Genomic DNA, 110,698 nt, shown 5'->3' with positions numbered 1-110,698 from the left:
GGCGAGATTAAACGATTTTGACGCGAGCTCTTTGTCCGGGGCTTGTTGTGGTGCCGGAGTGTCGGCCGAGGAGAGGCACTCGCTTCATCGGAGCTGCAAAGCACTGCAAAGACGGGCTGCTACTTTATGCCGCTGCCGTCTCTTTTTACACGACATTAATTCCTATCTGACGATCTATGCACTATGGGCGGCCCCCGCTAGCCACACCCCTGCCAGCAGTCACACTTCGGACAGTCGGCGGTGGGGCGCTAACCGCTTGCTGTCTTGCAAATCTGCAGCAAAGCTTGCCTGAAACGAAAGAGCATTTCACCTGAATCATTTTCACGAATGTTGTCCTACCTGTCGGGCTCTTGATGAATGTCGAATCCGAATATGAAAACGGACACGCGGGTGCCTCGCGATCTGCCGGCGCGAACGTGTCTGACAACATATTAATGAAAGAATTGATTTCATCTGACTTCCATTCGAGAGTTGTGAAAGAGCAATTTGATGGGCCGCGTTTTAAATGTCATCGGCTGGCACAACACGCCCGTCTCGGGTTACGTCTGCTCGCGACGTATCGGCCAGGGAATCTCAGTAACTGGATAGGTCAGGGCGGGGTGGGATGCGAGCGAGGCAGCGCGACGGGGTGACAATTACAATTGTGCTTCACTTTTATTATTGCCTAGTTAAATGTTGCCAACCGAAATGCGATGTGCACGAAGAAGAAGAAGAAGAAGAAGAAAAGAAGAAGAAGAAGAAGAAGAAGAAGAAGAAGAAGAGAAGAAGAAGAAGAAGAAGAAGAAGAAGAAGAAGAAGAAAGCAGCACAGCGGCCTCCCTGGTGACATCTTTCTGCTGCACTTTGATGCCATCCACTCGAGAGTTTTCCACTGTCGTCAACTCTTTCCCCGTCCACACTGCAAGACGACACACCCTGGGTCGCTACGGTCCCATTCAAACTAGGCAGGCGAAAGAATAAGAGGAACGCAGAAGTGCACCCACGTTTCCACTGAGCAGTCCAAACTTGCCCTTTCATTTTGTGATAAAACGGGAGAGAAGCAGCGAGACATCGAGTAGCCGACGAGCCGGGTTCATTCTGACGGGCCCAGCGAACTCTGTGCAAAATCTTCCGAGACGATAAAATCGATACCGATAAAAAAGGGTTGAAAATGAAGTGATCAGCATCGGCGCAGAAAACTTGGAGGCAAAAAGTGCGTGGAAGGAGGGTGCGTCTCATGTAGCGTACGTGCGATGATGGTATCACAGACATGACAATGACCTGGCTATTGTGTGCCTGGGGAGCCGAATCCTGGTTGCATCCTTTGCGAGTGTGTGTGTGTGTGTGTGTGTGTGTGTGTGCATGTGAGTGCGTGTGTGTGTGCGGTGCGCAGCGGCAGCCCGCCCATTCAGCCTTTATAAACCCCTTTTCATTCTATTAAGGCTGGCCTTTTGTTTAATTCTTTTTAATACGTGTGTGGCATTTTCGCTGACATGACGAGCAACATTTTGATCATGTTTGACGACAGCGCCTCAGGTAACGTGGCACTTAGGTCGAGTGGGATCTCCGCCAATGGTGACAAATTTTTGGAGCCGTTTCGGCTCTTTACCTGTTCCAGCGCGTAGTAGCCCAAACCGATTTCCCTGTGTGTTTTGCCGTCCCCTGTCGCGCCCGCATGTTTCCAGTGCACTGTGTCACAAGCAGGACGTATTTTTTAAAGCGAAGAGAACGACTCAATGTTCTTTCCATTCCTTTTTTTTTTTGTCCTTCAAAATTGCAATGAAAGCGCAGCTTTGATGTGGCTCTATCATTTCCATCAAGAGCCCTTCCACCGCGAAAAAAAAGTAAAAGAAAATGCGGCGTTAATCAACTCGCTGGGTATTTCAATAATTTCGTGTACTGATTGCATTAGGTACGCTTTCCAAATTAATTGCTGCACTCCGCTGTGCGAACGTTTTAGTTTTGTGGTCGAGAAAAAAGTACAAGGAACGGCTTGTGCAATTAAAACCTTCCAAAGTGTTTTATAGCCCCTGAAATCCTTCAAAGTGCGCGGAGCCGCGAGGCAGAGCTGTGCAGGTGTCAGGCGTCCGGTTAAAGGAGACGAAAAAAAATGGAGGGGAGGGGGGAGGGGGAAGAAACCACCCAACAGGGGGTGCTTACGCGCAATCAGCACGTATTCATGGAAGGGGTGCCCACTCTTTAAATTTCGTGACGTATCCAATTCGTCTGCTAGCCGAGTCAACCTGCTGCCGGCAGGCCGGCACAGAGCACTGGCAACACATCCGCACCTCTCTCTCTCTCTCTCATTGGCATTTTTTCCTCTGCTCGTTTGGATGCTTACCCGTGTAAAACAAGAGGGTTGACGTTGAGTGATTTATAAGACTGGGCGCGAGTTCGTGGGGGCCGCGAATGAGGACAAGAGTTACCCCTGGAAAATCAGATTTCCCTCTTCTTCTTTGCTTTTCGCGACGGAAAGGGAAAGCCTCTCTCCACTCCACGAAATGAAATCAGCGCGGCTGCAATCCGATTGGAGGCGCCGCCGCCGTGTATTTTTATTGGCGGAGGAGCCGAAACTATGCGGGGCAGCCAGTAGTCACCTTGGCGGAGGCTGGGCCGGGGCATGGGGGGCCTGAGGGGCGCCCCACACCGCGACGTCGAGTTTTTGCAGCAGACTTTTTGCAGGCAAATTTGACGTCCTCACAGAGCCGTGCGTGGAGGGGAAAAGGGTGAGGCACTCCAGGTGAACAACGTCAGAGAGGCTGATCTCTGCCCGATACTGGCCGTGCCGTGGGTCTTCTGGCCCACTGTGGGGAGCAGCCGCGAAGAGAGACAGCGCCGACGAAAATTCCGTCGCGAAACTGTCGCGGACTGGCTAACGCGTTAAACAATTCAGCCTTCCTAACCCTTCGCGCAGCTTGCCGTTCACCAACGTGCTCGCCCCACGCCTTGTTTGTTTGCGTGTGTGTGTGTGTGTGTGTGCGTGTGAGCCGAGTTTGGCACGTTTCCAGCTGACTAGGCCTCTCGCCTGCCCGCCCCCACCCCGCTGTCGCGACCCCGCCACGCTAGCGCCAGGCTAGCGCCAGCCCGCCACCGTCTGACCCCAGGTGACCTACTGGGGCTTCGACTCGCTTCGACCGCGCCCCCTGATGAGGAAACGAATCTCGAAACGAATCTCGAAACGGATCTCGAAGTGGTCCTCGCGGGGCGGCCGGCACGCTGTAAAGCGACGTGGACTTCCCCGTGTCTCTGTCGCACTCTCCGGGACGCCTCGTAGGAGTGCGAGAGAGACAGGCCGTCGCCACGCGCTGGTTCTCACCGGCAGGGCATAAATCTTGCATGCGTGCGCCACTGTAGAATTAACGCGCCCATTTTTCCATCCCAATTTGCTAATGCCGCATTGTCCCGCTGCAGTTTGTTTGCCGAGGGCCTCCGAGGCCCATCAGCAGTCAACACATTCAGATTCAGTTTCCACTCCTTTTCCTAATTGCCCGCCGCCATGCCGCCGAGCCGCGGAGGCCCATCAGCAGTCAACACATTCAGATTCAGTTTCCAGTTCTTTTCCTAATTGCGGCCGCCATGGTTAATGCAGTGCTGCACCGCGACAATGCGTGCCGTGTGTGCGTACGAAGCCGTATGCAAATGAGACTGTTGAGCAGCGGCCATGGTGCAGTGGAGTGGAGCGGACGGCTGGACCGCACCAAGCCGCGGTTTGAACAGGCCTGCCAACCGTCCAACAAGGCCTTTCCCCTCTACCTGTCTGAGGCGGAGAATAAATCGCAAATACCCCAAAAGTCAGCAACTATTAGGCGAGCGACTGCCAAGGCGCCTTCAATAGGCGATCCCTCTTGTCAGAGTAAGAGATAAATAAACAGAATGAAAAAGGACCTCGCAAACATCCTCCGTGTCCCTTGCCTCCCTTTTTCGCGTAATCCTTTGAGACCCGCAACCTGTCCGCCCCACTCGATATTTCACGGGCCGTGCTGCAACAGAGGCCCCATTCGCTCCATTATGGCAGACCCAAGGCAAACACGAGTGCCTCGCTCCGTCTCTCTCGCACCCCTACGCCACGCCCCGTGGGTGCGAGAGAGGCGGAGCCACCTCGTTGTCGTCGACACACCTGCAGTGCTCCGGAGTGGTACTCGAACGCGATGCAGTGTCTGTGACCAAGATGACTATCGGCAGGCCATCCGGCACACTCGGAGCTCCCTGAGAAAACGACGACATGTCGCAGAGGTTCGCACGGCGCGCCTTCGGCCGGGCCGCCTGCACCGCGTTCAACTACCGAGTAACACCGCCAGGCGGTCGGCCAGCCAATCACGCAGCGCGTGCCGCTCTCACTGATGCACTGGTCGCTCCGTCTCTCTCGCTCTCACGGCGCGGCCCGAAGGGGTGCGAGAGAGACAGGGCGACGCACCGCTGGCTGCGCTTTCCCGTGAATCATCTCCTCCAGTGCAGATTACACTGGGCACGGCAGCGAGGCGGACTTTGGAATTTACGAATTTACGCGCTAATCGGATGCCAACTTTGCGGGGCGCGCCGTGACGGCGGCGGGGCGGGGCGGGGCGGGGCGGGGCCGTCCCGCAGCTGCACGCGTAAAATATGATCCTGGTCAAGCCGTGGTCTGCGCGTGCGGCAGGCCGGCCAGAGCCACCTAGGCGAGGTATTTTACGCCTTTATCGCTGCCCATTCAAGTTTGTCCGCCACAAAAAGCGGGCCGCGGCCGGGGCTTGAGTCCCAAACAGAGCGTCACAAAAGGGCAACAAGGCCTCGGGCCAGGCTATCCTGGCCGGCCGTCCTCGCGCGAAACGCCGATATATCACACGGCAAACTACGTTTTCATATGAGTGCCGCCGCCCCGCCGACCCCGCCACGCCCCCAGAGTCCTCATCGGCTGAGTCGTGGGTGGGGCTGCGGCGTGCGTGCATATTTTTCCTTTATCCGCGAGGCCCACGTGGAGGCCCCCGCCGCCCCCCGGCCCGCCGCCCCCGCCCCGCCCCCGTCCTCCACGTGGACCCCGCGCCCTGGGGGCGGCCTGGGGGCGGCTTGGGGTGGGTCCGGGTAGATTAGCTACGCCGTTGCCGGCAGTGTCGTGAATGGTGGGGGTGGCCCGGCCTGGGCCCGTCCTGGCCCGGCACTCTCGGCGCGGCTCAGCCCCACCCAGCCCTCCAGCCAGGCAGGCCTACACCGGCGCAGCCCCATTGTGCAAGGTCAGCAGCATTCGGACTGGCGGTCCTGGCGGTGCGAGCGATCTGCGAGAGGCCTCCAAACGAGCCGCGTCGCGCTGTCTCACAGCCTGGCAACTTTTATTTTCATTCAATTTCTGAGCCAAAGCGGGTCTCGCTCTTCGTCTGACGATCAGACGATTACACTCGGATTATAGTAATTAAGAAAAGTTATTAGTGGCGTAGCCGGGCCGCGATCGAAGGGATGCCAGGTTCATCAGCTAGTCCCGCCAAGCATTTCAACAGTTTTTACTCCAAGTTTTCTGCACTGCAATTTTTTTTCGAGCTGATTTTAATGCGGGCTGAGGCGGGATGAGGCCGACCTCAAGGAAAGGTGCGCCCGTGCCGTCCTTGTCCTTTGTGGCGTGGCTGGGCGGTCTGGCGGTCCTGAGGGCCTCCGTCCTGGCCTCCGTCTTGGCCTCCGCTCCGCGCCCTGCGGCCCTTTTAGCGGTCAGTGGCACTAATCGGACCGCGGAGGGCGCGGTGGGGCGCGGCGGGGCGCGGCCACCCCTGGAGCAGGACAAGGGCGTCCTGTTGTCGTCCACGCCATTGACAGAGCGCACCCGAGCCCACTTCCCCCGGGCACGTCGTCGTCGCCGTCGTCACCGCCGCTCTTCCTCTTTCCCACTTTTATTGTGGTCGATTTCGCACCCTCTCCAAGGTGTCTTCAGCGCTCCTCCGGGCGCTCCCCCTCCCACTTTGGATTCTGCAATGCCTTTTGCCTCGCCGCGGCATGCGGGGCGACGCGGGGCGACGCGGGGCTGGTGATGATGTCCCGACGGCACCCCCCTTCCTCGCCTTCCTCACCTTGTTGCCTCTCGTCTCGGCGACCAACCAACTCAATATCGCGGCTTCCGGAACTCATCGGCGACCTGCTCTCGGGAAGTCAGTCATTCGCGTGTAATACGCTTCGTCTCTCTCGCACCCCCGGGACGCGGCACGAGTGTGTCGGAGACGGTCGCAGGGCAAGAGGCTTGCTATTCGGCCGCAAGTTTGTTGCCCCAGTTTGTTTTTTTCCGCCTGGGAGGAGGAATTTACGTTCCTGGCGTGACGATATTCGTCCTGAAGGAACCGTGCCTCGCTAGGCGTGTGAGAAAGTCACTCCTCGTCGAGGCGAGACTCGTCGAGAGCAAGGACCAGCATTTTCATTTTCGCACGGCGGATATTGAACAACGTCAAAGAGCTATTTTTTCCCTGTCGAAATAATAATGATAAAAAGTTTGTCGGAATCGGGATTCGAACCCAGTGACCGCCGTGGCCCAATTAATGGAAGGGAGTCGTCACTGCTTCACCCACTCGGCCTGGCCGACACACGCCCCGTCATGGCCCGGGGATTGGTCCGTAGACATAGGGGGAAACCGGACAACCCCTCCGCCTCCGTCCGCCTCCGCCGCTCGAACGCGCGGCAGTTTCCCAGGCCCGGCCGAGGCACACTGTACAACCACCACACTGCGATCATGCTCGGCCCGGGGCGATGTCCCGGTGGCGCTGTCTGTCCGTCAGGACCAGCCGGCCGAGCCACACCACTATAAACTTGCACTCTGTCCGGCCGGCGGCGGCACGCGGCACGCGGCACGCGCGCCACCGGGCTTTGGCCCCAGGCCGTCACGTCACGCCGACACGGCGGACACGGTGGACTTTGCCCTGTAATTTGCACGCGTGTGCTTTTAGTGGCCATTACGATTTCATTACGAGAAACACGTGTGTGTGTGTGTGTGTGTGTGTGTGTGTGTGTGTGTGTGTGTGCGCGCACGGGCGCACACAGACACAACCGCACAGCACAGCATGGACGTGCACACGAGTCTCAGGCGGAGCGCGCGCGAGTGTGTGTGTGTGTATGTGTGCAGGCGTGCATGTGATGGGTTCAAGGAGCAGCACACTCCCCCCCCCCCCCCTCTCTCTCTCTCTCTCTCTCTCTCTCTCTCTCTCTCTCTCTCTCTCGCTCCCGGTCAGCCCGAACGGGCCTCCCCATTATTTTATGCACGAAGCTAATAATCAGTGTTTGCTGTTACAGGCGGCTCGGTGAGCAGCCGCCGAAGGGGTGCGCGCTGCTACGCGCTGCTAGCGCTTATTTCGTCGCTCCGTCTCTCTCGCACTCACATCTCGCGGCCCGTCGCGAGAGAGACGCGGCGCGGACCCGCTTCCCACCCCCTTCGCGACTCGCCTCGCTGTAAACGCACCCGCGCAACAGTGGGACTGCGAACGCTGCCAACAGTGGGACAACCTGACTCCGAAACCTGGCTCTGTCTCTCTCGCACTCATCGGGGCTTCCCGCAGGGTGCGAGAGAGGGAGCACTCTGCTGGCCAGCCCTTTAGTATTCATTGGCAGAGGACACTGCTCCATCAACCTGTCCGCCGCAGCCCCCCCCCCTCTTTAAGCACACTAAACCTCCTCTCCATACAATCTGGGAGGGGTTAGTGGCTGTAATACGAATCGAGGTACTTCCCCATTCAGGCGGTGTGGTTATGTCCCAGGGGGGCCCAGATTTCTGCAAAGATCGTAAAGGCGCACAGCCCTGCGGTCTGACGCGCGGTGGGGGCGGCGCGCTGGGGAGTTAATCAAGAAAGGGGTCGAAACAGTATAAAAAGGGGGTGAGGTGTTTGAATCAGCGCGGGGCCCGGACAATGCAGCTGCAGACTGCATCCGCAACGGTGCTTCGCCGCTGTCTCTCTCGCACTCACGGGGCGTCCTCATAGGTGCGAGAGAGACAGAGCGACGGAGCGCTGGTTCGCAAGCGGCCCGCTGGGTGCCGCGGGCGGTTTAGACCCGTTCTCGGTTCGAGGGTCGGCGGGGCTGGCCGGGTCGGGGCTGGCCGGGCCGCGCTCATAGAATTGCAGAGCGGGCGAGTGACCCTGCCTGTTTTTGGGACGAACGGCCGAACGGTCCTCGCGAGGGCCGCGGCCGGCGTGCCGCGGCGTTTTGGATGCGCGGCGCCCCACAGTGGGCCAGAAGACCAGCGCCGCCTTCACCAGTCTGCTGGCCCACTGTGGCACGGCGCAGAGTCTTCTAGTACTAGGACGTCCTCCTCGGCGCCACAGCCTCTCTTGGCTGGGCCCACCGCCCACCCTGGGGAACACTTACGCGGCCCGGAAGGGCCTCCAGTCGCCACAGCAGCGCCCCTTACTCTGTACTTACTACTTCCAGCAGGCCGGCCCTCACCAACACACGCGCCGGCGCCGTCGCCGCGTTTATGACCCCATTAGTCTTAGTGTGTTGAATCAAGCTACTCGCTGGGCGGCGGCGCGGCGGCGCGGGGTTGTCGTCGGCGACCTTGCCGCCGACCTTCACCGCCTTCCAGCCGCCGTTTACTACACTGGGGGCGCGAGGACGCCGACGAAAGGCACCGTGGCGTGTCGGAAAATGCTCTCGGGCCACGAAATTTCTCTTTGCCTTGAAGAAATGCAGACATGTTCCCGGCAGAAGAAATAGGGAAGAAATTTGCGCGGCGTCGCCCGGGGGAGGCCGGCGGGAGCGTGCCATGTAATGCAGGCGTAATGGGCTCACTGCAAATTATACACAACAGTGTTCCGCCCCCGCCCCGCCCCATTCCACCCCTCGCCGCGCAGCCACCCTCGGTACGCGACGTCTCACGGGAACACCGTCATCGCCACAATTGACAAGAATCAATTTTTTTTTGCCCCGAAAAAAAATAAATAAAATAAAATAATAAAGCTGCGAAGACGTCATGTTCTACGTTATTTTCCCTGCTTTAGACATTTCCACGCTGTATATTTGACCCTTCCTTTTCCTGGGCGTTCGTGGGTCCCGGGAAAAAGGCGCGAAATAGTGGGAATATGAAAGACGCCTCACCGCGCAGGGCGCGCGGCTGAACGGAGAGCGCTTTGCGGGCGGTCGGGCCGAGGGGGCGTGGGGGCGTGGGGGCGTGGCGTGGGGCCACAGCCGCGGGGAATCCGGGAAGTCGAACTCAGCGCAACTATACACTGTAATACGGCGTGGGGCGCACAGTGGGCCAGCAGACCGGTGGAGGCGGCCAAAAACCCGGGCGCCTTTTGGGCTCCAGAGTAGCTAAATGGGACTCGAACCTCACGTGTGACCCCACCTATGGATTTGCTCTCCGAACGAGGAATCCACTGGATCTCAAAAAGCGTCTAGAATTTTTGCCACCTCCGCCGGTCTTCTGGCCCACCGTGGGGCGCGGCCGGAACAGTGGCCTTCCCCTTCCCCCTTCCTCTGTGCCTTTGCCTCGGATCGGTGCCTTGCGGCAAGCCTCACAACACCCTGGCAGGACGCCAAGCCTCTAGGACTTGACGACCACCGCTTTATTGTGGGGTAAGTGAGTTAGGTCCCTGCCCTGTCGGTCCTGTCCGCGGGCACGGCCAGCACGGCCAGCACAGTGTGGACCCGGCCGGCACGGCGCCCGCGGCGCACGCCCCGGCGACACGTACACTGCCAGCCGGCCATGTCCTGCCGGGCTGACCAGTGGCCAGCCAGGCCAGCCACCGTCGCCCGACGAGGCCCTCGGGGGTGTTGGGGGTGACGGGGGCGTTGGGGTAGGACCCAGCTACCCGTTTCGCGCCGAAGGGCCCCCCCCCCCCCCCGCCAGCCCCGCAGCCAGCAGCCCGACGGCCGGACACCGGGCTCAGGTCAGTGGGGCGTGAGCCAGTCCCCGGAACGCTGGGAAGGGCAGCCCGGGGCCATCTCTGGAACCGCCTGCTGCGACATAACAACTTCCAAAAAAAAAATAAAATATTCTAAAATTCTTATTCTTTTTCTGCAAAATTGTGACTGTGCTTTTTTGGCCGCTGATTACGCAAGCCGTCGGACGTGCGTTGCGTCGCCGGTCGGGCCTGACACACTGTAAGGCGGCCAAGACACGCGTCGTCCCCCTGCAGCAACACTTTCTGCCACATTCATCATAATTCCGGAAAATCGATGAATGCGTGCGGGGCCCCGTGTCCAGCTTGCCGGCTTTGGGGCGGGGCGGACGGGTTCGCAGCCGCGGTGACGGATTCGAGACGAGCGACGAGTAGGGCCGCGGCGTGTCAACTTGACACCCTGTGGAGCCAACAGTGACGAATCGGCTGTCGGGTCGGGACGGTCGGGAGTCGACGGCAGAGTCGGGTGCATCATATCACGGCGGCGGTCCTTCACCCGCTCCCCGTTTTCGGCTGCTTTCCGCGTGCGTGAAATTCGACAATCGACAACGACCACACTGCCAAACCATTTCATCGTTACCCGTGTGGTGTTTCGGCTGCGGCCTTTTCTGAGGGCAGCGAGCGAGAGAGACAGTCCCGCTGGAGTGGCGCGGGAGCCCAGCCGGCCGCGTGCGAGCACTTGAAGTGACGGGCTGCATACGCTGGCCGTCGCCAGCGAGGCGGGGACTAGACGCCGCGAAGCCGCGAACCGCCAACTCCTGGCCAAGCCACAGCGCCGGCCGCGGACTGCGGTGCGGACTGGGGCACCGCCGGCCTGGTCAGGGCTATCGATTACCTCATCAAAAAGCAGCGCAAACGATGCCCCTTTTTTCGTTCGGCCGACCCGCTGGCGCGGGGAATCGAACCCGCGACCGAGCGGGAAACTCGGCGCAGCGCGAGGGACTTTGCTCATCGCACCCTGCGGAGAATTGTCGACGCGGACCGCGTTCTCTGCCCGTCGGCGTCCTCACCCCCGACGCTGTCGCCCCCACCCCTGCTTGCCGCGAAACGGTGCAAACAAACATTCAAGTGCGGAGCGCAGCGCGCAGCGCGCAGCGGGTTGCTGTCCGCACACGCGTCGCCGCCGCGCGGCCGTGGGTGCCGCGGCGCGCTGGACCCGGCGCGGCGGATAGAAAGAGAAAGACACCACCACCAGCGCGAGGATAGACAGGGATAGACGCCGCGGCGCTGTGGGCTTTCCCTCGAGGAGCGCGCGGCTATCTCCATCTTCAGGCACCATTACACCGCGCTTCCCTCGAGAAACAAACTTCAACAAACTTGAAAGCTTTTTGCAGTGTCCGATTGACGCATTGTTTCGTTTGCAACGCAGTGCAACGCAGCACCTGCGGCTCTTTCTCTCACCAGTTGGCTTCCAATGGGTTCGACCAACCCTTCCCTTCCCGGCCAAGGCGCAGCAAGGCAGCGGCCAGGCATCGCGATGTGGGCAGCAGCCGACTCTCTCTGTCTCTCTCGCACCCTTACGGGGAACCCCACGAGTGCGACAGAGACAGAGCGACGGAACGACCCGTCTGAATCGCTCGGCAGTGTGTTTAATAAGCTCGTCAAAGGGGCGGCCCAGCCTACCGTGCCGCCTGATTCCGAGAAGCGTCGCTCTGTCTCTCTCGCACTCACGGGGCGTTCTGCTGGGTGCGAGAGAGACAGAGCGACGACTCTGCAGTCGGCTAATCAGTGCGCGCAAGCCAAGCAGCTGCCGCGCGGGGCCGCGGGGCCGCAGGGGTGCCAACATGCAATTACCAGCCGCCTTTCGAAAAAGCAAAAGCACCACTTTGTCCCGTGTTTCTCGTGTCGCGGCACGCCGGCACGCGTCGCGCGGACCTGTGGGTGCGGCGCGGTGCGGCGCGGTGCGACGGCGGCCACCTCCCTCGCCCCGGGCACCCGCTCCCCCGCCGCCCCGCCGCCCCGCCGCCCCGCGCGCCGCGCGCGTGCCGCCGGCAATCGCTTCCCGACGAAAAAACAGATTAAAACAAATTAGAGGGCAGAGAGTCCCGGGGCGTGTTTCGGGAAGTGCTGAAACTCGCGACGCAGGGTTGCCAGCAAACGAGCCGCGCTGCGGAAAAACGGAAAAACGGGCAAACGGACAAACGGCCCCCGGCGCCGCGGCGGTGTTCGATTTGGCGCGTCGAGGCGGCCAGACGAAAAAAAGAGCTACTCTCTAAAACTCGCCGGCTGGCATGTCGGACCTTGCTTTTATTTTCACGGTTGGTATCTCCGTCGTATCGACGGCAAACTTCGCAGCAGACTGACTCCGAGAGTCGTTCTCGCGTCGCCCTGTCTCTCTCGCGCCCACGCGGCAACGTGAGTGTGAGAGAGGCAGAGCGACGACAACGACTCCGAGTGCAGGCCGTGGCGCCGCCTTCCGTGCGTGCGCTCGTTCCGGGGAGCAGTCGACGCGCTCATTAGTTTGTTTTGATGGAGCGTCACCGGAATCGATGCACTGCAAGCCCACTTACATCGCCACCCTTCCCTTGCGGCCTTGCGGCATCGGCCGTGTGACTGCGTGGGAAGGAGAGAGAGAGAGAGAGAGAGAGAGAGAGAGAGAGAGAGAGAGAGAGAGAGAGAGAGAGAGAGAGAGAGAGGCGGGGAATCGGCCGCCCTTATTGAATGCCAGCAAGCCAGCAATGGGAGGATGCGTGCCGGAGGCCACCACCGCCCCGGGCCACTCACACAGGCGCACAGGGGTGGGGGTGCTGCGAGGGGTGCGGGCTCACGACGAGTACCCACCGGCCCGGCCCGCCCGGGGTGGGCGCATCACCCTCTAAGCTCAATCAGAAGCCATATTGAGCCATCCCTCATCGCCCTAAACTACTCAACTACCGAGTGTTACTGTGGGACCCGCGACAAAGCCACCCCCGCGTCGGCCCCGGCGGAATCGGTGGGTACTTGGAGAGCAATTGGGTTCGCCCACCGCCAGTTTGGGCGTCGGGAGTCTTTGGCCGAGCCCGGAAAATCGGTTTCTCTTCCCTCCCACCTTCACCGTGTCGCCAATGGGTCCGTTTTCGGCCGGCGCCGCCCCGAACCTGCCCACGCCAGGCCGCCAACGCGCCAACGGGCCCCGAAATGGCGCGAAGCGCGAAGCGCGACCCTTTGCCGCCGAGCCGTGCCCTGCTGCCGGCACACTGATTCGCGTCACTCTGTCTCGCTCTGTCTCGCTCCCACTCGCGGGGCGTCCTGTGGGGCTGAGAGAGAGACAGAGCAACGAAACGACTCCCTGCCCCTCGAACACACAGACTGACACAGCGCTGTGGCAAACACCGCATCGCGGCCATGCGGCACTTCCACCCGCGAGTGACCGCAGAACGGCGGCCTTGGACGCCGAGCTCCTACACTGCAGCCCTGAAGGGAAAGACCCATCAGTGAGAACCCACTCGTGCTATCGGTGGGCAAAGCAGTACGTAGTCGGCGCCCCGCCCAGGTGAGAACGCGGACGGAGGCGCGACGGCCGTTTGGACACGGATGAGCGCTTCCAGCGTGTGGGAGCGGGAGGGAGGGAGACGCCGAGTGATAAGACGCACCGAGAGAGCGAGAGAGAGAGCGTCCCCCGCGATAAGGTAATCGAGGGCGTCTTCGGGCCGCACCACATTCACAGGTACTTTCCATTGGTTTTTTTTTCTCGCGCCGAAATGGGCGTTGTCGCGTCGCTGTGTTGCCGCGCCAGTCAGCCGTTTGTCGCAAACAGTGGAAAGGAGTGACCCACTCGAAAGCCCCGGTCAGGCCATCCAATCATTACAATGAGAGGCTGGTAAACAGATTACTATCACCGGCACGCGCTCTCATTAAACCCCCACTCCTCCCCCTCCCCCTCCCTCTCTCTCTCTCTCTCATACACACACACACACACACACACACGCACGCACGCCTCCGTCGAGAGGTGTGCCGTTCCTCTCCCATCAAACAACTATGCCTTCCCCGGCACTCTCCCACACCACCCTCCTCCCCCTCCTCCCCTCCTCCCCCGCACCGACCGATGCCGATTGCGTTGGAGCATTTCGAGTGGCGCGGTGCGGCGCGGCGCGCCGGGTCACGCTTGTTGGTTTGTTGACACTATCGGTTGGGTTCGGCTTCGATTCGGCGGCGCGAGCGGGCCGCCCCCGACATGGGGTCTCTACGACGCGCTGCCGCGAAAAGAGAAAAGTTGAAAAGTCTCCAATTTTTTCTTCGGGTGGTTTGAAGGGCGTGTGGCAATGTGAGATTGTTCACTCCCTGGCGCCGGCCTTGGAAGGTTGTTAGACGGCGGCCGCAGCAAGGCAGCAGGGCGGCAGGGCAGCGAGGGCAGTGCAGGGCAGAGAGGAAGGGCGGGGCGGGGCGGGGGGCGGGGCGGGGCGGAGGGAGAGGGGCTTGGAGGGAATTGGACGGGAAAGGCCCATGCCGCTTCTCTGACAGGGGGGTAATGGGATTTTAAATAAAGACTGTCCCGTGTCCCGCCGCGCCACGTCACGCCCACCCCGCCCCGCCCGCCCCGCCCCGCCCCGCCCCCCCCCCCCGCCCCGCCCCGCCCCACCGCGCCATCCGGCGGGCCGTCCGGCGAGCCCCTTTCTTCTGTGTCGTCGTCGGAGATGTCATGCCGCCCAGCTTATGCGCGCAACTTTCGAGGGGCTCCATACCTTCTGATCTGGCTTTGCCTCCGAGAAAGAAGTACAGGCAGAAAAGTTGTAAAAAGTTTGGCCGGCTTAGCACACTGTCGGCGCGTCTACGCGATACTCCCAGCTGCACCGGTCCATGTTTGCCGATATTTCATACTGACATCATCTGACCTTCATTTTATTCATGTCGGCCGTCCGCACAAAGGCGGGCCGGGCAGGCCGAGCAAACAGTGGAGGGCCGCGGGCCGGCCGGGCTCTAGGGGTCGGCTTTGTAATGTTACAGCGTTTAGAGAAATATTCCCGACTGATTATGAGCCGAGGATCACATCGGGATCACACGCCGCCTCGGGCGGAGTCGAACCCCGGACCGCGAGCTCGGCGAGAGCGCACTCTGGTCCCGAATACCCGCAACTGTTCGAGTTTTCAAGTAGCGATGGTTTTTCTTGTTCTTGGTCGGCAGCGCCGGGTCTCGCTTTCGGATTATCGGCTTTGGCGTGGCGTTTGCGAGTCGCTACAATGCCTCCGTGTGTGCCGACGAGTGTGTCTGTGGTGTGTGTGTGTGCGCACGCCCAAGGGTGTCAGGCGGTGTCAGGCGGTTCGAGGAGACAACTCTTTTCATCGGCCTGGCCAGGACGAGCCAGGGCCAGCCCCAGGGCCGCGGGCGACGCGGTGCAAATCTGCGGTGACATTTGTGGAGTAGCTTACACTCATTGTGTCGTCGTCGGCGGCGAGGCCGAGGCGGTGGCGCGGCGGGCAGGAAGCGCCTGGGGCTGCCGAAAGCGACACACATACACTCACACACACACACACACACACACACACACACACACTTGTATTTCGATATGTCTCCGTTTTCCAGCGTACTTCTAGTGGGCCCTATGTCGCTCTTGTTCGACGGCCGCCGGCCCGTCCGGCGCGTCCCCGGAGGGTCAGGTGGAGACAGGCGCACGACGGCCAGGCGCGGACGGAGTAGGCCAGGGCGGGCCGGGCCAGGCCGAGGGCCGGTGGGCCTGCACTGCAAGCCGGAAAGAGGACCTGGCGGACCGGGGAAGGGAAGGCCAGAAGGCCACGTCGCAAATAATGGATACGCACTGCCAGCCGTTTTATTTGTCTCTCCCACGGGACTCGCCCCGCCCCGCCCCGCCCCGCAGAGCCATGTAAATCCCATCCAATCTGACACCAGTTACGCGAGTCTCGCGTCGCAGCTTGAGAGTGTGTGTGTGCGTGACTGTGTCAGTGTGTCAGTGAGCTCGCGACAATAACAGTGCAGGGCGCTGGGCACGATGGCAAACAGCGCATCCTTCTCCATCTGTGCTAATCCCCTTAATCAGCAAAGACCTCTTTTTCCCGCGGCGGTGGTTTTCGGGAGTGTGCGCCGCGCGGCTCGGCGTGTCACCCACACTGCTGACGAGTCGCTCTGTCTCTCTCGCACCCCCGCGGGGCGGGCTGCGGCCTGCGGGGCGGATACCTGGCGACACGCCGCGGCCGTAGCGGCACCCCGCCCCTCGCACAGTGTCCCTCGCGGCTCCCTCGCGGCCCGGGCAGCATTTAGCAGTGTGTTTGCCGAGCGCATTAGCCACCGGATATCTCGGATCTTGCAATAATAACCCGAAAACCAGCGCGCCGTGTGTCCTGCCAGTCCTGCTTGTTTCCCGATGCACCGGTGCTGCACCCCGACTGCCGCGTCGCACTCCCTCTAATTGGCTGCATATTTTCTCGTGAAAAAAATCTTTGATTCATCTCCGCGGCTAAAATTTTTTTCTTTTTCCAGCCGAGGCCGGCGAACCGCAGCCGCAAGAAGAATTTTTGCGAGTGGCGCGCGCATCCGTTTATCCTTTGTCGTGTTGTGTGCTGATCCCAATTCGTCATTCTTAGCCGAGTCGGCCGCTCCAGAAAGGGTCGCGCTGGGCCGCGCCTGGGCCGAGCCTGGCCTGGGGGGCGTCTAGTCTCGTGGACGGCCCCGCCCTCGTGATGGATTCGCCTGCAGAGCAAGTTCAGTTGCCACCACACTGCGCTGGTTGCAGAATGGAAAGCCCAATTTCAGCACCAAAAACCTTCAATTTCGGAGAGAACCCTCCCCCCCCACCAAAAAATAATAAAATTATTGAAGGTAAATTAAAATTTTGGATTGAAAGTGCTGCTGCTCCATCGAGAATGTCTGTTCAAGATGTCCTCCGCCCTCCTCATACATTGGACCGGCGCTCCCGCTTGACTGTACCACTCACACTGTACGAGCACCGCTGTGTTCATCTTTGGTTTAGACGGCAGTGTTCCTAGCCGCGTCCACGGCGAGACTGGCCGGGCCGTTTGGCGAGCGCGGCGCGGCGCGGTGCGAGGCGTTTGCGTCGGGTCGGCCTGGCCCGTGATGGATCACGGCTCGACCTGTGTTGACGCTCTCGAGGAGTAGCCGCAAATTTGATTAATGGTACGGCAGAAGTCGCCCGGAGTAGCTGCCCCGCGCCACCACGCCTCCAAACGTGCCCGGGTGGAAAAGTCAAGGACTCTCCCAATTTTTTTTTCGCGAAACGTTTTTAGGTGGCGTAATTAACCTGGTGGCAGGGACTGGGCCACCCTGTTTTCACCGCTCTCTCTCTTTGGTTTCAAAGGCCGCGGTTTTCCGACGGGAGTGTACCTCGCGGCCTCGCGCACCGAGTGCCCGCCGGACCGCCGCCGCGGGCCAGACAGCGAGGCGAGACGGTTTGGAGGGGTGCTACACTGGCAAGTCTGGTGTATCGAATGCAGTTGAATGAAACGAGAGGCCGGGGGAGGGGGTAGGTGTCGAAGGGTCTGCACCGTAATCAGAGACTCACAGTGCAGTGTCGGAGAGGGGTATGGCGGGAATGGCGGCCGCGGGTAGCTCACTGTAAGTGCGCGGCCCGCGCGGCCAGTTACGCGGGTCCAAGGGGTGGCCTTCGGGGGAGGAGCCTGTCGCGGCCATGGCGGCCAGGGGTGGGGCGAGAGGAGGGCGTGGGGGGGAGGCACTGATTTAATAAGCTTTTACATACAAATGCGACACATATTGCAGCTCACCCCTTCGCCTGCCTTCGCCTGCCTTCGCCCGGTCGCTTGTTCATTCCTATTCATATGCTACTTAGGGTCATCAGTTTGAGGATCTAGCAGACCGACAACAGCAGCCTGCGGCCAAAAATGTTAGCAGTTTGGTTTTTTGAAGAAAAAAATGGCTCTGTTTTGTGGTGAGGTTGGAAGAGTGTGACAATAAGACTTGAAAGCAGATGTAGTAAATGCCGATTTTTATTTTGAAGATGCTCTTTTCAAGGATTATATGTTTTGTGAGTGTTGGCAAACGTGGTAAAATTAGTAAAAGAATACTAGCTTTACTGCAGTTTCCTCGAAGGAAGATAATAATTGCGAAGGCCATCTCAGCACAACAATTTCAATTAGGCGTTTCTTAAAGTAACAATGAAATCTGCAAATTTGTTTTACTTCGTTGGAAAATAAAAGGTGCCAAAAGCAATGAAAGATATCAAGTAGTAAATGGAGAGTACATATATGTTGAAAATGCATTGATTTAAATAACGGAAGAAAACAGATTTTGTCGTACAGAATCGCGATCAGGCCTCACAGAAACCACCATCGACAAGCAAAACCAATACCATTCAAAATAATAATTGAATATTGTTTTGAAATATCGCAACAGAATAACAATACCGAACGATTTCTTAATACTAGTTCATTACAAACTGTAGGCTCTTGGCTACATGGTCCAATACTCACATGATTCGTGAAAACACCTCCTACTGTACATTGATACCTTTTCGCTGAGGCCACTCACAGTCCTCACAAAACCAACATCAATCGCGCTCATAAAAATAGAACCATTTAATAAATTGTCCTTTAACCTTAAGAATAAAGATATGCACTATCCGATACACGACTGTTCCATTAGTCGGATTTAACAATGAATCCTTAACGACTGTTTGTACATTTTGATTTCCTCTTACTGCGTGTATAGCAAAAATATATATGAAAATTAAATTAATCCGATTCGTAGAAGAAGAAAAGAGTTCCACCACATACCTGGCCTAGGTAGCACCATCAAAAACGAAATGGAACCATAGCACACTCAAATTCAGCACACCACGCTGAGCGTGGGAATAAGAAACCTAAACTAGAGCGCATAGCTATCAGATATGTCGATTTTTCTTTAGATTACAATAGAAAGTGTTTCCTACTTTGTTTAGATAGGCACTTTTTTCACTCGCTTCTTTCTAGACGACAAGATTATGACAAGACAGAAGGCTCGCCAAGGAGAGGACGAAGCTTTCGATAGGGCGTTGAAAATATAAGTTATTTTGGCGACATGCGATATGACTACTGCGTGACAGAAAATACATGCATGCTTACAAAATTAAAATAGATAGCTCTGAACATGAAAAACTTGGCAAATATTTAACAACAACAACAGTAGTATAGCGTTTCTGAGTACAAAATTGCTGTACAGGGGAAATGTATATATAAAACTAAAATTATCTATATGGAAGTACAGAGATTCTTATTGTGACTTTCGGAGAAGAATAGGTCACGCCAAATAAAATTAGCTGGCAAGTAGTACCCAAATGAAGATGAAGCTTTTCGAACCTTGGAAAGTTTTACGCCTGCTTTGGAGCACTGGTCTTTGAGCAATACTTGTTCAAGTTTCAAGTGTGTGTCTCATAAAACTAGGCTGTACACTTTGGGTCAGCGACGCGGAGTGAAAAAATCTCAACGTCTCGCACACACGCACACACTCTCGTAAACACGCGCGCAGCTCACTCTCGCACTACATGGAAAGCTTGTATAGAGGGCGCCACTTCTAGTGTGACGCGACCGTCACCGCCCTCGGAAGAGTAAGAAAAAGTCAGTCGATCACAACCATGTCGTCGGAGGGCGTCGCCGTGGTGCCCTCTACCTCACTGCCACCCTGCTGCCCTCACGGCCCTCGCGGCCCGCGCCGTTCTTGGCTCGTCCGCTGCCGGCGCGCTGCGGCGCTGGCGGCGTCGAGTCCGGCGCGGAGCCCTGCGCCGAGTCCTGTAACTTGACGAGCAGAAACTCGCTGCGTCTGTGGCGGTGGACGGGCAGGGGTGGCCCTTTATGCTACTTGAAGCGCAGCACGACGGGGAAGATGAGCTGGTAGCACGACAGGAGCACAGCCGCCGCCACGCTGGCGCTGATGACCGAGTAGCACACCACGAGGTGCACCACGGCGAACACGTACAGCGTCTTGTCGCACCAGGCGTTGGGCTCGAACAGGGTGGCGGCGTACGACGGCCACATGATGTGCACGATCCAGTAGTTGCCCATGCAGAACCACACGACGAGGAAGAGCGACAGGGCCCAGCAGGCGATGCGCGCGCCCAGGGAGCCCGCCACGTCCGAGTCCATGGCGGCCTGGCCCAGCCCCGCGCCCAGCTGCGCGTAGCGGCGCGACACGGACTGGCGCCACACCAGCCACGCCATGCGCACCGTGCCCAGGATGCCGCCCACCAGCATGTACATGGGCAGGTGCGGCTCCTTGGGGCAGTCGCGCAGGTACTTGATGCCTGCGGCCCAAAGCAGCCTTCAGTGCAAACGGCCAAAGCCTCCCGGAAACGAACCGCTTTAAAGCGCAGACTCACCCATGAACAGCATGATGATGGGCATGACGGTGAGGCACACGAGCACCACGGTGACCAGCGCTGCGGGGCACAGAGAACAGTGTAGTGACTCATTCCGGCAAAGAGGCGGTCAGGGAGTGGAGTCACGCTCACCCGTCTTGTACACGATGCCGAGCGCGCGGCACACGAAGTCGCACACGCCGGAGGCCTCGATGTTGGCGTCCTTGATCTGGTACACGAAGGAGCCGTAGGCCGTGAGCCCCGTGGACGACTCGGCGGCCAGCTTGGTGTGCTCGGCGCACAGCTGCCGCCTGTCGTCGCCGGACATCTGCGGCACCCAACAGCATGAGCCTCTGCGGCGTCCACAGTGTCGGGCAGTAGTTGGACGCTCACCTGAGAGGGGTTGCTGGAGGCACGCCTCGATCCCGCCTCCGTCCAGGACGTGCCGTAGCTCGTGCCCCGGCCAGGCATTCCGCTGCCGGGTCCGGAATTGGCGGGGCCTCGGTAGGGGGAGGGGCTGCGCTGCGAGCCGGCACGCGATGGGCCTGCGGACAACACGCAAACAACACATTCGAGGCGGAGCGTGGCGGGGCGTGGCGGAGCACGACCAGGCTCACGGCAACCGTTACGACCAGGGCAATAGCCGTCTCGAAGTGCACATTTCCGCCTGGGAGGCAGGCATCCCAACGGACGCCCAACCCTTGGCGCCTACCGGGTAGGCAGCCCAACGTACACACAACCCCTAGCGCCTGCGGGGTAGGCAGCCCAACGCACACCCAACCCTTAGCGCCTGTGGACTAGGCAGCCCAACGTACACCCAACCCTTAGCGCCTGCGGGGTAGGCAGCCCAACGCACACCCAACCCTTAGCGCCTGTGGACTAGGCAGCCCAACGTACACCCAACCCTTAGCGCCTGCGGGGTAGGCAGCCCAACGTACACCCAACCCTTCGCGCCTACCGGGTAGGCAGCCCAGCGCACACCTCACCCCTGCAGGCTCTCTTCTCTAACACAGGCCAGCCGAATGGGGCGTGTGCGTGTGGGATGGGCGGGATGGCGCGGCCAACGACATGAGGGCGTCGACCTGCACCCCGCGGCCGCTTCGGCGTCTGGCCGCGCCGCCACGCCTCGCGTCTTATCTTCCTGCTTCCCCCTCCTCCCCCTCTTCCTCCTGCGCCTCGCCGGCAAGGACCCCCTCGGGGCCGACGGGCCGGCGGGCCGAGGCGCGGCGGTGTTGACCCCACTTTTCACGGAACGCCGTCCCCCGGGAGCGACGTGGCGGCGGGGAGCTGGGCCGCACCGCCAGAGCCGCAAAACACAATACCCGCATGACGCCAGCAGGGGATTCGCACGGCGGGCTGCCTCGCCAGGGCGCCGCCAGGGCGTTTAACAAACCTGCGACGGCGAGGTCGACGCTGCCGCGGCCGGTGAGGCTGCCTCTGGGCGACAGGGAGTTCCTGGGGCTGCGGTTGAGGTCGGCGCCGAGCGAGCCGCGCGGGCTGCGGTTGTAGGGCGAGGCCGAGGGGTCGACGCCCGCGCCGATGCTGCCGCGCGGCGACCGCGACGCGCCCATCTCCTGCACGTAGGAGCCCCTGGGCGAGCGGCCCGGGTCCATGCCGCCGATGCTGCCGCGCGGGCTGCGGCTCAGGTCGACGCGCGAGTCGCTGTCCGGGACCAGGCTGGACCTCGGGCTGCGGTTGAACTCCACGTCGGCGGGGATGAGGCTCGGCCGCGGGCTGCGGTTGAACTCCCCGGACTCGGGGCCCAGGCTGGAGCGCGGGCTGCGGTTGAACTCCACGTCGGAGGGGATCATGCTGGGCCGCGCGCTGCGGTTGAACTCCATGTCCGAGGGGATGAGGCTCGGCCGCGGACTGCGCCCGGAGTGCGGCTGGTCGCCGGAGTCGGGCGGGATCAAGCTGGGCCGCGGGCTGCTGCGGGTGTAGTCCATGTCGCGGTCGCGGTCACGGTCTCGATCGCGGTCCGGGTCTCGGTGACGATCTCTGCCGTCCCGATCCCGGTCTCTGTCACGGTCCCTGTCCCGGCGACTGGCCACGTACTCCACGTCGCGCTCGTGCACCATGCTGGGCCGCGGGCTGCGGTTGTAGGAGGGAGGGTCGCAGTCGGAGGGCACCAGGCTGTGGCGGGGGCTGCGGTTGGCCGAGGGGCCGTCCGGGCAGAGGCTGTTGCGGGGGCTGCGGTTGTAGTCAGGCACCAGGCTGTTGCGCGGGCTGCGGCTGTAGTCCGGCACCAGGCTATTCCGGGGGCTCCGGTTGAAGTCCGGCGCCAGGCTGGATCGCCGAGTGTAGTCGCCGGCCACGGCGGACTCCGGGGTCAGGCTGTTCCGCGGCGACCGCGCCTTGTCGGGGGCCAGGGTGTTCCGGGACCGCGACGACGTCACCTCCCCGGACAGCAGCTCCGGCGCGATGCTCTTCCGGTGGCCGCGGTCGAAGTCCGGCGCGTCCACGTCGAGGCCCCGGTCGAGGCCGAGCCGCGAGCCCCTGGGGCTGACGCCGTCCAGCCCCAGCGCCGAGTTGCCGGGGGAGCCGCGGGGGCTGGTCTTGCTGATGGTGGGCGGGCCGAGGCCGGGGTCGACGCCGAGGCCAGAGAGCCCCTCCCCGGCGGAGATGCTGGCCCTGCGGCCGCCTCCGGGGCCCCCGCCTCCAGGGCCCCCGCCAGCCTGCAGGCCGGCCGCGCCCAGAGTGGCGATGCCGGACGCGGCGGAGATGGAGCCCCTGGGACTGCGCGACGCCCCCGTCGTGGACGGCGCCCCCAGGCGGTTCGGCGACGACGCCGCGCTGCGGGAGGCGCGCCGCCGCCGTTGCGACGACAGGCTACGGTTCAGCATGCTGGCGGCCTCACATGGCAGCGGCACCTGCAACAAGCACACGCCAATCAGCCACCTAACGTCCCTGCCCGAGTCTGTGCCGTCAACGTGTTTTCCAGAGTACTCATTCCGTCTCTCGCCCCGAAGTGGCAGTTCCGCCCTTCTGCCAAATCCTTGTACAATATTTCTTTTCTCCTTTCACTCCCGTTCCCTCGAGCCCGCTCCCACTTTTGTCTCCACGCGTATTCATAAAATGCAATGGGGTTGAAAACGAGAAACGTCTCTCTGAGTCGCCGAGCGTCGCTGGAGGGGCGCGGGGCGTGGGGTGAGGGGGCGTGCCCGGGCCTTAGAGTGGTCCAGCGTCGTCCCATTCTTATTCCACACCGCACAGGGCAGCTGCAGCCCGCCGCTGGACTCATCGTGTTTTTTGATGAAACGGCAGACAGACAGATGGACGTGCGGACAGACAGACAGACAGACAGACAGACAGACAGACAGACAGACAGACAGACAGACAGACAGACAGACAGACAGACGGGCAGGCAAGTCTCTCCGTGATCTCATCGCGACTTGTCCGAGCGGATCACCATCCCGGCAAATGGAGGCTCACTGTTTTGCGCCGTGATCCGGCCGGGCCGCCAGTGGAGGCGCAAGAAGCTGCAAGCGGCCCGGCAGTCAGAGAGGGGCTCTGCCAGCTGCGCCGCCGCGCTGCCAGGCGGTCAGCAGGGCGGGATCGGACGCACACTGGTAAAAATGTGGTCGCGAATACCTGGAGCTGCTGCCGGCTGGGAAAGGGCTGGCAGTGGGCTGGACGCTGCCATGGTGGGGTGGGGGTTCGACGCGAGGGGCATGGAGGGGCACTCGACGTCCGCGGCGCGCGGTACTGTTACGAGGATTCCTGAGATTCCAGCAGCAAGACGTCGTCGTCGTCGTCGCGGACGCTGCAAGGCCGCCGCCGTCCGCGCCCTGGCGGTGCATCCCGTGGCCCTGCTGGCGGTGCACTCGCCAGGATTGGAGCTCCCCCTCCCCCAGGGCCGTGTTCTATGCAAATGATTGCGGGAATGAGAAAACTTGTAATAACCGGGATAATCCCGGCGCCTTAAGCCCTTGCCTTGGCGACGTGATCGCCTCATCGCCGCCGGGGTAATGGAAAAGCAAAGTGCATCTGCAGAAGGGCTGCTCTGGGGCCGAAGGAAGGCTCTGGGCAGGAGAAATGCTATGAGGACAGGACAGAAGAAATGCTCTGGCCTTCTCCAAACGACCGAAGCAGAAACTTGTTTGCAATTATATTTGTCTTGTGGACTTTTCATGAAAATGGAACACACTTGAGAGCGGTCCGAGTCGCGCTCCGCTTGTTTGTGAGGAAGTGTTTCATTAAAATGGCGGGCGGGGAGCCAGTGGGGAGTTGGGGGGGGGGGGGAGCCATTCAACAGCGCTGGTCAAGAGTATCTCGCAAGGATAATGGGCGCTGGAACAAGGGAACAAAGGGAGCTGGTCTAGTTTGGCAGTGTGGTGGCAGTGTCATCGAACGGACGGCTGCGCCCCAGAGCTGCGCCCCCTGGAGTTCCACTGGGTTCCCCAAAACGTGGCGTTCTATCACGCCGGCTGTCATCGCCACTCGCCACTTTCGATCACCGCCAAGCCCCAAGCCCGGCCGCACAAGGCCGCACTACCGACGAGGTGGCGTCCGGTTTTCTTTACATTAATCATGCGCTTTCACGCAACAATGATTGATCTACTCGCTCCAATGCCCACATTATTTCTTCAATAACTTCGAAATATATTTTTTTTGAACTCACTCAGGCTGTTGTACTGTGCTTGCACCCACGATGGGGCGCCACCCGAAGGTAGAACACACCAGTGTAGGGACCCACTCTGCCAGCGTCGCCAGTGCCTTCGAACACGCGGGCTCCCTGGACTGACTCCGAAGGATCGTTTCTGTCTCTCTCGCACCCACACGGGACGCCCTATGAGTGCGAGAGGGACAGGGCGGCGAGAGCGACCTCCGGAACCAGTCTGCTAGCGTCCTGCCGTCCTGGGCGCTGCCACCCTCGAGTGCACGGGGCCCTTGAAGGCGCGGAGGACGGGGCGGGCGTGTGTCTCCCTGCGCTGCCCCTGTCCCAGGCCCCTGCCCCCCAGCCGCAGGCCGCAGCGGCCCCGCGAGACCCGCGCTCCTCGTCAAGAGCTCCAGAAGGGTGTGCGGTGGGACGGGGCGACTCGGGCCGCAGCCCCAACGGAGCCCCGCCGTCCGCCCTCGCCACCGCCAGGACCGCCAGGACGCCACCGAGCGCCTCGAGACGGAGGGCACCGCCCCGCACGCTGCGGTACCCCACACTGCTTGACGTCGCGGTGGGCGGCCACAGCCGTGGGTGGGAGAGCGCGCACGCACGCACGCACACAATATTAAATCAAAAAGCGCTATCGGAAGTTGGAAAAAGTAGGTAGTTTTTGAGTGTCTTGCACAGTGTTGGGGCGCGGCGCCGCGCTGTTTGACTAACGACCCAGGGCCCTGCAAGAGGGGGGGGGGAGAGGAGGGCTCGGTGGACGCCATGCGCGGCACGGCCGCGGCCCGGCGAGGCGAGGCGAGGCGACACGTCGCAATCCAGAGCGCCCGCCACGCTCATTCCGAACATGCGTCGTCGCTCTGTCTCTCTCGCACTCGGGGGCGGCCGGTGGGACCGGTATAGGGGTGCGAGAGAGACCGCTGCTCACTCATTAGAGCGCCGCCGAAGTCCCCCGGAAGTCGCGGGCCCGAAAGCAGCCCTTGAATTTCCGGTGAGGCAGTACGCGGCGTGTGTGTGTGTGTGTGTGTGTGTGTGTGTGTGTGTGTGTGTGTGTGTGTGTGTGTGTGTGTGTGTGTGTGTGTGTGTGTGAGTGTGCCTGGGCGCCGGGCACGGCGGCACGGCCTCTCCATTTCCGCATCCACTTCAAGGAGAGGGTCCGCGCCTTGCGGCGCGGGGGAGGGGAAGCCACTGGCGCGTCTCGCCGGCCTCGCCAATCCACCAATCCCGTCCCGGATTGGCTGTCTAACGCATCCACATGTTTCCGTTTCCAACCGAGCGTGCCGTGCCGTGCCGTGCCCGAGGAGTGCCCAGGGAGTGCCCGAGCAGAGGCTGGCGGTGTCGGTGGCGGCTCTCCGGCCCCGCCCCCGCGATTCCAAACTTTGCATGAGACCGAAACAAGTGTTTGGTGAAGTTCCACCTCGAGCGGAGGGCGCGCGGCGCTGGCAGCTAAAACCTCTCTCCCTCTCTCTCTCCCTCTCCACTCCCCCTCCTTCTCTTCTCATTACGCGCCCCGGCCTCATCTCCCCACCTGACTCGGGCAATAATTTGGCGTCAAGACATTGAGGCGAGTTGCCTGCCTGCCTCGGCGCTTCGGCCAGGAAGTAGGGAACCTGCCACGCCCCGCCGCTACACTGGGAGGGAAGTACGTACAGTCAATCTACGGGGCCGAGCCATTTCGAAACACAATGACGGAGTCGCTCCGACAGTGGAGCCGACAAGGAGGCAGCCACGCCGAGCGTCTTGTTGCGCTGCTCGTCGTACCGACTCGCCCTTGGCCTTCTCTGCCTTGGCCCGCGCGGCCAGTGGGCCAGAAGGCCGGCGGAGGCCGTCAAAATCACGGACGGCGTTTTGAGCTCCAGAGTCGCTAGATTGGAGTAGAACCGAACGAGTGACCCTACCAATGAATTCCTCATCCGGAGAGCAATCCATTGGTGGGGTCACACGCTCGGTTCGAGTCCTGTGAAGCGACTCTGGAGCTCAAAACACGTCTTTGGCCGCCGTGGCGCTGGTCTTGGCCCACTGTGCTACACCCACCTCCACGGTCCCTGCCTTATGCTTCATTCGCCCCGCTAATGCGGCTACAACTCCTTGCAGGCCACGGGGTGGCCGGGGCGGAGGTGGAGGGGGTGGGGGGCAAACATCCCGCCGCCTCCCCGCTGACCACGCCTTCCGCACGTGGCACACTGGCACACCACACGACCCCCAGACTCCCACGCGTGGCGCCAGCGGACTGACTCCGAGAGCCGCTTTCGTCGCTCTGTCTCCCTCGCACTCATTGGGCGTGGGTGGAGGAGAGACAGAGCGACGCGGGCGACTCTCGGAACCAGTCTGCTGGCCCGGCCGTCCGGCGGGCCGTCTTCGGAAACGCCCCCCCCCTCCCCTTCCTGGCCGGCGGGCCCGGCTGCGCCGCGTGAGGGTCGGAAATACCAGCGAGTTTCCGGACGCGGCCCGGCCGATGAATGGCCCTGCCACCGAAGAGCGCCGCGGTTTGTCACCGCTGCCCCTCCCCCTCTTTTTCGACGTGTCCTTGCCGTGGCGGGTCGTTTCCATAGCAACAGCGCGAGCCTGCCGTCTTAATTTTCAAATTAACGGCGGCGCGGCACTGATCGTGGGACACTTTGGTGAGTCAGTGGGCCTTGCCGCCAAGTGAGTGGGGTGCAAGGCCTTGTCGGGGTCCCCGGGGATGGAGGCCGCCACCACAATCCACCCCACTAGAGTCACCGACCGCCGCTCACCTCAAACACTCCCCCGCAGTCCACGGTCCCGGCGTTCCGGGCCTGCGGGCGTCAACCGCACCTCCAGCGTGGACGGCCAGGCCAGCTCCAGCTAATAAAGCGCCGTGGCACCGGGGCGGACCGGGCGGCCAGCGGGTCGGCGGCAGCCTAGACAAGCAGTCCGTTCCGGTCGAGAGGAAAGCCTAGAGGGGCTGCAGTTCGGGTGCTTCCAAATGCGAGGATCGACGCGAACCCCGTGTAGCGCAGTGTAGCGGACGGCCGGCCGCCGAGGGCGAGGGTCCGCGAGGCTCAGTGCAGAGCGTTGCTGCCGTTCACTCTGGCATGATGACGCTCTTGTCGGCGGCCTTCAGGCGACCGCCACAGCAGCGCCGCGCGCTCTGGGGGCCCTCATGAACGCCGTCGTCCTGGCCGGCGGCCAAACCGATGGCCCAGCGGCCGCTTTGGACCCATGCCTACGGGCCTCCGCGTCGGCCACAGTGTACTGCGCGTCTAAACGTCCAGGGAGGGGGAGGGGGCTTGCCCCGCACCTGTCAAGTGGTGCGAGGCCCGCCAGGCCCGCGATGGCTGTCTAGGCCGTCATGGCGCTGAGCTCTGTCATCCCCCCCGGTTCAGTTATTTCAGGCCCCTCCAGAGGTAAACAGACGGTGGCAGGCAGGCCTCGGTCCCGCATATGAGATGGGCTTACCGCCGAGAGGGAGGGCTTCACGCCGTAGACGGCCAGTGACGCGTCCGCGACGGCTAGTGACGCGCCAACGAAGCCAGTGACAGGTGGCGGCCCGCCGTCCACGCCAAAATAATCAAAATAATCCGACGGAGGCAATTACTTGGGATCGGCGGGACGGCCTCCTCGGTCTTCTGCCGATGATTAGACACGCCGCGCGCCGCTTCCCTCGCGCCTCGCCTCATTCCGGTAGTAATTTTGTTCCCTGGGCCGTTCCGCCGTTCGGCCGTCCCGGCGCCCCGCCCCGCCCCGGCCGAGGCCGAGAGGCTCCGGATTGCCAAGCAGGGCGGCGGGGAGACGCGGCGGGCAGCGAGGGCACGAAAGGCAATCAGATGGCGGAGTGGCGACGGCCCTCGTGATGGCTGCGCTTCGCAGCGACAACTCTCGAAAAACAAAACGGAGAAAAGGAGACAGTTGGACGGGAGGACAACGTCGTGTTGGAACACCGAGGCGGCGGAGAGCATGCTGGTGGCGCCCGGTGCCAGTGGCCTGGCTGCGCGATCTCCATGCAGTCAACGAGGCGGAGCGGAAGTCGAGATGGCCATCGAAAGTGTCGAGAGTATCGAAGTGATGGACGTGCCGGCGTTCACCGCGGTGTACCCCTATCGCCTCGGCCGCGCCGGTTGCAAGTGTGGGCGACTGGCCGTTTTGCATAACACTCGCACACGCACTGCGACTGGCCTATTTGTCAAGCGAGCAGAGCTGCCAGCAGGCTGTCTCTCTTGCACCACCGCGGGCCGCCCCGTGAGTGCGAGAGAGACGGGACACTGTTCGGAACAACGGGCCAGCCGGGCTTCCGTGCCCACGCGCCGTGCGTCTTCGGCGCGATGTATGTTGCCAGGCGGCCCAGGCGGTGCACTGCGAACACGCCATTAGGGTGGTTGGCTCGGCAGCCCATTACCAGAAATAACAACACGCGCCACGTACAAGGAAACTCGCACCGCCAGGAGGGAAGCCACTGGGATTTAGCAGCCCGGGCGAGAGGGAAGAAAACCGCGTGTTGAGGGTTCGAATGTCGCGAATGTCACCGCCGCCTCTCGGCACCCACGGTGTAGTGGCGCACAAAGCGACTTTCCTTTGCCACTCGGCGGCGCTGCAGCGGCGCAGTGTTGCCAACTCGACTTGGCACAATTCCACACACTGCGCGCAGTGCCGCCACCACGACGCTCTGATATATAAAACTGCGCGATCCCTAAGCTAGCCATAAATCGCGTTTTGTCTCCGACAGAAAGTTTTTTTCCCCGGCTACTTTCTCTCCGTTCGGTTGGCGGCCGTGTGGAGAGACTCCGGCACTGCATCGCCGTGACGTTGGCGACCCTGCGGCCAGCGCGGCCAGCGCGGCCTGCCACGGCTGGAGAACGGGTTAATAGTTAATCGCGTCCCAGAGGGCCCCTCCACTGGAAACTGGAACTCGGTCGTTTTGTCATAAGCACTAGCCAGTGGAGTGACGACCGCCGGGACAGCCGCATCCATTTTCAAGAGTTTTCCGCCGGCGGCACCGCGGCCGCCAAAACGAGCGCCAGCAGCACGGGGCGATATTATTATTGGACCCACTTTTGGTGGGAGGGCACGCCAGAGCACACGGTGCTGCAGGAGGAGAAACGGAACCCTTGCCCTCGCGCACGTGTGTGTGTGTGTGTGTGTGTACACGCACATTACCGCGCCGGGGTGCGTTCTAGTTTGCTCTCTGAATACGTCGGGAACGGTGCCGGGCGGTCGCGTCACATTACACTGCCGCGCTGCCGCCGACGCCAAGGCTCCCCGTCGGCGTGGCCCTTTTAAAAGGCGTCGCGCCCTTCGGCGGCCGATGGGGCGGATCGCGTTCCAGGCCAGGCCAGGGCGGCGCCATGCCGCGCCTCCATGCCGGCCGCCTTCGTCGAGGCCTCCGCCGCGCTCCGGGCGCGCCCCGGCGGCGGGGATCGTGTTCTGCGTGAAGCTCCAAAAGTTGAAAAGTAGGCCGGCGGGATGGAGGGATAGCGGACGGACTCGCAATATGAGGACGAGACGAAGGCTCATCCCGTCTAATCCATTACACTGTCACTGCGAGGCAGCCTACGGGGCAGGCAGGCAGGCAGGCAGGCAGGCAGGCAGGCAGGCAGGCCACGCATACTTATTTATGACGACCGGGCAATCCACGCCAGCCAGCAGCATCCCCTGCGTGCGCCATAAAATGCAAATAGCGGCTGGCCGTGGAAGTGGCGTGGCCAAGGAGAAGACCACAAACCGATTTCACTGCCACAGGATTTCACTGCCGCCGCCGCAGCCCGACAGCCGAGCGGGCGGCAACGCGCCCCGTCGGATCGTTTTCGTTTTCATTCCACAATCAGCGCGCGGTGCGATAATTACGGGGCCCAAGGGTGCCCCTAAACCCCAACCCGCTGCGCCCCGTGCGCCCCGCGGCCGGCCATCGTCCGGGTAATCCCTCCCGCCCCGCTGGACTGGACGCGGCCGCTGCACGGTGGGCCAGACGACCGGTGGAGGCGGTCCATTGGTGGGGTCACACGTTTGATTCCCATTTAGCTTCTGGAACTTAAAGCGCCTCCATTGAGTTTTGGCCACGTCCGCCGGTCTCCTGGGCCACTGCGCGCTATCAAGGGACGCCAAGGTTAGGTTGGGGTGATTTTTATCGGGTCTCTATCCAACTGCTGTGTACGAACAGTGTGTCTTCCGTCTTTCTCCGGCCCTCCCTGTGGAGCGCCTCACGAGTGCGACAGAGACAGCGATATGTAGCACTGCTCGGAATCAGCCACGCGCACGTTGCCGTCGTGGCTCCTCCGGGACTGCGCTGCTCGGGTTCACTGGCGACGCGGCCCACGCCGTCTGGGGCGTGTGCGCTCACAAGGCGCCAGCAACGGCGGCGGGTTGCACTCACAAGGCGACAGCCACGGCGGCGGCAGCTGGCGCGGCGCGGGGGCCGGGCCGTCGGCAGCCTCCATGGACCTGCAACAAGCGGACAAGGACGGCATGAGTTTCGCGCCAAAAATAGGATAAGCACGTCTGTCTTGGTTTGACCTTTGAGCGTCTTCCTGGTCCCGGCCGGCGCGCAGGCAGGCGCCGCCAACCCACCGACCGCAGCACTGCGGCGTGCGGCGTCCCACGCAACGGGCCTCTCACTCACACACACTCACACACACACACACACACACACACACACACACAACACACGGCGACCCCGATTGCGCGCAGTTGCCTACACTGCGCCTCGAAGGGCTGGCAAGGCCGCGCAGCGGGTGAGAGAGGGGGGGGGGGGGGGGTAGTACCTCCAGCAGTGCCGGACAAGGTCGGCATGCGATCAGGTCTGTACGAAGGGATGAGCGCGGCGGGGCGCCGTCGAAGGCAAGACGCAGAGGACGCCGAGACGCAGAGGGAGGACGACGCGTGGAGTGGCATGTCGGGCGGGGCGGGGCGGGGCGGGGCGGGGCGGTGGCTCGGGTGCCGGAAATTTTTTCCCCTTTGTTGCGTGCCGTAGTTGTCAAGGGGTGGTGCAAGTCCCGTCGTTATTCTGTGACATTCTGGAGCAGCTCGCCCCAGAAATAGAGGGAGAGAGTAAGAAAAAGTTGATGTTTCGTGGCGGACGGCAAACACCCCGCGAAAGAAACAGCGATAGACGATTGTTTGCAGTGCTGCGAATCGACTTTTTGGATCGCGTCGAGGCGTCGGGATTAAACGGCGTCGTCTTTAATCTGTGACGACCGCCAGTTTCATTAACGAGCTTTACGAAAAAAAGATGAAATTGAATAGAAAAGGAAGCCACTTTTCCTGTTGGTGCGAGCGAGACAGTCGGCGGCTGCCGCCCGTCCGCGGGCCGACAAAAGAATAAATAAAATGTCTTTTGTGCAACTCAATTAAAAGTTTTGGACACCTTGCGCGGGGCACGGCTCGCGGCGCGTGCGGGCGAGAGCGCGACGGCCGGGCCAATCAGGGAGCGCGAGTGAGACAGCGTTTTTGCAGAGCAGTGTCGGCAGTGTCGCCTGCAAGAACACGCCGCGCGCTGCTGCCCCACTGGCCCACTCGGCCCGGAATTAAATTTATATCCCACGTCACACAGCGGGCTCGCACGCGCCAGCCAGCCAGCCAGCCAGCCAGCCAGCAGCCAGCTCTCGCCATGCCACCCACGCGCTCCCTCGCGGACATCTCACGGACTCAGTAAAACATTCAAAGCTTAAAAGGAAAATTTTTCTCTCCCTGACTTTTCTCTCGCCGAAAAGTGTACATTCGGGCGACTCAATCAACGCCGAGAAGGCCAACTCCGGCAAGCAGCGAGGCTGCGCTGAGAACATCAAGGGATGTGCGATGCAGGGGTCCCATATGTCCGTATCGCCTTTCCGACCGTCTCGAGGAAGGGGCGGGGAGGCACAGCGCCGCGCTATCTGTTAACGTTTTCAGCCAATCCGGCGGCGGCCCGCCTCACCGCGCAGGGTGCAGCCACATCGTGATTCGAATCTCCCTCCCGGAGGCCCTCCGCTCCGCAGCCTCCCCTTCCCTCCCTTTCCCAAGGCAGCTGCGCCTCAGCGCCCGACCACGGCGGATAGACGCCACGCCGCGCACGCGTGCCGTCGGGTTGCCTACCCTCGACTCCGCGGGCGCTTCGCGGAGCCCCGTCGCCCTGTCTCTCGCGCGCCCCTACGCACAGTGTGCCAGGACCGGTGGAGGCAGCCAAAATCCCAGACTCGTTTTGAGCTCCCGAGTAGCGAAAGAGGACTCAAACCGAACGTGTGACCCGAACGAGGAATCCATTGGTGGGGTCACACGCTCGGTTTGAGTCCAGTTTAGCGACTCTGGAGGTCAGAACGCGTCTAGAGTTTTGGCCACCGGCGCCGGTCCTGGCCCACTGTGCTACGGGACGGCCCACGAGTGCGAGAGAGGCACGGCACAGAGCGACCTGGCCGATAAATTATTCCTTTTTTCTGGTCCTGGTCGCGATAGGGGACTAACTTGCGCGCGCCGCCCTGTCGAAAATTAGCTCCCCACCCCCTTGCCCGGTCTCCCAGCAGCAAGCAGGCAGCCGGCTCTTTGCAGAACCTCAATTCCTCAAAAGTTTGGCATCAGTCAAGAAGCGGAACGTATCTTAAATCAAACTTGCCGATGAAGGCGCTCCAGTACGTGGATGGTCTTCGCACGCCGCGGTGCGCGCACGGCCTGGCTAACTTTTGCTGCATTTGGCTTCTCATGTGTGGAAACGTCTCTCCGGGATACCCCAACACACAGACAGACAGACAGACATACGGACAGACAGACAGCCTGAAAGACGCCTTCCCTGTATTACTCTGGACCGAATGCGGCCCCGCCGCGTTCGACCAAACACGGTTCGAGTCCGTTCGATAGGTCGATCTAGCGCTGCGCCGCTGGCTGGGATGGGGGGCGCGCTGTCCGGGTCGGTCTTCGGTTCCGGTTCACTTATTCACAGCATCCCTCCTGCCGGGCTGGCGTGCGAATAACGCCAGCAGTCGGGGCGACGCGGCTAGACGCGGCGAGGCGTCCAAACTAGTTCCAAGAGCTACTGGTGTTAAATGGCGGTGGCGGTTCGCTCGATTGGAGAGCAAAGGGTTTCGAGAGACAGAGAGGCAAGCAGAGAGGCGTCTGGTGGTCGGCTGGCTGCATTATGCATCCAGTCCGCTCTGCTGCAGTGCCTCGGTGCAGCGCAAGGCCTTCTAGATCAACGGCCAGCTCGCTTTCATCATCACGTTCCTGCGGTGGAGCGCCTTGAAAAGCCTCCCTTTTACAAGCCGCACTGAAGCTTCCCCGCGCTTTTCCGAGCCTTTCCGCCCTTCCCGCTGAGTGTACTCCTCTAAGTGCGGCGCGGTGCGGCGCGGATCCGCCTTTACGAGACGAGGGTCGCTGTGTCGTGCGCTCTTCACCGGCCACTCCACTGGGCCCGTATACGAACGAACGCTCACACAGCAAAAAGTTACCCTCTCCGAAAACGTCGCGTTAATGTTTTATTGTTGCCTTTTTTTTCAGGAAAAAAATAAGCCGACCGTGTGTGTGTTGGTGGGGGTGGGATGCTCGGAATATAGGCTCACGTTTCTGGAAACTCACTTACAGAGTAAACTCACCGACCGGCAGCTCCAGTGGCGGCGGTCCACCGAGCTGCCCTACCCGCGCGAAAACCGATCCGGTTTTCCCGCTTTCACCGCAAACAACCCCGAAATTCGAAAAGCACCGTCCTCCTCTCGCTCGCGATTCAATCCGTGCATTTCGGCGCGACTTCATTAACGCTGCTGTGGCTGCAGGCGAACGCGAAGAAAGGTTTCCCACCGAGACGTCAACAGCACAGTGGATTTGCCAGGAGACCTGCGCTGGCGGCCAAAACTCAAGACGCGTTTCGAGCTTCAGATTCGCTAAACAGGCTGTCATCGTCAAGGATGCACGGCCGGGGAAAGGCCAGGGTTTATCAGGGAGTGCTGACCGCGCCGTTTGGCAGTGTGGCGACGGTTGACACGCCGCTGCCGCGCTGCCGTCGGCTGGAGTGCTCTGGACAAACACCGCATCGCCGCCATGGCGTGCACACTGATTCCGAGGAGTCATCGCGTCGTCGCTCTGTCTCTCTCGCACTCGTGGGGCGTCCCGCGAGGGTGCGAGAGAGACAACGAGAGATGGCCGATCCAGGTGTGCCGCTGTCCGTTGCCGGCGCGGTGTGCGCACTGTCTGGTCGAAGCGATAATAGATCCCCCTCCTCCCCTCGCCCTGTCTTTGCACGAGCGCGCAGAACTCGAGTGTCGCGCCATAACGGATGTCGCGGCCCTCCACCGCCGCAGCTGGCTCGAAGCGGACTGGTTGCGTCAAAATCCCGGACGCGTTTTACGCTCCAGAGTCGCTAAATGGTACTCGAACGGACGTGTGACCGCACCAATGGATTGCTCTCCGACCGAGGAATCCATTGGTGGGGATCACACTTGGCTCTAGTCCTGTTAAGCGACTCTGCAGCTCAAAACGCGTCAAGAGTTTCGGCCGCCGGCGCCGGTCTTCTGGCCCACTGTGCGCGGCCGCGTCGTCGCGTTGACGACAGTTGTTCCAAAAGTGGCGCGGCCCGCTGTGTAATCGGTCGGTAGTTAGCCGGCGCAGAGGCTTGATTGGAGCCCCGCCGGGGGAATGACGTCACCGACCCAAGGCGTCACGTTCGACCGCGCCAGCCGTCATATCGTCTCAAGATTAGCCAAGTCAAACAACAAATTACCCTGCCTGGCCCTGGCTGGCCCTGCCTGGCCCTGGCTGGTCACTTGACTCGACTTCGGACCGGCTTGGTTTACCTTGTCCCGTTCGACGGTTCGAAAAGTCGGTTCGTCAGGGCGGTGCGGCAACTCGGTCGGTGCGAAGTTGGGCGGGCCGCGCCGCAGTGGGCAGTGGTGGGCAGGGCTCCGAGTTCAAACAGTGCAGCAGCGTTTGCACAGGTCGATCGCCTGATCACGACTCCACCCCGAGCGGGATTAAATTATCATCGCTGACTTCGTTATTTCGCTGCGCTGTCGCGCTGTCTGTGGCTCGAGTCCACCGTCCGCGTCGAACAGTGGGCCAGAAGACCGGTGGAGGTGGTCAAAGTCCCGGACGCGTTTCGAGCTCCAGAGTCGCTGAATGGGACTCGAACGGTGCGTGCGACCCCACCAATGGATCCCCCGTTCGGAGAGCAATCCATTGGTGGAGTCACACGCTCGGTTCGAGTCCTGTTTAGCGACTCTGGAGCTCGAAACTCGTCTACAGTTCGGGCCGCCTCCGCCGGTCTTCTGGCCCACTGTACGTCACCCACGCTGTCCACGCACGGCCCGGCGGAGGGTCGTTCGGACCAGACGGCGGAGGGCTGAGGAAGCAGATTCAACGCCTGCCGCGTTATGAAGTCGGATGAAGCTGTTGGCGCGTGGAGGGGAAGGGAAGGGACCGACCGGGAAAAGGGTTGGGCCACTGGCACGGATCGCTCGGCCTGGCTCGGCCCTTGAAGGGCCAGGGGCCTGGCAGCCTGCCTGGGAGGCCCTTTGCCGGACCCTCCATCCAGATTGCATGAAGGGCGGACATGACGACGCGGTTACCCGGAACGGCGATTTAGCGCCCAGTGAAGAGCAAGATGCCCCATGTAAAGCAAACACAAAAAGGGAACGACATCACTGAGAGAAGAAGCTGGTCATGTTGAACCCGAATGGAGTGACTTGATCCTGCTTATTGGTTCCACCAGGAGGGATGCGATCCACGCCGCCACCCCACGGCGTTCTATATTGACTGCAGCCATACCGAGAGGTGGAACAGAGCCTGCCGAAGCGCTGCCACGGCAAACCGCAGGATTGAAATGCCTTGTCCGCCCGTCCGTCCGTCTGTGTGTCTTTCTGTCCGTCTGTTATTTTGTCTGTCCGTCTGCCTGACTGGAGGAGTATTACATAGATTAGATTACTGGCCGTGATGGATGGGGTGGGGAAAACGACTCACTACGGCCTTCCTGTCTGTCAGTTTGTATGGGCTTCGGGGGCTTCTTCGGGCTCGGTCGAGCAGGAGGCGTTCCCTGTGGTTTCGCTCCTGGCCGCCCGCGGAACGCCTCGTGGAACGCCTCGTGGAACGCCCGTGGAACGCCCGTGGAACGCCCCGTGGAACGCCCCGTGGAACGCCCCGTGGAACGCCCCCTGAACGAGCAGGCGCCGCGTGGTGACGAAAACATGTCGTGACGCCAGTCGGATACCACCGCGCTCATAATAACACCACCACGACGACGACGGATAAGGAGAAAAGAGACGTACTAGCGCTTTTATGGATCACCGGCAGGTGGCGCCGCTGTCATCGCGTGTCGCGCGCGGCCTGACACACTGAAAGACGGGTGCAAACACAGGCACACACACACGCAGACACAGACACGCACAGACGGGGTAGGGAACGCGGTCGCTCTATCGGAATCCGAATCGTCGATGAAGAGAGGATAGGACTGCGGTAAATTTATCCAATGCCCCGCAGGACGCCAAAGCACACCGACGCGTTTAGGCGCTGCACTGCCTTTACAGTGCCGTGAATCTGTGACACGGTTGCGCTGCGGTCGCGGGGGGGGGGGGGGGGGGGTGCTCCCAAGGGGTGGCGGGAGGGGGGGGGCACACAAAGAAGCAGCACTCTCCTCTGGTGAATATCTGAGAGACTAACCCGACCGACTTCCCCCCCCCCTCCCCCTCCTCGAGTTGGTTTCCCCTTTCCGGAAGCTTAATCCAAAACCCATATTGGCCCACTCCTCCGGCAAGCAGAGACGTCTCGGGACGTCTAGCACCACTCCCCCCCTCCCCCTACGTCGATGCTTTTCTCGGCGGGCGTTTCAAGTGACGAAATGTGTATGCCTCAGGCGTAGTCGGCGTGCAAGTAGCATTTCACCCCTACCCCGGCGAACAGACACAAACACACACACGCCAGCACACACACACACCAACACAGCACACCCGCGTGGGAGGAGGGCGGACTCAAGTAGCAGGATATGTCGCTGAGCCGCCGTCTCGAGTGTGTTCGTCACAAAGATAAAATTCACGTCCACCGCCGGCTCACACCACATTGACTCGCACACAAAGGAGCGGCGGCGAGGAGGTGACTTTCACACGCACGCACTAACACAGACACACACACACACACACACCTACACACACACACACGCACACACACACACACACACACACGCGCGCGCGACTCGCAAGGTCGGCCCTCTTAGCCGAACTCCGCGCACCAACAACGGCGACTTTGTTTGCGACACGGCTCGGACTAATGCCTCCGGATTAATCACCTTTCCCGTCCACGAAGCGGGAATAAAAGAATTACCGCCGGCCTCATGAAGGGTGGCGCCATCAAATTACGCCGGCCGTGTGTGGGTGAGGTGAGCGTGTGTGTGTGTGAGAGAGTGTTCTAGTTTGGACTCCATCAGGGAGCATCAGCCGGCCGTGTTTGAGGGGATGAGAGCCCCCCCCTCCCCCCCCTTTTACCCGCCCTCCCGACCTCCATGCATATATACAAGTAGTCTTGCACCCCTGCTGTGCCTGGCTGCCGCTGGCTGAGCCCCCCTGGGCAAACACGCCAACGCCCGCGTGCCCCACGTGAGCCCCACGCGTGCCCCACGTGTCACCGGCAGGCCGGCGGGGCACCGACGAGCGGCGCCTTTAATTTGGATGCCCCTTTGTGTTTGGCGCGGCCCGCGGCCCGTCAAGGCGGACTGCTTCCCGCGCCGCCTGCACTCGTGCCATCATTACCACTGTCTCTCCGGGCTGGAAGGGGCGGGGGCGGCCTGCTCGACAAGACGCGTGGCGAGTCGGTCACCCTCTCTGGCGACGTCTGGCCGGCCATTAGCACATCCAGTGCCTATCAGTGCCCGCCCATCGGTGCCCATCAGTGCCTATCGGTGCCTATCAGTGCCTATCGGGCACCAAGGCTGCGAGCACGGCCAGGCAGGCGAGTGATGCCGGTTTAATGATGATGAACGGGCCACCATTCCACCTGTAATTAGACCGAGCCTACCTGCAGCGCTGCAGCGGCTACTTCGCAAGCCACTTGGCGCGGACCCGGGTTCAAGTACCACCATAGTCTGCGCCCTATCCCAGTTTTTTTAGCAGATGATACCTTCACACTTAAAACATACTTAAAACTACTATACACATGAAGGTGTCAGCGTGCTTTTACTCTCGAGTCCAGAAACGAAGCGCGTATCCTAAACAATATGATAGGGGCTGGCTGCCGGGGCGGGCTATATATTTTGTTTCATACACAATTTTAATTACTATCTTTGGAATGAGCCCGCATACTACCCCGTATAAGGAAACCGAACGAGTATTGACTGAGAAATTTGAAAGGGAAAAGAAAAAAATTTGAACTCTACACCCCCTCCCCAGTCTTAATGGGGAGGCCTCCTGCTTTACTTCGGTGTTCGGGATGGGAACCGGTGCTATCAGGTACCTGGGGTTAATCCCGTCAGCGACCCAAGCGTTCGCCGGGGGACCCAGTAGGACCCCAAAGCTCAGGCAGTAGGGTGAGAGCACCCAGTACGAAGCTCTTTGAGGGGCGGGACGTAGAGTGAGACGACAGAGAGACAGAGAGAGACTCAGACAGAGAAGAGGTTTGGTGGGAGCTTCTTGTTTTCGTAGGGTTGGTTGTGTACCCCATGGTACCCCCACTGTCCGGCGCTCCCGTACCGAACATACAGCGTTTTAGGCCAGCTTCAAAGGACTTATCATCGCCTCCCCGACGAGTCAAGGAGGCACCACCCGCAACCACACACCGGATGGTCTGGATTGATGGATCAAATACTCCATCGCTCCAGTGCCGAGGCCAACCCGCCGAAGCGGATTGCTTTTTAGACACCCACAGCGGAGTGGCCAGGTGAATGTGACTCTGACCACTACGCTATCACGCTTGTACGTCTGGCAGCGTGTTGGACGACGGGTTTGAGTTGCACTGGGAGGAAGGCGGTCGAAAAATGTAATGGAATGATGGGATTCGATCCCCGGACCCCGCCACCGGGATCACACGACTTTACGCTCTCGGCCACCACGGCCCATGATGAGGGGACCGGCGTGAGGTGGGTTCTTGACGCAACAGGACTCGACCGACCCGGTCAAAATTTCGCAAGAAGTTGGGGGAGTCGAACCGCCGACTCTAGCATTGGGAACCGACGCCTCTACTCCCTGGACCACCGCGTCCCATGCACGGAGTGGGCTCACGTTCACGGGTTTCAACCGCACTGGGTGAGGCAGTAAAATTAAATGGAAATATTTGTTAGGAGTCGAACCTCCGGCATGTGGGTCTGTTGCACACGGCTCCGCTCGGATGGCCTCGAACCACCACCCTTAGGATAGTAAGTCGAAAAAACGTATGTGACGCTGGTATTCGAACGCCCGCCTGCGGTAACTCGATCCCACGTCTCTAACCTCTCGGCTATCACAGCAGTTGTGAAACGCGATGGATCATCTGCTTTCATTAACGTTCGTTGAATGAGATTTTTTTTACCCATTAGCACAATGCTACGTTCTCTTTCTTTTTTTTCAATCTCACCTGGAGCGCGGCAGTGACGAATCCAGGGAGGTAACACACAACAGCAATTGGCGCGCACGTAATTTATTTTTATCGCCACCGCCAGTACGTGGCAAGCCTTCGGCAAGGGTTTCGAGATGCGGCGAGGAGAAAGGCAGAGAGAGGGAGAGAGAAATCGAGCGCCCGCAACGCGTTGGGCAGGGCAGTAGTAAGAGGGGCTGGCGGATGAGCTGATCAACGGAGAGGGGGGGGGGGGAGGAGGAGGAGGGGGAGAGGACTACGGTGCAGGGAGCATAAAACATTTAACCCGGCAAGCCATGTTTCGCACCAGACAAAGTGGACGTAGTACCCGTGTACACGCAGTCGTGCAGTGGCCGCAAGACAGACAGGCGGACTGACTGACTGACAGACCGATAGACGACGCAGCAGCACACGCGTCCCCATCTGAGTGCCGCGCGGAGTCCCTGTTGCTCTTTGTGCCGGAAGACGCCTTTTGTTTACTCCGCGTTCCTTTCCCTCGTTGATTTCGATCGAAATGGAACGGAGACTAGGCCAGGATGCCACCAGTTCTGTTTGCCTTTGCGATCTGCGGGGCGAGGCCGCAGCGGCAACAGTTACCGACAGCGAGAGTGTGAAGGCCGAAGGCGTGGCGGGGCGGGGCGGGGCGGGGCGAGTGGCGGGTGCCACGACATCCCTGCGGGGACACAGACGGGGCCCCGCCCCACTCGCCTGGCCCTGATGCAAACAGATTCACTTTGCCGACTGTCTAGCGCCGCCGCCGCCGCCGTCGCCGACGCCCCCGCGCGCGACCGGAGTCGATCCCTCGGCCGGTGATTTGAATTTGAAATTGTTTCTCCGTTGTTTCTCGCACACTACACAGTACACAGTGCGGCGCGCGAACGCGTAGTTGGTTTCGCAAGTTCCTGCGGCCCGCGTCTTTGCGCACTGCCTGCGGTGTGCAACCGGGGCAGGGGAAAGGGGGGGGGGGGGTCGCTTGGCGTCGCTGCGAACCACATCCATCAAAGCGGTGGGTGACGAGAAGTGTGTGTGCATGTGTGTGTGTCTGTATGTGTGTACGCGCGTGGAGCCGCTCGAACCACTATGACGGCGCCGTTCAAAAGAAGGTTCACCGGGTTCACGCTTCGCGACCGTGGACTATGCAGCGCAGCGCCACGTAGCGTGCCCCCTCCCCCGTGCAGTTAGGCACAGCTGGGGGAAAACACTGATCTGTCGGAACCAAACCACGCGAGGCTCCTCCAGGCCGTGCGATTGGTTCAACGCTTGCCTCGACCCGCGGACTCGCGCCGGGGCCGAAACCTCTGATTGTTTGCTCGCGGTGTGCCGTCGTGCTGTCGTGCGGGCGGCGGGGCTAGTCGTATCCTCCAGGGCGAGGCGCGACGTGCGCGACAACCCCCTCCCCCTCCCCCACGCTGACTACGTGACGAGGCGGCCAACTGTAGCGGCGGGGAGGGAGGGGGGGAGGCTGCTGAAAAATAGAAACCGAGGCGTGCGGGCAGGGCGTGGCAGTGTCGTGGCGCTGGCGTGGCGCTCGGCGCGCCTCGGCACGTCAATGTCCCCTTGCACACGGCCGCGCCGGCGGAAAGCAGCATGAACAAACTCCGCCGGTCCGGGGAGTCGAACCCGGGACCTCCGTCGCTGGCGGAGGTGGCGCGTAACAGGTGTGGCCGGCCGACGTGTCGAACGGGGCGGGGCGGGGCGCCAGGACAACTTGGGTGCTTCGGTGGAATGGACGACGACGGTGGACATCTAGGTCGTTTCTCCTTTTCACGCTGTGTGTGCGCGCGCGTGTGTGTGTCTGTGCGGTGAATGCCATCTTGACGAGCTGGATGAAAGACGTGTGGAAGGCCCAATGGACCGAACCGACGGAGCCGACAGAACGGGCCGACCGGGCCACGTCCAACAAACTGACGCCAACCACCCCAGCTTCGCCACGGCCAGCAAGCATCAGCTGCAAAAAAAAGAGGGGCGGGCTCGGAAGCGCAATGAAATTCAAAAAGAGCTTTAAAGGGGCCACGGCCGGCCAGCTGGGGGAACGCGCGCGGCGCATGGGGGCTGGCTTGGCTGGCTTGATGCTTCTGGCCGAGTCCCGAACTCCCCCGGCAGGGCCATGAAACTCGCGTTGGCCGTCTCTGCGGCCTGCCTTGCTGCCTTGCTGCCGGGCGCTGCAGAGGGGGAGGAGTAGTCATGACCTTGGAGCCGTGTGGAGGGTGACCGTCATGGCCGTCATCGTGGGCCCTAGAAACTGGAGAAGGGCAGTAGTGCGTCTTTTCGGCTAGCAGTGTCTCCGGGGGCTTATGGGGACGCGTCAGTGGCGGCCATGCCCAGCCGCCATGCCCAGCGGCCCAGCGGGGGCCCAGCGGGGCGGCCAAGGAGAAACCGAAAGAAAATTTGCGGAGCGGTACGCGGGGTCGCCTATCCACCACACGAGAAAAAGAATCGCCCCGACTTGGAAAAAGCCGAGAAACTGTCTGTTCTTTTCCAGCAGCGTTTTGTCGTCCCCCAGGCAGTGTACTAGCGAGATGGATGGAGACTCCACCGCAGACACTGGGACGCCGCGCCGGGCGGAGCCGGGAGGAGCCTCCACACTTTTCAATGTGTCGGCCATGAATCAAAGAGTCGAATGCCGTACGGTCCATCGTTATTTCTGGCGACGGCTTCCGTCAATTTTTTTCATTTTTTTTCAAAAGACTGACAAAGGGACGTCCTTTCCCTTTCGGGTCGCGGTCGCGCGGTCTCGCGGTCGGCTGGCTCGGTCTGAATAAATGAGCGAGGCAGACACAAGGGCGGCACGGCGGCCCGGAAATCATTTATCTCCTGGGGACGATTTCTAGGCTGCTGTGTGGGCACACTCGAAACAAAACGAGGGCAATTTTTTCTATCGCGCCCTTTCTGCGCCGGCTGCCTCACGCGCGTTGCCTGGGCGTATGCGCGTGAACCGTTCACAAAAAGCAAATACGGTGTTCGAATCGGAGTTGCTGCTGCTGCTGATTGGGTCACCCGTGAGGCTCGCCCAGGTCCGCGCTGATGAAAAGCGGGCCGCCTTTCGTCATAATCGGCCGACCCACCGACCCGCCGACCCACCGACCAACGACCAAGCCGACCCATCGACGCGGCGCGGCACCTATGCCACCTGCTGGCTCTGAAATGATATTGGTTTTCGATTCGCGCGCCGTGTCCACAAACAGCAGGCGACGACGGGGCGTGCTTTTTAGAGGGCCCCGCCGCGGCCAGCCGTGTGTCATCGTCGTAGACAGAGAATGAGAGAGAGGGGCAGAACCGAATCATTGCTTCGAGACCAGCGACACAGAGAGAGCGATAAAACTGGAAAACGAATTTGGAACTAAGACAGGGCTGGTGGATTGGCCACCATGACGTGAGGCGCGCAGCGGCCTTGGGTACAGGTGGGGAGCCACCGGGAGAGAGAGAGAGAGAGAGAGAGAGAGAGAGAGAGAGAGAGAGAGAGAGAGAGAGAGAGAGAGAGAGAGAGAGAGAGAGAGAGAGAGAGAGAGAGAGAGAGGGGGAGAGAGAGAGAGAGAGGAGGGTGGAGAGGCAGACGAAGACGAACGGTCGTGGATTATGGCGAAACAGCGAGATGGGATGTGCGGGACAGCGCGGCGTCTTGAAGCGAGATCCCCTGAAATTACGTAACGAAATTGGCCGGTCCGGGTGGCGCAGACAACAGTGTGTGCTGCAAAAGTGGAGCGAGAGTGCTGTACGATCCATTCATTACGTTCACAGTGCTCTCTCTGTCTCTCTTTTGACACGGAAAGTTAGTTTGGGGGCCGCCGAGCGTGTTGCTGGTGTGTCGCCGGCACCGAGCGCGGGGCGAGTGTGTGTTTCGGCCCCTTTTTGTTTCGTCTCTTCGTTTTTTGTAAATAATCCGATTTCGGCAGGCCTTTGCTGTACCGCGGCTCCGCAGCGCCACCGAGGCTCGCCTTGCCGCCTCTATTTGAATTCTAATTTAAGTTTGAGCCACGGCCGCTGCGGCGCTACTCACGCGCACTACGGCGCGCTCGCTCAAGAATGAAAATAATGGTCGCGCCGAGAGAGCTCGTCGCGGTGCGCCAACGCGCAGTGGAACGCCCCGAACGCCTCGGAACGCCTCGGAACGCCCGCGCCGAGACGACGCCGCGAGGCGACGGATAACGAGACGGTAGCTGGCGCCCGTGCCCATCCAACTCAATAGACGACCGGAGTTGGAGCTCAATGGGTTCAACGTGACGCAGTGTCGCTCATCAATTTTGGAACAGGCGTTGGATTAAAAGCTAGAAAGATGAAATCCAAGATAACGTAGCCAAAAGCCTAAAGCTTTGCTAGTACCACAAAGTATCGCGTCCAACACAAAAACCGTGAATGCCCTCCTGCCACGTGTCTCGAACGCATGAGAAGTCGCTCAGCAACCGCGGTCACGCAGCTTGGGGTCTGCGGCTGAGCCGTGCCCTGTCGTCAAAGGGAGAGCATGACGACGCTCTCTCTCTCCCTCTCCCTCCAGCGGCAGGAGGTGCCGGCCAGACGGGGCAGGGGGAGGTCCACTGCGAACGCAGTTCCGCGGGGGAGTTCCCCTGGGATTGCTCGGAATCCGGTGTGAAAGTGTGGTGGCCAGACCGGAAATGGAAGCGGGGCCGGCGGGGGCGCTCCGGCCCTGGAGGAGAGGGGGAGGGGGGACTCGGCAGCATGCATAAAAGGCGTCGTTAATTAAAGTCTCGGAATCAGAGAATGCTCCGAGGACGTTCCGATGCGGCAGTCTTCTTTCTTTGCCCTTTCTTGGCTTGGCCTGCTTGGCCGAATCGCAGCCGCTGTCCGACTCTCGGTTCAACACGGTTACCCTCCCTGGCCGGGCCAATAATTAAAGGTCGACAGTGTGCGAGGCAGTGCGAGGCAGTGCGAGGGTGCAGCCGGCTAGCCGCTGATGTTTGAATAAAGCATGGTACCGCGTCTCCGTGTGGATAATCAAACAACTTGGCTCGCCGGCCGGGGAGTTTCGTCCATCCATTCCGGACCCCCACCTCCGGGGCCGCCAGCCTCCAGTCCTCCAGTCACAGTGACTGGTCGGAAAAGGCAATCGGAATTGAATCCAAGGTGAGCTTGTTCGAACCCCGTCCGGGGCCCTGGGAGCAGCAGCCAACTTCGCAAACAGGACTGCCGGCCCGGCCGGCCGGGGTGACTCCGAAATGGGACTCTGGCTTTTTTCCTCCGCGTCCGCTCCGCCAGGCCCGACGGGGCCCGGTTACCCGGCGTTACCACAGCAACGCGGGGCGGCGCGGGGCAGGGTTGGTTGTTGCTCCTCGTTCTGCAGCAGCGGGCGCCAAGTAATGCCCTGGTTAATGTAGCCCTCCTGTTGTGCTTCTTTCCTTTTAATGCGCGACTTGTTAGTGAAATTAACGGCATTCCATTCCACGCCATTTCTCCCCGTTGATGAGGATCGCGCGTCGTCGTGTCGCCCCGACGGCTTTCCCGGCTTCCCTTTTCCCTTTTCCTTTGTGAGCCCAAATTGCCGGTCGTCTCAGCAAAAAAAGTAAAGGGCGTCTAATGATGGGAAGCACTTGGAAAAAGGTAAAAATGACATGATGGACTAAATTTTCGCGCTCTGTTTAAAATGTCCAGTGCATATTGAGTAATTTTGACACGGCGGACGCAATCGAATAAAATTTGAGTAGACCAGGTGGTGTGCGGTGTAGCGGCCTCGCCTTGTTGGCCGAACCAACTCCCTTGACCCCTTTCCGTTCAGGACTTCCGGGTCATAAGCGGGCCATGTTTGCCTCCGGGACGTAGTGGCCCACTTGGTCGCGATAAAGGCCAGGTGCAGCCAGCGACCTTGAGCTACCCTGAGCGGCCTTGAACGGCCTTGGACGGCCTTGAGCGGCCTTGAGCGGCCTTGAGCGGCCTTGAGCGGCCTTGAGCGGCCTTGAGCGGCCTTGAGCGGCCTTGAGCGGCCTTGAGCGGCCTTGAGCGGCCTTGAGCGCCTTGGACGGCCTTGAGCGGCCTTGAGCAGTCTTCAGCGCCTTGGAGACGACGGCCGTGGAGTCAGCAGGGTTTGGCGACGAGGTTGGCTGGCGGAACAGCACGTCGATGCCGCGGTTGACTCAATTATAACGCAATCTTGAGTAAAGCCGAGCAAAGTGGAGCAGCGCGGAGCGCGGCACGGACGGAGAAACAGACAGACAGACAGGGCGAGCCAGGAAAAGGGGGAGACAACTGCAAGGCCCCATGGTTGGGAGGCAGCGACTACCTTCCGTCACTTGGCCGACGTGATACAAAAGCATCCCCCGGCCCACTGCCGCCGTTCCCTCATGAATACCCCCAAGCTGAAGGGCTGCGTGCACTCGGATGTGTATTACGACACCTGGAGCGGGGCTGGAGAGGCCTGGAGCCGTCCTGGAACCGCCGGGGTGGGGGGTATTAAAGTTGGAGGCTGCTAAACCTCTCTCTCTGTCGCTCCGCCCTCGTGGCGGCACCGCCCCGGCAGGGCTGGCAGGCAGCGTCGTGCCGGTCCTACCCCATTCAATTGTTGACGACTACGCGAGTAGCAGCGGCAAGTTCGGGCGCCTGGCTGCGCGGCTGCGCCTGGCGGAAGGCTAAAGACTGGCGGCTCTGTTTGCCCCATCAACCTGTGCAAACGAATTAACAGTGCAGGCACTACATGCAGTGCGCCGCCCGTGGAAGTGGTCTATCGTCGTCCCTGCCGACGGAAAGCTGGCCTGGAATAATAATTGGCGACGTCCCGAGGCTGGGATGGAAACGAGCCGAAAAAAACTGCCTTAATTGCTTTCGTAACATCTTGCCAGTGGAGCGGCCGCCTAATGTTGGGCAAACACGCCGCAAATTATGCATGGGGGCGTCGCACGGCGTCGCCGGGCTTGGCGCACCCTTTGTCTCGCAGGGCGGCAGGCTGTAGGGCCACATCGATCACACCTTTTGGACGACACTTCCTCACGCTTCGGCCTGGAAAACTACCAAGAGGTGCTTAACACCATTTCTGGACCATGACCGTGACTATGCCTATGACCATGTCCGTGAACACCACTATCAGGACCACACAAAAAAAGTTCGTCGAGTGAACTAATTTTGTGGCTAGGTTGAACATTTTGTTCGGCAACAACCATTAGGTTCGCGGTGTCCCTGGTTCGTGACGAGCTGGATCGCACCATTCCGCCGGTTCCTTTTGTATCGCGGGGTAGCAGTGGGCCGCGCCGAGTGTCAACAAAGTTGGGGGCCAAGTTGTTCGCCAGGTGCAGAGCCCCCGCCCTGCCCCGCCCGCGCCCGGGCCGGCAGAACAGAAAGAACACTCGCTGGGCATGCCGCGCCCTCGGAGGGGCCTGGCAGTGCCGTGCGCGCTCGCGAAACAAAGGCTAGGGCGCGAAGGACCTCCAAGGCCCACCCCGCCCCAGCCCGGCTCGGCTCGGCTCGGCTCGCATACAGCTTGCCGCTCATTACCAGTAGGCCAGTATGCAAACGGGGCCGTAACAGCACCAGCGGCCGGAGCGGGCTGCGAAATCAGTAAACGGCAAGTCAAAACCAGTGGCGCACCGCTCCGGGGTCCGCAACGACGTCCTCAATACCGCCCAAATCACCTTTGTTGCGCAGAAAAGTATCATCTTCAGGAGGAGGATTGCGTCGACAAAGTGCCATTATGATGTCGGGTTTCAGGGCCTTCAGGGCCTTCAGGACGGAAGGCGGCGGCCGTGGCGCCGCTCAGGAAAGGTGGGGCAGGGAGACAATGGAGGGCTCGCCGGTATAAAATATCACTGCCGCCCACGCTGTGGACACTACGGGGGGAGTTGCCGGGGGAGCAGGGACGCACGCGTCGATGGGGCAGTGGAGTCTGGAGTGTCGGAGTCCTCAACCTGGGGCGCTCACCTCACTGGAAAATGAGTCGGATTAATCGCGACCCAGGCAGGTTGGGTAGTCCTTTCTTTCCGACGCCCCCCAGTACCAAAGACTCGTCGTGACAACAACTCGCAACGTTTCCCTTTTGTTTACGCAAGGCTCTCCCCCCGCCCCGCGTTTTCCAGTTCTTCTTTTGTTTTTGTTGCTGCCGGGGACTCCAGACGGCCACTTTTAGGGCACAATAAAGCTGGCCGAGAGAATGGTCCCGTTGATGTTGTTGTTTTTTTTCCAGTGCGTAGCCATTTAAAGCGTGCCAGAGCATTCGGTTGATGAAGTTGGAGTGAGAGTGCATTCCGCAAACGTACGAGGCACTGAAAAAAGATGCGACAGGGCAAGTACCCGCAGCAGTAAACCACACTGGCAGCGCCCTTTAACGGTGTCATCTGTGGTCGAGCTGTAAATTCCGATTTGGGAGTCTCGCTTAACAGCCCGTGGCCGGCCCGCCGGCCCGCGCGGTCAGAGTATGACATCGGGGTGATTTCGTCGAAATGGCGAAAACGCGGTCCGACATGACGGCGACCAACAAACACACTCGCAGAGGGAAAAAAGGTGCTGACATTCTGGAACACGAGGGCGTACGAGGGTGGGCAATATCCGAAAGGATTGGGACGGGGAAGAGAGAGATGGGGAGGGGGTGAAAGAGAGAGACGTTATGGCGATCTGGTATAAAAAGGGAACTAGAAAACACACATCGTGACACATGTCGTGTGTCGGTTTGAAAGCGGCGGCCTGGCTCCCTCCCAGAACGTCCCCCTTTTTTAGCCGACTCCTGCATGCATAGATTTTCCCCGTTTGGAGCGAGTTGGCAACGCCTCTGCGAATAACCCAAGTGCAGCCCGTCCCGCACACGGTTCCACGCAGCGCCACATCGCTCGGATGCCGGTCCACTTCGATTCCCGGGAATAGCAGGGACTCCCCTACTCGTCCTAGAACTACCCCCCCCCCCCCTCTCTCTCTCTCATTGGCACTCCGCGCCAATTAGCCCCTTTTGCCGAGATTCCAATCCGGCCGATTCGCGGTGGCAACTACCGACCCGTTCGTTTATACGGATCAACACCACTAAAGTAACCGGGCCCCGAAGCGGCAGGCCCGCCCCCGCCCCCACAGCAGCCCCAATTCACCGTAAATACAGTCCACAATTAGTTCCATCGCCACCGCGGCGCGCGCGGGCATGGGCCCGTTTGATCCATTTTAAAATCGAAACAAGCGGTCTTTGTCACGGCACGGTAACGATGCCCAGGCCACCTTCTCAGTCCATTTCCCTGCATCCCGTTCATTAAAGCGGGGAAGGAGCGTTTCAGATTGTCCTTGGCGTCAAGACTCCGCGGCCCCCCGTTACTTTTTGTCGCCCCCGGGGGATGAATATTTTTTAGTCCGCCCAGTCTCGCTCTCATTTTGACGCCCCCACGCCGCCCCCGCGCCGCCCCCCGGGGGTTTTGAAGCCACTCCGGCAGGATTTCAACTACACTTACCTCTAAGGAGGAGATATGGCGAGTCGATTACTCGTCGAGATGAAGATAGAGGGCACCGCGGGGAGCGATACACGGATCGGTCGGGGCGCCGCGAGGCTAGCAGGGCGGCCGGGCAAGAAGAAAACTCCTTCGCCCGTACCCATTCCAGAGTAAACAGTCGCTATTTCATCTGGGCGAAAGGGAGAGCCGTCTCTAATCCAGGCCACCCCCGTGCCTCGCCGTGACACGCATAACCTATCAGGGGGATATCCAGTCCAGCGCCCAGCCCCGCTCCGGCGGGCCTCCCAGCCCTAGACGGTGTGGAGCGGCCACGTCATCGAAAGACAAATCCACAGACATTTCCAACTCTCGTAAAATCGGCCTTGAGAAAATTCGCTCGACTGTCCTGACGCGGGCGTCCCTCCACCCCGGCCGGGTTGCGCGCGGACGGAGCCTCGCGACGGGGAGGGACGCCAAAGCCGGTCGCGGGTTCGCGCCCCGCCCGGCCCCGCCTCATAATCCCGAAAATAACAACAATGTTTGCTGCGGTGTAATCGCGTGGCAGCGTGCCCGCCGCACGATATTGCCATCGATTTTTCATGCAAATTCATGCCTCCTTAGCAACACGGCACAGCGCGCCGCCTTCTCGGTGCGCGCGCCGAGCCGCTGGGAAAGGCGGGAAACGTCTGGAAAAGGGGAAAACGGGATCATTACCCGTCCGACAAACACCGAGCAACGTGTTCGGCCTTCGGGCCTTGTGCTCGGAAGTGGCACTGCGACGAACTGCAATCGCATGCGGGATGGGGGCAAAAGGGGGGGGGGGGGGGGCGTCCTGACCGCCCGCCGGCCACGACGCCGCCTCGCTATGGTAATGTTCCTGAATTTGGATGAGGCTGCAGCGGCACAAAGGTAAGTGAATATGGTTATCTCGTCGCTTCCAGCTTGATGCAGCAACTGATGAAAATTCCAAACCGATGTGGCTGGCGACCAGTTCAAAGGGCCTCCCTTCGGCCGCCCCAAGCGGCTGCGGTGGCGTTGGCAGCGGGGCCGCTTTCCACCCCGAGACCACCGCGAGCACCCAGGAGACCGCCGAGTACTCCACCGGCAGAGCGCAAGTTATTTTTTTTCCCAGTTTTTTTTTCAGTCGCCAACCAGAATTAGCACACACCGGCTTAAGTGCTGTCCGCTGTCGCCGGGCGGGCTGCGTCGTGAAAGGCCGCCATTCGTTCTGGGAGTTATGCCTCTCTCTCGCAAACACGGCCCTCTCACCCTGCTCTCTCTCTCTCTCTCTCTCTCTCTCTCTCTCTCTCTCTCTCTCTCTCTCTCTCTCTCTCTCTCTCTCTCTCTCACCCTCTCGCGTCGCTTTCAATTCGTTAGAAGGACTCGGACAACTCTGACGTAAGAGCGCCGCTTGTTTGCGGTACAAGCGGGCAGGTGGATCACAATGGCGCTCCGAAATAGACAATTCTCATAATGAAAACGCGGCCCGGGCCCAAACGGCCCGCCAGGCCGCCACTGTGTGGGCTCACAATGTGCCGCCGACGGTTTAACTCGGGGCCACAAGGAAAATCGGGATAGCCTGGCTGGACACTGGAAAATACACACACACAATGTCACAGTCCCACACTTGCAACACACACACACACACGCACACACGGAGACTGGCGGTCCATTCATGCGGAGTGCATTCCGTTTGTCTGACCGCCGTTTCCGTCTCATCGTAACGGAACACACCCTGCCGCCGGAGCGCCGTGCCAGCGACGCGTCCCTCGATGACTCAGCGGTCCAGAGAGAGAGAGAGAGAGAGAGAGAGAGAGAGAGAGAGAGAGAGAGAGAGAGAGAGAGAGAGAGAGAGAGAGAGAGAGAAGCCAGTGAACAATGTCAGTATGGTCAGTCGCGCGACGCCTTGCCAAGAAGTAGTCGCCCCACGGTCTGTGCTGTCTGGGCCAAGGTCAGCAAGGCCATCCAAGGCCACAGCCCGACTGGAAATCAAGAGAAACGGCGATCGTTTCCAACAACTAGCTGTTTTTCGTTATTTTTTGTCTGCAAGTGCGGAAACTATTACCGCTGACGCGACGCTGTAGGTCAAGTCCCGGAAATGGGAAAAGTGCGGCCGGAAGGGCGGCGGCGGGGTGCAGTCAGTCGAGGTCGACCTTGGCCGTGGATCCAATCTCGCATATTTATGCATTTTTATACAAATCGCGTTAACTGCTTGCCGTTTTTGTAGTGTTTCTTGGAGTGCCCCGGCCAGGACACTGCCGTAAAGACACCTGGCTGTGTCCCGTCACGGAGTCCTTGCGCGCGGCATAGTGGGGCCGTGGGGGCCCCGCGCGGGGCGGCCGGCCGTTTTGGCGGCGGCATCTCTTGCTCATCGCTGTCACGTAGCACGGCGTGGTGCGGCACGGAGCCCGGATGAGCAACTCCGGGACCGTTTCTCTCTCTCTCTCTCTCTCTCTCTCTCTCTCTCTCTCTCTCTCCTCTCTCTCTCTCTCTCTCTCTCTCCCCATTCCTTTTGTCCCGGTCCAACGAGCCGTGCCACCTTCTCATCCTCCCTCGCCCCGAATTCAGCGCCGCTTTCCTGCGACACACGGCGTGAGTGTCGTTCCTAGTGTCGACGTTAGGCCCTCCCTGCCTGCCTGCCTGCCTGCATGTCCGCCTCGTAGTGAGACACGCCTCACGCCTTGACATTGCCGCCACGCCGAGGAAAGAGACAGGCACTGCGTGTATGCTCCACCTTTCTAGAATTTACTCTGTACAATTTTTCTCTTTTACTTCAAAATGACGAAAGCCGTGCTGGTGGACGTGCCCTGCTGGACCTGCAAGAGATGTACGTTGGCGAGGCAAGCAGGCCCGGAGTGGAGGGACTGGCCCTCCATTCGCCCTGCAAGGGAAGGGCACGTTCCAGAGGGCCTGCTCCAATGACCTCTCCAGACGAGTGGTCGCCTGGCCTGCCCGCTTTTCCTATGTAAATGCCAACTCCCTTTTTTTTCTCTTCCCCCCAATTTGGTTTCCACTCTATACCTGAATAATCGCAAGGCTGTAGACATTTTTCCCTACAGTTTTTTTTTTCAGGCGTGAGGTTGGTTGGTGGGCGTCACTGCCCCGCCGCTTGCGCGCTTGCGCCACTAGTGTGTCAGCCCCTTCGTTATTTCCGACCGGTTTGAAGTGTTTTTTTGCGGCGTAGATCGATGGAGTGTGAAGTGGCGGCTGCTCGTGCTCATCTTCGCCCCCCCCCCCCCCCTCCCCCTCGGTATTGTAGTGTGGTGGCGGTCCGCTGTGAGCGCGGTGTGACTGTCGGACTGACGGGCTGACGTTTCGGTCGGCCGGCGTGTCCCGTTGCGCCGCGGCCCGAGTCGTTTTCGTCGCTCTGTCTCTGTCGCCCTCGCGGGGCGTAGGTGCGAGAGCGACGGAGCGAAGGAACCGACTCTTTGAATCAGTCTACTGCCCGCCGGCCTTCTAACGCAATAACAATAAAAGCAGGCGGCCGGTTAATGGAACGACTTGTTTATGTGGCGGGCTGGCTGCCGGCCTGCGGTGTGGTGGGCGAGGCTGCGTTTGATTTACAGCGAGATTCCTTCACCTGGGCCCCGGGCCGGGCCTTGTGCCGGGCCTTGCGCGGGACCTTGTGCCGGGCCGCCCGGCCTCTGGTCGAAGTAGTGGGACTGGGGTGAGAAAGCAGTGAGCCCTCACGCGAGGCCCCTCAGGGGGCGGGGGCTGCGGGGGCCGCGGGGCTGCCGGCCCGCCGCACACTCCTGGATATAGGCTGGCCTGGGGCGGCCAGGGCGGCCAGGGGAGGGTGGATATCGTCACGCAAACTTCTAACTCACCCGGCCGCCCGTCCGTCGGTCCGTCTGGCTGCGCCCCCGGCCGCCTCTACATCAACACGGCACGTGGATCACTGAACTCGGTTTTGGTTTCGGGTTCGCGCCCCGGTCGACTCTCTCGCCGCACCGCTGCACGCGCACGCATCTGTCAGGACTGTCTCCGAGGGCAAAGCTTCCGTCAGGACTGTCAGGACTGTCTCGGCGGCGCGGCCACGCCGGGGCGGCCAAGCCTGCGCGGCGTGCGTCAGGTCAGGGGGCGCGGACCGCGGCGCGGCGCAGCACGCCACGGTGCAGCGAGTCGGCAGACTCATTCCGGGAGTCGTTTTCGTCGCTCTGTCTCCCTCTCTATGACACCTACGGGACGCCCCATGAGTGCGCGAGGGACAGAGCGACGAAAATGACTCCCGGAATCAGTCTGCAGGTGACGCGGGAACCAAACGCGCGCGCGGAAAGTTGGTGGCTCACGCACCACGCGGCCTGCCCCACGCAGGTGAAGCCTCGCACATGGCGACGCAGATGGCGTCCAGCAGGTGCTGTTAATCGGCGTAGTTTGGTGCAGGCCTTGGTGGCCACGCACGCGGCGACTTTGTCGCACGACAGTCGGCGCGACGCACAGTGGGCCAGAAGACCGGCGCCGGCGGCCAAAACTCCAGACGCGTTTTGCGCCCCAGAATCGCGAAAGAGAATACAACCAAGCGTGTGACCGTATCAACGGATTCCGCGTCCGGAGAGGAATCCATTGGTGGGGTCACAAGCTCGGTTCGAGTCCGGTTTAGCGACTCTGGAGCTCAAAACGCACCCGGGGTTTTGACCGCCGCCACCGGTCTTCTGGCCCACTGTGCGTCGCGTGGCGCACGTTGGACACCGTGATCGTGGTGGCGATGCGTAGCGACAGGCTCTCCCTCGTGGGTAAAATACGTCAGCCGGCATTTCAGAGTGGTTGTCGCGATGGCCGTGACATTCTCACCAATTCCCACCACGCGATCATTAACTGGCGGAGTGCGCGCCGAACAAGCACCGGCAAAAAGTCACCCGTGTTGCCTCACTCTTTGGCATTTCAAGAGGCGATCCCATTGTCTTTCTTTAATTTGGTGAAAGTTGCGCTTTTGAAGTGAAACCTAGTCAACCGCTTCTCGTCAAAACTCGTGCCTCTTCCTTCGGGGAGGAGAACATCCGTTGGCGTTTGTCGTGATTGCAGGGCTTCCGTCCACGCAGGGCCACCTGCCGTGGCACGCTTCGCAGTCACCCACTTGTGGCGTGTAGGGCCTACACTGTAGGCACGCGCGGTGCACTGGACAGAGGGTGGAAAGCGAAGGCCAGAGATCAGGGGGCAGGCCTCGGGCAGGGCGCGGTGGACTGACTCCGAGAATCGTTTTCAACGCTGTCTCTCCCGCACTCCTTGGGCGCTCTACACGGGGAACCCGCTCGAAATTTCAGTAGCAGAATCCGTACCAGAATTCGGAATTTATGACAGTGTGAACTTCGACAGTCTGAGTGGGTCACAGGTGCTCGGGAAACCAACGGGACTAAAAAGGGGCAGAGAGTCCGCGCGGGCGGCGGGTGACTACAGGCCAAGGGCCAAAAGGGTAGAGACGGCGGCGGCACCGGGTCACTGGGCCAAAGGTTCATAAGGGCAGGGCTGCTGGAGTGTCGGAGGACGTCAAGGACGACGCGATGCAAATGCTTGGCCGTCAGCGCCGCGACCAAGCGAGCCGCACGCCGACAGCCCAGCGCGGCACGGCACGGCGTGGCACGGCGTGGCGTGACGTCAGCCTGGATCACCGAAGTAAAAATATCCGCCGGCGACGGGACGTCCGGTAAAAACAAAAGGGGCCACGGAATCGATTTGTAAAGTGTGGGCTGCCTTGCAGTGGCGGAGCAGCGAAGCGCTCAAAACGACGGACGCCCTGCACGCGAGGCCTGCGCCGCCTGACTTGCACTCGGCGGGCCTCAGGACCAGTAGGCGGTCAAAGCCACGGACGCGTTTTGAGCTCCAGAGTCGCCGAATGGGACCCGAACCGCACGTGTGACCCCACCAATGGATTGCTCTTCGAACGAGGAATCCAAAGGTGGGGTCACACGTTCGGTTCGAGTCCTGTTTAGTAATGTGTCTTCGGCCGCCTCCGCCGATCCTCTGGCAAATCCACTGCGCCCCAGCTCAGCAACAGCCGGAAGCATGCGTGGCGTTTAGCTTACTGCGGAGCTGGTGAAGTCCGTCGTCGTCCTGAGGCGACACTGGCCGGCGATGACGAATAAGGGTAACACCAAGCTGGTGACGGCACTGACACTTGAACTAGACTGTTGGAGACAACACGAGGTTCACACGCGGTCCGTGGTTTGCGGCACGCGTCGGCCGGCCAGGTCAGTGCCGGTGGCGGCTAGGGCGGCTCGCCTCTGCGGCTCGGGGGAAGACCGATGCGAGACTAAGGAGGGACGGGGCGCCTCGCCGCGCGCCACGCGGACCTAGCGACCCCGTGGCGGGTGGAGGGGGAGGCGCACGGCCCGGCGGCGGCAGCGCCCCGGCAGCGCCGCGCTACCCCCACCCCGTCGGTTTAGCGACAAACAGCGTTCGAATGCACGCGTGTCGGAACGTCGAAACGTCGGCCGGGACTGTCGGCACGCCGTAAGCGCTGTAAGCAGGGCGACGCGCCCGGCACCCCGCCCCGCACGCATTCCAGGAGCTCCACCGCGTGCCGTGATCAGGCCAGGGCGGCCAGGGATTCAAGGGGAAAGGACGACGAAGAAACATGCCGGCCGAAACGTTTGTTCTTTTTCTGTCCTTTTTCTGGCGTTCTTTTTTTTCTCAAGATGCGGGGCAATGCTGGGCAGCTGTCCTGAGGGGACAGCTAGCCGGGACGGGGCCGGGCTGTCCCTTTCTCCTCTCACCTCGAGAGAGCAATCCTCTGGCTGTACAAATGTACTTGCCCGGGGCGCGGCGGGGCGGGGCGGGGTGCGGTGTGGCGGCCAACACGCTCGCGACAACATCACGACCATCACGATCCCGGCCGGCCCTTACCCCTCCCCTCCCACTGCTCCCCACCCCGTGCGACCTTTGCCATTTCCTAGCTCTTCCATACCAAGCCATTTCCACGCCTTACAACTTTTTTTTTGCCAACTTCTCCTTCTGTATTTATTTTTGGGCGCCACACGTGGCCGGCTGGGCGGCCAGAGGAGCGACAAAGGAATCCTGCTGATGAGAGTGTTCTCGATCGCAGGGCTGCCCGTCGCAATCAGTAGTTTGACCCAGTTGTACCGGCTAAACAGTTCTCCGAGAAAGAGTATCGCGTGTGTGAGTGAGTGTGTCAACTGTATGCAGGCGTCTGAGGGTGTGTGGGTTCGTGTAGGTGTGTGTGATGGTGTAAGGCGGCCGCCGAGCCGAAGTTTGAAGCAGAGTCCCAGCCCGGCCGCCCTGCGCCGTCCAGCACGGCTGCCCAGCACAATGGGTAGGCCGGGGCAGGGAGGGGGTGGGGTGGGGTGTCTGTGGCAGACTCTATTGAGTAAAACTGCGTTATACACAAACGCCCATTCAATCCACCAGACACACAACACGGCGCCCCCCGCCCAGGTGAAGCTTTTCTGCCGAGATATCTGGTTCTGGGAAAAAGAAGCGTCCGCAACAACCGTCGACACGGCCGACACTGGAAGGCCGATGAAAACATTATTTCAGGACGGAAAGTTGATGGCGCTGTCTTTTTCTTCTTTCTTTCCGAGCTTTGCAAATATTTTCGGTGCGCTCCGTCCCCCTCGCTGCCTCCGCGCTGTCTGCGCTGTCGGTCTAGTCTCAGATTTGCATTCTTTATTTAATCAGAGCCCGTCGAGTGCGCTCCATTTTCGTTTTTCTGATTTTTTTTCTCGCGAGGACTCGGTGGAGACGTGGGAACAGGCAGCAAAGTCTAGCTCGCAGAGTAAGTGTGTTTCGGGAGGGAATCCCTTCCGCGGCCAGCTTTATTGGCGGCGATTCATCCGCCAGCAGACTGTCTCTGTCTCTCTCGCACCTTTACGGACCGCCCCATGAGTGCGACAGAGACAGAACGACTCAGACTGCCGGCGGTGTGGCAGGTCAGACCGCACAGCACGCAGCCCGGCCTGCAGCCTCGATCATTCCAAAGGGCTCTTTCTGTCTCTCTCGCACCCCCACGCCGAGTGCGAGTGCGACAGAGACGGAGCGACTCTCGTCGGGACGAGGCTGCAGGCCGGGCGAGGTGAAACCAGGGCCGCCCGGCCCGGCCGCCCCGCCAAAGCCGCATGGAGAGCTGAAACTGATAGCAAATCCGATCCCGCTCCATCGCCCCGCCACACCCCCCCGCACCACGGCCAGCAAGCAACGCCGGCAACCGCAACCCCGCCGAACCGACCTTACAGCCCCACGTCGCCCACGGAGGATCTAGTCGCGGTCAGTCTCTGATCTGCCTGCGCCACACCGCGCCCTCGCAGCCACGGCCAGAAACAGGAGCAGTATTCGCGCTGGCAAACGCAGCAAATCCACCTATGCCGAAAAAATCGACGATCCTTTACTAGGTCTGCTCTGCATCGTTCGCCTCAGCTGTGACATTAATTCCCAAAACAGGTAAGGAAATGACGCAGAATGCCGCGCTCTGAGCCATCGTGGCACCATCAGTGCACGCCAACCACTGAAGGGCCGACGCGCCCGGCCGCTCGGCCGCCAGACACTCGGGCGCCCGGCTCCCATTCCGCGGCCAGGGTCTCAAACACTTCACCATGTCACTTGCTTCCAAATTCTCATGTGGGGAACTTCTCTAAAGCACTGATTCGCAGATGTCATCCATGGTGTGTAACAAGGGCAGTGCTAAGTGAACGGCCGAGCGCCTGTGAAAGTCGGGCTAGGCCAGCCCGCTTGACGCCGGCGCGCGGCGCGTTGCCTACCCTCGCCACCGCAGGCGCTCCGTCGCTCTGTCTCTCGCGGCGCTCTCGACTCTCGGAACGAGCCAGCGTGTGGCGGAGCGCGGCGCGTGGCTCGCCCCCCGGCTCTGCGCTTCCCAGAATTTCGCGTCATGTGATGGGGGAATGGGACAGCTGGTGCGGGTCGCCGGGGCTGTGAGGAAGGCAGACGCGATTGGCTGGCCGCAGAGGGCGATGCGGCACCGCGCTGCATACCAGCGGCAGCCGGCACTGCAAGACCCTTTGGCACACACACACGCACACTCACACACTGTGCCCCCGGGCCGCAAGAGCCCCGGCCGCCGACGCGCCGCCCGCCCCACCACCCTGGCTCAGCCGGGTTGATGCTGACAGATCGTTTCCCGATAGGTGCACGCCGCTCTTGTTGAGGAGGACCAGGACCGCCCGACCCGCCGAGGCCTCAGCCTGGCCTCGGCCAGGCCGGGGCGCGAAGGGCGAAACACTTACCCCGCGCAAACAACAACTAGCAGCGTAAGTGTGGGCTTGATTTATGGCTGGTCCTGGGAAGTACACCCATCGCAGCGCGGAGCAAAAACCGACTCACGGCGCAAAGGATATCATCCGCGGAGCTCATCGTAATCCTTCTTTCTGCGAACGGGACAAAAATTTCACGCGTCGCGGCTGAGTTCAAGAAATTTTTCAAGAAACCTCGGTTTGTCAGACCGCGACGCCGCGTGAACAGAAAGGCACGCCCTCTGGTCCTTTATTGACATCACAAGGTCAAAATGGTCGAAAAATGGTCGAAAAATGGTCAAAAAGGTCCACAATGTCTCCGAGGCAGTGCATCGCAAATTGTATCCACCCGTAGAGTACCAGCACGTTGTTGTGCAATAGCTTTTCTACGAGTGGAGCTGTCAGTCCCGATTTCAACAGCTGCTGACATCAAGCTTTTTTTTCTTCTTAAAATTTTCCTTTATCCCCCGGTTTTTCCTCTCGCGCGTCTCGGGCCGCGATAAACATCTGCTGGCGTCGGCGGTCCGGGCCTCCGAGCCCGCCCAGCCCGCCCAGCCCGGCCACTTGATTTGGCTCCAGACGACGACGCCGCCAGCCCCGCCTGTCCCGGCGCCACGCCGCGGCCCACGCTGAGACGCTGAGACGCTTGAGGGTGCCGGAAACGGATTAGGAGGGGGAGGAGGGGTTGTCCCGCTCACACACGCAGTCCTTCTCTCTCGCACTCACTCTCCTGATCACGCCGCCAGACGCTTGATAAGAGCGGGGCAATTACACAGTGATTTAACACCGCTGACTCGGGTTCAAACCCCCACACAGCCCGACTTTTTTTGCGGGTTTTATCTGTTTTTTCCGCTGAGTGTACTTGCAGTTGGTATTTTTCAGACATCGCGGCAAAAAAATGCAACAATAGTTTTTTTTTTGTGAAGTGTTTCGGAAATGTCATTTTTTGTGGAGTGTTTCGAATCGACTCTCCCACCCAAGAGCGTCGTGGATTGGTGGATGGGGCGTCCTCGCTGCTTCGCCCTCACACACTAGAGTCTCATGGAGAGGCGCAGGCTTACTCCAAACTTGACAATTAGCTTTGACTTTTGTCGTGACTTTGCGTCCCAGAGAGCGCCATCCCGCAATATTTTGCCAACTTGTTTTTCTTGGCTGGCAGGGGGGCGGGGGCGGGTGTCTCCCCGAGCGCGGCCCTCTAACGCCAAAGAGAATGAAATCCAGCGGCCGACTTACGACGACTTTAACTTGAATCTGCAATCTAGCGGCGACCTTGCACGGCACCGCCGGAGGAAAAAAAAACGCCACCGAAAAAAGAAATGAGAGGAAAATTCGGAAAAGTGCGTCCTTTGACGGAAAGCCCGGCCGGGCGTATTTTGAGACCAAACCTCTTTCCGCGCGTAAGTTCGACAAACAAGGGGAAAACACCTGCGCGGCCATGACGCGGCTCCAGTGTACCCACGTCCCAAGCCAAACAACACCACCCCGCCCCGCCCCGCCCCGCCTCCAGGCGATCCCGGCGCGGTGATAATCGCAGAGACAGGTGACAATGCCGAGGTTGTCGAGTGTAAACACGGCGCCTGCCTCGTTTAAATATGACGTCACCGCTTTGGCGCCGTTCTTCATGCGTGGGCGCGCGCCCGGAGCCGGCACGCTGTAGTGTCACTCCACTGCGTCGCGGCGCGTTTGTCTCCGGTGAGATGTGTGCAGCTTTGTGTCTCTGCGCCGCTCTGCGCGTCCTGGCGTGTGTTTGTGTGTGCGAGCAAATCGAAGTGCTCGCGCCGCCTCCCCGCCGTCGCCGCCTCCGCCGCCTCCGCCGCCTCCGCGCTCGCGCCCGCGCCCCGCCGCCTCGCCGCCTCCCGCCCAGCCTCGCCGCCTCCCCGCTCGCCGCTCGGCGCCGCCTGCGCGCGGCCCAGAAGGCTCTCACCGCCACAATGAATCGTGTTCCGGCGGCTGCTGAGCTAGTTGCCTGACGCCAAGGGTTTCGCCGGGGCTCCGGACGGCATCCCCCGCTCTAAGGTCCGGACACCGCTCGGAGAGTGCGCCCGCAAACCTAACGGAAATTAACGTGACAATGGAGACTTATTCAAACGGGTATTTTAAAAATGTTTTTGGTTTTTTTTGTTTTTCCTTTGCTATCCTTTTTCTCTCTGGCATGCAAGAGGTCGGTGCGAAAAAAAAAATGGGCAAGCGTCACCCTTTCCCAGCGGCGCCGCCGCCGACAAGGCCGAGATGAATGAGTTGGCGGGAGAAATATAAAAAAAAAAAATGAGGACGGTAATTAATCGCAAACTCAATGGCGAGACAATGAATATAAATTCCTTGGCTACAGCTGCTGTTGGCCACGTCGCCGCATAGCCAACGAGCGGGGCGGACGGGACGGGCTAGTACGCGGCCGCCGACGAGGAGCACTTTGTCGTCGGGAACCCTTCCCGCGGCACATCGCGCTGCAGCGACGGCCCGCGGAATATTATTCAAATTCAAATTGTTTCCCGCGCGCGTGAAATCTCGACGCGCTGCAACGCGGCGCGGCAAAGTTCGCCTTTGATGAGGGTACCCGCTGGTCCCGGCACCGGCCCCGACACCACACACGCGAACTTACCCGCACCCACGCGCACACATACACCCCTCCACTCTCTCTCTCTCTCTCTCTCTCTCTCTCTCTCTCCTCTCTCTCTCTCTCTCTCTCTCTCTCTCTCTCTCTCGCTCACTCGCTCTCGGGGGCCGCGTCAGAACGGCAGCGTGCGTCGCATTTTTGCATGTCCGCACCTCCACACGCAACCCGCAGACGGGAAGGCCCGTAAGCCCGGCGAGGGGAAAGGGGAGGGGAGGGGGTAATCACGGGAATAAATCACACGGGCGTAACGGCCACGAAATCCCCCGCCGCGCCCCCGCGTCCCGGACTAGTCTCTCATTTTCTTGTCCACCTGGTGATCACAGGCTCCAGGCCGCAGCCTGCAGCCGGTAAAGGGTTTGCCGTGGCGCCGTAACTCCAACGCGGCCTGGCGGAGGTCCTCGCGGAGGTCCTGGTGGGGGTCCTGGCGGAGGCCATGATGGCCAAGGCCCTGATGGCCGGGGCTCGGGCGGTGGAGGCTCGCACTTTGTCTAGCGAAGGCCTTCGGACCACCGCCGGGCCGGGCCGGGTGGGGCTGCTGGCCCGGGCGCCGGATTCGCACGAGCAATCCCCTCAAAGGCCAAGCCGACCGTCAGGGAAGCCGCAAGAGAGGAGAGGCGAAAATCCACACGCACGCCCACACACACACACACACGAGCACACGCACACACACGCGCGTGCGGTGATTTGGCGGAAATGATGATGGGTAAATGGCTGGAATGCAGGGCTGCGCGGTGGAGAGGGCCTGGGCCATGCCCGCAGGGCGCCCCGCCCCACTGCCCGACATCGCCCAGCATTCTGCCGACGTCGAATTAACGCAAGTTTGTTCGAAGGAGACTTTTGCCGGCCGCCGGGAGACATTGCCGACGACGTTGTCGAGATGCAGATTGCGTTAGCCGGCTCGAGGAGCTCCGCCACTGTAAACGCAACGGCCGGGCAGCCTTGGCGACGGGCCCTGCAGCCTGACTCGCTCTGTCTCTCTCGCACTCCCGGGGCGCCCCGTAGGGGTGCGAGAGAGACGGCGTGACGGGACGAGTGGCGGCGCACTCTGGCGGCGCCCCGGGACGGTATTAAAATGTGAGTCGCAAACAGCGGACGGCGCGGTGGCCTTGGATCGACACTGCTAAACTGGCCCGGCTGGGCCGCGGCTGGGGCCGCCCCGCCCGGAAGTGAGTTGTCCAAGTGGTGCTTCGCTGCTCTCATTAAAACAGAAAGTTCGGCGCGAGCTTCTTTGTGGCTGTAACTCTGACATAATGTCCATATTACCAGCGGCGCCCTCGCCACCGCGTTCTGTTTTTCGGCGCCGTGTTTTGGCCCTTCTTTCCCACGGTGCGCAAAGATACATTCCGAAGTCCAGGGCTTTCCCGGCGCACGGCCCTGCCGGCCCGGCCAGCCTTGGCAAGGTAAAGGGAAATGTCACACGAGTGGCATCTGGCCAGGGCGTGAACGGCTTGAAAAACGGGGCAACTCTCTGCTGGGCCTCGCGAGTTGAGGCGATGCCGCGCTGGCCGGACTGGCTGGTCAGCGGGACTCAAGCCAGCGGACAATGCCGGACCTTGCCGGCCCCGCCAGCCCCGCCAGCCCCGCCAGCGAGCCCGGGAAGGGTCAAGGACAAGGCCAAGGTCAAGGTCACGGGGCATCGCTTCGGTCGGCTCTGGCATCTTCGTTTCTGTTGGATGGTTCTCGCCGAGGCGTTTCCCCGCGTAGAACAGGGGAGGTTTTCCCGACACTTCCCGGGGGTCGCGTCGCAGCGGGCCTCCCATGACCGCCCGTGGCGGCGACGTCAATTTCCCGGCCGAAACACTCGGGGCGTGGCGCGTCCGAGGCGTACAGTGGGCCAGAAGACCGGTGGTGGCGGTCAAAATCCCGGACGCGTTTTGAGCTCCAGAGTCGCCAAATGGGACTCGAAACGATCGTGTGACCACACCGATGGATTGCTCTCCGAACGCGGAATCCATTGGTGGGGTCACACGCTCGGTTCGAGTCCTGTTCAAAGACTCTGGAGCTCAAAACGCGTCTAGAGTTTTGGCCGGCGGCGCTGGTTCTGGCCCACTGTGCCGCGCCTCTGTCTCGCTCTACGCGTGACGCGTCCGAGGCGCCGAGGGCCGAGGGACGCCGTGGCCGTGACCTCGGCGATGGCCGCCTCGGACGCAGCCCGGGGAGGGCGGCGACATTTACCGGGAGAATTGATCAGACAGCGCCGCCCTTATCACATTGCAGGACCAAGGACCCGCGTCCCCCACCCCTTCCATTTTGTCCGTTCTTTATCGGTGCCTTCGCCCCTCCACCCCCTCCCCCGCCCGGCCAACTGGTGCCTGCAGATGAAGATTTCCTTTCTCTACAAGTGGCCCAGAAGACGCCGCGGCCGGCCGTCAAGCGGCATGGCGCGGAGAAGGTGCTGAATATGATTTTCCTCTTTGTGTTCCCCGTTCCGGGCTCTTAGCACCGGGAATCGGGGGGAGAGGCGTGGCACTGCTCGAACGCCGGCTGAAACAAAAAATTGAAAAATGTTTGTTGAGGTGAGAGTGCGTCAGCGGAATCCGGCCGGCGGGGCATTTGTAAGGTTGTCAGCACTGCGGCCTGTAATGAGCCGCTACACTACAATCATCCCCTTAGCCCCGCCGGGCGTCCTTCGACCGTCCATTTTTCAGCCGCAACCACCGGCAGGCCGCCCCGCCCCGCCCCGCCCCGCCCCGCGCACCGAGCGGATTGAAAAATATCGAGTGGCCGCTGATGGATGGTGCAGGCCGCGTGTGCAGTCTGGCGCGCTATCTCATCTTGTCAGGGCTGCCAACCCCGCGGCCACCCCGGCCACCCCGGCCACGCCAGGTGCGCGGCCTAAGGCCGTAATGGATGCTCTGCGCGGCTCTGCGGCGCCCTCGGGGCAAGCCCGGGGCAGCTGGATCCGAGAGTCACCCTGTCTCTCTCGCTCCCGTACGGAATCCCCTTTGAGTGCGAGGGAGACAGCGACAAAAGCGAGTCTCCGGCAGGGCGAGCAGGCAAGCCCGGGGCCTCCTTGCGGCCTCGCTTCGGGTCGCTGCGGTCGGCAAGCGGCCCCGCGCAGGGCCGCCAACCATTGGGATTACGTAATCAGGCAGCGCGCGGGATTAGTGTTGTGGCGGCACTGCATTGGCGCGCGCGGCTCGGGTCGGCAGGTTGGCAGTGCCGCGGCGGCACGTACACTGGAACTCATCGCCGCCTTCTCGGCCTCCTCGGCGTCCTCGGCGAGATGAAGAAGTGACTCATTGGGGATGTCAGCCTTCCCCGCCGCGCCTCGCGAGGCCGCGCTGCTGCCGGCGCGTGCGCCGAATGTGGATCAGCAGCGGCACGGCCCGGCAGCGCAGCCAGGAGTGCCAACGAGACGAAACAAAACAAAAAGGGTCTGTATCTCGTGAACGTAGTGCGTAGTTACAAAAGGAAAAATATCTCAGAAAATTGAATTTTAAATTTACGACTATGAACAAAACATCCTGAACGTTTACAGTGGCGGAGCGCACGCCCGGGACCACCAGCCCCGACACGATGGTCCTTCGGTGCCCTGCGGCCGACAGGACCCTTGCTAAGTGTGATTTTGGCGGGCGGCCAGATCAGTGTAGGAGAGGGGCTGCTACCTGGTGGCCCATCCCGGGCGCGGACAGGGGCTGGGGCCGGATTAAAGGGCCAAAGAGCATGGGCAATGGGTGCAAACAGCAGGCCAAAAAGACGTTGAATCATTCTAATGGGGGGCAATTAAGCGAGGGCGCACAGCGCGCACGCTACCCCCTCCCACCCCACTCCGAGTTGATCATCCGGGCCAAAGGTCGCACGCAGTGGGACGATCACGCTCTCTGAAAAGAGCGGCCGCCACACTGCTGCCGCCGTGGAGCCGTACGACCGCGTTGTCTCTCTGTCTCCCTCGCGCAACGCCCCGGGGAACGAGAGTGACAGAGGCAGCGCGCCGCAGCCACACTGCTCCCATTGGCCTTTCGGTCAGCGTTTTTAAAACGCGTCCCCGGCGAGTTGCTGTGCAGCACGGCGGCATGGCAGTGCAGTGGAAAAGTGGCGCGGCAAGTTCACAAAGTAGTTAGGCGGGCGGCCACTCCGCCCCCGGGAGCGCTGCGAGCGCACTGCGAGCGCACTGCGTCGGGCCTCAAGGCCCTGGCCCTAGTGGGGCTGCATAACTAGAGCCCTAGCCGAGAGTGGCGTCACCGCGAAGCGTCACACTTCTCGAATCGAAAATGATCGTCGAATAATCATAGTCGTCGAAATCGAAATAAAGCCAGTTCGTTCGCCACCAGCGGCGGGGCGGGGCGGCGGTGGGTCGCCACGTGGACGAGCCGAAGGCAGATTGCTTGGATAACCTTGTCGGCGAGGCGCGCGCCGCGAAGAAAAGGAGAGAGGGAGAGAGAGAGAGATGGGGGTCCAGGAATCGAGATATCGAGAAATCGATCACGAAGGCAGTAATTGAATTGCGTACCGTTCTACGGCCATATCAGGTGGCTCTTTCAGGTTGCGGACGCCGTGCTCACTCCAAGCGCGTGTGTGTGCGAGAGAGAGAGAGAGAGAGAGAGAGAGAGAGAGAGAGAGAGAGAGAGAGGGGGGGGGAAGCTAGCTCCGGGTACGCCCACTCCTCCTCCATCTTGCTCACCTCCGACCGACATTCCTGCTTCGGAAAGGTAATTCCCCAGCGTGCCCATCTCAAAGCCCCTACACGCGAAATCCCCGACGCCGCTCGCCGAGGCCGGGCTCTCCACCAACCACGGCGAGGCCACACAGGATCGCTCTGTCCCTCTCGCGCCCCGAGCGGAGCGTCCCGCGGGTGCGAGAGAGACAGAGCGCGCCAGACTTATTGGTCCCGGCCATGGCAATGGCACGGCGTGCACGGCGTGATATCCCGGCGGGTACGTGCGCCCCGCCAGCCTCGCCGCGGTCCGTCAAAGTTTGGCGCCAAAATGAAACACAGGAGAGCGCCCCATATTGAGCGGGCCGCACGATGCGTCACGCTGAGCACTGAGCGCCGAGCGCTCTCCGGATTGGTTATGGCTCCAAAAATTTACGAGACACCTGCGGCCAAAAGCGCAGCGGCGGTGTATGTGTATGTGTGTGTTTATGTGTGTGTGTGACGTGCGCGCCTGTGTGCGTTTTAACCCTCGTGTGTGTGCGCGCGCATATGAATTTTACGAGTGTGTGCGTGATGTGACAGCCTGTTATGAAAACAGTGTAAAAACGCTGGCGGGCGGGGTTGACGCTGGCGAAGCGAGAGAGGTATATAGTGATGTGGGCCGCGTCGGCGGTGGGACGGGGAGAGCGAGAAAGACAGAGGCATTGTGGGAGCGAGAATGGGAGAAGCAATCGATGAGGTTCGACGGTGTGTCCGCGTCCTGTCCGCCGCCCCGCCCCGCCCCGCCCCGCCCCGCCCGTCAAAGAGGGACGCCACGTGGCGGTGCAGTGTCAAGACTCGCCGCCTCGACGTACTCCTTGTCCCCCCGTCGTTATCGGCCTCGCGGCCCAATCGCTCTGTCTCTCTCGCACCCACGGGGCGCCCTGCGAGTGCGACAGAGACAGAGCGACGGCCCCTCTCGCTCTAATTGCCCCTCCGCGACGGTGGCGGTTCGCAAAGACGCCAACCTGACAAGGTTTCTGTCCTGTCGCGTGAATAGAAGAAAAAAACGAAGAAAATGAAGAAAAAACTAAGATTAATCTTTTGCCACGAAAAAAAAACTTGTTGTTTCCAACCGCGTTTGGGAAATGATACACAAATCGCCTGGAGCGGGGAAATGTCAAGTTGGCACTCCGCGACCGCGAACTGTTGTAATTAAAAAGGTCGCGTCTCCTCGCTCCTCGGCGAGCCTAAAAGGGCCTAGAAGGCCGACCGAAGTCTAAGTGGCGGCCAAGGCGCGCTCTGTCCACTCCGGAAACAAAAAGCATCTCGCCGTGCCTCGAACCGAGACGCCAAAAAGAAGAGCAAGTTGGCGTCCGCGTTGGGGGCCGGCTTCGAGTCCCGGTTAAGTGCTGTACTTTTCCCCACTTTTTTAATGCGTTTTGTGGCGAAATACAGTTTGCAGTCGGTCTCGACTGGCACACACCCGTCAGTTACTGTTCGTTCCATGACAAAAATAGCCCGTTAATAATGCGAGCAGAACCAGGTTGCCTGCAATCAGTGGCGTGGCGACCCTGCGCCGCCCCTGCGAGCGCGGGCCCAAGGGATGCCCGCCCCGTCCCGGCGGTGCTGCGCTGTGCTGCGGCACTGTAGTTGCCGTGGGAGAGAGTGGGGCTGCAGGCTGCACCTGCGCGCCACCCGCCCGGCGTCAGTTTCCGCCAGGGCTTTCTCTCTCGTTTGTTTTTGCCTGGCTGCGCGCTGCGCTGTTCGGGGATCCTTCTGGCTGGCAGATGATGATGAGTTATGGTGGGCTGTGAGCGCTGTGAGCGGGTCAGAGCCAGTCACCCCACCCCAACGGTCTAATCCACCTCGGCCGGCACGCGCTGCGACAGTGCGACCCACAGTGGGCCAGAAGACCGGCGCAGGCGATCAAAACACTAGACGCGTTTTGAGTTGCTAGGACTAGAACCAAGCGTGTGACCCCACCAATGGATTCCTCGTTCGGAGAGCAAACCATTGGTGGGGTCACACGTCCGCTTAGAGTCCCACTTAGCGACTCTGGAGCTCAAAACGCGTCTGAGATTTTGACCACCTCCACCGGGCTTTTGACCCGTGCAACGCCTTCCGGAGTGTCTCGCGGGTTGTCTGCACGGCTGCCTGCCTTTCCCACCGCCTGGCCCCGCCCCAGTGCCCCATTTCGCGGCATGCATCGAACTTATTTTCATCACTCGCCGCGCGCAATCTTGGATGTGTCACACAGCACGGACGTCAATACCCGCAGCCGTGCCCCCCCCCCTCCCCCTGCCGTGCCCAAGTTCCATTCCGGGCGATTGCCACGTCCGCAAACAGCCGGCCGCCGCCACCTCGCGGGGCAGGGCGCGCCGCTCTTTCCATGCCAGAAAATGATGTTTCTCTCTCCTTCCAGCCGCAAATCCGTCTTTGGCGGTGGCAAGTGCTTTGTAGGCGGGGCGGGGCGGGCGGGGCGGGGCGGGGCGGGGCGGGGCGGGGCGGGCGGGGGCGGGGCGGGGCGGGGCGGGGGGGGGCGGGCGCGGCACCGCATCGCGAAAACTGCACGGCGGAAAGGAACAGCAATGATGGAGGCGGCCACGGCACCGGGCCGGTGCTTCCGGAGACTCGCTTCGCCGCTCCGTCTCTCTCGCACCCCTTCGGGACGCCCCGCGAGTGCGACAGAGACAGCGCCCCTTCGGAATCGACTGCAGGCCGTGCCGGGCCCGGCCTGGGAGTGAGTGTGTTTTCGATGCAAATGGCCGAAAACAATCATCCCATCACGCGCGGGGCTCGCGGCGCGGTGCGGCGCGGCGCGCAGGCAAACAACGACCCTTTCTAAAATCATGGCGCAGGCCATGCATCCACGCAGGCGGTAACGACAGCGGCACCTTTCCCGGGGCGACACGAAAAAAAGAAAGGCTTCCGCGCCGCGTTTTGCATCCAGACAATCATCATTGTGACGCGAAACGCGTGTCATAGTTGCCCCGACAAGCAGGGACTCAACGTGTCCCTGTGCGGCGGGCCGGCTGGGCACCATATGTCTTCCGGGGTTGAAACGCCGCGACCCTGCTCTGGACGGCGTGAGCCTGGCGGCTGCGTCCGAGGCCGCCCCCGGCCGCGCTCGGAAAGCACGGAGTGTGTCTCCGTCGCGCTGACTGCAGGGGCGCGGCGGTGCGAGAGGGACGGCGAGAGGGGCGGCAGAACGCTGCTTTCATTCATCAGCGCGGCGTCCAATCAAACTGTCGGCCCGGCGGGGTGCCTCGGCGGGGCGCCTGTGTCCTCGCCGCCTCGCCCTCGCCTCGCACATGCACTTGTTGGAGCCGGGGCAGCGGGCGCCAGCAAGCAGGCGGCAAGCAGGCAGCAGGTGGGCCGGAACAAAAGGCGCAATACTGGGAGTCGAACCAGGGACCCTCCGCCCGAAGGCAGCGCACGACGTGCAGCGGGGACTAAATCTGGCGGCGCACGGCGCCCCGGCTGGGCGCTTCCACGCTGTCTCTCTCGCACCCCTGCGGCACGGCCCGTGAGTGCGAGAGAGACAGAGCGACACGCTGCTGCGAATGAGGCCGCTGCCTGCGAGGAACGGCATCGGGCTCGTTCGTTAGCGACTCAATCTCGACGTAACAACGCGGCCCGGGCTGCGACTCGCGCCGCCGCAGCCGCTGATCGAACGCCAACGCGCCAGCGTCGCGTCTGCAAACCTGCCACTCTTGCGGCCGCGGCCAAGTAATGGTGTTGCAAGGCGTCTCTCCGGGCGTCGATTCGCCGGACGGGTAATGGAAGCGAAGCAAAACGAAGCGGTACACCGCCACAGTCTGTCTCTCTCGCCGCCTAAGCGCGCGAGAGAGACTCGGCGAAGGTGTTCGGAATGGGGTCTATGGCGAATTCAGCGGCCGCCAGCCGCGCATGAGAAATTCATCGGGGCGAGGCCACCATACAGTGGCGCGGCCAGGCGGTGGATTCAGACGGCGCGGCCAGCGAGGGCAAGATAGGGCGGAAGCAACGACGCCTGCTAATTACACCAGCACGCCACCGCCCTTAATTGGAGGCCAAAGCGGCCACCGACACGAGAGAGAGAGAGAGAGAGAGAGAGAGAGAGAGAGAGAGAGAGAGAGAGAGAGAGAGAGAGAGAGAGAGAGAGAGACCGCGGCTTGTTCGCCGTCTTACCGCGAAGAAACGGGAAAAGGGCCGACATCGGCTCCAAAATCAATCGCCCGCGAGGAGTATTATATCACCGCGTATTTCGCAGTGTTGCCACACGCGCACACGTCGGAGGCCGACACACAACAGGACCTTTACCCACCTTGCCCGTTTTCCTTTTCTCTTTCTCCTCCCCCCTCCTCTTTGTCAGCTCAAAGGAAACCAAGGTCAGTCGTCGCGGCGCGGCAGGGGCTGTGCCGGGCTAGCTGAAGCCGCACCTCCCCCGGAACCTCCCGTGAACGCTACGCGGAAAATAATTGAATTTTAAATAAAAAAGAGTTGCTCAAGGCTGCGCTGCTGCTGCGCACAACAGTCGTTTCGACCTGGACCGCCGAGCTCGCCGAAAACTCATTACTATTTTCAATATTGAGGCGCGGCGGTCGGGTGTTTCGGTGTTTCGTATTTCCCCGAGGCTGATTACTCGAGACAATGGTCGGAACGAGGGTCGGAACGCCACCGCCGCCGCGACGGCGACCGTTCGACGGGAAAAAGGGAAGCTTGTTTCGCCTGTCGATTAGGCGAGGCTCTGTTATGACGGGACGGGCCGCCCCAGGAATGTAATAAAAGCCGCAGGAATCCTCGGCCGAAGACGGAAAGAACAGAACAGAGACACGGGCGCCTTTATCCCGCCGTTCCAGTACAGTAGGACTGCGGAGGCAGCAGGTAGTGTCTGCAAACAGAGTGTGCCCGCGGAGGAGGCACGGAGGGGAAAAGGAAACAATTCAAACTGGGAAAAAGACCCTGCGTGCGAGTTTTGGCGCGCAGGGTACGGAATGGCATGCGAAATTCATGTCCCGTCCTATCGTCTTCATGAATGGAAACTAAATTCGCGTGGAGCGCCGCGGGGGAAGGGGGAGGGGGGGGGACCGCCTCCAGTCCTTAGTCCTCGGGCCTAACGGGCACTATGGCTTTCGGGTCAGCTCATAATGACGACCATTCAAATTGACTTTGGGGATGGGAGGGGGAGCAGGCGGCGGCCCGGCCACTCGGGGCAGTGTGTCGACAGCCGGGCCACGGCCGGGGCACGGCCAGGGTGTTGCACGCGGACAAGTCACTGATTTACAGGGTAGTGGATCTGGGACGTACCCACAGGCTTTGCTTTCGGGGGATGGGAATGGCGCTCGACTGGGGCCGTGTGGACAGCGCTGTCTGCGCGAACTTGGCAAATGGCCATCGGTGTTTGAGTGGGCATATGTTTGCTCTGTCCGTCGGCATCACTGGGTGGGGCGAGTGGAGGCAGCATGGAGCTCCGTGTCGAGGACTGGCCGGGCTGAGCCTGCTATCCGATCCGGCATCCAGCACGAATAGCCGAGTCAGCTGTTGATGTCGAAGCGAGTCACAATGTCTCAGTTGACTGGGGCTGCTCTGCTCCGCTCGTCGCCTTAGCGCCGTGCTTCGCTGGCACTGCTTCGATTCGCTTGCAGATCCCGGCCCGAAGCCCCCCGGGGGCTCCCGAGGGTGCCGGGGGGTCCCACGGGCGGGGCGCCCGTGCAGAGGCGAGTCGCTGGCAGGGTTCCGGGGGGCATTCCTCGTTCGGCTCGCTTGTCATGCGGCGGTCGTATGAAGCACAGGCCGGCCGGGGTTGTGAAATTGAAACCGAAAGCCCAATACAAACAGACAGCGCTACGCCGGCCCGGCCGGGAGGGCTCGGTCCACACGGGGATGTCGCGAGGGCCGATCCACCGCCGCTGCGAAGCCTGGAGTGTACACTGTGCGACAGTGGCGGGCAGGCCGGGCTGAATGGGATTGGCCTCGGTGACGTGACTGCCATGGCAGTGCCATGACGCCACCTCCAGTCGTCACGGCGCAGTCCTCAGCCTCGCCGGCCTCGCCCCGCATTCCAATAGATTTCTCATCAGACTCCCACCCCCCCCTCTCCCTTCGGCAACCAGTGCCGCCCGCCCGCGGCGGACACGGCGTCTCGACAAACCCAACCACGGCAACAGCAATGCTACCACAGGCGCACCTTGGCCGACAGCGAAAAGAAAAAGATTGTTGTTGACAGCGACGATGGACGGTACACAAAAGACAAGGCAGCGGAAGGCGACAGCCGATTAGGTCCCCGACACACTGTGGGCCGAAAGACCGGCGGCCAAAACTCTAGACGCGTTTTGAGCTCCAGAGTCGCTAAATGGGACTCGAACCGAACTTGTGACCCCACCAATGGATTGCTCTCCGAACGACGAATCCATTGGTGGGGTCACACGTTCGGTTCGAGTCCTGTTTAGCGACTCTGGAGCTCAAAACGCGTCTAGAGTTTTGGCCGCGCAGTGCAGCGCCAACTCGGTCGTAATCACTGCCTGGCAAAATAAATAGTTGTGGACAGGGCAGCAGCGGCAATCCGATTGGGCGAAGGACGGGCCCATTAGCGCAGCCAGCGCAGCCAGCGCCCCGAATTACGAGTCTGGCCAAACAATTTACTCTCTAATTATTGCGTTTCGGAACAGAACATTTGGCGTTGTCGCGCGCGCCGGTTCGCGCAGTGGCGTGGCGCGGCGCGCAGACGGTGCGTGGGGAGCTTCGCACCTGCCTGCAAGGAGGAAGAAGGGGGGGGGATAAACTGACTCGAGCCAGGCGATGAGAAGATTAGCCGGGCTGACATAACAAGCAGCAGCAGCGGCGCGCAAAGTGTCTGAAATGGGGAGAAGGATGAATAATAATCCGGGCGCTGCACGAGTCGCCGTGCTCGATCATTATTTTTCGAGTCCGGCGAAGACGGTCCTCTTCCCCCAGTGTGTGCGTTGGGCAGAAAGCGCGGCAGGAAGGAGCGCAGCGGACTCATTCCGAGAGTCGTTTTCGTCGCTCTGTCTCTCTCGGACTCATGCGGCGTTGTTGTGGGTGCAAGAGAGACTCTCGGAATCGGCCTACAGTGGAGCCGACGGGGCCTCCCCGTTGACATGGTGACCACTCGACCGGGAGCGAGGATGGCGGAGACAAAGGAATACAATTAGCTGATGGGCCGTGGTTTGCCAGTGCCGTGCCGGGCCGTGCAGGGACGTCCGAGCGCACGCGCTTTGACGGGGCCGAGACCGCCGTGGACGCCAACAAGGGGATCGTTTACTACCGTCGAGGACGCCGTCGGTGCGGTCCGACAGTGGCGGCCTCCTCGGATCACGGCGCAGGTCAGTCTTCACACCGCAAAAAGAGGCAAAAATCGGAAAAGAATGCGAGGGTAGCCTCCTAGTGTTCATTGGCTCGCGCGGCATCGCCGATTTCCGTCCCCGAAGAGGACCGCACCGCAACTTCCGGCGAGAGGTTCCCCGGACCCGATCCCGTCGGACCTGCCGGCCGCGTCCGAACAGCCCTCGTCGCTCTGTCTCTCTCGCACTCGCGGGGCGTCGCGGAAGGGTGCGAGAGAGACAGGGCGACGAAATCGCAGTTCGGAATCAGTTGGCTGGAAAAGCTCGGCGTGCGGCGGGGGAAGGGAAAGGGAGGGGCAGGGGACGCTCCCAGGAAATGTCAAGTTGTCGGCAATTAAAAGTTTCCCAGGTAAGGTGGAAGAAGGGCGGCAGGAAGGGTGCTGATGCTGGCTGACGCCGGGAAGAGTGCGCGAGGCCTATGGCACCTTGTCGTTCCGTAATGGCGCTGCCCCCCCCCCCCTCCTCCCTGAATCGCCCCCTAAATCAACTCGGCAAAGAAGGAAGCGCCAAGTCTGCGGACTTTTTTTTTTCGTCGCCGCGCACCGCCACCTCGGGGAGCGATTCATTAAAATGCGCGCACACTGCCAGTCGGTGCAGTGCCAGGTCACGCTGTGCACGCACGCAGCCTGCGCTAGCCTTTAGTGGTAATGGTAATGGCGGGGTAGGCAACCTCGGCCGCGGCGCGCGCTGCAGTGCGGCGGCTTGCCTACCCCGCCGTTCGCAGGCGGTCGGTGCGCGCCGTGAAGACAGCCTCGCCCATTCGAGCCGTGCGGCCGTGCGCGGGCGTAATGACTTGTCTCTTCGTTATTCGAAGTTGGCGCGCTGTGGGCGCGCTGGCCGGCGGTTGGTCACGTGCCTCTCGGCCAGGCCTCGGCAGGCCCTCGGCCACGCGTCGCCGCAGAGTCGTCTCGGAGTAATGAAGGCGACGCCGAGGGCCAGGCCGAGGGCCGAGGGCCGCACGCGCTCACCGCACGCTGGGCCGCCACCCTCTGGCCGCGCTCCCGGGAACACCAAGCCAACGCCATCACCGTGCCAAAGACGCCGAAGCAGCCTTCCCGGCCGCAACGAAACAGCGCGCCGCCGTCACGGCACCGCCACGGCACCGCCAGGGCCGCCCTCAACGCACCGCCAAAGGTTATCATGCGAAAAGGGGTGGAAAAGGGCAGCACCCCTGGCCCGGGCCAAGCCGGCCGCCCTCTCTATCCTCTCTCTATCCCCTCTATCGCACCCAATCTCCTCGTCGCCATTTATCTATCCATGCTCCTTCCGGCCGCGGCCCGGCAGCCTGCCCGGGAAGCGTTTAGCCGCCAACCACCTTTTTTGCTCACCTTTTCTTTGCTTTCATCCACGGCCCTCTTTTTTTTACAGCGCCGTGCTAAAATCTCATGGGAAAACGTGAATTTGGGTTCGCGGCGCGCGGAGAGGCCGTGTACGGCATACCGCGTGAGTGTCACAGTGACCTCCGCCGTTAAACGCGGCCCGTTTAGGCTCGCTCACCCCACCTCGCCCCGCCCCACCCCACCCCACCCCACCCCGCGGTCATCAAAGTCAAGTGCCTGGGCGTAAAGCCCCCTCCCTCCCCTGGCTTCTCACTCCTCCCATATAATTCAGCCTTGGCCTGCAGGCCCACCTGGACTGCAGGGATAAGGGATCGTTTCGACAGCACTCATTTAGGATTCTCCAGCGAGCCGCGTCTGGAATGTAGAACCTTGTTGTAAACTCGCAATTTTCGATGCCTGCGTTGGTCTTTTTTTGCATTTTTCTATTTTTTTTTTTTTTTTGGTCTTGCGCGTTCGCCCTAGGCAACGGAGAATTTAATGGCCTCTACAATGAGTTGCCACCAGCTGCCTGCCGCCACGCCGCCGCTGCACGAGTCGAGAAAGTCTAAATTGTTGTAAAGTTATAAGCCCTGAGCCGCGGGCCGTTGGGCGTTGGCCCCGGTCTGCCCGGCCTGCCCGGCGTGGCGCGCGCCGCGGGCAGACAGACAGCGGCGGCGGCCCGAGGCGCCAGGTCTCGCGCCGGGCGAGAGGACGGCGTCGGCATGCCGTCGGCGACGGACGACCCCCGCCACACCCCGCAGTGTGAACACTGTGAACTGCACACTGTGAAACTCAAAGCGGCCTCCGTTCCATGGAAGACCAGGGGCCTTGCGTGCCTCGCTAATCATTCTACCTGGAGCGTTGCTGCCGCACCGACTGTGCCGCCCACAGCGTGACCCTGCCGTGGCACGCCGGCCCCGCCCCCTCCCTTCCCTCTCATCGGAGTCAACGAAATGTTTGCCTTTTACCCGCTCCTCTCGGTAGCTCGCCCCACTCGGCCCCGTTCGGGCTTTGAGGGAGGGGCTCTGCCTCCCGGGAAAACGTTCCGGCGCGCCACTCCGCCCACTCCCAAGATGCATTCGAGGGCCCGGCAAACCCAGCAAACCGCGGCCCGCTGGTTCTCGTACGAGGGGACCTTAAAAAATCTCATTCAACGAACGTTAATGAAGGCAGATGATCCATCGCGTTTCACAACTGCTGTGATAGCCGAGAGGTTAGAGACGTGGGATCGAGTTACCGCAGGCGGGCGTTCGAATACCAGCGTCACATACGTTTTTTCGACTTACTATCCTAAGGGTGGTGGTTCGAGGCCATCCGAGCGGAGCCGTGTGCAACAGACCCACATGCCGGAGGTTCGACTCCTAACAAATATTTCCATTTAATTTTACTGCCTCACCCAGTGCGGTTGAAACACGTAAACGTGAGCCCACTCCGAGCATGGGACGTGGTGGTCCAGGGAGTAGAGGCGTCGGTTCTGAGTGCTAGGGTCGGCGGTTCGACTCCCCCAACTTCTTGCGAAATTTTGACCGGGTCGGTCGAGTCCTGTTGCGTCAAGAACCCACCTCACGCCGTTCCCTCATCATGGGCCGTGGTGGCCGAGAGCGTAAAGTCGTCTGATCCCGATGGCGGGGTCCGGGGATCGAATCCCATCATTTCATTACATTTTTCGACCGCCTTCCTCCCAGTGCAACTCAAACCCGTCGTCCAACACGCTGCCAGACGTACAAGCGTGATAGCGTAGTGGTCAGAGTCACATTCACCTGGCCACTCCGCTGTGGGTGTCTAAAAAGCAATCCGCTTCGGCGGGTTGGCCTCGGCACTGGAGCGATGGAGTATTTGATCCATCAATCCAGACCATCCGGTGTGTGGTTGCGGGTGGTGCCTCCTTGACTCGTCGGGGAGGCGATGATAAGTCCTTTGAAGCTGGCCTAAAACGCTGTATGTTCGGTACGGGAGCGCCGGACAGTGGGGGTACCATGGGGTACACAACCAACCCTACGAAAACAAGAAGCTCCCACCAAACCTCTTCTCTGTCTGAGTCTCTCTCTGTCTCTCTGTCGTCTCACTCTACGTCCCGCCCCTCAAAGAGCTTCGTACTGGGTGCTCTCACCCACTGCCTGAGCTTTGGGGTCCTACTGGGTCCCCCGGCGAACGCTTGGGTCGCTGACGGGATTAACCCCAGGTACCTGATAGCACCGGTTCCCATCCCGAACACCGAAGTAAAGCAGGAGGCCTCCCCATTAAGACTGGGGAGGGGGTGTAGAGTTCAAATTTTTTTCTTTTCCCTTTCAAATTTCTCAGTCAATACTCGTTCGGTTTCCTTGTACGGGGTAGTATGCGGGCTCATTCCAAAGATAGTAATTAAAATTGTGTATGAAACAAAATATATAGACCCGAGCGAGGTGGCCGGTGTTGGTACTTTGGTACTAGCCGTGCCGAGGTGGCCTGCACCGCCCGCCGCCGAGCCCGAGCTGGCCCGAGTGCCCCGGGCCGGGCCGAATCGGGAGGCATTGTGCGCATATTCCGCGCCGTGGCAGCGGGGATTGCAATGTTGCGCGCAGGCCGTGGCAGGCCGTCGCGAGCGAGGGGGGCCATTGTAAGCGTGCCGTGGCGCTGTACGGAGGATTGCGAATCGGCAGGCTGCGCTCGCAGCAGCAGCGACGCGCGGGCGCCATTGTTTAGGCCCGGTCGCCGCTAAGCGCTGTACCTGAGGAGTTTAAGAATTCAGGAGGCTGCGCCTCGGATGGCGCAGCAGCAGACCAGGCACTGCACCGAGCTGAAGGCCTCACGGAGGGTCCCGCGGGTCCCGACGGCCAACCGGGACTCCCGGACCGGGAGCCGAAAGAGGAGCAGTGTGGGTTCCCTGAACCTAGGGTTGGTGTACCCTGGATCATCCTGCGCTGACGGGTACAATGCGCCTTCCACAGCGGTCGCAGCGCTCGCTTGATTAAACATCCGGATGCCCGGCAGGTTATCTGCCCCGGACGCCCCGGGTATCCCGGCTGCGGCGCCCTCCTCGCAGAGCCTTGCAGGCGGCTATCGACCAGCCTCTCGGCCTGGAGGGCCTTCATTGGGACTGCCCGCACGTGGCATTGGCTCCGCCCGCAAAGCCACCGCCGCCTCGTTCAGCTTAATTAGACACGAGACGGGCCGGCCGCTTGCCGCTTGCCGCCGCAACACACGCTGCTGTGCGACTTCTTCAGGCTGGGCGGGCTGCTGCTTCGGCCCACCCCAATGGGGCCCAGCCCCGGGCCCAGCCCCGGCTATCGGCGAAGTCCGACCAGCCCGGCCGACCGCGGTCGCGTGCCGGGCTGCCGTGTTTCAAGGGCCGGCAGGGCGGTGGGGTGGCGGAGCGCAGGGCCTGGGCCAGCAGGGCGATACCAACCCCCTTCCTTCTGCATCCTCCTTGCCCAGCAGCGGCCAGGCCGACAAAAACACCACAGTGTAAATCGGTCGCTTTCGCGCACGCCGCGACCCCTGTACGGTCGTACGTTGTTTGGGGTTCCTGCCGCCTCTCGCCTCCGTATTTTGAGCCGCCGCTCCGCTGGAAATACTCGGTCAGCGCGCGCGCGTGTCGCGGGGAATTCCCACTCGCGACGGCAGGGCAGGCCGGGGCAGGCCGGGGTCGTGTTGCACACGGTCTGTTTACTTGATAACAAAAACAGCGAAGGAAAGAAAAGAAAACGACGGGCTGAGCCGGGCCGAGCCGAAACGAGCCGAGCCGAGCCGAGCCGGGCCGGGCCGGGCCGAGCCGAGCCGAGCCGAGCGGAGCGACGTGTCCTCGGTAGGACAATAAATAAAATGTGAGTGTGTGTGCGCGTCCGGAAAGAAAGAAAAACGCGAATAGGGCGTATACATTTTTAACACCTGGCTGAAGGGGGTGGGGGACGGGTGGAGGGCCGCGACGTCGCGAGAGGGAGGGGAGGGGGAGGGGCGTTTGGCACGCGGGGAAGGACAAGAAGGTTTTGATCATGATCCCCCGTAAGTTCTCCCCAATTACTGGTACAAAGTTCGGAAGCATATAGGGGCTGTGCCGGGCGGGCCCCCTCCCCCGCCCCCTCCCTCCACCGACACGGCAAGGTCAAAGCCAAGGCGTATGGCGCACGGCCGAGATTTCCCTTGATACAAGGACGGGATTTGATGAAAGATGCCCTCTCACTCTCTCCGACGCGGTCCGCCTCCCTTCGCCCGTCTCTCTCCCCGTCCTAATCCCCTGTCTCATTATTTAACTTGTTCTCCGAGGTCCTATTTAAGTGTCCGGAAATGCTGCGCGGCAAGCCTCTCGGTCGCGGCGCGACGAGGCGATGAGAGGGGAGGGGGGGGGAGTTTGACGGTTTTATTCTCATGAATGGGCCGCTGCTTGTCAGTTGAAGCATTGGGGTTAACACGGGGCCCCCGCGATTTATTCGTGTTTTACCGTCCGGGAAGGAAGCCAGCTGGCGTTTCACTTTCGTGTTGCTCGCTGCAGTTTATTTCCTGTTGGCGGCGACTCGCGGCGACGCTCGGAACCTTGTTGTTGTTGTTCGCTGGGATCCGAACAGTGCTGCCACGACGGCAATATCTTGGCCGCACTGTCGGAGAAGTTGTCCCTCTGAGGTTGGCAAGCCTTTCTCGCACTGGCGCGTTGTGGGAATTTTCGCCTTCTGGTGTGGCAGCACTGGATCCGCTGGCCGCCGGCCGCGAGGCCCCCATCGCTGCCCTGCAGCGACCCCCAGAATTAACCAACCAACCCCGGGCGGGCTCACATCTTATCTCCCCATCTAATAAACATTCAAATAAAGTATAAATATGCAGCGTGGCGGAACGCAGCAACACTGCAAATGTCATTATGGCCGGTTTAGAGGCACAAAGACGCTCCGTTGCGGCCGCGCCCCCTGGCCCGCTGCAGCGGCGCGGTGTACTACACTAGCGAAGAGTGTGACCGTTCAACACTCGGGGCCCCCGCGGCCCCTCGGCCGACCCTCGGCCAGCCCTCGGCCCTCCAAGGGAGTGGTCGGATAAGCCAGGGGCCACTCGGGGTCAGCGTCAGCCCTCCAGCCCCCTGGCTGCCTCTGGCCCTTGGAGGGGGGAGGGAAGGGAAGGGAAGGTCACCTTGAGTGCCAGCCGCGGCCAGTGCAGCCAGCAGACTGAGAGTCGTGTTCGTCGCTCTGTCTCTCTCGCACCGATACGGGATGCTCTGTGAGTGCGAGAGAGACCGGACGACTCAGGCTGCAGCACAGCGCGCGCGCGTCCCAAGTTGACCGGAAACCGCTTTGCCGTTTGGCGCCACTCTCGACCTACTTTCCAAACTAGTTTTTTGTGACAATCGCGGCGCGTGCGAACAGTCTCGGTGAACAGACTGACGGCAGCTCGACCACAGCCGGGTTTCGGCCGCACGCACGCTCGTCCAGCCCGAGCGTGATGTGTGTGTGCGTGCGTGTGTGTGCGTGCGTCTGTGTGCGTGCGTCCGTCACTGAGCGTTATCGTCCGTCACCAGTGACCACGCACGCACGGCGAGCAGCTTAGCGTGCCATATGCGCCAGGTTTAAACGGGACAAAATAGTAGATTTACAAAAAATAAAAACATGGAAAAAGTGTTTTGTGGTACGGTTCTCGTAAAACTGTCTCAGTTAAATTTGCCCGTAAATATTTTTACTGTGTATGAGGGGATAATTTGGCTGGCATTAGTGTGCGTGAGCCGGCACGGCCCAGTCTGGAGTTTTACACTTCAACAACCGAAAATCAGTGCGCGAGGAAAAGTCGAGAAAACTCTAAGTGAGCGAGAGTGAGGCAGGAAAATGAGGCTAAGTCGCGTCGTTCGGTTTCGTTTCGCGTGGAGCGGCAGCAACTTTTAATTGAGTGAAGGAAACCTTCATTATGACGGTGTCAGAATTTCCACCTCTGGAAGCGCACGGCACGGCGCGCCGCCCGGTGCCAGGCCGGCCGCCTCGGTGCTGCCTCACGGCCTTCACGGCCTCCACGGCGTGCTCCTCGCTCCCCCACCTCGTTCATTTCATTTTCTCCGCACGGCGCCGGGCCCCTCCGGAAGGAAAGGATGATGTACAGGACTTTTAGTTTCTTCGTGAAATGCAATTATGTCAAGGGGATTGGCTCAGGGCTCACCTAACCTGGCTGATGGAAAGGCGCTGGCGTGCTCCAGGCCCTCTAGCCCCTCCAGGCCGTGCAATCCCAGCCCACGACACTCCAGCCACTCCAGCGGCTCCGGCCACTCCACTGGCATGGCACCGCCGTGGCACCGCCGCCGTGCATACACCCTATCAGAGCCCCACTCCAGCGCCCATCAGCCCGCATTGTGCGGGCCGCGCCGCCTATCCCCGTCACATTTTTTCCTCCAGGAACCTCTAACGCCATCACGGCGTTCTTTGGTACGGCGCGGCGTCTCACCGCCGTCACGGCCTTACAACGCCTTCCACGTGAGCGGCACCGCGCCAAAGCTGTCGTCGTCGGAGTCCGCCGTCAGGTCCGCGTCACTGGGTGATGGATCACTTCCGTCGGGGACCCCGGAGGTGGGCAAAGGGCTCGGAGCGGCGCCCGCGGCGCAAGGGAATTGGCGACCACCTTAACGAGGTGGCCGCGTGGTTTAGCGCACCGGTTTTCCGGGTCGGGGGATGAGGGTTCAAGACACTCGTTGGGAAAACTTTTGCCCAGCTCAGTTCCTAAATTTGCATTTCCTTCATGCAAACATAACCGTAACTGGTAGAATGGCTCGGGGTCCAGGGCGGGGAGGGCCGCGGTGTCCCCAAGGCCGGCGTTTAATCCACGCGTAAATGACAGGAAATCTGTCCCGCCGCTCCACCCGGCCCCACCGCAGCGCGGCCGCCACGCCACGCCCCGCCACGCCCCGCCGCGGGCTGAGACGGTCGTTTGACGCGATGACACTGGAAGCGCCAGGCCGCTAAAAGGGTCATATAACGGCACCTCCAGGGCCCTGCAGGGGGCGCGGCGGCGCGGCGGCGCGGCGGTCGCAGCGCTGCGGGCGCTGTTCGTCGCTTTGGGCGCTTTGGTTTATGGGGTGTGCACTGTGTGCACTGGCGGGCACTGGGTGTGCAGGACTCGTGAGAGTTGGCGCGCGGCAATCAAGCCGAGGTTTTAACGTTTTAACGCGCGTCGGGCGGTAAAGCCCGGTGAACCTCAAGGCTGCCTGGCAGGCTGGCTGGCTGGCTGGCTGACGGAGCGTCGCCGCGGGAACCATCCCAGGCCACGCTGACGAATTCGCTCCCCGATTCGAATTACTGCCAGGCTGCCGATGAGGCGGGCGGTGGGCGCGCGGACCAAGGCCGGGGAGTGCTCCGTCTTCCAGGGCGTCTCGTAAAGTCCACGGTGAAGCCTTTAGTGCCGCCCCCTCGCGGCGGGGCGGGGGCGGCGGGGGGCGGCGGGGCCAGACAGCATCGCCCCCACGGGCACGCCGCCCCCACCCCGCCCCCGCCCCCGCGTCGCAGTGCCGCCAAATAACACAGGAGGTCCGCTGCAGCGCGACGGCCGCCATTATGTGGTCTTATCGGTGGCCGCTGGAAAGTGACCCCGCGGCGAGTGGGGCGTGGAGCACTGCCGGGCCTCGGCCGGGCCGGGCCAGCCTGGAGGGGCGTCTCCGTCACCACGCGACGCCAAGTTGCAGGTCGAGTGTGTGGCTCCCCCGACAGCACCGCATTATCGGCCAATAAATCTGCTTCACACGCTTCACCGCGACGAGGCGTGCCCGCCCCGCCCCGCCCCCCCGCCCCGCCCCGCCCCGCCCCGCCCCGCCCGCCCCCCCAAGGCAAGGACACCGTGCGGAGGCAGGCGACAGGTCCTGAAAGATAAGACGAGCTGGTGGAGGGCGTCTTCCGGGCGGACCGCAGCGAGGGGTGCAAAATAACTATCTCTTCCGGATGTTACTTTTCTCTCCACCATCGCTTCCCTCGAAAAAAAAACGCCAGAACGCCTTTTTTGGGCAGCTTTCTCTCTTTCGGTCAGTCCGGCATCGCCTCGGGCGGATGGTCCAGCCCCTCGGCCTCGGCGTCCTCGCCGGGGCGCGGCGGCGAGCAGACGGGGCACTCGGCGCCGCACGCCGTCCAGCAGTCGCGACACAGGTACAGTGGCGCGTGGAGGGCCTGCTCCTCCTCCTCCTCCTCCTCCTTCTGCTTCTCCGCCCACGTCGTCGCGGCCCCCGCACACGTCACGCCCGGCGTCTCCGCGTCGCGGCGCTTGTCCTCCCCACACACTGCGCATTTTACCCGCGACGGCAACATCCTCTGCAAAGAAAAAGTTTCGAAAAGATTTTGCCTACAGCGAGGGTTTTGAACCCGCAGCTCTCCGTTTACCAAAAACGTCCGATGCGCGCTCGGCCACCAGTACGCCAGGACGTCCCCCAGGATGTTGGCCAGGCCGTGGCGGCGCTCCAGGCGGCCCTGCTTGGCCAGCACCCGCACGCGCGCCCGCATGAACCGCGCCATGCCCCAGCGCCGCTTCAGGGTGTCGTTGTAGAGGCGCAGCACGCGCCGCCGCTCGCGCTCCGGGTAGAAGTACGCGCAGACGGCGCGGTGCAGGCGGCCCAGCCCCGCGCGGAACACCAGCAGCAGCCACAGCGCCAGGTACACCAGCAGCACGCGCACCCACAGCCACCTGCGTCGGGTCAACCACGTTCGAGTGCACCGCCGCGCCTACACTTAAAAAAAATTCTCTGTTGAAATTGTTCTTGCCAGTGCAGGCGTTTCGGCCTGGGCAAGCAGGGCTGGTTGGAGTGGCGCACGTTGACGGCCTGGTGCACGTTGAACTCGGAGATGATCTTCCGCACCAGCTGCGCGATCATGCCCGAGCCCTTGACCCGAACGGACAGCGAGTGCTGCCCGATCTGCTGGTAGTCTATCCGGCCGTGGCGCCGTATCTGGAACGCGAGAAGATGGATCGGGCGCGAGTTGAACCCGCGGCCCGGGCGAAACAAAAAGAGAAGTTCCACCGTGATTCGCGGTTGTGGCGCGACCTCCGCACCATGGACAGCAGGCCGTAGAGCAGCTCGTCCAGCAGGAAGACGGCGAGCGGCACCAGGATCTCCAGGAGCAGCGCCAGCGACTGCAGCGCCAGCGAGCCCCTCTCCTTGGCGCCCGGCCACACCCCGACAGCCTGCGCAGCCACAGCCACATAGAACAGTGTGGCTCCGCTCCATATCCCCACAAGAGAGAGCGAGAGACAGAGCGGCGGTAATGCAGTGCGAGGGAGATGCCGTCCATCCCGGCCCACGGCAGGCCGACGGCGAGCCGACGGCCTGACAAAGAGGCCCGCGGATGGCGCCAATAACTCCGCACACGGTCCGTCCTTGCGATTTGTCCCCGCGCCGCCGTGCCGCCGTGCCTGCTCGGCATGCATGCAGGAAGCGGGGCGGTATAAATCGCACACGTGTCGCGGGAAAGTTGCCCGGGAATGGAGAGGGAGTGAGAGAGACAGAGAGACGGAGCACCTGCCGGCCGGACACGCTACCTCCACCAGCTGCAGGCGCTCGGCGCGCCGCAGCGGCAGCAGGTGCTTGGCGCCGCGCTGCCGCCGCCGGGCGTCGATGCGCCGGAAGTGCTCGGTCACGTAGCGGTTGTCGAAGTTGAGGTCGGCGCGGTAGCGGTCGTGGTAGCGCTGCGCCTCCAGCAGGATGCCTGGGGGCCGCCACGCCGCCGATCAAATAACCATTCGGTCTATTCCCGTGTTGTTCCAGGTTCTCAGCGTAATGAAGACTGACCCACGACCATGAACGAGAGGACCTGCCGCACCGGCGACATGAACGTGTCCAGGATGGCCTTGGAGCGGGCCACGTCGTGCGCCATGGCCAGCGCCACGTCGTCGGCGCCGTGCACGTCCACCATGGGGGCGATGGTCACCACCTGGGGAACGCTCCAGGTAGACGTCGACGACGACGGCCAGACGCGGCAGAGTCGTCGACGCGCACCTCGTACTGGAGGCGGACGTTCATGCCGGACTCGAGCGCGCCGGACGCGTTCTGCATGGAGGCGTAGTCGGCCCCGAACTCGGGCTGCACCACGGTGGACGGGTCGCAGGAAGACGCGCCGCCGATCGACTTGCAACAGTGGGGCAGGGCAAACCCCTTTCAAGGTGGAGGCAACGCGTGTAGAGTTTTGGCCTCCGGCACCGATTTGATGGTTCACTGTGCGCAGAAACTTTGCCCCCTCACCGACACCATGCTGCAGATGAAGGTGAGCTTCATGGGCCAGCACAGCAGCCAGGCGGCCAGGAAGGTGACCTTGTCGTAGCAGTTGTCGTAGGCCTTCTGGAAGGTCCGGCGGCAGCGGTCCGCCGCCTTGGTCAGCAGCCCCTGGCACCGGTACTCCAGGCGGCGGCGGTACTGGCGGTCGTACCGCGCCGCCGCGCTCTCTGTCGGCGAGGCCGTGTACTTCTTCTCGATGTCCTCGCTCCGCTTCGTGTCCCCCACCTGGGAATAGGAAAAAGCAGCGATCGCGTCTCGAGACTGCTTTGCGCAAGGCTTTGCCACAGGCGCGGTGCTGGCGCCGTGGCTGCGCTGGCTGACTCTCCGGAGGGAGGCGCCCGCCGAGTCGGGGGTAGGCCGCACGCCGCGCAGGAGCGCCGTCACGCTGCCTACGCGCTCTTAAGTCTCAAGACTCAAGGCAGTTGAAAAACGATAAAGTTTTCGAGCGGCACCCGACCCGGCCAGGGATGCCAACCTGCGCGTCGAAGTAGTCGTTCTCCTCGCGCAGCTTCTCCGTCTCGTCGTCGCGGCCTTGGACCTCCTGCTTGAGGGGCGCCGCCACCTCGCGCACCTCGGTGGAGATGCTGCGCAGTTCGGCCCGGTTCGTCCGCAGCCTGGTCAGGGCCTTTTGGAGCGGCCTGTACAGCAGGTCCCAGCGCGTCCGCGTCAGGTTGGCGGCCAGGCGGGCCCCGCATGCGAACACCTTGCCCACCTGGAGCACGTCCGCGACGCCGTGAGTTCAAGTACCGGCACCGCTTTTCGCTTTGTTTACCTTTTTGTGGGCTTTGTTTTTGTAAAGGGTACGCGAGCTTGGTTGCCGATTGAACCTCAAGGCAACTGCTGAAACCAGCGCGGCCGCCACACCGCGGGCCAAACCGCGAGCACAGCGGCCACCTGGCAGTCCCGGATCAAAGCCCTCGAAAGCACTTCAAAGCCTTGTGCGCCACGCCGCGCCACGCCGCGCCACACCGCGAACCTGACGCAGACTGCAGCGGGGGCCGCGTCCGGGGTGGCGGCGCGGTGTCGCTCGCTCCCGCCCGGAAGGCCGTCTCCCCGGAGGCCGCCGCAGACGCAGCCCGCGCGTGAATGGGTGCAGTCGCAGTGCAGTGGCGGTGCAGTGGCGCTCGCGAAGCCGCACAAAAGAGCTTCGAGAATCCATCGGCGGCGGCCACTCGGCCGGGGCGACCGCAGCGCCGCAGCGCCAGGATCAATCGTCGAGCCGACGCACCTGGATGGCGTTGTCCGTGAGGTTGGCGACGGGGCCCGCCACCAGGAACGCGATGACGAGCACCCGCAGCGTGGTCCTGCCGCCCCGCGAGCACAGCGCGGGCAGCGCCAGCAGGGTGATGCACCGCACCTGGCGCCAGGTAGCCGTCAAGGAGTCAGGACGCCGTCGGGGCCCTCTCGGTGCACGCCAAGGGGGTACCTGGGTGGACACGGCGTTCCCCGCGGCCAGCAGCAGCACGATGGTGGCGCCGAGGATGACGCCGACGTGGCCGCCGATGACGAGGTCCCGGAGCAGCAGCCGCAGCAGCAGGAAGCCGAGCAGGAAGCCCCAGAGGAAGCCGGCGGCCGCGCGGAGGCAGCGGTACTCCCCCCGGGGCGCGAGCAGCAGCCGCGCCAGCAGCCAGGACGCGCACCGCGGCACGCAACCCTCCGCGAACAACACCAACGCCTCGGCCCAGTTCACCATCTGCAAAGTCGGTCCACGTCCACGTGTTTTGGGCTCGCTGTGGGCCGCCGCTGGGTCCCAACCCCACACTCCCTAAGCACACCTGGTCTTAAGCCCAACCCCTTTCGTACCACGCCTCGGCTATTAGATTAGCAACAGGTGTTTGAGATCAGTAGTGGCGACGCAAAGATGGTCTAAGTGTGGACGGACGTCGTGTTTGGGCTGTCATTAATTCTTTTTATCTTTTCGCTCCTTTTTATTTTCCCCCGTGGCATAGATGGTGAATGATGATCACTTAGGAGAGAGATGCGAGTGCTCATTGTGGGTCCACTCCACCATCACCCCGTCACCATGACGACGCGGAGGGCAGCGCGGCTGGGCCAGGCCGTAGGGCCTCCACCGTATGTACCCAGATCAAGATGCAGGCAGCGCCGCGCCCCGCGTTTGCCATTTGCTATTTCATGGACACGTCCCACCTGCCCCTCACGTGTTGCAGAACTGGAACGGAGTCCGCCGATCTTGCTCCGAGCGTTCGGCTCGGGGGAGTTGAGGTGGGATGGGGCTGGGGCAGCGGCGACCCGATGGCTATGGCCGCTATGGCTGGGCTTGGGGCTTGGGGCGGTGGGAGGGGGAAGTGCTAAGGATTGTTGAGCTGCCTGACGGCTGGACTGGCGGACTGGCACGACTGGCATTCAGCATGCAGCAGCATTCAGCTGCGCGGCGCGGCGCCTGGCATCGCACATCGCATCGAATCGTCTGCACTTAAGTGCTGGCATGCTGCACTTTGAGTGCCAGGTCATTTTGACTAGAGCGGAGTGTGGGAAAGAGAGAACTCAAAGTGTCGCTTCAAAAAATTTATTGCGTCATTGGCTTAAAACAATGGTCACTGTACAGATATTTACACTGCCTATAATATACAGAAGCTGCAACATGCAACTGCACTTCGGATACATACAAAGGAAAAGAAACAAGGCTTGAAGCATAATAAAATTTGTCCTGTATTAGTTGGAAAATCCTGTAAGTGAGGTGCACAGGCTTTGTTTTCAACTGTCCCAATTGCTACTTCAAACTAACAACACTGATTTAGAGATTCACATCAGGGTAAGACCAATATCAAATTTAATTCAAAACTAAAACGTTGAGGCAGCTGAAAGATAAAAACAGCTGCAAATAACAATAATATTCTAACACTTTGAATCGATGTTAGGCATTAAGTCAATAGATTCGTTCTTGTAACGCAATAAGGCTAACCACCACAAAGGAGGTTCCCATAAAGAAAATACGGCTGCCTACAATCAGCAAAATTTAATTGGGGCTACACAAAGGCTTTCACAAAGCTAGCAATTCATGGCAGCTGTCAGAAAAAAACCTATTAATCATTAAACATACCAAAGGCATATGTTAATTAAATATGACTTTCTTGGGAAAAGCAAACACATCATGCTTCACAAGTTCGGTTTGTCCAGTCCTCCCACCTATGAAGTATTGAGACAACAGCATATGTTTGATAACAGAAGGATGTTTTACATCTAGAGGTTGGTAGAGGGGCTGATTCATTGCTTGCACAGTAACTGTACAAGATTATTAGAATATATAGGAATGACACACATTATGACATTGGTAGAGTCAAACTATAAACAAAACTATAATTTATTTTAGATAAGTAGTTGCATATCCACATGGAGATTGAGATCCACAAGAGATGATCAATTGCTTTCATTCCCAGATGACTTGGCAGAAGAATGGCCCGATTTCCTGTGGAGGACAAATGCAGTTAAAGATTTTGCATGGTCATGATTTCATAAAGATGTGCGATAGAGAGGTGATGGTTCTATTCCTGATGCTAACCTGCTTCCGCTGTCAGATTTCCGTTTCTCACTTCCTGAGTCTGAACCTGACCCAGAGCCCGAACCTGAACCTGAACCTGATCCTGACTTCCTTCTATCTTTTCCAGACTCTGAATCCGAACCAGATCTCCTTTTGCTTCTGTCAGATTCGGAGCCAGATCTCCTTTTGCTTCTGTCAGAATCAGAGCCTGATCCTCTTTTGCCTCTGTCAGAATCAGAACCAGATCTATGTTTGCCTCTATCAGAATCTGAACCTGACTTCTTTTTATCATTTCCAGAGTCAGAGTCTGACTCACTAGTTGAAATGGTTGCTTTGGAGATGATGCGCATTTTCTGGGCTTTGGACATTCCTTCATCACTTGGTCTGCTCTTGCGTGGTCCCTTCTCCTTCTAAATAAAAGAAACAAAATGAGTACATTCCAAAGAACACTGAGGATAGCTCATGATGACTGGAAGAAATTAAACCAAAACTAACCGTTTTACGGAATCTCTTTTTCTTTGGCCGGTCACTTCCGGACCCATCATCATTCTTTGTTCTTCGTCCAGCCGAGCGCTTCTTCTTTTCCCTAAGAATTATTTTCTAAAATTAATATATTTTTCAAAGTTTGACTTGCAAGAAGGAGAAAAATATTATCTTTACTTACTTAGGCTTTCTTTCCCTAGGTTCAGATGGGCCAGCATCATCAGAGCCAGACTCTGACAAAATTTCCCCATCTTGTCCACCCTTGCGACCACGGCCTTTCTTCGGTTTCATTTCAGGTGGCAGCTCAGCGAACGTCAGAGCATTCTTAGTCTTTTCCTTGTACTCCGCACGACGTGCCAGCAGCTCCTCAGTTTCTTGTCGTCTCCTTTCTTCCATTAATTTCTGGAAGACAACAAGAAGCAAAATAATAAAGAGCAAATAAGATAAAGTTCAACAAAAAAAAAAAAAATTACTTTGATATATACACACCATTTCCTTCTTCTGCTTCAGTCTAAATGCAACCCTTTCTTCTTCCTGTTTCTTCCTCATCTTCTTCTCCTCTTCATCCACTCTGCGAGCACGAGCCACATGGTATTGTGCCTGGGAAAGTAGATCCTGACATTGTCGTGCTTCGGCGCCAGCCAAGTTTATATCATATCTCATACGGTCACCATTCACAGAGAGGTGCTCAAAGTACCTAATAAAAGAGAAAAGTCAAATCATTAAAGAAAGTTCTTTTCAAATGTTAACAGCACTGTCATTAAGACCAAACGTACTTCAACGAAAGTCCCAAATCGGTTACAGCTTGAAGTACAGTGTTCAGAGTTGATTTTTCATCTTTCAAGATCTGTGTGGCAAGCCTCTGAAGAACAAGAGCAATGTTGTACAAAACCACCGTGTCTAGTGGGGCAACACGACGGGCCTTCAACAGTACTGTGCGAGCTTCTCGCAGTTTGCCAGCTTTGAAATAGGCGCGAGCCAGATATTGCAGAACTTCTACATTGTGATACTTGTAAAATTTACGAAGGCAATTTTCATACTGCAACAAAAGAAATCAATAAATACAACAAATGGGCGACAAAAAATAATGAAAGCACGACTTGGGTGAGATACATACCATTTGAATAGCATTTATGTACTGCTTTTGCTCTACATATATGTGAGCAATGTTAAGCCACACGTCACAAAAATCAGCAGTAGCCTCACGGACCTGGGCAAATATGTCGCGAGCCTCATTAACACATCCTTTGTGAGCGAGAACAGCTCCAATTCCATTTGTAGCCCAGATATTCCTGGGGTCTATTCTTAAAACCCCTTTATAAATCTGCAAGGCTCTGTCTTGGTGACGCCTTTCACGTTCTTTCTCTTTAGTGGGCTGATGAAGTGTTTGCAGCCAAACATTACCCAGAGCAATATGTGAGTATGTGTCGTTAGCAGTTGCAGGATTCTGAAAAACAAATTTTTTATAACTTTTCTCCCAATTTAAAGGTAAGATGTAAATTAAAGGGATGGCATAAAATCTCACGTTTAGGATTCTCTCAAACTTCTTTTGACCAGGCTGCCACTCCATTTTGGCCAAATGAAGGTTTCCAAGGAGTGACCAAGCGTCAGGATGCTCAGTGTTGATACGAAGGGCATCCTTAAACCAATCTGAAGCTTCATAAATCTGTCCTTTGTCTCTTGCCATACACCCCAGTCTGAGGTAACCTGAAAGCATTTGAATCAAGTCAGCAATGAAACAATTTAATACTTTATGAGGTTTTAGAATGAAACAAAGATACATACAGTCAATGTAGTTGGGATGTTCTTTTAAAATATCTTTGTACAATCTCTCTGCCTGATTAAATTGACAGAGTGCTTCATGTAATCTGGCTAAGTTATAAGTGGTGGTGACAGCGATGGAATTGTAATACTGTGGGTCATGCTCTGCTTCAGCTCTGGACCTGACTAAAGACTCTTCAAAGCTCTTCTTGGAGTCCTCCAAATTGCCCAACCTACAATATCAAAAGTACGGTAAATCAATTGTCTGTGACAATGAGAGAAATATGAGAAGAAGACGAAACATTTACCTATAGTGCAAAGAGCCCACATTATTCAAAATTTCTGGAGGAATTTCAACTTGAACTTTGTCCTTCAAAATACGGGTTGTTGTATGATATGCTTGTAAGGCACTAGGAAGGTCAGTTTGCTCAAGAATCTGAGCCAGTTCTATCCACGCTTCAACATCATCGGGAAATTGTTCAGTAACCTTCCTCAGATGACCTTTAGCTATATCTCGTTTAGTTTGGCTACTAGAATTGGCATACAATGACCCAAGAATCTTCATAGTTTCATAATTTGTTGGTTGAACTTTAAGTACTTTTTCTAGACACTGTGCAGCCTAAGGAGTTAAAAATAAGTAAATTAATAAAAATACAAGTGTTAATACAAGACAAAAGAAAAAATAGTCTTAAATTTTCTTACATTTTCTGTATCTCCTCTGTAAATATACATCTGGCCCAAGCCAAAATGAGGTAAAACAAAATGGGCTGGAGCGAACTGAGTGGCTTGATAATAATACTGGAAAGCTTGATCATAATCGCCTTGTACATGGAGAGCACGGGCTAACTGGTAACAGCTCTCAGCTCTCATCGGTTCATTTTCAGTATTATTGATAGCATGAAGAGCTAGTTGTCTAACTGTAGAATATTCCTAGAGAAAAAAAAAAGTTGTATCAAAGGAACTTCCAAGCTTTTTGTAACACAGTAATAGGTAATAAGTTTAACACACAGATCATACCTTCTTGAAGAAGAAATGGTTGGCAAGATGATTAAGAGTCATTGCATTAGTAGAATCAATCCGGTATGCTTTAGACAACATTTCCACACCTTCTTTGATACACATATGCTCTTGAATATTCAGTTTCAGGACAGCTAGGCCAACTAGAGCCCCAACACATTGAGGGTCTAATTGTAAGGCACGTTCAAATGCAAGCCTGGGAACAGACAACAGTGAATAAGAGAAAAACAGATAAAAACAGTTTTGGGAAAGACTTATGGAGAAGCCATACAGAATCCAACAATGTTTGAGACACATATTTTTACCTGGCCTTTTCTTGGTTGCCAAGTTTCATGAAACAATGGCCCATACCAAGGCGCACAGCACCTGGGCAATTTGGGTTAGTTCGCAGGGCTTTCTTGTAAAAAGCCAAAGCCGCTCTGTAGTCTTTCTTGTTATAAGCTATGCAAGCTTTGCCAAGTAGTGAGGGGATATTATTAGGAGACTGGTTCAAAACAAAATTGAACTGGTTCTCAGCTTGGTCCATTTTGTCTCCCTCCAACAAACGGCAATAAGCTCTTCCCAACATGTGATTCTAGGAACAGAGAAGCAATTGTTAAAAATGATTCAAAGTATAAACAAATTAAAGGAACAATTAAAAATGTTGTCAATTTTCATAAGAGGGGCTATGAATACACACCTGGTCGTACATGATGATTTTATCAGCAGTGTTGTACAGGAGATTGGCTTTGTCAAATAGTTTGTCCCTCCTTTCTTTGATACGCTCTTGATTGGCAAGCTGCACATAATACGCAGCAAGCATGTCAAGGGCTCGCATTTGATCCCTTTCATAATCTTGATAGTCTCTATTTGCATCTTGATGGGAACGCTCCAAAATCTTAACAAAGTCTTCAGTCTTATTTTGTTTGTAATACTCCAGCTGCGAGGAGAAACATGGGATGCAAAAATGGTGAAATCATTTTAAAATAATAATAATACAGTTAAAGGATAATGCAGATAAAGTCTTACCGCAACATTGACCCATAAGTGAAGCTGCACTTGCTCTTGACACAAGATGGAGATGACATCTTCGGCTTCTGGCAATTGGTCGACTTTGAGTTCAACTACCTACAAAATGACACCACAACGAGTTATCAATCACAAAATTTGTGAAATTTCAAAACAGAAATTTCTTCAAATGAACAATGCAAGTATTTCAACTGAGTTTAAACAAGGCTTAAAGAATGAAAGAGACAGACAGTACTTGTTCATTCAACAGACATTTTGGCAAATGCATAAGATCATGACTTTGTGATAGGCATAGGATAAGACGGAATACCTAACAAGATCAAACATGGATCTCGCTTCATTTAAAACAAAGTTTCAACCAAAATAAACAACAACTATCATTTATTTGATAAGAAAAAACACCATACGAAAGGTAAAGCGGCATCCATACAATATGTCAAAACGGTAGATATTTCATTAACACAAAGCAGTTTGGGATTAGAAACAGCTAGTTACGCACCTCATCAGTTTCCCTGAGCGGGATTTCGATTGAGCCAGACATTTTGGCACTTTAATGCCAGAATTCAAACATCAAAATAACACTAGAAAAACATCGCCGACGTCTATCGTGAGGTTAGACGGCAACAACGGGCAACAAAACGGAGCTGTAGCTATCCCATCGGCCACCCGGGCGAAACCAGACCGGCGAGACGAAACTCACGGGAGAGATTACTAGTTCATGCAAAATAAACTTCTCATACTAGCAGACAGCGCTCCGGAGCTCACTCACAATTCATTGTAAACATCAACAAGGTGTACTCTCGGATTATAATGACTCTTTTCTCATCACCTTTTTTTAGAACGCTGACTAAAGTTCCATACAGTCGTAAAAACCTGGCTTATGAAAGGGTAGGTTAATGGAATTTAAGATGGAAACATAGAAAGGGCTGCATCCGGAAGAGCGAGTTCGGATGTAGCCTCCATTGGTAGGATTTTGTGATGAAAAATCTTTGCTGCGCCTGTATCGTTCTTTCGGTCCTTGCTGGCGTGGTTCCTTGTTTGCAAGTTTTTGCCAATAAATTAATTGATAATTCTCGTGGTGAAAATGACACCTCCCCCTGGATCTGCTACTATCAGTCCGGCGGACTTAGACCGCATGAAAAAGCGTGCCTTTGAGTCCGAACAGCTGCTTTCTTCTCTGAAAGCTGAGGTAGGATTAGGTTAAGTCGCCCACCTAATGTTTTCCCTCATATTATTTCATCAGTCTGAGGTTCTGGCATTTTATGAAAACAATTATAGTTTTTACTTACTCAGAGAATCTACCCTTTTTTTGATAGAAGGAAACCTACAATGTCAGTCACATTAATTGCTTGTAAATTTATGTTTCAGCTTGAAGAGTTGACATCTCTTTTTATCGAAAAGCGGAACCGCGATCTGACTGTTAGATTGACCCACGAAAATGCTGTTCTTAGACGTCAGGTTGATGAGCAAAAAGGTCTGTTGACGAAGTTGGAAGTGCGAAACAACATTCCACAGGTTGGTCTTGTTTGTGTTAATTCTTGTCAGCAGATACCACTGTGTGATACTAAATGTTGTGTTTTATGTTTTCTTTTCGCAGATACCAAGACCCCCATTCCCTCGTGCTGCAGGTGCTAGTATGTGTACATCCGCCTCTGCACCGATTAAAGGTATATAACTTCTTCAAATATAGACTGTCACTTAATCTGCTTTTGTTCATTTTTAATTTACCTGTTTCAGCTGAAGCCGTTGAAGCCACTGAAGCTAAACCTGCAAAAGCAACCAAGAAAGAGAAAAAGGAACAGCCCAAGAAAGCATCTGGGGATGCGAATCAAGCCAAGGAAGAAGCTCCTGTTGATGTGAGCCGTCTTGATTTCCGAGTTGGTCGCATTATTACTGCCAAAAAGCATCCCGATGCTGATTCATTGTATGTTGAAGAAGTTGATGTTGGAGAAGAGCAGCCTCGGACCGTGGTAAGATTCTTTACCCTGACATTATCAATCGATGAAATATAAGAGAGAGAGAGCTAATTTTGACCCACCACCTTTTCTTTTATCTGTTTTCTGCAGGTCAGTGGTTTAGTGAAATTTGTTCCAATTGAACAGATGCAAAATCGAATGGCAGTCCTGCTATGCAATCTCAAGCCAGCTAAGATGAGGGGAGTCACCTCTCAAGCCATGGTGATGTGTGCTAGCACACCAGAGAAAGTTGAAATTCTTAACCCTCCTGCTGGGGCGTTACCTGGAGACCATGTAAGTACAGTTATAATGCCCATTCCCCCCCCCCCCAAAAAAAAAAAAAAAAAAAAAAATGTTAAAAAAATGTTGAAGTCAGTTAATTTTCAAAAGCTACTACAAAATGAGTGTAAGCCCATCCTAATTATGTCTGCTTGGATTTTAATTTCAGGTTCATGTAGAAGGATACCCAAGGAACCCGGACTCTGTTTTGAACCCTAAACACAAAATTTTTGAGACTGTTGCACCTGATCTAAAGACTGACGGAAACAAAGTTGCCACCTATAAAGGAGTAGCACTTCAAGTACCTGGTAAAGGCAATGTGACGGCACCATCCCTTACTGGAGTGCAAGTCAAGTAACCTTTAGGAAGTGATGAATGTTAATATTAAATTGATGTTATCTTAAGATGTACATCCTCTTATGCGGTAATAAATGTAAGGTAACCAAATGACAACAAAGTAACATTTTATTTGACTTGGCAGACTTGTACTAAACCAACACCGATGCTCCTAGCAATGACACACTTTCCAATGTAAAGATATTTATGTTCTTGGTAGTGCGAATATTAATTTCAGTGCCAGCACTGGCAAAAATAGACACACATTTTGTAAATGTACAGAACATAAAAATACCAACACTTTCTCTTCCAGACCTCCCTCTGCATTGCAGATACAATTTATAATCAATATTGAATGAAGATATAATGAAGGTCAGAAGTTCTTTTGTTGGAAATGTTATGATTTTATTTAACAGTGTTGCTTAAATAGTCATCTCAGCAGAGTCTAATTAAGGTGAAGTGGAGACATCACAAATGTCAGAACCCACCTAGTAAACTAAAACTCCAATTAGCAACTCAAATTGCAGCCCGACCTGCCTCCTCAGACGTCACACAGCGTCCAAAAATTTTCTTGATGCGAGAAAAGACTTGGTCAGCTGGCATAGCAGCATCCAGTCTGTAGTGGATGCCTGGAAAGGGAACACAGTTAGCAAATTCAGAAAATGAGATAAAAACAATTACTAGTATTGAAAGCTGTTATACCTTGTCGCTTGTAGTACTCGACAAGAGGCTTCGTTTGCTGATGGTAGGTATCCAGACGTTTCTTCAGAGCATCTACATTGTCATCAGATCGGCGAATCAAAGGCTCTCCAGTGATCTGAATGCAAACGTTACAGGTAACAATACATGAGGAAATAGTGTCAAAAGAAATGGAAACAACTCAAAAATGTTATAAATTACATACATCATCAGTCATGGCCTTTTTAGGTGGGTGGAACTCTTCATGGTACGACCTTCCACTTGCTGGATGAATCAGACGCCCCGTAATTCGTTTTACCAAGAGACTGTCATCAATGGCAAATTCCAGCACACCATCTAGGCTTGTGTTTCGCTTTCCCAGAAGATTGTCAAGCTACCAGTAGCAAGAAAACACTTGTCAGCACCAGCTTACTTGCATGATTATTAACCTTTATTCAATACGAAGGAATGAACTATGCTTTACCTTGTTGGCTTGGGGAACAGTACGCGGAAATCCATCCAGCAGGAAACCATTCCTGCACTCAATTTTGTTCAGGTTCGTTGCTATTAAATCCACCACAAGTTCATCACTCACTAGTTTACCTGGATGAGTAAAGAACAAAACCATACATTAAAATTGAGACAAAGAAGACTCATAGAGTATCACTCGGCTAAGTAACATGCAATATCCAATATAGGGCCTAGCTAGGGTGAATTCAGGGTGTGACAGAAAAAGTGCAGGCACTGTCGTTAGCAGAGATGACAGCATTTACTTACCAGCATCCATTGTTTCCTTGAGCTTTTTACCAAGATCAGATCCAGAAGCAACTTCAGCCCGAAGCATGTCTCCAGTGGAAAGATGACATACTTTGTACTCATCCCTCATTTTAGGAGCCTGGAAAAGTAAAACAACGAACATCAGCAACTTGTACCGATTGATGTACCTACATGGTAAAAATATGGCTGTCATCAACAAAATGAAGCCAAACCACAGAAAGACTTTTAAATGAAAAATACATTGAATTGAACCGAGCGACAACACATTTCTGACAATATTCAGCTACTAACCTGAGTACCTTTCCCAGAGCCTGGAGGCCCCAGAAGAACGACATTCACACCCGCCACTCGTTTTGGGTCCCACTTGTCTAACATTGAAATTTCATCCTGTCGATGCAAGTCTTGGATCTTCTCCCACAACTTGAGTGGATATTCCAACACCATTTTGGTAAAAATTTACTAACAACACTCCACTTTAGATCAAATTCGGTGACCTCGCAGCCCCGGGCTTTGCCAACAGCCAGCGGGTAGTGGACGGTAAAGACGGAGAAGCCTATCTGAGGTCAGCAACTCGGAACTTGGTGTTCAGAATATCATCCGAAGTTATCTGCGTCCGACCTTAACCCCTGTCTGGTCCGGGAGGACGTAAAGGTTAGTTGTAAGAAGGCGTGCCCAAACCAGCTGAGCGTCATGAGAAATATATCGAAACGTTTCCCGCGAAAGTCGAAGGGGATGCCTACCTCCCCGGCGCTGAAGTGCGTTGACACGTTGACGGTGCCGAAGGCCGCTGCCTGCTGCAGCGGCGTAGGCCACCCATCAGACACTGGCATGGCGTTGCAAAGAACTGAAACAGCTAGAAAACCAAGGTCACACTGCCGGTGCTGCAAAAGGATCAATGTCAAGGAGGGAAACAAACGAATGACAAATTATTTCGCATTTTGAATCAAAATGTGACTCTGTCGGAGGAAAAATGCGGCCAGTTACTTGAACGAAAGTGCACTTTATTGCTTCCAGTGCAGGCCCTTATCTTTACAACACGACATACGTCATATACACACAAAATAATAATAACAATAATAAAGAGTAAAAATTTGCCGTCACAATTCGACTTATTCCAAACTGATTCATATTTGGGTCCGTTTGCGTCCATGCACTAATCCCCCGCTCGGCACTGTCACGCAAGGCGGCGCTCGAGCGTGAAACCGAAGCGGCGGTCCGTGGCGGCGCGGGGGAGGGAGAGAGAGAGGGGAGAGGGGTGCAAATGGAAAAGGATTTCGGCGGTGCAGATGTGTGGCTGGGCTGGCGGCGGCGGCCACTACTCCACGTAGTGTCATCGAGTCAAGTGTGTTGACGCAAGATAGCGGCCAATAATCCGGCCGATCGACGGCCTTCTTCGCACGTCCGCGCCTCGCGGCGACGAGGTGCGAATAAATAGAGCGAACCGAGCAGGCCGGTCTGAAGCACCCTTCGGCTCCGGACGGCAGGCCGGCCTAGTGCGGACCGCGGCCGCTAGGTGGCGTGGCTTCTGGCCCACTGTGCGGCCCGGCCAGCGCGCACCTGTCGGCAGAGGGCGCGACAATCGCGTCCAAAATCTGTCGCGGTCGAGCGCTTTTCTGCATCTCCGCCCCGCTCCGTCCGCCCACGCCCACGTGTCCGCGACGCAGCGCAGCACGCCACTGGCTGCACTTGATTATACTGACGGGGCTGACGGGGCCAGGCCAGGTGTGGCGGCGCCAAGTACCGGAACGACCCCCGATCACGGACCTCCCTCTCTCTCGCACGCGCTACCCGCCGCGCCACGAGTGCGAGAGAGAGCGAGAGAGGCGCTCCACGCACGCAGTCCGAGCGGCACGCGCCACGTGGTGTCCGCCAGTCCGCCGCGGCGGTGGAGCGGGGCCGCGCGCAGCCCCTCCTGGGGCGCCTGCAGCCTGCAGCATAGGCCGGCCCGTCGCACACCGCAGCGTGGAACGCGCTGCGCTGCCTACCTCGCAGGCGGGAGGCCCTGCCGGGGCCAGCCGCCCAGCCGGCCCAGCGCAGCACACAAGCCCGGCGCTTTGAATGTTGCTGTGAGACTGTGCGTCGACCCGATGATGTTTGCGAGGCTCCCGAGGGACGTCCCCCGCAGCTGCAGCGTAATGGGAGCCGCGAGGGAGGCGGCGGCACGGTGCCGGGCGTGCCGGGCCCGAGGTGACACCACGTCATCTGCGCCAATCGCCGCCAGTAGTCAGTCCGCTCCAAAACTAATACCCGCAACAGAAGGGTCGCCCCCGAAATCAAGTCAATATGTCGCGACTCCGCTTGCCACGGCCTGCCCCGCCTGCCCCCTCGGTCCACTTACCGGCCGAAAACACATTAAGGTGAAACAAAAAACATATGTAGGCCGGCTCCTGAGATTAATCGCCCTTTGACATGTGGATGGCGCCGTAATGCTCGCGAGACACGCAGGCCACGCGGGCGAGTCGAAGCCGTGACTGACCGGGGGCAGAGGGCCGCGCCAGGACTTCCCTGCCTCCCTCCACCCACCGGCGCCGAAAATTCGAAACCGAGCCGGTAAGGAGCAAGCCGGGCGCAACATGTCCATGGGACGCCGAATAACTCCTCTTTTTTTGAAAAGACGAAACAAAAAGTTGGGCGCGGAGGGCGGCGGTGTGGCAGAGAGCGCAGCTGTCGCCCGACTCGAGTTAAACGCGTAATTCCAATTGAATCCACGGACGGAAAATTGTGTAAGAGGAAGAAGGGACAGGTTGCGATTCATATCCGATTAAATCTGTCGGGCTGCTCGTTGTCTCCCCCCACCCCCACCCCTTCGCTTCGCCGGCCTCGCCCGGCCTCGCCCCGGATGACCCCCAGTGGATAAGTGAGCATGTATCCAATTCCTTCCCCCGGTGCAGTCACTGCAGTCGGCCCTCCGGTAGGGGAGACTTCGTGATCGGCCTGTGTGTGTGTGTGTGAGAGAGAGAGAGAGAGAGAGAGAGAGAGAGAGAGAGAGAGAGAGAGAGAGAGAGAGAGAGAGAGAGAGAGAGAGAGAGAGGGGATCACCGCCCATGTCTGCCTCACTCGCGATCCCTCGCAGGTGCTCGCTTATTCATACGGTTTTGATCCTTTTGCGAAAATAATAATAGCAATGATCGGCAGCGACAGCGCGGGCTAGCCGCATTATGCCTCACACCTGATTTAACCCGATCGCGGTGCCCGATGAGGCGGACTAACGCGACGCCGGTTGCCTGCGTTGCCTGCGTTGCCTACCTCCACGGCGCGACCATGCCTCCGCTCCCAAGGCGCCGCCACACCAAGACGAGTCCTAATTACTCATTAGCATAAGGCAGAGCCAGATTAATGACCTCCTCGACGGATTACAAAAGCGCGGCGGGGGTGAAAGTGAATCTTTACTTTCTCATTTCGGAAGGGTGGCGAGATGAGGCAAAGAGAAAAAGAAGGAAAAAAAAACCACCTGAGTCGAAAAATGGGCTTGCGTGAGTTTGTCATTTTGTAATTTCGAATGCTCTTTGAGGAGAGACGTGGGCTTAGTCACGAGGCGGGCCGATGGGACGTGGCCCAGAGGAGCTCTAGTTACCCGCTGGCCGGCCGGCCAATGAGTCCGAATGAGTCGAATAAGTGGAGCGACTCTCGAAAAGGCGTCGATATCGCCAAGGTGCGCCCTACTTCTCCTTATCAGAGCCAGGAAATACCGTCGGGCCGACACCGAGCCGCCAGCACCGTTACTCTTTCGCGAGGCCAACTTCAAAACGAGAACAGAAAAATGAAATTTTGTTAACGCAGCCGGAACAAAGCTCCATTGTTTGTCGTGGACTCTTGCAAACACGCTCGTCATCATCACTTTATTAGCATAAAGTCCGTTCTAAATCTTGGACAGAAAAAAAAGTACCTGAAAAAAAAAGAGAGATGAGCCTGCAGCAACGACAAACACATGCTGCTTAATTTCGTCCCGCTTCATTTCAGATAGAAATGTCATCATCTCCACTCTCCGGTTGCAAGTCGATTAATTTACTTTTTTCCCCGTCGTTCCCTCGCGGGGCCGCACCCCGGCCGCACCCTTAGGTCCTTGTTTACAACCCCCGGGGCAGGCGAGGGCAGGCAGCGCGGGGCAGCGGCGTCAGGCAGTTGCAACAGGAGCCAAAGAGTGGTCTAATTGCTCTGCGATGCCAGCACTGCCCGGCATTTGGATGACAATGGCCAGACATCCCCCACGGTGTACGTGCGCGTGTGTGCGTGTGCGCGTGTTTCTTTCTCCACGAAGTCGGACGAGGGTGAATGCCCAGGATTTATACTCTCCCTGCAGAAAATGTTGCGGCGCCGAAACTGGCGAGCCGTGATAACGGTAGAGTCCTTACAGTGCGCTCTCCCTGTTTTGTTGCCATTTTGACGGGTAGGCCGCGAAGGCGTGCGTTATCTGGGTTAACAGGGTTAACAGCGCGGCCTTGGCTTTGAAGAGAGCAGCCAGCTTTTGCTTCGGCATCTCACGACAAACTCACTGCAGGAAGACGTTTCCGAAAAAGCCGCCACTGAATCCAAAAAAGAGCCTTTCTTGCTCCACCCGCTCGGCCGGCAGAGGGCGACTAGTCCGAGTCTGCCCTCATTACAGGAAAAAGAGAACCCCTTGGCGAAACTGTGCGCCGCCGGATGCGGAGGGGGAGGGGGAGGGGAGGGGGAGCGCAACACGCACAAGTTGTCCTGTCCACCCGATTCTCTCGGTCAGTTCGGGGCAATAAATTTGTCCAGTAGGGCCCCATGGACCCTCTTGGCTCGGCCAACCCGGGGCCAACCCGGGGCCAACCCCTACACACTCCGATTCAACACGCACACCCCCACCCCTCACAGACACGCACATTCCTTGCGAATTGGTAATCGGCCGATTCGGTCCGTGTCGTTGGCACCCTCGACGTGAAGACGTCACAGCCGAAAACAACCAAAACACATTTTGGAAAGGCAGCCAGCTCCACTGTTGGAGCCAAGCAGGCCGACGACTGCGACGGTGAAACGTAATCGCGGCGTGATTGCGATTCAAACCGTGTTGCGTAACTGCTTGCGCGGACAGTGTCCGCGAACACGTGTCGCGACGCGGCCCTTGGCCAGCGGGCTGCTGTACACTCTGTCTCTCTCGCACCCCTTTGGCACGCAGACAGGGCGCCGACGGCACGGACTGGCCTGGACTCTGGCCGCGTTCGCCATAAATCTGGCCCGATATTTATGTGGGACCCTTCGGCCGGTCCGGCTAGAAGCGCCTCTGCCCCGCGGCCTTCGGCTGGACCGCGGCGTTACCCTAATTTATGCATTTATAATGGCGGCGCCTCGCAGTGCAGTAGCAGCGCTGTGATTTGTGAGGCGGCGCGCTGAGGACTCGACCGCCACAACGGCGCGCCCTTACCACTGAGGAGGCCGAAACGGAGTACGCCGCCCCGGCCGGAGTCGAACCCGCGGCCCGCGGCAGCCAGGGTCTCAAAGACACTGGCGGAAAAAAGAAACCCAGTTAAAAGAAGTAATTTGTCTCTCTTGCTAGGATGATTACGGCGTTTTCTGCCCGGGCTCACATCACGCCCCCCGGAGGAACCGGAGGAACTCGCGCTTCTTCATCTCGGCTCTGCCCTTCCTTGGATTCGCTCGGAGCATCCGCCTCACTTGTCCCCGATGGATTTATGTGCCGACTACTCGGGCCTGGACACTGCCTTTCTCTCTCCTGCGGGACGCCCCATGAGTGCGAGAGAGACAGCAGCAACGGGGTGGAGTGCAGCAGGGTGGCGGCATTCGGAAACAAACAGCGAAAAGGGCGAAAAAAGACGAAAAAGTTTATGACGTGGATGGGCTGCCGTTTTCTAGGAGTGTCGGTCCGGCCGCCTGCAACACCTCGATGCCGCGATGCGCAGTAAGCCAATTGATAAGAAGTCTTGCTAGCCGGTGGGCTGGGCCGGGCCTGTTCAAGGGTCGCCTCGAAGAGTAGTACTCAGCACAGTGGAGTATTTTGAAAAGGTGACGCACAAACCCTCGCTCGGAAAAGAGGTTATCTTGGTATTTTACACAATGTTGCGTGCACACTCTGAGTTTTGAATGGTCCCTGGTTCATTCCCCGCCTGACGCCGATTTTCCTCGCGCTGCCCCACTTGGCCTGACGCGAGCGCGCCTGACCGAAACTCGCCGAAACTGCAAATTAATTTGGCCGGCAGTGCTCTCTTTTCTCCTGGCTAAAGTGACGATGACCGTGGGGAATTAATTATCTGACCAGGCAGTGTAGGGGACGGCCACGGCGGGCACGGGCCTCGCGGTCATCCCGGAGGAGCGCGAAGCAGATGTCGCTCGCCATAAATCGTGCCCTCGCGGTCTCTCTCGCACTCATAGCGCATGCCGCCACGGGCGCGAGAGAGACAGAGACGAGACACTTTTTGGAATGAGACTCCTGCGCGATTACGGACGAAACGGAGTAAATCATAGACCGCACGCTCGGCTCGGTTGAAATTATTTGGGCTGCCCGCGAGTCCTCCACAGCGATCTGCGTTCTGCCAGTGTCGATTCGAGCTGCCTGATTCCAAACACTCCGTCCCTCTCGCGCTCTCGGGGTGCCCCACAGGCGTGCGAGAGAGACAGTGCTGTGACGTTACAGTGTCGCCGCGCGATCCATCACCGCTAAGCCCCGAGGGAGGCTAGACGGTCGCGGCGCCGCCAAACTCCCAAAGACGAAATGAGTAATAATCCTGGAGACTGATGAAGAATTCCAGCGGCCGAGGTATTAGCAGTGGAGTACACCAGGGATTAGTGACTATTGTGTTTGTTGCATTTTTTCCCCTCCCTCGCCGCGCGAAGGGGAAGGTTACGGATCGGTTTGTACTGAATGAACGTCGGAGAGCATGACTCTGGCAGGGCAAGCCTGGGCAAGCCTCGGCAAGCAAAGCAGCCAGCCGTTCGAAACTTGTGTCGTTTTGACGGACGTTCCTTGGGAGATCTCTATCGGCAGATAAGGAGAACCCCACCGGCGTCACAGGGCCGAGCAGGGCCGGGCAGGGCAGGGCAGGGCCGCGCCGCGCGCTAGGTGCCGTTCGAATGTGTACGCAGGTAATCTCAGGTGTTTATACAAGCCCCGCCCTCCCGCTATCCAGGGCCCCTCCCCCTCCCCCAAGCCCTCCAGGTCCCACGAGAAACGTGTCGTCCAATAAGCCAACAGACTCCAGTTCAATGACTCTATTTCGATTCACCCGTTCGGTCCCCGTTCCGCCACCACCACCGCCAAGCTATCGGTTGTTGACGCCGCGGGAAAACTCTGGAAAAGTTGCGTTTTTCGGTTCCCGGGTTCCCGTTCAAAAACAAGGCCGACAGTAATCTCTGGTTCGGGAATGAGTCGTGGTTTCGTGGCAGCTGCCTACTAGCTGCCGACTAGCCAATCAGCGGGCAGTTCTGAGGGCCGTCGCGGCGTGTCCGCCACGGTGTCCGCGCCGTCGCTTCAGAAATGTCGGTGATTACATTGCCCTGATAAGGCACCTCGGATTAATTGCGAAACACCTCGGCCGGGACGATCGGCCGATCACGAGCAGTCGATAGATAAGGGACAGGCTTGAGCCCTATCGAGCTACCGGCCGGCCGTCCTGTTGCTCGCCACGGCTTCTTGGAGCCAGTGACAACTTGGGTTCGAATACCCGCCGTTAGAGCAAAAAGTACTGCCAAGAAAGACGACCACCTAACATTAGGTTGGGTGTAGTATGTTGACATACATACGTACTTACAGACATACATAGTTCAGCTACCATTGCGCTAAAAATAAATTACAGAAAAATCTGGGTATGAACCTGAGATTTCCCTCTGGTTTCTCGTTTTGAAATTGGAACCTCCTTAACAATAATGGCGGCAATCGCAACAATGACCAACCCTGGAAACCTCTACGAAAATGATAACAGTGAGAGACGCACGTGCCGTTCCGTGAAAATATTCCTCACGAAAATAATTCAAGGGGCCGAAAGGACGAGGAGAGGATCCTGCCTATGCGAGTCCTTCTGAGTCGCCCCGATCATCTCGATAGCGGTTCGATAAGGACACGCGGTTCGATTGGTCGAAGCGGTGTCGCCCACGCCACGAGCGGGTGCCAAGCGTGTCACGTGGGCAGACGAACAGACCTCCCCCGCATTACTTCCACGCGCTCTGTCTCGCTCTGTCGTCCATTCAGAACGACGCGCAATCACTCAAACATGGGGAATAATTGTGCGAGGAAATGGTGAGTCGAATCGCACACGCATCACTGCCGCCTCATACACTGGCGGCGCGGCGCAGGTGGCGCCCCCACTGGAAAATGTGCGGAATCACCGCGGACACCGCACGGCGGACGCCGACCTCGGGCATTTGCCGTGTATCCCGGACGAGTTTTCGAGGCGCATCGGGTTCGAATACCACCCCCGTGCCCTCAGTTTTATTGCTGTTAGTTTTAAAGATTACGGCTGTGCTGGCGCACGCTGGCCAACCTGATGCTGCTCGCGTGTCGCGCGGGGACAGATGGCACCCCTGCGCGTTTCGGCTGCCCTGGCCCTGCCCTGGCCCTGCCCGCCCTGCCCGCGGCACGCGTCACCGACTCGTCACTTCCGCCTGGACGGACATCGCGGCGACGAGGCTCGGTCGGTGACACTTCGGTGACACCCGAGTCATCCGCAGATTATTAGTTAATCGTGCCAACTGCTAAGCAAAACCATTCCGATTAAGGGCCATCAGGCCGGGGTGGTCCGCGCAGGGATGCCACCCCACTGCCACCCCTTGCCTTTGAAAGCCGCGCTATTCATTAGAAGGTGAAATACACTTGCCATGGCATGTGTGCGTGTGTGTGCGTGTGTGGCCGCGTGGGTGGGGGAGCGGCTCGGCCGCGTTGGGGTGGGCGCGGTGCGTTGAACGGGACACGGGTTAAAGGGGCAGGCATGTGGTATGAGGTCGCTGGATCGCAATACCGACCCAGCGTGCTCCGGTGGCGCAGTTGGTTGCAGTGCCGTCCTGCAGTCGTTAGTTCGGGGTTCGAATCTCCAGCTACTCATCCTTTTCTTCCTGCCCAGCCCATTCCAAGCGACGAGGCCGTCAAAGACTGTGACGTCACGTCACGTTCGCGGATAAGCTTGACTCACGCGAGGCTTTGCCTGGCCGAGGCCCTGTTTGAGCAAGTCGCGTTGCACGTGTGCCTTTATCTGCTGCATTCCGCGTAATCCCGCCACGGCCATGATGTGTCCGAAGGAGGCCAGCGAGACCCGCCCGAGCGACGTCGCGCCCGCGTCATGTCCTGAGGCGGGAACGGGGAACCGGCCCTGGAAAATCGGACACCGAAATCTTTTTTTCTGCGTGAGGTGATAGTTGTAGGCGCCACGGCGGCACAGGAGAAGGGCCGGGGAGGGGGGGGGGCAGCCCGCGGTATGGCCCACCCCGGCGCGCCGTGCCGCGCCGCGTCGCTCCGCACCCCTTATCTCTCGCTTATCAGTCGGACAGGCTATATAGGACCCTGGGCAGGCCCGGGGCGTCTGCAAGTCAGGTGTATCTGCTCTCGTCAGTACGGCCCCGGCAGCGCGGGCAGGTGTCATGTTGTCGGGCCGGCGCGGTGACCGCCACCGCCAGCACGGCCAGCACGGCCAGCACCCCGAGGACGCCGTCAACGCCCTGCTCATCTCGGCGGTGCGGGCCTGGCGGCGAGTTGGAAGTCGGGATCTCGGCAGTGTTGCTTGAGCCTGCCAGATCTAACTCTTCCAGCTCACCGACGGGCCCCGGGACTTCCACGTCGGCGACGACCAGCCCAGCGCAGCCCGGGGACGCGCCGGGGACGCCGCTTGGACGGCCTGCCTCTTCGGAACCAATTCACTGAGTGCTTCTAAACGTATTTTGTTCAAGTTGGGTAGAGCTGCAGTGTGATAAGATCATGGAGAGTTGTCAGTTTGTTGATAAGGGGCATACCCGCACCTCTCTTAAAAAATTCGCTGTTTCGGTTTGAATTTTGGGAAAGAGTTCGCGTTTTATTGAGTAACTTTTGAGTAAAATTGTAACATAGCCCTTCTTTGTTTGAGCGTTGACTGAGCGCTCCGCCATGAGTTGCCACGGATTAGACGCAGATAACAGTCCTTGCCTAGGTGCGCTCTGTTGAATGAGACTATCTCTGGTGCTGGGAACCTTGTAGAAATAGGTCCGTCGGCGGAGCCTCCCCTCCAGCGGCCCTCCGCGGCGCGCCACAGCACGCCACAGCGTGGACAAGTCGGCGTCGGACTAAGTGGAGTAGTGGTCTCTACACTTATGTTGAAAGTGAGATTCAACTCCTCCAACTTATTTCTGCCATGACTTTCAACGAGTCCTCCCACCGTCGCTGCATCGGCGTGCCGCTCGCGGTCTCCTCATCGGAAAACCAACGGAAGGTATTGTCTGTGTGTCTGGAGTGGCGACACGATTCTGGGGGTGGCCAGGCCGGGGCCCGGGTGTCCTGGACAGTCGAGCGATTCAGAACGAGTCGTCGCTTGGTCTCCGTCGCACTCGTGGGGTCTCCATAAGAGTGCGAGAGAGACAGAACGGTCCTCTGAATGCTCGGCAGGGCTGGAGTGCGTGTAGAAAGGGGTGGCCACTCACCCAGAATGACCAGCGGTCATCCATCCTGCGAGGCACGCCGCCCCGGCGCGGCCCCGGCCGGCAGTAACTCATGCCAGGGCGCGCTTCGATCGCCCCAGCATAATCTCACATAATGCGCCCTTTTTCTTGATTCTTTTTGCGCCGCCGCGTCTCGCTCTCGCGTCTTGATCCCCCAATTACTGGCGGCAGAGACACCGCGCTCTGTCTCTCTCGCACTCACAGAAAGTTCCGCAGGGGTGCGAGAGAGACAGAGCGCCGCGTGCCAATTACGGCATCATCCCCGGCGGCCCCACCGGGACGCGGCGCCGCGCCGTGACGAGCCGAGCCATTTTTCCACCGCTTATCGACGCTCGTTTGGCCGAGAGAGAGAGAGAGAGAGAGAGAGAGAGAGAGAGAGAGAGAGAGAGAGAGGAGAGAGAGAGGGGGGGAAGCGGGTACGAGTAGGCTGCCGCAGGGGCGGAAGGGTTGGAGTTTGTCGCGATCGGTTCTCGGGGGACGCGAATTAGGCAGTGGGGTGGGGCGGGGCGGCAACCCTCGGCCGGCGAGAGTGTAGGGCCGGAAAGAGTTGGCCCCGTCTCCACGACACCGCGCCTAATTCCATAAACACAGCCCGTTGGCCACAGCCCCAACCCCGGCGGCGGCGCTCCGTCGCTCCGTCTCTCTCGCACCCCCGCGGGACTCGCCCCTCGAGTGCGAGCGAGACGGTGGCCAAGGAGTCGCAGTGGCACAAGTTCAGGGAAGAAACACGCCATAACTCAAAATCTTCGCGCACGCTCACCCCATAAATTTCTCATGCATGAAAGATTTGCGCGGAAAATATGGGTGTGTGTAATGCATCGGGCGGAGATTTACTGCCAGGGGCATTTATTCAAAATATGTTGTTCGGCGGGGCCGCGCGTCTTTCCGACTTCCGCCGCTTCGTTTCTTGCGACGAGGACCGCCGCAGGTTTTTGCTAAGAGGGAGGGGACGGCACGGGGCTGAGGTGTTGCGGCGCCAGCAGTCCACGCGGCAGACGCGATCCTGTAAACTGTTGTTGAACGAATAAATTTTGATAACCTGCCTTACTAGTGTTCTATATTTGCCTACCTGTCCTTGACACCTCCATTTTCAAGCACTGCACGTTCAATGGCGCCAGCCACGGCCGACGGCGGCTTCACAATGAACCTCCCCGCTCCCTCAAGCGAGCGAATTTTGGAGCAGAACACGAAATCGGAGACATCAATCCGGGCAGTTCATCCCGCAATTACACAGTGGGGCGGACGGACGGCCGCGCAAACGGCAAGGCTTAGGTAAGAGGAATGGACCGGGAGATATATGACGGCGCTCGCCCCGCCCCGCCCCGCCCCGCCGCGCCGCAGGCTAGTCCAGCCCCAAAGCCGGAGCTATTAACACACCCTTTGGGGCTGGTCACCTCGCTAAACCCGCCGCGGATCGGCTGCAGGATAAACAAATGAGCGTCTTAGCGCGGTCACTGTCGGTCACTTGGCGACCGCCGGGCCCGGAGCGAGAACGCACCCGGCACGGTCAAGCCGTCCGAGAGGAGCTCGCGCCCTGATTAAACGCGGCAGTCACGGGTTCGAACCCCCGTGCCGGCGGCAGCTTTTCGGATTAGAGTGGCACAATCACACTCATTGCCACCCAGCGACGAATGGCGGCCCTAGATCCACGTCATTTGTTGCAGTTCAGGTAGGAGTAACACGAGGAGGCGGGGAGGGCAGCGCGGCGGGCAGCGACCCTCCGGAGACGAGCCGAGAGGGTCTCTGGCGAGCAGCAGCACCCCACCCCGGCCGGAGCGCCCAGGGGGTAGGCAGCCCATCCTACGCCAGTGTCGGCTTGGTGGGCTCCTGACAAATCATCTCGACAACATCTCCTTGGCCCGCGAACGCGAGGCTCCCCGCACGAAGTCGCCCCCGCCGTCGGGGAAGTCACGGCGCTGCGGCCACGCGGTGCCCTCGGCAGTGTCGCCAACAGACGGCCGTTCCATTTTAGCACGCGCAGTTGGCCGCCCTGCCGGCCGGCGCTCGGCTGGCGCGGGGCGCGCGTATACCAGCGCGCAAACATGCACTCCAATCCCTTTTCCCACGGAAGAAAGCGGTCCCGTCGTATACCTCGGCGTCCCCAAATGGAACGGCCACATTAGCAGAGCCCGCCACGACCGGGGCCCCTCGCCCCGCCCCGCCGCGCCCCGCCCAGCTCTCCCCGGGGCACATATAAAACGATGAGGGCGACGGGCGTTTCTGCCCGGTGCACAAGCTGCATGCAGTGCCGGCCATAACTTTAAAACAGCCCCGACAGCCCCGCCGCCTGCCGTGGCCTGCCCGCCGATATTGCACTTGCTGACCGACTACGCTCCTACACTGGCGGCGCCGCGTTGCTGTGCGTTGCTCTCTTTCCGTTCCACTCGGCGGAGCGAACGTCCTGGGATTGGCTCTCTCTTGTTTACGAGTGGCGATACAGCGCCTGCGTCCGAGCCGCGCCGCCGCCGTCGCGCCCCTAACGCCGCGCGGGGCCACGCCTGCGGACTGAGTCCTTTCCGTCGCTCTGTCTCTCTCGCACCCATGCAGCACGCCCCATGAGCGCGAGAGAGACAGAGCGACGAAAGCGACTCTCGGAATGAGTCTGCTGGACGCGCCGCGGACGCAGCCGCGCCGTCGCCAATTATATTTTCCCTCGGCGTCGCTTCCGGCCTGCCGGCCTTCCGGCGCCCTGCCCGCCAATTTCCGATGCGCCACTGTAAGTTATCCCGTTTTTGCCGGACAAGTGGCGGCGGGGCAATCTCGAGCACGTCTGTCGCCCGGTGGGTAGGCAACCCTTCTGTCTCGGTGGCGCACCGCCCGGAGGGCAGGCAACCCAACTCACTGTCCGTGCTGCACCCGCCGGGTAGGCAACCCTTCCGTCTCGGCGACGCACCGCCCGGAGGGCAGGCAACCCAAGAGCCTCTCTGCGGCAGCGCCGCCCGCCAGGTAGGCAACCCTTCCTTCGCAGTGGACAGCACCCCTTTTGCTCTGACCTCCGCCGGCTGGGTAGGCACCCTTTCTGTTTCCATGTGAGCAACGGGTGGGGCACCCTTTGCACTCGTCGACAGACACCCGATCGCTCGAAATCGATCGATTCCAACGCGATCGTCGCGTGGAGCACCGGCGGTGGCCGACGCACAAAAAATTCACCTCGATGCCATCGTTACACTACACCGTGCGTTCCCCATGACGTAGCGCGTCACTTCGTCATCGCGTCCCTCCCTCCCCTCCTCGACTCCACGCGGCGCGAGCGCGGTTTCCCGCCACGCGAGCCGCGGCGCCGCGGCCGCTGTAGAGTGCTGCCCTCGCGGCGGCGGGGAGGGGAACTGCATCGCTTGCATCGCGTGCATCGCGGCCCGACTGACGCACGGCGCGCGCTGCATCGCGCGTCGCGGGTGGGACGGAGAGCGCGCCGCGGAGAGAGAGAGAGAGCGGCCGCTCGACGGCCACCTCAGCAGAACGCGCCGTGGCGCCACGGGTCTCTCGCCGTCGTCTGGACGGACCATCGCGGCGTCTCTCCGAACGCACCTCGCCAAAAACGAGTGCCCGGACCGCCGACTCCGCCATCCGCGGGTCAAAATAGCACCGGCTGTCGGGGTGTTGGCCCCGGAGCCCCTTCCGCGCATGCCACGCGCAAT

The 110,698-nt window shown here is 59.4% G+C and overlaps 5 protein-coding genes across 6 annotated transcripts; 1 reads left to right on the top strand and 4 right to left on the bottom strand.

The window, feature by feature from the left end:
* Positions 1–19,457: 19,457 nt before the first annotated feature.
* LOC117652763 (filaggrin-2-like) lies at positions 19,458–42,325 on the bottom strand. Its single transcript, XM_034397856.1, has 6 exons — positions 42,288–42,325; positions 21,445–22,610; positions 20,445–20,596; positions 20,205–20,379; positions 20,073–20,132; positions 19,458–19,997 (listed from the first exon to the last, which is right to left on the bottom strand). The coding sequence occupies exons 1-6, from the start codon at positions 42,323–42,325 to the stop codon at positions 19,552–19,554; spliced, it is 2,037 nt and encodes a 678-aa protein (XP_034253747.1). The 3' UTR covers positions 19,458–19,551.
* A 3,511-nt stretch (positions 42,326–45,836) lies between these two features.
* On the bottom strand, positions 45,837–86,367 carry LOC117652762 (protein sneaky). Its single transcript, XM_034397854.1, has 11 exons — positions 86,101–86,367; positions 85,903–86,031; positions 85,150–85,386; positions 84,642–84,899; positions 84,399–84,527; positions 84,192–84,333; positions 83,942–84,108; positions 83,456–83,587; positions 83,167–83,351; positions 82,789–83,089; positions 45,837–46,148 (listed from the first exon to the last, which is right to left on the bottom strand). Exons 1-11 carry the CDS (start codon positions 86,365–86,367, stop codon positions 45,837–45,839), a joined length of 2,259 nt encoding a protein of 752 aa, XP_034253745.1.
* An 818-nt stretch (positions 86,368–87,185) lies between these two features.
* LOC117652298 (RNA polymerase-associated protein CTR9 homolog) lies at positions 87,186–93,101 on the bottom strand. The gene is made up of 16 exons (XM_034397102.1): positions 92,942–93,101; positions 92,443–92,541; positions 92,114–92,353; positions 91,740–92,008; positions 91,435–91,630; positions 91,120–91,347; positions 90,726–91,036; positions 90,442–90,650; positions 90,182–90,363; positions 89,774–90,103; positions 89,433–89,695; positions 89,146–89,353; positions 88,838–89,058; positions 88,669–88,759; positions 88,195–88,583; positions 87,186–88,101 (listed from the first exon to the last, which is right to left on the bottom strand). Exons 1-16 carry the CDS (start codon positions 92,981–92,983, stop codon positions 88,053–88,055), a joined length of 3,327 nt encoding a protein of 1,108 aa, XP_034252993.1. The 5' UTR covers positions 92,984–93,101; the 3' UTR covers positions 87,186–88,052.
* A 70-nt stretch (positions 93,102–93,171) lies between these two features.
* On the top strand, positions 93,172–95,129 carry LOC117652299 (aminoacyl tRNA synthase complex-interacting multifunctional protein 1). 2 transcript variants are annotated; one of them, XM_034397104.1, is made up of 6 exons: positions 93,172–93,330; positions 93,811–93,957; positions 94,040–94,109; positions 94,180–94,412; positions 94,509–94,691; positions 94,846–95,034. In XM_034397104.1, exons 1-6 carry the CDS (start codon positions 93,253–93,255, stop codon positions 95,032–95,034), a joined length of 900 nt encoding a protein of 299 aa, XP_034252995.1. In that variant the 5' UTR covers positions 93,172–93,252. The 2 variants fall into 2 exon arrangements, with proteins under 2 accessions (XP_034252995.1, XP_034252994.1); XM_034397103.1 differs by lacking the exon at positions 93,172–93,330 and adding an exon at positions 93,416–93,631 and having other exon boundaries at positions 94,846–95,129.
* On the bottom strand, positions 95,126–97,064 carry LOC117652300 (adenylate kinase). The gene is made up of 6 exons (XM_034397105.1): positions 96,759–97,064; positions 96,468–96,585; positions 96,175–96,293; positions 95,917–96,084; positions 95,715–95,829; positions 95,126–95,641 (listed from the first exon to the last, which is right to left on the bottom strand). Exons 1-6 carry the CDS (start codon positions 96,909–96,911, stop codon positions 95,529–95,531), a joined length of 786 nt encoding a protein of 261 aa, XP_034252996.1. The 5' UTR covers positions 96,912–97,064; the 3' UTR covers positions 95,126–95,528.
* Positions 97,065–110,698: the final 13,634 nt, after the last annotated feature.

Source organism: Thrips palmi, unplaced genomic scaffold, assembly GCF_012932325.1.
Source record: "Thrips palmi isolate BJ-2018 unplaced genomic scaffold, TpBJ-2018v1 HiC_scaffold_7, whole genome shotgun sequence".
NCBI classification, from domain to species: domain Eukaryota; kingdom Metazoa; phylum Arthropoda; class Insecta; order Thysanoptera; family Thripidae; genus Thrips; species Thrips palmi.
Note: the sequence above shows the minus strand (reverse complement) of the source record. Positions and strands in the feature narration are given on the sequence as shown.

Bases quoted from the DNA above. Each gene is read 5' to 3' on its own strand.
- LOC117652763 (XM_034397856.1), bottom strand. From the start codon at position 42,325: ATGACGGCCATGACGGTCACCCTCCACACGGCTCCAAG. The intron at 20,597-21,444 runs GTTTGTTAAACG...TGTTGTCCGCAG, and splicing joins CGTCGACCTCGCCGTCGCAG to GCCCATCGCGTGCCGGCTCG. The intron at 20,380-20,444 runs GTGAGCGTCCAA...TGGGTGCCGCAG, and splicing joins CCTCCAGCAACCCCTCTCAG to ATGTCCGGCGACGACAGGCG.
- LOC117652762 (XM_034397854.1), bottom strand. From the start codon at position 86,367: ATGGTGAACTGGGCCGAGGCGTTGGTGTTGTTCGCGGAGGGTTGCGTG. The intron at 85,387-85,902 runs GTGCGTCGGCTC...GACGTGCTCCAG, and splicing joins TCACGGACAACGCCATCCAG to GTGGGCAAGGTGTTCGCATG. The intron at 46,149-82,788 runs GTAAACGGAGAG...CTGTTCCGCCAG, and splicing joins GCGCGCATCGGACGTTTTTG to CCAACCTCGTCGCCAAACCC.
- LOC117652298 (XM_034397102.1), bottom strand. From the start codon at position 92,983: ATGTCTGGCTCAATCGAAATCCCGCTCAGGGAAACTGATGAG. The intron at 89,696-89,773 runs GTATGTATCTCA...CTTTTGTTGCAG, and splicing joins ACATAAATGCTATTCAAATG to TATGAAAATTGCCTTCGTAA. The intron at 88,760-88,837 runs GTAAGTAAAGAT...AATAATTCTTAG, and splicing joins CCTAGGGAAAGAAAGCCTAA to GGAAAAGAAGAAGCGCTCGG.
- LOC117652299 (XM_034397103.1), top strand. From the start codon at position 93,527: ATGACACCTCCCCCTGGATCTGCTACTATCAGTCCGGCGGACTTAGAC. The intron at 94,110-94,179 runs GTATATAACTTC...TACCTGTTTCAG, and splicing joins CGCCTCTGCACCGATTAAAG to CTGAAGCCGTTGAAGCCACT. The intron at 94,692-94,845 runs GTAAGTACAGTT...TTTTAATTTCAG, and splicing joins GGGCGTTACCTGGAGACCAT to GTTCATGTAGAAGGATACCC.
- LOC117652300 (XM_034397105.1), bottom strand. From the start codon at position 96,911: ATGGTGTTGGAATATCCACTCAAGTTGTGGGAGAAGATCCAAGACTTG. The intron at 95,830-95,916 runs GTATGTAATTTA...GTTTGCATTCAG, and splicing joins AAAAGGCCATGACTGATGAT to ATCACTGGAGAGCCTTTGAT. The intron at 95,642-95,714 runs GTATAACAGCTT...TTCCCTTTCCAG, and splicing joins CGAGTACTACAAGCGACAAG to GCATCCACTACAGACTGGAT.